Here is a 144179-nt window from a genome sequence, read left to right on the forward strand (position 1 = left end):
TTTGAGTTATTTTATGTATATAGTTTTATATAAATTTACGTTATTTTATGTGCATTTTGTATATTTATATTTATACAAATACATATTCTTTTATTGCTATATTGTTTATTTATATTTATACGAATTTACATTATTTTATGTGTATTTTGTATACATTTTTTTATACGTATTTACTTAATTTTATGTGTATTTTATATGTGTATTTTTATAGAAATCTACGTTATTTTATGTGTATTCGCATATATATTTTGAAACAAATTTACATTATTTTTTATGTATTTTGCATATCTATTTCAATACAAATTTACCTTATTGTATGTGCATTTTGTATATTTATTTTGATACAAATTCAAATATTTTATGTGTATTTTGGTATCAATAATTTTAAAAAAATTGCGTTATTTTATAGGTATTTTGCATCTTAATTTTCATACAAATTTACATTATTTTATTAATATTCTGTGTATATATTTTGATACGATTTTACATTATTCTATTTGTTTTTTGTATATATTTTTTTTACATATTTACATTATTTAATGTGTATTTTGTATATATATTTCATACAAATTTACGTTATTATATGTGTATTTGTTTATATATTTCTTGTCAAATTTACACTATTTTATGTGTATTTTGTATATGTATTTCAATATAAATTAACCTAATTTTATGTGTATTTTGTATATTTCTTTTCATACAAATTTAAATTATTTTTGTGTATTTTTGTGTATAGTTTTATACAAATTTAGGTTATTTTATGTACTCATTTACATTATTTAATGTGTGTTTTGTATATATATTTTTATCCAAAGTTAATTTATTTTACGTTCATTTTTGGACATATATTTTTATAGAAATTAGCGTTATTTTATATGTATTTGTATATGTTTTCTCACACAAATATACATTATTTTATTTCTATTTTGTTTATTTAGTTTGATACGAATTACATGATTATATGTGTATTTTGTACATATTTTTTATACGTATTTACATTACTTAATGTGTATTTTGTTTATATATTTTTAAACAAATTTACGTTATTATATGTATTTTTATAAATATTTTGATACAAATTTACATTATTTTATATATTTTGTATATACATTTCAATTCAAATTTAGCTTATTTTATCTGTATTTTGTATATCTATTTTATACGAATTTAATTACTTTTGTGTATTTTTGTATATAGTTTTATACAAATATACGTTATTTTTTGTGTATTTTGTATATTTATTTTTATACAAATACACATTCTTTTATTGGTATTTTGTTTATTTATTTTGATACAAATTTACATTATTTTATGTGTATTTTGTATACATTTTTTTTATACGTATTTACTTCATTTTACCTGTATTTTGAATATATATTTTTATACAAATCTACGTTATTTTATGTGTATTCGTATATATATTTTGAAACACATTTACGTTGTTTTATATGTATTTTGCATATGTATTTCAATACAGATTTACCTTATTGTATGAGTATTTTGTATATTTATTGTAATACAAATACATTTTTTTATATGCATTTTTGTATATATATTTAAAAAAAATGAGTTATTTTATGGGTATTTTGCTTCTTTATTTTCATACAAATTTACATTATTTTATTAATATTCTGTGTATTTATTTTGATACGATTTTACATTATTCTATTTGTGTTTTGTATATATTTTTTAAACAAATTTACGTTATTTTAAGTGTATTTGTTTATGCATTTTCATTCAAATTTACAGTATTTTATGTGTATTTTGTATATGTATTTAAATACAAATTTACCTAACTTTATGTGTATTTTGTATATTTATTTTCATACAAATTTAAATTATTTTTATGTATTTTTGTATATAGTTTTATACAAATTTATGTTATCTTATGTGTATTTTGTATATTTATTTTCATACAAATACACATTCTTTTATTGACATTTTGTTTATTTATTTTGACGCGAATTTACATTATTTAATGTGTATTTTGTATATATATTTTTATACGTATTTACATCCTTTCATGTGTATTTTGTATATTTATAAAAAATGCGTTATATTATGGATATTTTGCATCTTTATTTTCATACAAATTTACATTATTTTATTTACATTCTGTGTATTTATTTTAATACGATTTTACATTATTCTATTTGTGTTTTGTATATATATATTTTATACATATTTACATTATTTAATGAGTATTTTTTATATATATTTTATACAAATTTATGTTAATTTAAGTGTATTTGTTTATATATATTTTCAATCAAATTTACATTATTTTATGTGTATTTTGTATATGTATTTCTTTACAAATTTACCTAATTTTATATGTATTTTGTATATTTATTTTCATTCAAATTTAACTTATTTTTGTGTATTTTTATATATAGTTTTATACAAATTTACGTTATTTTATGTGTATTTTGTATATGTATTTTCATACAAATACTCATTCTTTTATTGATATTTTAATTATTTATTTTGACACGAATTTACATTATTTAATGTGTATTTTGTATATATATTTTTATACGTATTTACAACATTTCATGTGTATTTTGTATATATATTTCTATAGAAATCTACGTTATTTTATGTGTATTCGTATATATATTTTGAAACAAATCTACATTATTTTATGTGTATTTTGTATATATATTTCTTTATAAATTTGCCTTATTTTAAGTTTATTTTTATATCTATTTTCATTCAAATTCAAATCATTTTATGTTTATATATTTATTTGTATTTACGTTATTTTATGTGTATTTTCTATATATATTTTCATTCAAAATTACATTATTTTATCGGTATTTTGTTCATTTATTTCGATACGAATTTAGATTATTTCATGTGTATTTTCTATACATACATATAGAGTAAATTTCTATGAAAATATATATTCAAAATACATATAAAATTATGTAAATAAGTATAAAAATATATATATCAAATACACCTAAAAAAAATGAAAATTCTTATCAAAATAAATAAATAAAATTAAGATAAAAGAACGCAAATTCGAATTAAAATAAATAAACAAAATACCAATAAAAGAATGTGTATTTGGATAAATATAAATATACAAAATACATACAAAATAAACATAAAATAAGGTAGATTTGTAATAAAATATATGTACAAAATACACATAAAATAAAGTAAATTTATATGAAAATATATATACAAATACACATAAAATACCATGAATTTGTATAAAAATATATATTCAAAATAAATATTAAATAATGGAAAAGCGTATAAAAATATATATACAAAGTTCATATAAAATAATGTAAATTCGTATCAATATAAATCAACAAAACGCCAATAAAATAATATATATTTGAATGAAAATAAATTTACAAAATACACATAACATAACTAAAATTTGTATTGAAATATATACAAAAATACATAGAAATAATTTGAGTTTGTATGAAAATAGATATACAAAATACACATAAAACTAGGTAAATTTCTTTTGAAATGTATATACAAAATACCCATAAAATATTGTAAATTTGTGTCAAAATATATAAACAAATACACATAAAATAACGTAAATTTGTATGAAAAATATATACAAAATACACATAGAATAATGTCAATTCCTATCAAAATGAATGAGCAGAATATCAATAAAATAATGTAAATTTGTATGAAAATAAAGATGCAAAATACCCAAAAAATAAAGAATATGTTTATAAAAATACAGATACAAAAATACACATCGAATAATTAAATTTGTATTAAAGTTTATATACAAAATGCGTATATAATAAGGTATATTTGTATTGAAAAAATATGCAACATACACGTTTAGTCATACAAATTTATTTTATTTTATTGGTATTTTGTTTATTTATTTTGATACGAATTACATGATTATATGAGTATTTTGTACATATTTTTTTATACGTATTTACATTATTTAATGTGTATTTTGTTTATATATTTTCATACAAATCTACGTTATTATATGTGTATTTGTATAAATATTTTGATACAAATTTACTTTATTTCATGTATTTTGTATATATATTTCAATTCAAATTTAGTTTATATCGTGTGTATTTTGTATATATTTTCATACAAATTTAATTACTTCTGTGTTTTTTGTATATAGTTTTATATAAATTTACGTTATTTTATGTGTATTTTCTATATTTATATTCATTCAAATACACATTCTTTTATTGGTATTTTGTTTATTTATTTTGATACGAATTTACATTATTTTATGATATATATTTTATCAAAATTTACATTATTTTATGTGTATTTGTTTATATATTTTCATACATATTTACATTCTTGTATGTGTTTTTTGTATATATATTTTTATACGTATTTAAATTATTTTATGTGTATTTTGTATATACATTTTCATAAAAAAATTACGTTATTTTATTGTGAGTATAAGTATATATTTTGATACAAATTTTATACAAATTCATGTTATTTAATGTGTATTTGTATACATATTTTCATACAAATTTATATTATTTTATGTGTATTTTTTCATATATTTCATTACAAATTTATCTTATTTTATGTTTATTTTGTATATTTATTTCATTCAATTTTAAATTATTTTATGTGTATATTTGTATTTGTATTTAGGTTATTTTATGTGTATTTTGTATATATATTTTCATCCAAAATTACATTATTTTATTGGTATTTATTAATTTAATTCGATACGAATTTAGATTATTGTTTTGTATATATATTTTTATGCAAATATATTTAATGTTCATTTTTTACATATATTTTTATAGAAATTTGCGTTATTTTATGTATATAGTTTTATATAAATTTACGTTATTTTATGTACATTTTGTATATTTATATATATAAAAATACACATTCTTTTATTGGTATATTGTTTATTTACATTTATACGAATTTACATTATTTTATGTGTATTTTGTATACATTTTTTTATACGTATTTACTTAATTTTATTTGTATTTTGAATATGTATTTTTATAGAAATCTACGTTATTTTATGTGTATTCGTAATATATTTTGAAACAAATTTACATCATTTTATATGTATTTTGCATATCTATTTCAATACAAATTTACCTTATTGTATGTGCATTTTGTATATTTATTTTAATACAAGTTCAAATATTTTATGTGTATTTTGGTATCAATAATTTTATAAAAAATGCGTTATTTTATAGGTATTTTCCATCTTAATTTTCATTTTATATGTACTTTGTATATATATTTTTATACGCTTTTACATTATTTAATATTTATTTTGAACATTTTTTTTTACAGATTCATGGTATTTTATGTGTATTTGTATATATATTTTCATATAAATTTACATTATTTTATGTGTATTTTGTACACATTTTTTATTACAAATCTACCTTATTTATGTTTATTTTGTATGTGTATTTAGTATATTTATATTTGTCCAAATACACATTCTTTTATTGGTATTTTGTTTATTTATTTTAATTCGAGTTTACATTATTTTGTGTGTATTTTATATACATTTTTTATACGTATTTACTTAATTTTATGTGTATTTTGTATATATATTTTTATAGAAATCTACGTTTTCTTATTTGTATTCGTATATATATTTTGAAACAAATTTACCTTGTTTTATATGTATTTTTGAATATCTCTTTCAATACAAATTTACCTTATTGTATGTGCATTTTGTATATTTATTTCAATAGAAATTTAAATATATTATGTGTATTTTGGTATATATATTTTTATAAGAAATGCGCTATTTTATGGGAATTTTGCATCTTTATTTTCATACAAATTTACATTATTTTATTAATATTCGGTGTATTTATTTTGATACGATTTTACATTATTCTATTTGTTTTTTGTATAAACTTTTTTATACATATTTACATTATTTAATGTGTATCTTGCATATATATTTTATACAAATTTATTATCTATTATCTATTTTCATACAAATACACATTCTTTTCATGATATTTTGTTTATTTATTTTGACATGAATTTACATTATTTGATATGTATTTTGTATATATATTTTTATACGTATTTACATAATTTCATATGTATTTTGTATATATATTTCTATAGAAATCTACTTTATTTTATGCGTATTCGTATATATATTTTGAAACAAATTTACATTGTTTTATATGTATTTTTGAATATCTCTTTCAATACAAATTTAAATTACTGTATATGCATTTTGTATATTTATTTCAATACAAATTTAAATATTTTATGTGTATTTTGGTATATATATTTTTATAAAAAATGCGATAATTTTTGGGAATTTTGCATCTTTATTTTCATACAAATTTACATTATTTTATTGATATTCTGTGTATTTATTTTGATACGATTTTACATTATTCTATTTGTTTTTTGTATATATTTTTTTTATACACATTTACATTATTTAATGTGTATCTTGCATATATATTTTATACAAATTTACGTTTTTTTACGTGTATTTGTTTATATATTTTCATTCAAATTTACATTATTTGATGTGTATTTTGTATATGTAATTCCATACAAATTTACCTAATTTTATGTGTATTTTGTATATTTCTTTTCAAACAAATTTAAATTATTTTTGTGTATTTTTGTATATAGTTTTATACAAATTTAGGTTATTTTATGTACGCATTTACATTATTTAGTGTGTGTTTTGTATATATATTTTTATGCTAATTTACTTTATTTTATGTGCATTTTTGTACATATATTTTTATAGAAATTTGCGTTATTTGTATATGTTTTCTTATACAAATTTACATTATTTTATTGCTATTTTGTTTATTTATTTTGATACGAATTACATGATTATATGTGTATTTTGTTTATATATTTTTAAACAAATCTACGTTATTAAATGTATTTGTATAAATATTTTGATACAGATTTACATTATTTTATGTATTTTGTATGTACATTTCAATTCAAATTTAGCTTATTTTAGCTGTATTTTGTATATATATTTTCATACAAATTTAATAACTTCTGTGTATTTTTGTATATAGTTTTATACAAATTTACGATATTTTATGTGTATTTTGTATATTTATATTTATACAAATACACTTTCTTTTACTGGTATTTTGTTTATTTATTTTGATACGATTTTTATGTGTATTTTGTATTCATTTTTTTATACGTATTTACTTCATTTTATGTGTATTTTGTATATATTTTTATAGAAATCAACGTTATTTTATGTGTATTCGTATATAGATTTTGAAACAAATTTACATTGTTTTATATGTATTTTGCATATCTATTTCAATACAAATTTACCTTACAGTATGTGCATTTTTTATATTTATTTTAATATAAATTTTAATATTTTATGTGTATTTTGGTATATATATTTTTATAAAAATTGCGTTATTTTATGGCTATTTTGCATCTTTATTTTCATACAAATTTACATTATTTTATTAATATTCTGTGTATTTATTTTGATACGATTTTACATTATTCTATTTGTGTTTCGAATATATTTTTTTTATACATATTTACATTATTTGATTAGTATTTTGAATATATATTTGATACAAATTTACGTTATTTTAAGTGTATATGTTTATATATTTTCATTCAAACTTCCATTATTTTATGTGTATTTTGTATATGTATTTTAATACAAATTTTCCTAATTTTATGTGTATTTTGTGTATTTATTTTCATACTAATTTAAATTATTTTTGTGTATTTTTGTATATAGTTTTATACAAACTTAGGTTATTTTATGAGTATTTTGTATATCTATTTTCATACAAATACACATTGTTTTATTGATATTTTGTTTATTTATTTTGACGAGAATTTAAATTATTTAATGTGTATTTTGTATATATATTTTTATACGTATTTATATCATTTCATGTGTATTTTGTATATATATTTCTATAGAAATCTACGTTATATTATGTGTATTCGTATATAGATTTTTAAACAAATTTACATTTTATGTGTATTTTGCATATTTTTTCAATACAAATTTACCTTATTGTATATGCATTTTGTATATTAATTTTAATACAAATTTAATTATTCTATGTGTATTTTTGTATATCTATTTTTATAAAAATATGCTTTATTTTGTGGGTATTTTGCATCTATATTTTCATACAAATTTACGTTATTTTATTGATATTCTGCTCAATCATTTTGATACGATTTGACATTATTCTATGTGTATTTTGTAAATATTTTTCATACAAATCTACGTTATTTTATGTGTATTTGTTTATATATTTTGATACAAATTTACAATATTTTATGGGTATTTTGTATATATATTTCAAAAGAAATTTTCCTAGTTTTATGTGTATTTTGAATATCTATTTTCATACAAACTCAAATTATTTTTATGTATTTTTGTATATATTTCAATACAAATTTTAGTTATGTTATATGTATTTTGTAAATCTATTTTCATTCAAATATATATTATTTTATTGGTATTTTGTTGATTTATATTGATACGAATTTACATTATTTAATATGTACTTTTTATATATATTTTTATACGCATTTACATTATTTAATATTTATTTTGAATATATAATTTTATACAAATTCATGGTATTTTATGTGTATTTGTTTATATATTTTCATATAAATTTACATTATTTTATGTGTATTTTGTACATATATTTCATTACAAATTTACCTTATTTTATGTTTATTTTGTATGTGTATTTTGAACATTTATATTTATACACGTTTACTCATACAAATTTATATTATTTTATTTGTATTTTGTTTATTTATTTTGATACGAATTACACGATTATATGTGTATTTTGTACACATTTTTTTATACGTATTTACATTATTTAATGTGTATTTTGTTTATATCTTCTCATACAAATTTACGTTATTATATGTGTATTGGTATAAATATTTTGATACCAATTTACTTTATTTCATGTATTTTGTATATATATTTCAATTCAAATTTAGCTTATTTTGTGTGTGTTTTGTATATATTTTCATACAAATTTAATTACTTCTGTGTATATTGTATATAGTTTATATAAATTTACGTTATTTTATGTGAATTTTGTATATTTATATTTATACACACATTCTTTTATTGGTATTTTGTTTATTTATTTTGATACGAATTTACATTATTTTATGTGTATTTTGTATACATTTTTTATACGTATTTACTTCATTTTATGTGTGTTTTGTATATATATTTTTATAGAAATCTACGTTATTTTATGTTTATTCGTATACATATTTTGAAACAAATTTACATTGCTTTATATGTATTTTGCATATCTATTTCAATACAAATTTACCTTATTGTACATATAAAACAATGTAAATTTGTTTCAAAATATATGTACGAATACACATAAAATAACGTAGATTTCTATAAAAATATATATACAAAATACACATAAAATTAAGTAAATGCGTATAAAAAAATGTAAACAAAATACACATAAAATAATGTAAATTCGAAACAATATAAATAAACAAAATACCAATAAAAGAATGTGTATTTGTATAAATATAAATGTACAAAATACACATACAAAATAAACATAAAATAACGTAAATTTGTAATGAAATATATGTACAAAATACACATAAAATAATGTAAATTTATATGAAAATATATATACAAATACACATAAAATACCATGAATTTGTATAAAATTATATTTTCAAAATAAATATTAAATAATGTAAATGCGTATAAAATTATATATAAAAAGTACATATAAAATAATGTAAATTCGTATCAATATAAATCAACAAAATACCAATAAAATAATATATATTTGAATGAAAATAGATTTACAAAATACACATAACATAACTAAAATTTGTATTGAAATATATGCAAAAATACATATAAATAATTTCAGTTTGTATGAAAATAGATATTCAAAATACACATAAAACTAGGAAAATTTCTTTTGAAATATATATACAAAATACCCATAAAATATTGTAAATTTGTGTCAAAATATATAAACAAATACACATAAAATAACGTAAATTTGTATGAAAAATATATACAAAATACACATAGAATAATGTCAAATCGTATCAAAATGAATGAGCAGAATATCAATAAAATAACGTAAATTTTGTATGAAAATAAAGATGCAAAATACCCATAAAATAAAGCATATTTTTATAAAAATACAGATACAAAAATACACATAGAAAAATTAAATTTGTATTAAAATTAGTATATAAAATGCATATACAATACGGTAAATTTGTATTGAAAAAATATGCAAAATACACATAAAAGTGTAAATTTGTTTAAAAATCTATATACGAATACACATAATATAACGTAGATTTCTATAGAAATATATATACAAAATACACATGAAATGATGTAAATACGTATAAAAATATATACCCAAAATACACATTAAATAATTTAAATTCTCGTCAAAATAAATAAACAAAATTTCAATAAAAGAATGTGTATTTGTATGAAATTAGATATACAAAATACACATAAAATTAGGTAAATTTGTATTGAAATACATACACAAAATACACATAAAATAATGAAAATTTTAATGAAAATATATAAACATATACACTTAAAATAACGTAAATTTGTATCAAATATATATACAAAATACTAATTAAATAATGTAAATATGTATAAAAAAATATATACAAAACACAAATAGAATAATGTAAAATCGTATCAAAATAAATACACAGAATATTAATAAAATAATGTAAATTTGTATGAAAATAAAGATGCAAAATAGCCATAAAATAACACATTTTTTATAAAAATATATATACCAAAATACACATAAAATATTAAAATTTGTATTAAAATAAATAAAAAAATGCACATACTGTAAGGAAAATTTGTATTGAAATAAATATGAAAAATACATATAAAACAATGTAAATTTGTTTCAAAATATATATACGAATACACATAAAATAACGTTGATTTCAATTAAAATATATATAAAATACACATAAAATGAAGTAAATACGTATAAAAAAATGAATACAAAATACACATAAAAATCGTATCAAAATAAATAAACAAAATACCAGCAAAAGAATGTGTATTTGTATAAATATAAATATACAAAATACACATAAAATATCGTAAATTTGTATAAAACTATATACAAAAATACACAGAACAAATACGCATTCTTTTATTGGTATTTTGTTTATTTATTTTGTTTCGAATTTACATTATTTTATGTGTATTTTGTTTACATTTTTTTTATACGTATTTACTTAATTTTATGTGTATTTTGTATATATATTTTTATAGAAATCTACGTTATTTTATTTGTATTATTATATATATTTTGAAACAAATTTATATTGTTTTAAGTGTATTTTTGCATATCTCTTGCAATAGAAGTTTACCATATTGTATGTGCATTTTGTATATTTATTTCAATACAAATTTAAATATTTTATGTGTATTTTGGTATATATTTTTATAGAAATGCGCTTTTTGATGGGAATTTTGCATCTTTATTTTCATACAAATTTACATTATTTTATTAATATTCGGTGTATTTATTTTGATACGATTTTACATTATTCTATTTGTTTTTAGTATATATATTTTTGTGTATTTTTGTATATAGTTTTATACAAATTTAGGTTATTTTATGTACGCATTTACATTATTTAATGTGTGCCTTGTATATATATTTTTATGCAAATTTACTTTTTTTTATGTGCATTTTTGTACATATATTTTTTTAGAAATTTGCTTTATTTTATGTGTATTTGTATATGTTTTCTCATGCAAATTTACATTATTTTATTGCTATTTTGTTTATTTATTTTGATACGAATGAAAATAGATATACAAAATATACATAAAATAAACTAAATTTGTATTGAAATATATACAAAATACATAAAATAATGTAAATTTGTGTCAAAATATTTTAACAGATGCGCATAAAATAACGTAAATTTGTTTTAAAATATACAAAACACACATTAAATAATGTAAATATGAATAAAAAAATATATACAAAACACAAATAGAATAATGTAAAATCGTATCAAAACAAATACACAGAATATTAATAAAACGTTATTTTATACTGTTTGTTTGAAAATAGATATGCAAAATACACATAAAGTTAGGCATATTTGTATTGAAATACATATACATAACTCACATAAAATAATGTAAATTTGTATAAAAATATATATACAAATACACATAAAATAACGTAAATTTGGATAAAATATATTTATACAAAATATACATTAAATATTTTAAATATGTATAAAAATATATTATATTATATATATTTTTATTGACATTTGCGTTATTTATTTGTATTTTGTATATGTTTTCTCATAGAAATTTACATTATTTTATTGGTATTTTGTCTATTTATTTTGATACGAATTACATGATTGTTTGTGTATTTTGTACATTTTTTTATACGTATTTTCATTATTTAATGTGTATTTTGTTTATATATTTTCTTACAAATTTACGTTATTATATGTGTATTTTTATAAGTATTTTGAAAAAAATTTACATTATTTTATGTATTTTGTATATATATTTCAATTCAAATTTAGCTTATTTTATGTGTATTTTGTATATCTATTTTAATACAAATTTAATTACTTTTATGTACATAGTTTTATATAATTTTACGTTATCTTATTTGTATTTTGTATATTTATATTTATACAAACACACATTCTTTTATTAGTATTTTGTTTATTTATTTTGATACGAGTTTACATTATTTTATGTGTATTTTGTATCCATTTTTTTATACGTATTTACTTAATTATATGTGTATTTTGTATATATATTTTTATAGAAATCTACGTTATTTTAGGTGTATTCCTTTATATATTTTGAAACAAATTTACATTGTTTTATATGTATTTTGCGTATCTATTTCAATACAAATTTACCTTATTGTATGTGCATTTTGTATACTTATTTTAATACAAAATCAGATATTTTATGTGTTTTCGTATATATATTTTTATAAAAAATGCATTATTTTAAGGGTATTTTGCATCTTAATTTTCATACAAATTTACATTATTTTATTAATATTTACATTATTCTATTTGTGTTTTGTAAATATTTATAAAAAATATATATACAAAACACAAATAGAATAATGTAAAATCGTATCATAATAAATACATAGAATGTAAATAAAATAATGTAAATTTGTATGAAAATAAAGATGCAAAATATATAAAATAACGCATTTTTATAAATATACAAAATATACATTAAAGGATGTAAATACGTAGAAAACAAAAAAATATATATATATATATATATATATAGATATATATATATATATATATATATATATATATATATATATATATATATATATATATATATATATATATATATACAAAATACACATTAAATAATGTAAATTCGTGTCAAAATAAATAAACAAAATATCCATAAAAGAATGTGTATTTGTATGAAAATATATATACAAAATACACATAAGATAACATAAATTTGTATAAAACTATATACAAAAATACACAAAAATAATTTAAATTTGTATGAAAATAAATATACAAAATACACATAAAATTAGGTAAATTTGTATTGAAATACATATACAAAATACACATAAAATACTGTAAATTTGAATGAAAATACATAAACAAATACACTTAAAATAACGTAAATTTGAATAAAAAAAAATATAGAAAACACATATAGAATAATGTAAAATCGTATCAAAATAAATAAACAGAATAATAATAAAATAATGTAAATTTGTATGAAAATAAAGATGCAAAATACCCATAAAATAACGCATTTTTTTATAGAAATATATTTATATAAAAATACACATAAAAAAATTAATTTGTATTAAAATAAATATACAAAATACACATACAATATGGTAAATATGTATTGAAATAGATATGCAAAATACACATCAATAATGTAAATTTGTATCAAAATATATATACGAATACTCATAAAATAGAGTAAATTTCTATGAAAATAAAATAATGTAAGTTTGTATGAAAATAAAGATGCAAAGTTCCCATAAAATAGCGCATTTCTTATAAAAATATATATACCAAAATACACATAAAATATTTCAATTTGTATTGAAATAAATATACAAAATGCACATACAATAAGGTAAGTTTATATTGAATTTTCATATTTTTAGGTGTATTTGATATATATATTTTTATACTTATTTACATAATTTTATATGTATTTTCAATATCTATTTTCATAAAAATTTACTCTATATGTATATGTATAGAAAATACACATGAAATAATGTAAATTCGTATCCAAAAAAAAAATGAACAAAATACCGATAACATAATGTAATTTTGAATGAAAATATATATAGAAAATACACATAAAAGAACGTATATACAAATAAATATATACACATAAAATAATTTGAATTTGAATGAAAATAGATATAAAAATAAACATAAAATAAGGCAAATTTGTCATGAAATATATATACAAAATACACATAAAATAATGAAGATTAGTTTCAAAATATATATACGAATACACTTAAAATAACGTAGATTTCTATAGAAATATATATACAAAATACACATGAAATGATGTAAATACGTATAAAAATATATATACAAAATACACATTAAATAATGTAAACTCGTGACAAAATAAATAAGGAAAATATCAATAAGAGAATATGTATTTGTATGAAAATAAATATACAAAATACACATAAAATTAGGTAAATTTGAATTGAAATACATATACAAAATACACATAAAATAATGTAAATTTAAATGAAAATATGTAAACAATTACACTTATATTAAAGTAGATTTGTATAAAATATATACAAAATACTCATTAAATAATGTAAATATGTATAAAAAATATATATACAAAACACAAATAGTATAATGTAACATCGTATCACAATAAATACACAGAATGTTAATAAAATAATGTAAATTTGTATGAAAATAAAGATGCAAAATACCCATAAAATAACGCAATTTTTTTATAAAAATATATTTACAAAAATACACATAAAAAAATTAATTTGTATTAAAATAAATATACAAAATACACATACAATAAGGTAAATCTGTATTGAAATAGATATGCAAAATACATATAAAAAAATGTAAATTTGTTTCAAAATATATATACGAATACACATAAAATAACGTAGATTTCTATAGAAATATATATACAAATAAATAAATGAATAAATGAAGTAAATACGTATAAAAAAATGTATACAAATTACACATAAAATAACGTAAACTCGTATCAAAATAAATAAACAAAATACCAAAAAAAGAATGTGTATTTGTATTAATATAAATATACAAAATACACATAAAATAACGTAAATTTGTATAAAACTATATACAAAAATACACAGAAGTAATTAAATTCGTATGAAAATAGATATACAAAATACAGATAAAATAAGCTAAATTTGAATTGAAATATATATACAAAATACATGAAATAAATTAAATTTGTATCAAAATATTTATACAAATACACATATAATAAATTTGTTTCAAAATATATATACGAACACACATAAAATAACGTATTTTTATTTTGTATATATATTTTCATACAAATTTAATTACTTCTGTGTATTTCTGTATATAGTTTCATACAAATTTACGTTATTTTATGTGTATTTTGTATATTTATATTTATACAAATACACATTCTTTTATTGGTATTTTGTTTATTTATTTTGATACGAATTTACATTATTTTATGTGTATTTTGTATACATTTGTTTATACGTATTTATTTTATATATATTTTGCATATCTATTTCAATACAAATATACCTTATTGTATGTGCATTTTGTATATCTATTTTAATACAAATTCAAATATTTTATGTGTATTTTGGTATATATATTTTTATAAAAAAATGCGTTTCTTTATGGGTATTTTGCATCTTAATTTACATACAAATTTACATTATTTTATTAAGATTCTGCGTATTTATTTTGATACTATTTTACATTATTCTATTTGTGTTTTGTATATATATATTTTTAAACATATTTACATAATTTAATGTGTATTTTTTATATATATTTTATACAAATGTACGTAATTTTAGGTGTATTTTTTATATATTTTCATTCAAATTTAAATATTATTTTATGTGTATTTTGTATATGTATTTCAATACAAATCTACCTAATTTTATGTATATTTTGTGCATGTATTTAAATACAAATTTATTTAATTATATGAGTATTTTTATCTATTTTCATACAAATTGAAATTAATTTTGTGTATTTTTGTATATATTTTTATACAAATATATTTTGTATATTTTTTTTCCTACATATATACGTTCTTTTATCATAGTTTTGTTTATTTATTTTTATACGAATATACATTATTTTAGGTGTATATGATATGCATATTTTTATACTTATTTATATCATTTTATTTGTGTTTTGAGTATATATTTTCATAGAAATTTACTCTATTTTATGGGTATTCGTATATATATTTTGATACAAATTTACATTATTTATGTTTATTTTGCATATCTATTTCAATACAAATTTACCATATTGTATGTGTATTTTGTATATTTTTTTTAATACAAATTTAATTATTTTATGTGTATTTTTGTAAAAATATGCGTTATTATTTGGGTATTTTGCATATTTATTTGCATACAAATTTACATTATTTTATTGATATTCTGTTTATTTATTTTGATACGATTTTACATTATTCTATGTGTATTTTGTATATATATAAATACACAGAATATCAATAAAATAATGTAAATTTGTATGAAAATAAAGATGCAAAATACCCATAAAATAAAGCATTTTTTTTATGAAAATACATATACAAAAATACACATAGAATAATAAAATTTGTATTAAAATTAATATACAAAATGCACGTAGAATAACGTAAATTTATATTGAAAACATATGCAAAATGCACATAAAACAATGTATATTTATTTCAATATATATATACGAATACACATATAATAACATATTTCTATAGAAATATATATACAAAATACACATGAAATGACGTAAATACTTATAAAAATATATATATACACAATACACATTAAATAATGTGAATTCGCGTCAAAATAAATAAACAAAATATCAATAATAAATGTGTATTTGTATGAAAATAGATATACAAAATACACATAAAATATTTTAAATTTATATAAAACTCTTTTTATAAAAATATATATACCAAAATAATAAAATATTTAAATTTGTATTACAATAAATATACAAAATGCACATACAATAAGGTAGATTTATATTGAAAAAGATATGCTAAATACATATAAAACAATGTAAATTTGCTTCAAAATATATATGCCAATACACATAAAATAACGTAGATTACTATAAAAATATATATACAAAATACTCATTAAATGAAGTAAATACGTATAAGAAAATATATACAAAGTACACATAAAATTATTAAATTTTTATTAAAATACATATACAAAATACACATACAATAAGGTAAATCTATATTGAATTAGATATGCAAAATAAACATAAAATAATGTAAATTTGAATCAAAACATATACGAATACACACAATAAAATAACGTAAATTTTTATAAAAATATATATAAAAAATACACATAAAATAATGTAAATACGTAGAAAAATATATATACAAAATACACATAAAATTATGTAAATTCTTATGAAAATAAATGAACAAAATTCCACTAAAAGAATGTATATTTGTAGGAAAATATAAATACAAAATACAAATAAAATAACTAAAATTTGTATAAAAATATATAAAAAATACATAAAAATAATTTAAATTTATTTGAAAATAGATATGCAAAATACACATAAAATTAGGCAAATCTGTATTGAAATACATATACAAATTACACATAAAATATTGTAAATTTGTATGAAAATATATAAACAAATACACATAAAATAGTAAAAAAAAGTAAAGTATAAAAGTATATATTAAATAATGTAAATGTGTATAAAAATATATATACAAAATACACATAGAATAATGTAAAATCGTATCAAAATAAATAAACAGAATATCAATAAAATAATGTAAATTTGTATGAAAATAAAGATGCAAAATACCCAAATAATAACGCATATTTTTACAAAAATACACATAAAATAATAAAATTTGTATTAAAATAAATATACAAAATACACATACAATATGGTAAATTTGTATTGAAATAGATATGCAAAATAAACATAAATAAAGTAAATCTGTATCAAAATATATATACGAAGACCCATAAAATAGAGTAAATTTCTATAAAAATATATATTCAAAACACAAATAAAATGATATAAATAAGTATAAAAAAATACATATCAAATACACCTAAAATAATATAAATTCGTATAAAAATAAATAAACAAAACTACGATAAAAGAACGTATATATGTAGGAAAAAAAATATACAAAATATATTTGTATAAAAATATATACAAAAATACACAAAATTAATTTCAATTTGTATGAAAATAGATTTACAAAATACTCATATAATTAAATAAATTTGTATTTAAATACATGTACAAACTATACATAAAATTAGGAAGATTTGTATTGAAATACATATACAAAATACACATAAAATAATATTTAAATTTGCATTATTTTATTGCTATTTTGTTTATTTATTTTGATACGAATGAAAATAGATATACAAAATATACATAAAATAAACTAAATTTGTATTGAAATATATATACAAAATACATAAACTAATGTAAATTTGTATCAAAATATTTTAACAGATGGGCATAAAATAACGTAAATTTGTTTTAAAATATACAAAATACACATTAAATAATGTAAATATGTATAAAAAAATATATACAAAACACAAATAGAATAATGTAAAATCGTATCAAAATAAATACACAGAATATTAATAAAACAATGTAAATTTGTATGAAAATAAAGATGCAAAATACCCATTAAATAACGCATTTTTTATAAAAATATATACCAAAATACACATGAAAAAATTAATTTGTATTAAAATAAATATACAAAATACACATACAATAAGGTAAATCTGTATTGAAATAGAATACAAAATACATATAAAACAATGTAAATTTGTTTCAAAATATATATACGAATACATATAAAATAACGTAGATTTGTATAAAAATATATATACAAAATACACATAAAATGAAGTAAATACGTATAAGAAAATGTATACAAAATACACATAAAATAATGTAAATTCGTTTCAAAATAAATAAACAAAATACCAATAAAAGAATGTGTATTTGTATAAATATAAATATACAAAATACACATAAAATAACGTAAATTTGCATAAACTATATACAAAAATACACAGAAGTTATTAAATTCGTATGAAAATAGATATACAAAATACAGATAAAATAAGCTAAATTTGAATTGAAATGTATATACAAAATACATAAAATAATGTAAATTTGTATCAAAATATTTATAAAAATACATATAATAACGTAAATTTGTTTAAAAATATATAAACAAAATACACATTAAATAATGTAAATACGTATAAAAAATATGTACAAAATACACATATATTCATGTAATTTGTATCAAACTAAATAAACAAAATATCAATAAAATAATGTAAATTTGTATGAGAAAACATATACAAATACATATAAAATAACGCTAATTTCCATAAAAATATATGTCCAAAAATGAACGTAAAATAAAGTAACTTTGGATAAAAATATATATACAAAACACACATTAAATAATGTAAATGCGTACATAAAATAACCTAAATTTGTATAAAACTATATACAAAAATACACAAAAATAATTTAAATTTGAATGAAAAGAAATATACAAAATACACATAAAATTAGGTTAATTTGTATTGAAATACATATACAAAATACATATAAAATAATGTAAATTTGAAAGAAAATACATAAACAAATACACTTATAATAACGTAAATTTGTATGAAATATATATTCAAAATACACATTAAATAATGTAAATATGTATAAAAAAATATATACAAAACACAAATAGTATAATGTAAAATCGTATCAAAATATATACACAGAATATTAATAAAATAATGTAAATTTGTATGAAAATTAAGATGCAAAATACCTTTAGAATAACGCATTTTTTATAAAATTATTGATACAAAAATACACATAAAATAATTGAATTTGTATTAAAATAAATATACAAAATGCACATACAATAAGGTAAATTTGTATTGAAATAGATATGCAAGATACTTATAAAATAATATAAATTTGTTTCAAAATATATATACGAATACACATAAAATAACGTAGATTTCTATAAAAATACATATACAAAATACACATAATATTAAGTAAATACGTATAAAAAAATGTATACAAAATACACATAAAATAATGTAAATTCGTATAAATGTAAATAAAAAATATACCAATAAAAGAATGTGTATTTGTATAAATATAAATATACAAAATGCACATAAAATAACGTAAATTTATATATAACTATATACATAAAATAACGCAAATTTCTATAAAAATATATGTACAAAAATGAACATTAAATAAATTTGCATAAAAATATATATACAAAACACACATTAGATAATGTAAATGAGTATAAAAATATGTATACAAAATACCTATGAAATAATCTAAACTCGTATCGAGTTAAATTAAGAAATACCAATAAAATAATGTAATTTTGGATGAAAATATATATACAAAATACACATAAAATAACCTAAATACAAATACCAATATACACATAAAATAATTTAGAATTGAATGAAATAAATATACAAAATAAACATAAAATAAGGTAAATTTGTAATGAAATATATGAAAAAATACACATAAAATAATATAAATTTGTATGAAAATATATATACAAATACACATTAAATAACATGAATTTGTATAAAATTTGTATCAAAATATAGACTTAAACACACAATAAAATAACGTAGTTTTTTTATGAAAATGTATTTACAAAATACACATAAAATAATTTAAATACGTAGAAAAATATATATACAAAAAACACATAAAATAATGTAAATATGTATGAAAATATATAAAAAAATATACATAAAATAATGTAAATTTGGATAAAATATATATACAAAATGAACATTAAATAATGTAAATATGTATAAAAAAAACTATATACAAAAAACACATAGATTATTTCATAGGTATTTTGTATACATATTTTCATACTCATTTACATTATCTAATGTGTGTTTTGTATATATTTTTTTATGCAAACTAATTTTATGTGCATTTTTGTACATATTTTTTTTTTATAGAAACTTAAAACGTTATTTTATGTGTATTTTGTATATGTTTTCTCATACAAATTTACATTATTTAATTAGTTTTTTGTTTATTTATTTTGATACGAATGACTTGATTATTTGTGTTTTATTTTAATTCGAATTTACATTATTTTATGTGTATTTTGAATAAATTTTTTTATACGTATTTACTTAATTTTATGTGTATTTTGTATATATATTTTTATAGAAATCTACGTTTTTTTATTTGTATTCGTATATATATTTATTTCAATACAAATTTAAAAAATTTATGTGTATTTTGGTATATATATTTTTATAAGAAATGCGCTATTTCATGGGAATTTTGCATCTTTATTTTCATACAAATTTACATTATTTTATTAATATTCGGTGTATTTATTTTGATACGATTTTACATTATTCTATTTGTTTTTTGTATAAACTTTTTTATACATATTTACATTATCTATTATCTATTTTCATACAAATACACATTCTTTTCATGATATTTTGTTTATTTATTTTGACATGAATTTACATTATTTGATATGTATTTTGTATATATATTTTTATACGTATTTACATAACTTCATATGTATTTTGTATATATATTTCTATCGAAATCTACTTTATTTTATGTGTATTCGTATATATATTTTGAAACAAATTTACATTGTTTTATATGTATTTTTGAATATCTCTTTCAATACAAATTTACCTTACTGTATATGCATTTTGTATATTTATTTCAATACAAATTTAAATATTTTATGTGTATTTTGGTAAATATATTTTATAAAAATGCGATAATTTTGGGGAATTTTGTATCTTTATTTTCATACAAATTTACATTATTTTATTGATATTCTGTGTATTTATTTTGATACGATTTTACATTATTCTATTTGTTTTTTGTATATATATTTTTTTATACACATTTACATTATTTAATGTGTATCTTGCATATATATTTTATACAAATTTACGTTATTTTAAGTGTATTTGTTTATATATTTTCACTCAAATTTACATTATTTGATGTTTATTTTGTATATCTATTTCAATACAAATTTACCTAATTTTATGTGTATTTTGTATATTTCTTTTCAAACAAATTTAAATTATTTTTGTGTATTTTTGTATATAGTTTTATACAAATTTAGGTTATTTTACGTACGCATTTACATTATTTAGTGTGTGTTTTGTATATATATTTTTTTGCAAATTTACTTTATTTTAGGTGCATTTTTGTACATATATTTTTATAGAAATTTGCGTTATTTGTATATGTTTTCCCATACAAATTTACATTATTTTATTGCTATTTTGTTTATTAATTTTGATACGAATTACATTATTATTTGTGTATTTTGTACATATTTTTATACGTATTTACATTACTTAATGTGTATTTTGTTTATATATTTTTAAACAAATCTACGTTATTATATGTATTTGTATAAATATTTTGATACAGATTTACATTATTTTATGTATTTTGTATGTACATTTCAATTCAAATGTAGCTTATTTTAGCTGTATTTTGTATATATATTTTCATACAAATTTAATTACTTCTTTGTATTTTTGTATATAGTTTTATACAAATTTACGATATTTTATGTGTATTTTGTATATTTATATTTTTACAAATACACATTTTTTTATACGTATTTACTTAATTTTATGTGTATTTTGTATAGATATTTTTATAGAAATCTACGTTTTTTTTATTTGTATTCGTATATATATTTTGAAACAAATTTACATTGCTTTATATGTATTTTTCCATATCTCTTTCAAAACAAATTTACCTTATTGTATATGCATTTTGTATATTTATTTCAATACAAATTTAATTATTTTATGTGAATTTTGGTATATATATTTTTATAAGAAATGCGCTATTTTATGGGAATTTTGCATCTTTATTTTCATACAAATTTACATTATTTTATTAATATTCGGTGTTTTTATTTTGATACGAATTTACATTATTCTATTTGTTTTTTGTATATACTTTTTTATACATATTTACATTATTTAATGAGTATCTTGCATATATATTTTATACAAATTTATTATCTATTATCTATTTTTATACAAATACACATTCTTTTCATGATATTTTGTTTATTTATTTTGACACGAATTTACATTATTTGATATGTATTTTGTATATATATTTTTATACGTATTTACATAATTTCATATGTATTTTGTATATATATTTCTATGGAAGTCTACTTTATTTTATGTGTATTCGTATATATATTTTGAAACAAATTTACATTGCTTTATATGTATTTTTGAATATCTCTTTTAATACAAATTTACCTTACTGTATTTGCATTTTGTATATTTATTTCAATACAAATTTAAATATTTTATGTGTATTTTGGTATATATATTTTTATAAAAAATGCGATAATTTTTGGGAATTTTGCATCTTTATTTTCATACAAATTTACATTATTTTATTGATATTCTGTGTATTTATTTTTATACGATTTTACATTATTCTATTTGTTTTTTGTATATATTTTTTTATACACATTTACATTATTTAATGTGTATCTTGCATATATATTTTATACAAATTTACGTTATTTTAAGTGTATTTGTTTTTATATTTTCATTCAAATTTACATTTATTTTAATTCGAAATTACATTATTTTATGTGTATTTTGTATACATTTTTTTATACGTATTTACTTAATTTTATGTGTATTTTGTATATATATTTTTATAGAAATCTACGTTTTTTTATTTGTATTCGTATATATATTTTGAAACAAATTTACATTGTTTTATATGTATTTTAGCATATCTCTTTCAATACAAATTTACCTTATTGGATGTGCATTTTGTATATTTATTTCAATGCAAATTTAAATATTTTATGTGTATTTTGGTATATATATTTTTATAAGAAATGCGCTATTTTATGGGAATTTTGCATCTTTATTTTCATACAAATTTACATTATTTTATTAATATTCGGTGTATTTATTTTGATACGATGTTACATTATTTTATTTGTTTTTTGTATATACTTTTTTATACATATTTACATTATTTAATGTGTATCTTGCATATATATTTTATACAAATTTATTATCTATTCTCTATTTTCATACAAATACAGATTTTTTTCATGCTATTTCGTTTATTTATTTTGACACGATTTTACATTACTTGATATGTATTTTGTATATATATTTTTATACGTATTTACATAATTTCATATGTATTTTGTATATATATTTCTATAGAAATCTACTTTATTTTATGTGTATTCGTATATATATTTTGAAACAAATTTACATTGTTTTATATGTATTTTTGAATATCTCTTTCAATACAAATTTACCTTACTGTATATGCATTTTGTATATTTATTTCAATACAAATTTAAATATTTTATGTGTATTTTGGTAAATATATTTTTATAAAAAATGCGATATTTTTTGGGAATTTTGTATCTTTATTTTCATACAAATTTACATTATTTTATTGATATTCTGTGTATTTATTTTGATACGATTTTACATTATTCTATTTGTTTTTTGTATATATATTTTTTATACATATTTACATTATTTAATGTGTATCTTGCATATATATTTTATACAAATTTACGTTATTTTAAGTGTATTTGTTTATATATTTTCATTCAAATTTACATTATTTGATGTGTATTTTGTATATGTATTTCAATACAAATTTACCTAATTTTATGTGTATTTTGTATATTTCTTTTCAAACAAATTTAAATTATTTTTGTGTATTTTTGTATATAGTTTTATACAAATTTAGGTTATGTACGCATTTACATTATTTAGTGTGTGTTTTGTATATATATATTTTTGCAAATTTACTTTATTTTATGTGCATTTTTGTACATATATTTTTATAGAAATTTGCGTTATTTGTATATGTTTTCTCATACAAATTTACATTATTTTGTTGGTATTTTGTTTATTTATTTTGATACGAATTACATGATTATATGTGTATTTTGTACATATTTTTTATACGTATTTACATTACTTAATGTGTATTATGTTTATATATTTTTAAACAAATCTACGTTATTATTTGTATTTGTATAAATATTTTGATACAGATTTACATTATTTTATGTATTTTGTATGTACATTTCAATTCAAATGTAGCTTATTTTAGCTGTATTTTGGATATATATTTTCATACAAATTTAATTACTTCTGTGTATTTTTGTATATAGTTTTATACAAATTTACGAGATTTTATGTGTATTACACTGGTATTTTGTTTATTTATTTTGATACGATTTTTATGTATTTTTTGTATTCATTTTTTTATACGTATTTACTTCATTTTATGTGTAATTTGTATATATTTTTATAGAAATCTACGTTATTTTATGTGTATTTGTATATATATTTTGAAACAAATTTACATTGTTTTATATGTATTTTGCATATCTATTTCAATACAAATTTGCAAATTTACTTTATTTTATGTGCATTTTTGTTCATATATTTTTTTAGAAATTTGCGTTATTTTATGTGTATTTGAATATGTTTTCTCATACAAATTTACATTATTTTATTGCTATTTTGTTTATTTTTATACAAATGAAAATAGATATACAAATTATACATAACATAAGCTAAATTTGTATTGAAATATATATACAATATATATAAAATAATGTAAATTTGTATCAAAATATTTTAACAGATGCGCATAAAATAACGTAAATTTGTTTTAAAATATACAAAATACACATTAAATAATGTAAATATGTATAAAAAAATATAAACAAAACACAAATAGAATAATGTAACATCGTATCAAAATAAATACACAGAATATTAATAAAACAATGTAAATTTGTATGAAAATAAAGATGGAAAATACTTATTAAATAAGGCATTTTTTATAAAAATATATATACCAAAATACACATGAAAAAACTAATTTGTATTAAAATAAATATACAAAATACACATACAATAAGGTAAATCTGTAATGAAATAGATATGCAAAATACATATAAAACAATGTAAATTTGTTTCAAAATATATATACGAATACACATAAAATAACGTAGGTTTGTATAAAAATATATATACAAAATACACATAAAATGAAGTAAATACGTATAAGAAAATGTATACAAAATACACATAAAATAGTAGAAATTCGTATCAAAATAAATAAACAAAATACCAATAAAAGAATGTGTATTTGTATAAATATAAATATACAAAATACACATAAAATAACGTAAATTTGTATAAAACTATATATAAAAATACACAGAAGTAATTAAATTCGTATGAAAATAGATATACAAAATACAGATAAAATAAGCTAAATTTGAATTGAAATGTATATACAAAATACATAAAATAATGTAGATTTGTATCAAAATTTTTTAAAAAATACCCATAAAATAACGCATTTTTTTATTTATAAAAATATATATACCAAAATACACATCAAAAATTTAAATTTGTATTAAAATAAATATACAAAAAACACATACAATAAGGTAAATTTGTATTGAAATAGATATGCAAAATACATATAAAACAATGTAAATTTGTTTCAAAATACATTTACGAATACACATAAAATAACGTAGATTTCTATAAAAATATATATACAAAATACACATAATATGAAGTAAATAAGTATAAAAAAAATGTATACAAAATACACATAAAATAATGTAAATTCGTATCAAAATAAATATACAAAATACCAATAAAAGAATGTGTATTTGTATAAATATAAATATACAAAATACACATAAAATAACGTAAATTTATACAAAACTATATACAAAAATACACAGAAGTATTTTAATTTGTATGAAAATAGATATACAAAATAATGTAAATTCGTTTCAAATTCAATAAACAAAATTCAGATAAAAGAACGTATATTTGTAGAAAAAATAAATATACAAAATACACATTAAATAACGAAAATTTCTATGAAAATATATAAAAAAATAAACAAAAATAATTTCAATTTGTATGAAAATAAATATACAAAATACACATGTATTTTGTATATCAATTTTCGCACAAATTTAATTACTTATGTGTATTTTTGCTTATAGTTTTATATAAATTTACGTTATTTTATTTGTATTTTGTATATTTATATATATACAATACACATTCTTTTATTAGTATTTTGTTTATTTATTCTGATACGAGTTTACATTATTTTATGTGTATTTTGTATACCTTTTTTTATACGTATTTACTTCATTTTATGTGTATTTTGTACATTTATTTTCATAGAAATCTACGTTATTTTATCTGAATTCGTATATATATTTTGAAAAAAATTTACATGGTTTTATATGTATTTTGCATATCTATTTCAATACAAATTTACCTTATTGTATGTGCATTTTTTATATTTATTTTAATACAAATTCAAATATTTTATGTGTGTCTTGGTATAAATATTTTTATAAAAAATGCGTTATTTTATGGGTATTTTGCATCTTAATTTTCATACAAATTTACATTTTTTTATTAATATTCTGTGTATTTTTTTTGATGCGATTTTATATTATTCTATTTGTGTTTTGTATATATTCTTTTATACATATTTACATTATTTAATGTGTATTTTTTATATATATTTTATACAAATTTACGTTATTTTATGTGTATTTGTTTATATATTTTCATTCAAATTTACATTATTTTATTTGTATTTTGTAAATGTATTTCAATACAAATTTACCTAATTTTATGTGTATTTTGTATATTTATTTTCATACAAATTAAAAAAAAATTTGTGTATTTTTGTATATAGTTTTATAAAAATTTAGGTGATTTTATTTGTATATTGTATATCTATTTTCATACAAATACACATTCTTTTATTGATATTTTGTTTATTTACTTTGACGCGAATTTACATTATTTAATGTGTATGTTATATATATATATATATATATATATATATATATATATATATATATATATATATATATATATATATATATATATATATATATATATATATATATATATATATATATATATTTATACGTGTTTACATCATTTGATGTGTATTTTGTATATATATTTCTATAGAAATCTACGTTGATTTATGAGTATTCGTATATAGATTTTAAAATAAATTTACACTGTTTTATGTGTATTTTGCATATTTTTTCAATACAAATCTACCTTATTGTATATGCTTTTTGTATATTAATTTTAATACAAATTTAATTATGCTATGTGCATTTTTGTATATGTATTTTTATAAAAATATGCTTTATTTTATGGGTATTTTGCATTTTTATTTTCATACAAATTTACATTATTTTATTTATATTCTGTTTTTTTTTTTAAACAATCTTACATTATTCTATGTGTATTTTGTATATCTATTTTTATACGTATTTACTTAATTTTATGTGTATTTTGTATATATATTTTTATAGTAATCTACGTTATTTTATGTGTATTGGTATATATATTTTGAAGCAAATTTACATTGTTTTATATGTATTCAGGATATCTATTTCAATATAAACCTACCTTATTGTATGTGCATTTTGTATATTATTGTAATACAAATTTAAAATTTTTATTATTTTGGTATATATATTTTTATAAAAAGAGTTTTATATAAATTTAAAATATTTTATGTGTATTTTGTATATCTATTTTCATACAAATACACATTTTTTATTGATATTTTGTTTATTTATTTTGACGCGAATTCACATTATTTGATGTGTATTGTGTATATATATTTTTATACGTATTTACGTCATTTCATGTGTATTTTGTATATATATTTCTATAGAAATATATGTTATTTTATGTGTATTCGTATATATATTTTTAAACAAATATACATTGTTTTATGTGCATTTTGCATATTTTTTCAATATAAATTTACCTAATTGCACGTGTATTTTGTATATTAATTTTCATACAAATTTAATTATTCTATGTGTATTTTTGTATATGTATTTTCATAAAAAAATGCTATATTTTCTGGGTATTTTGCATCTTTATTTTCATACAAATTTACATTATTTTATTAATATTCTGTGTATTTATTTTGATACGATTTTACATTATTCTATGTATATTTTGTATATATATATTTCAAACAAATGAACGTTATTTTATGTGAATTTGTTTTCATTTCATACAAATTTACATTATTTTATGTGTATTTTGTACATGTATTTAAATACAAATTTAACTAATTATATGTGTATTATGTATATCTATTTTCATACAAATTGAAATTAATTTTGTGTATTTTAGTATATATTTTTATTCAAATTTTCGTAATTTTATGTGAATTTTGTATATTTATTTTCCTACAAATATACGTTCTTTTATCGGAATTTTGTTTATTAATTTTGATACGAGTTTTCATTATTTTAGGTGTATTTGATATATATATTTTTATACTTATTTACATAATTTTATAAGTATTTTGAATATATATTTTCATAGAAATTTACTCTATTTTATGTGTATTCGTATATATATTTTTATACAAATTTACATTATTGATGTGTATTTCGCATATCTATTTCAATACAAATTTTCTTTATTGTATGTGCCTTTTGTTTATTTATTTTGATTCAAATTTAATTATTTTATGTGTATTTTCGTATATATATTTTTAAACAAATATGCGTTATTATATGGGTCTTTTGCATCTTTATTTTCATACAAATTTACCTTATTTTATTGATTGTCTGTTTATTTATTTTGATACGATTTTACGTTATTCTGTGTATTTTGTATATATATTTTTAGAGATATTTTCATTATTTAATGTATATTTTGTACATATATTTTATGGAAATTTACGTTATCTTATGTGTATTTGTTTATATATTTTCATACAAATTTACATTATTTTATGTGTATTTTGTATATGTATTTCAATAAAAATTTGCCTAATTTCATTTGTATTTTGCATATCTATTTTCAAACAAATTTAAATTATTTTTGTGTATTTTTGTATTATTTTTATACAAATTTTTTTTATTTTATTTGTATTTTGTATAAATATTTTCCTACACATATACATTCTTTTAGAGGAAATTTTGTTTATTTATTTTGATACGAATTTACATTATTTTATGTGTAATTTGTATATATATTTTTCTATGTATTTACATTATTTTATGTGTATTTTGTATATATATTTTCATAAAAATTTACGTACTTTTATTGTGTGTATTCGTATATATTTTGATAAAAATTTTCATTATTTTATGTGTTTTTTGCATATCTATTTCAATAAAAATCTACCTTATTGTATGTGTATTTTGTATATTTATTTTAATACAAATTTAATTATTTTATGTATATTTTTGTATATATTTTTTTTTAAATATGAGATATTTTATGGGTATTTTGCATCTTTAATTTTATAAATTTTTACATTACGTACATATCTTTTATACGTATTTACATTATTTAATGTGTATTTTGTTTATATATTTTCATACAAATTTACTTTATTATATGTGTGTTTGAATATATATTTTGATACAAATTTACATTATTTTTTGTATTTTCTATATTTATTTCTATTCAAATTTAGCTTATTTTATGTGTCTTTTGTATATCTATTTTCATACAAATTTAACTATTTTTGTTTATTTTTGTATATAGTTTTATACAATTTAACGTTATTTTATGTGTATTTTGTATATTAATATTTATACAAGTAAACATTCTTTTATTGGCATTTAGTTTATTTATTTTGATACGAATTTACATTATTTTATGTGTATTTTGTATACATTTTCTTATACGTATTTACTTTATTTTATGTGTATTTTGTATGTATATTTTATAGAAATCTACGTTATTTTATGTGTATTCTATGTATATTTTGAAACAAATTTACATTGTTTTATATGTATTTTGCATATCTATTTCAATACAAATTTACCTTATTGTATGTGCATTTTGTATATTTATTGTAATACAAATTTAAATATTTTATGTGCATTTTGGTATATATATTTTCATAAAAAAATGCGTTGTTTTATGGGTATTTTGCATCTTTATTTTCATACAAATTTACATTATTTTATTAATATTCTGTGATTTTATTTTGATAATATTTTACATTATTCTATTTATGTTTTGTATATATTTTTTTTATACATATTTACATTATTTAATATGTATTTTCTATATATATTTCATACAAATTTTCGTTATTTTAAGTGTATTTGTTTATATATTTTTATTCAAATTTACATTATTTTATGTGTATTTTGTATATGTATTTCAATAGAAATTTACCTAATTTCATTTGTATTTTGTATATATATTTTATACAAATTTAAATTATTTTTTGTGTATTTTTGTATAGAGTTTTATACAAAATTACAATATTTTATGTGTATTTTGTATATCTATTTTCATACAAATACTCATTCTTTTATTGATATTTTGTTTATTTATTCTGATGCGAATTTAAATTATTTAATGTGTATTGTGTATATATATTTTTATACGTATTTACGTCATTTCATGTGTATTTTGTATATATATTTCTATAGAAATATACGTTATTTTATGTGTATTCGTATATATATTTTGAAACAAATATACATTGTTTTATGTGCATTTTGCATATTTTTTCAATACAAATTTACCTTATTGTACGTGCATTTTGTATATTAATTTTAATACAAGTTTAGCAATTCTATGTGTAATTTTATATATGTATTTTTATAAAAATATGCTTTATTTTATGGGTATTTTGCATCTTTATTTTCATACAAAATTACATTATTTTATTGATATTCTGTGTATTTATTTTGATACGATTTTACATTATTCTATGTATATTTTGTATATCTATTTTATACCAATGTACTATATTTTATGAGATTTGTTTTCATTTCATACAAATTTACATTATTTTATGTGAATTTTGTACATGTATTTAAATACAAATTTAACTAATTATATGTTTATTTTGTATATATATTTTCATACAAATTGAAATTAATTGTGTGTATTTTTGTATATATTTTTATTCAAATTTTCGTAATTTTATGTGTATTTTGTATATTTATTTTCCTACAAATATACGTTCTTTTATCGGAATTTTATTTATTTATTTTGATACGAATTTTCATTTTTTTTAGGTGTATTTGATATATATATTTTTATACTTATTTACATAATTTTATATGTATTTTGAATATGTATTTTCATAGAAATTTACTCTATATGTATAGGTATAGAAAATACACATGAAATAATCTAAATTCGTATCGAAATAAATGAACAAAATACCGATAAAATAATGTAATTTTGAAAGAAAATATATATAGAAAATACACATAAAATAACGTAAATACAAATAAATATATACACATAAAATGATTTGAATTTGAATGAAAATAGATATAAAAATAAACTTAAAATTAGGCAAATTTATAATGAAATATATATACAAAATACACATAAAATAATGTAGATTTGTTTCAAAATATTTATACGATTACACATAAAATAAAGTAGATTTCTATAGAAATATATATACAAAATAGACATGAAATCTTGTAAATATGTATAAAAATATATATACAAAATACACATTAAATAATGTAAATTCGTGTCAAAATAAATAATTAAAATATCAATAAAAGAATGTGTATTTGTATGAAAATACATATTCAAAATACACATAAAATAACGTAAATTTGTATAAAACTATATATAAAAATACACAAAAATGAGTTAAATTTGTATGAAAATAGATGTACAAAATACACATAGAATTAGGTAAATTTGTAAAGAAATACATATACAAAATACACATAAAATAATGTAAATTTGAATGAAAATATATAAACAAATACACTTAAATTAACATAAATTTGTATAAAATATATATAAAAAATACTCATTAAAAAATGTAAATATGTATAAAAAATATATATACAAAACAGAAATAGATTAATGTAAAATCGATTTAAAATAAATACACAGAATGTAAATAAAATAATGTAAATTTGTATGAAAATAAAGATGCAAAATACCCATAAAATAACGCATTTTTTACAAATATACAAAATACACATGAAAGGATGTAAATACGTATAAAAATATATATACAAAATACACATTAAATAATGTAAACTCGCGTTAAAATAAATAAACAAAATATCAATAAAAGAATGTGTATTTGTATGAAAATAAATATACAAAATACACTTAAGATAACATAAATTTGTATAAAACTATATACAAAAATACACAAAAATTATTTAAATTTGTATGAAAATAAATATACAAAATACACATAAAATAAGGTAAATTTGTATTGAAATACATATACAAAATACACATAAAATACTGTGAATTTGAATGAAAATACATAAACAAATACACTTAAAATAACGTAAATTTGTATAAAAAAATATATACAAAACACAAATAGGATAATGTAAAATCGTATCAAAATAAATACACAGAATATTAATAAAATAATGTAAATTTGTATGAAAATAAAGAAGGAAAATACCCATAAAATAACGCTTTTTTTTTAAATATATATACAAAAATACACATGGAAAATTTATTTGTATTAAAATAAATATACAAAATACACATACAATAAGGTAAATCTGTATTGAAATAGATATGCAAAATACATATAAAACAATGTAAATTTGTTCCAAAATATATATACGAATACACATAAAATAACGTAGATTTGTATAAAAATATATATACAAAATACACGTAAAATGAAGTAAATACGTATAGAAAAAGGTATACAAAATACACATAAAATAATGTAAATTCGTATCAAAATAAATAAACAAAATACCAATAAAAGAATGTGTATTTGTATAAATATAAATATACAAAATACACAAAAAATAACGTAAATTTGTATAAAACTATATACAAAAATACTCAGAAGTAATTAAATTCGTATGAAAATAGATATACAAAATACAGATAAAATAAGCTAAATTTGAATTGAAATGTATATACAAAATACATAAAATAATGTAAATTTGTATCAAAATATTTATAAAAATACATATAATAACGTAAATTTGTTTAAAAATATATAAACAAAATATACATTTAGTCATGTAAATACGTATAAAAAATATGTACAAAATACACATATAATCATGTAATTCGTATCAAAATAAATAAACAAAATAGCAATAAAATAATGTAAATTTGTATGAGAAAACATATACAAATACATAAAATAACACTAATTTCTATAAAAATATATGTCCAGAAATGAACGTAAAATAAATTAACTTTGGATAAAAATATATATACAAAACTCACATTAAATAATGTAAATGCGTACATAAAATAACCTAAATTTGTATAAAACTATATACAAATATACACAAAAATAATTTAAATTTGTAAATTTGAAAAGAAATATAAAAAATACACATAAAACTAGGTTAATTTCTATTGAAATACATATACAAAATACACATAAAATAATGTAAATTTGAAAGAAAATATATAAACAAATACACATATAATAACGTAAATTTGAATGAATTATATATACAAAATACACATTAAATAATGTAAATATGTATACAAAAATATATACAAAACACAAATAGAATAATGTAAAATCGTATCAAAATATATACACAGAATATTAATAAAATAATGTAAATTTGTATGAAAATTAAGATGCAAAATACCTATAAAATAACGCATTTTTTATAAAATTATTGATACCAAAATACACATAAAATAATTGAATTTGTATCAAAATAAATATACAAAATGCACATACAATAAGGTAAATTTGTATTGAAATAGATATGCAAAATACATATAAAATAATGTAAATTTGTTTCAAAATATATATGCGAATACACATAAAATAACGTAGACTTCTATAAAAATACATATACAAAATACACATAAAATTAAGTAAATACGTATAAAAAAATGTATACAAAATACACATAAAATAATGTAAATTCGTTTAAATATAAATAAACAATATAGCAATAAAAGAATGGGTATTTTTTTATAAATATAAATATACAAAATGCACATAAAATAACGTTAATTTCTATAAAACTATATACATAAAATAACGCAAATTTCTATAAAAATATATGTACAAAAATGAACATAAAATAAATTTGCATAAAAATATATATACAAAACACACATTAGATAATGTAAATGAGTATAAAAATTTGTATACAAAATACCTATGAAATAATCTAAATTCGTATCGAGTTAAATTAAGAAAATACCAATATAATAATGTAATTTTGGATGAAAATATATATACAAAATACACATAAAATAACCTAAATACAAATACAAATATACACATAAAATAACTGAAAATTGAATGAAATAAATATACAAAATAAACATAAAATAAGGTAAATTTGTAATGAAATATATGAAAAAATGCACATAAAATAATATAAATTTGTATGAAAATATATATACAAATACACATTAAATAACATGAATTTGTATAAAATTTGTATCAAAATATATACGAATACACACAATCAAATAACGTAATTTTTTTTATGAAAATGTATATACAAAATACACATAAAATAATGTAAATTTGTATAAAAATATATAAACAAATACACATAAAATAATGTAAATTTGGATAAAATATATATACAAAATAAACCTTAAATAATGTAAATATGTATAAAAAATATATACAAAACACACATAGAATAATGTTAAATCGTATCAAAATAAATAAAGAGAATATCAATGAAATAATGTAAATTTGTATGAAAATAAAGCTGCAAAATATCCATATAATAACGCTTATTTGCTTAAAAATATATATACAAAAATACATATAAAATAATTAAATTTGTATTAAAAGAAATATACAAAATGCACATACAATAAAGAAAATTTGTATTTAAATAGATATGCAAAATACACATCAATAATGTAAATTTGTATCAAAATATATATACGAATACTCATAAAATAGAGTAAATTTCTATGAAAATATACATACAAAATAGATATACAAAATACACATATAACTAGTTAAATTTGTATTTAAATACATGTACAAAAAACACATAAAATAATGTAGATTTGTATGAAATGAAAACAAATACATTTTATATAAAATATATATACAAAATACTCATAGAATAATGTGAAATAATACCAAATAAATACACAGAATATCAATAAAATAATATAAATTTGTATGAAAATAAAGATGCAAAATACCCAGAAAATAAAGCATATTTTTATAAAAATACATTCACAAAAATACACATAGATTAATCAAATTTGTATTAAAATTAATATACAAAATGCACTTACAATAATGTAAATTTGTATTGAAAAAATATGCAAAATACACATAAAACAATGTAAATTTGTTTCAAAATATATATACGAATACACATAAAATAACGCAGATTTCTATAGAAATATATATACAAAATACACTTGAAATAATGTAAATACGTATAAAAATATATATACAAAATACACATTAAATAATGTTAATTCGTGTCAAAAAAAAAAAAATATCATGAAAAGAATGTGTATTTGTATGAAAATAGATATACAAAATACACATACAATAACCTAAATTTGTATAAAACTATATACAAAAATAAAAGAAATAATTTAAACTTGTATGAAAATAAATATACAAAAAACATAAAATTAGGTAAATTTGTAATGAAATACATATACAAAATACACATAAAATAATGTAAATTTGAATGAAAATATATAAACATATAGACTTAAAATAACGTAAATTTGTATCAAATATATACAAAAAACACATTAAATACTGTAAATATGTATAAAAAAATATATACAAAACACAAATAAAATAATGTAAAATCGTATCAAAATAAATACAGAAAATATTAATAAAATAATGTAAATTTGTATGAAAGTTAAGGTTCAAAATACCCATGTCATGTGTATTCGTATATATATTTTGAAACAAATTTACATTTTTTATATGTATTTTGCATATCTATTTTTGTGTGTTCTGTATTTATTTTTGTTATACATAGAATAATGTAAAATCGTATCAAAATAAGTACACAGAATATCAATAAAATAATTTAAATTTGTATGAAAACAAAGATGCAAAATACCCATAAGATAAAGCATTTTTTTCTAAATACATATACAAAAATACACATAGAATAATTAAGTCCGTATTAAAATTAATATACAAAATGCACACATATAATAAGGTAAATTTGTATTGTAAAAAAACGCAAAATACAAATAAAACATTGTAAATTTGTTTCAAAATATATATACGAATACACATAAAATAACGTAGATTTCTATAGAAATATATATACAAAATACACATGAAATTATGTAAATACGTATAAAAAAATATATATAAAATACATATTAAGTAATGTAAATTCGTGTCAAAAAAATAAACAAAATATCATGAAAAGAATGTGTATATGTATGAAAATAAATAATAGATAATAAATTTGTATGAAATATATATGCAAGATATACATTAAATAATGTAAATATGTATAAAAAAATATATATACAAAAAACAAATAGAATAATGTAAGATCGTATCAAAATAAATACACCGAATATTAATAAAATAATGTAAATTTGTATGAAAATAAAGATGCAAAATTCCCATCAAATAGCGCATTTCTTATAAAAATTTATATACCAAAATACACATAAAATATTTAAATTTTTATTGAAATAAATATACAAAATGCACTTACAATAAGGTAAACTTCTATTGAAAGAGATATGCAAAAATACATATAAAACAAAGTAAATTTGTTTCAAAATATATATACGAATACACATAAAATAACGTAGATTTCCATAAAAATATATATACAAAATACACATAAAATTAGGTAAATACGTATAAAAAAGATGTAAACAAAATACACATAAAATAATATAAATTCAAAACAAAATAAATAAACAAAATACCAATAAAAGAATGTGTATTTGTATAAATATAAATGTACAAAATACACATACAAAATAAACATAAAATAAGGTAAATTTGTAATGAAATATATGTACAAAATACACATAAAATAATGTAAATTTATATGAAAATATATATACAAATACACATACAATACCATGAATTTGTATAAAATTATATATTCAAAATAAATATTAAATAATGTAAATGCGTATAAAAATATATATATAAAAAGTACATATAAAATAATGTAAATTCGTATCAATATAAATCAACAAAATACCAATAAAATAATATATATTTCAATGAAAATATATTTACAAAATACACATAACATAACTAATATTTGTATTGAAATATATACAAAAATACATAAAAATAATTTGAGTTTGCATGAAAATAAATAATCAAAATACACATAAAACTAGGTAAATTTCTTTTGAAATATATATACAAAATACCCATAAAATATTGTAAATTTGTGTCAGAATATATAAACAAATACACAGAAAAAAACGTAAATTTGTTTGAAAAATATATACAAAATACACATAGAATAATGTCAAATCGTATCAAAATGAATGAGCAGAATATCAATAAAATAACGTAAATTTGTATGAAAATAAAGATGCAAAATACCCATAAAATAAAGCATATTTTTATAAAAATACCATATACAAAATTACACATAGAATAAATAAATTTGTATTAAAATTAATATACAAAATGCATATACAATAAGGTAAATTTGTATTGAAAAAATATGCAAAATACACATAAATGTGTAAATTTGTTTAAAAATCTATATACGAATACACATAATATAACGTAGATTTCTATAGAAATATATATACAAAATACACATGAAATTATGTAAATACGTATAAAAATATATATACAAAATACACATTAAATAATTTAAATTCTCTTTTAAAAATAAATAAACAAAATATCAATAAAAGAATGTGGATTTGTATGAAAATAGATATACAAAATACTCATAAAATAACCTAAGTTTGTATAAAACTATATACAAAAATACACAAAAATAATTTAAATTTGTATGAAAATAAATATACAAAATACACATAAAATTATTTTGTATATCTATTTTATACAAATGTACGTTATTTTATGTGTATTTTGTACATGTATTTAAATACAAATTCAACTAATTACATATTTTTATAAAAATACATATACAAAAATACACATAGATTAATCAAATTTGTATTAAAATTAATATACAAAATGCACATACAATAAGGTAAATTTGTATTGAAAAAATATGCAAAATACACATAAAACAATGTAAATTTGTTTCAAAATATATATTCGAATACACATAAAACAACGCAGATTTCTATAGAAATATATATACAAAATACACTTGAAATAATGTAAATACGTATAAAAATATATATACAAAATACACATTAAATAATGATAATTCGTGTCAAAATAAATAAACAAAATATCATGAAAAGAATGTGTATTTGTATGAAAATAGATATACAAAATACACATAAAATAACCTAAATTTGTATAAAACTATATACAAAAATACACAAAAATAATTTAAACTTGTATGAAAATAAATATACAAAAAACATATAAAAATAGGTAAATTTGTATTGAAATACATATACAAAATACACATAAAATAATGTAAATTTGAATGAAAATATATAAACATATAGACTTAAAATAACGTAAATTTGTATCAAATATATATACAAAAAAAAACATTAAATAATGTAAATATGTATAAAAAATATATACAAAACACAAATAAAATAATGTAAAATCGTATCAAAATAAATACAGAAAATATTAATAAAATAATGTAAATTTGTATGAAAATTAAAATGCAAAATACCCATAAAATAAAGCATTTTTTATAGAAATATATATACGAAAAAACATAAAATATTTGATTTTGTATTAAAATAAATAGATATACAAAATACACATAAAATAAGTTAAATTTGAATTGAAATATATATACAAAATACATAAAATAATGTAAATTTGTATCAAAATACCTATACAAATACACATATAATAACGTAAATTTGTATAAAAATATATAAACAAAATACACATTAAATAATGTAAATACGTATAAAAATATGTAAAAAATACACAAATAATCATGTAATTCGTATCAAAATAAGTAGACAAAATACCAATAAAATAATGTAAATTTCTATGAGAAAACATATACAAAATACACATAAATAACGCAAATATCAATAAAAATATATATAATATAATATATTTTTATACATATTTAAAATATTTAATGTATATTTTGTATATATATATTTTATCCAAATTTACGAGATTTTATAGGTATTTGTTTATATGTTTTCACAGAAATTCACATTATTATATGTGAGTTTTGTATATGTATTTCAATACAAATTTGCCTAACTTTATGTGTATTTTGCATATCTATTTTCAAACAAATTTAAATTATTTGTGTGTATTTTTGTATATATTTTTATACAAATTTTAGTTATTTTATTTGTTTTTTTGTATATATATTTTCCTACAAATATACATTCTTTCATTGGAATTTTGTGAATTTAATTTTTTACGAATTTACATTATTTTATGTGTATTTTGTATATATATTTTTCTACGTATTTAAACTATTTTATGTGTATTATATATATACATTTTCATAAAAATTTACGTTATTTTATTGTGTGTATTCGTATATATTTTGAAACATTTTATACAAATTCATGTTATTTTATGTGTATTTGTATATATATTTTCATGAAAATTTATATTATTTAATGTGTATTCTTACATATATTTTATTACAAATTTACCTTATATTATGTTTATTTTGTATATTTATTTCATTCAATTTTAAATTATTTAATGTGTATATTTGTATTTGTATTTAGGTTATTTTATGTGTGTTTTCTATATATATTTTCATCCAAAATTACATTATTTTATTGTTATTTTCTTAATTTAACTCGATACGAATTTAGATTATTTCATAGGTATTTTGTATACATATTTTTATACTCATTTACATTATCTAATGTGTGTTTTGTATATATTTTTTATGCAAACTAATTTTATGTGCATTTTTGTACATATATTTTTATAGAAACTTAAAACGTTATTTTATGTGTATTTTGTATATGTTTTCTCATACAAATTTACATTATTTAATTAGTTTTTTGTTTATTTATTTTGAAACGAATGACTTGATTATTGGTGTATTTTGTAAATATTTTTTATACGTATTTACATTACTTAATGTGTATTTTGTTTATATATATTTTTTTACAAATTTACGTTATTATATGTGTATTTGTTAAAAATATTTTGAAACGAATTTACTTTATTTTATTTATTTTGTATATATATTTCAATTCAAATTTAGCTTATTTTGTGTGTATTTTGTATATCTATTTTCATGCAAATTTAATTACTTCTGTGTATTTTTGTATATAGTTTTATACAAATTTACGTTATTTTATGTGCATTTTGTATATATATATTTATACAAATACACATTCTCTTATTGGTACTTTGTTTATTTATATTTATACGAATTTACATTATTTTATGTGTATTTTGTATACATTTTTAATTCGTATTTACTTAATTTTATTTGTATTTTGTATATATATATTTATAGAAATCTACGTTATTTTATGTGTATTCGTATATATATTTTGAAAGAAATTTACATTGTTTTATATGTTTTTTGCATATCTATTTCAATACAAATCTACCTTATTGTATGTGCATTTTGTATATTTATTTTAATACAAATTCAAATATTTTATGTGTATTTTGGTATATATAATTTTATAAAAAATGCGTTATTTTATAGATATTTTGCATCTTAGTTTTCATACAAATGTACATTATTTTATTAATATTCTGTGTATATATTTTGATACGATTTTATATTATACTATTTGTGTTTTGTATATATTTTTTTATACATATTTTCATTATTTAATGTGTATTTTTTATATATATTTTATACAAATTAACGTCATTTTAAGTGTATTTGTTTATATAATTTCATTCAAATTTACATTATTTTAAGTGTATTTTGTATATGTATTTCAATACAAATTTACCTAATTTTATGTGTATTTTTTATATTTATTTTCATACAAATTTAACTTATTTTTGTGTTTTTTTGTATATACATATAGAGTAAATTTCTATGAAAATATATATTCAAAATACATATAAAATTATGTAAATAAGTATAAAAATACATATATCAAATACACCTAAAAAATGAAAATTCGTATCAAAATAAATAAACGAAATTCCGATAAAAGAACGTATATTTGTAGGAAAATAAATATACAAAATACACATAAAATTACGAAAATTTGAATAAAAATATATACAAAAAAACAGAAAATAAATTTCAATTTGTATGAAAATAGATATTCAAAATACACATATAATTAGTTAAATTTGTATTTAAATACATGTACAAAATACACATAAAATAATGTAAATTTGAATGAAATGAAAACAAATTCACATAAAATAACGCACATTTGTATAAAATAGATATACAAAATATACATAGAATAATGTATAATCGTATCAAAATAAATACACAGAATATCAATAAAATAATGTAATTTTGTATGAAAATAAAGATGCAAAATACCCATAAAATAAAGCATATTTTTTTAAAAAAACATTTACAAAAATACACATAGAATAATAAAATTTGTATTAAAAATAATATACAAAATGCACGTTCAATAAGGGAAATTTGTATTGAAAAAATATACAAAATGCATATAAAACAATGTATATTTGTTTCAAAATATATATACGAATGCACGTAAAATAACGTATATTTCTATAGAAATATATATAAAAAATACATATGAAATGACGTAAATACGTATAAAAATATATATACACAATACACATTAAACAATGTAAACTCGCATCAAAATAAATAAACAAAATATCAATAAAAGAATGTGTATTTGTATGAAAATAGATATACAAAATACACAAAATTTTGTAAATTTGTATAAAACCCTATAAAAAAATACACAAAAACAATTTAAATTTGTATAAAAATATATATATACAAAATACACATAAAATTAGTTAAATTTCTATTGAAATACATATACAAAATACACATAAAATAATGTAAATTTGAATGAAAATATATAAACAAATACACTTAAAATAACGTAAATTTGTATGAAATATATATAGAAAATACACATTAAATAATGTAAATATGTGTAAAAAAATATATACAAAACACATATAGAATAATGTAAAATAGTATCAAAATAAATACACAGAATATTAATAAAATAATGTAAATTTGTATGAAAATAAAGATGCAAAATACCCATAAAACAACGCATTTTTTATGAAAATATATATACCAAAATACACATAAAATATTTAAATTTGTATTACAATAAATATAAATGCACATACAATAAGGTAAATTTGTATTGAAATAGATATGCAAAATACACATAAAACAATGTAAATTTGTTTAAAAATATATATACTAATACACATAAAATAACGTAGATTTCTATAAAAATATATATACAAAATACCCATAAAATGAAATAAATGCGTATAAGAAAATGTATACAAAATACACATAAAATAATGTAAACTCGTATCGAAATAAATAAACTAAATGCCAATAAAAGAATGTTTACTTGTATAAATATAAATATACAAAATACACATAAAATAACGTAAAATTGTATAAAACTATATACAAAAATAAACAAAAATAATTAAATTTGTATGGAAATAGATATACAAAAGACACATAAAATAAGCTAAATTTGAATTGAAATAAATATAGAAAATACATAAAATAATGTAAATTTGAATCTAAATATATATTCAAATACACATATATTAAAATTAATATTCAAAATGCGTATATAATAAGTTAAATTTGTATTGAAAAAATATGCAACATACACGTTTACTCATACAAATTTATATTATTTTATTGGTATTTTGTTTATTTATTTTGATACGAATTACATGATTATATGTGTATTTTGTACATATTTTTTATACGTATTTACATTATTTAATGTGTATTTTGTTTATATATTTTCATACAAATTTACGTTATTATATGTGTATTTGTTTAAATATTTTGATACAAATTTACTTTATTTCATGTATTTTGTATATATATTTCATTTCAAATTTAGCTTATTTTGTGTGTATTTTGTATATATTTTCATACAAATTTAATTACTTCTGTGTATTTTTGTATATAGTTTTATATAAATTTACGTTATTTTATGTGTATTTTGTATATTTATATTTATACAAATACACCTTCTTTTATTGCTATTTTGTTTATTTATTTTGATACGAATTTAAATTATTTTATGTGTTTTTTGTATACATTTTTTAATACGTATTTACTTCATTTTATGTATATTTTGTATATATATTTTTATAGAAATCTACGTTATTATATGTGTATTCGTATATATATTTTGAAACAAATTTACATTGTTTTATATGTATTTTGCATATCTATTTCAATACAAATTTAGCTTATTGTATGTGTTTTTTTGTATATTTATTTTAATACAAATTTAATTTTTTGATGTGTATTTTGGTATATATATTTTTATAAATAAAAAAAATGCGTTATTTTATGGGTATTTTGCTTCTTTATTTTCATACAAATTTATATTATTTTATTAATATTCTGTGTATTTATTTTGATACGATGTTACATTATTGTATTTGTGTTTTGTACATATTTTTTTATACAAATTTACGTTATTTTAAGTGTATTTGTTTATGTATTTTCATTCAAATTTACATTATTTTATGTGTATTTTGTGTATGTATTTCAATACAAATTTATCTAATTTTATGTGTATTTTGTATATTTATTTTCCTACAAATTTAAAATATTTTTGTGTATTTTTGTATATAGTTTGATACAAATTTAGGTTATTTTATGTGTATTTTGTATATCTATTTTCATACAAATACACATTCTTTTACTGATATTTTGTTTATTTATTTTGACGCGAATTTTATGTGAATTTGTTTTCATTTCATACAAATTTACATTATTTTATGTGTATTTTGTACATGTATTTAAATACAAATTTAACTAATTATATGTGTATTTTGTATATCTATTTTCATACAAATTGAAAATAGTTTTTTTTTGTATATATTTTTATTCAAATTTTCGTAATCTTATAAAAATATATATACCAAAATTCACATAAAATATTTAAATTTGCGTTGAAATAAACATACAAAATGCACATACAATAATGTAAATTTGTATTGAAAGAGATATGCAAAAATACATATAAAACAATGTAAATTTGTTTCAAAATATATATACGAATACTAATAAAAAAACGTAGATTTCTATAAAAATATATATACAAAATACACATAAAATTAAGTAAATACGTATAAAAAAATGTATACAAAATACACATAAAATAATGTAAATTCGAATTAAAATAAATAAACAAAATACCAATAAAAGAATGTGTATTTGGATAAATATAAATATACAAAGTACACATACAAAATAAACATAAAATAAGGTAGATTTGTAAAAAAATATATGTACAAAATACACATAAAATAATGTAATTTTATATAAAAATATATATACAAATACACATAAAATACCATGAATTTGTATAAAAATATATATTCAAAATAAATATTAAATAATGGAAAAGCGTATAAAAATATATATACAAATACAGATACAAAAATACACATCGAATAATTAAATTTGTATTAAAATTAATATACAAAATGCGTATATAATAAGGTAAATTTGTATTGAAAAAATATGCAACATACACGTTTACTCATACAAATTTATATTATTTTTTTGGTATTTTGTTTATTTATTTTGATACGAATTACATGATTATATGTGTATTTTGTACATATTTTTTATACGTATTTACATTATTTAATGTGTATTTTGTTTATATATTCTTATACAAATTTACGTTATTATATGTGTATTTGTATAAATATTTTGATACAAATTTACTTTATTTCATGTATTTTGTATATATATTTCAATTCAAATTTAGCTTATTTTGTGTGTATTTTGAATATATTTTCATACAAATTTAATTACTTCTGTGTATTTTTGTATATAGTTTTATATAAATTTACGTTATTTTATGTGTATTTTGTATATTTATATTTATACAAATACACATTCTTTTATTGGTATTTTGTTTATTTATTTTGATACGAATATACATTATTTTATGTTTTTTTGTATACATTTTTTTATACGTATTTACTTCATTTTATGTGTATTTTGTATATATATTTTTATAGAAATCTACGTTATTTTATGTGTATTCGTATATATATTTTGAAACAAATTTACATTGTTTTATATGTATTTTGCATATCTATTTCAATACAAATTTACCTTATTGTATGTGTTTTTGTATATTTATTTTAATACAAATTTAATTTTTTTGTGTGTATTTTGGTATATATATTATTATAAATAAATAAAAATGCGTTATTTTATGGGCATTTTGCTTCTTTATTTTCATACAAATTTACATTATTTTATTAATATTCTGTGTATTTATTTTGATACGATTTTACATTATTCTATTTGTGTTTTGTACATATTTTTTATACAAATTTACGTTATTTTAAGTGTATTTGTTTATGTATTTTCATTCAAATTTACGTTATTTTATGTGTATTTTGTGTATGTATTTCAATACAAATTTACCTAATTTTATGTGTATTTTGTATATTTATTTTCATACAAATTTAAAATATTTTTGTGTATTTTTGTATATAGTTTGATACAAATTTAGGTTATTTTATGTGTATTTTGTATATCTATTTTCATACAAATACACATCCTTTTTTTGATATTTTGTTTATTTATTTTGACGCGAATTTTATGTGAATTTGTTTTCATTTCATACAAATTTACATTATTTTATGTGTATTTTGTACATGTATTTAAATACAAATTTAACTAATTATATGTGTATTTTGAATATCTATTTTCATACAAATTGAAATTTATTTTTTTGTTTTTTTGTATATATTTTTATTCAAATTTTCGTAATCTTATAAAAATATATATACCAAAATACACATAAAATATTTAAATTTACATTGAAATAAATATACAAAATGCACATACAATAAGGTAAATTTGCATTGAAAGAGATATGCAAGAATACATATAAAACAATGTAAATTTGTTTCAAAATATATATACGCATACAAATAAAAAAACGTAGATTTCTATAAAAATATATATACAAAATACACTTAAAATTAAGTAAATACGTATAAAAAAATGTATACAAAATACGCATAAAATAATGTAAATTCGAATTAAAATAAATAAACAAAATACCATTAAAAGAATGTGTATTTGGATAAATATAAATATACAAAATACACATACAAAATAAACATAAAATAAGGTAGATTTATAAAAAAATATATGTACAAAATACCCATAAAATAATGTAAATTTATATAAAAATATATATACAAATACACATAAAATGCCATGAATTTGTATAGAAATATATATTCAAAATAAATATTAAATAATGTAAAAGCGTATAAAAATATATATACAAAGTACATATAAAATAATGTAAATTCGTATCAATGTAAATCAATAAAACACCAATAAAATAATATATATTTGAATGAAAATAAATTTACAAAATACACATAATATAACTAAAATTTGTATTAAAATATATACAAAAATACATAGAAATAATTTGAGTTTGTATGAAAATAGATATACAAAATACACATAAAACTAGGTAAATTTCTTTTGAAATGTATATACAAAATACCCATAAAATATTGTAAATTTGTGTCAAAATATATAAACAAATACACATAAAATAACGAAAATTTGAATGAAAAATATATACAAAATACACATAGAATAATGTCAATTCGTATCAAAATAAATGAGCAGAATATCAATAAAATAATGTAAATTTGTATGAAAATAAAGATGCAAAATACCCAAAAAATAAAGCATATGTTTATAAAATTACAGATACAAAAATGCACATCGAATAATTAAATTTGTATTAAAATTAATATACAAAATGCGTATATAATAAGGTAAATTTGTATTGAAAAAATATGCAACATACACGTTTACTCATACAAATTTATATTATTTTATTGGTATTTTGTTTATTTATTTTGATACGAATTACATGATTATATGTGTATTTTGTACATATTTTTAAACATAAAATAACGTAAATTTCTATGAAAAATATATACAAAATACACATAGAATAATGTCAATTCGTATCAAAATGAATGAGCAGAATATCAATAAAATAATGTAAATTTGTATGAAAATAAAGATGCAAAATACCCAAAAAATAAAGCATATGTTTATAAAAATACAGATACAAAAATACACATCGAATAATTAAATTTGTATAAAAATTAATATACAAAATGCATATATAATAAGGTAAATTTGTATTGAAAAAATATGCAACATACACGTTTACTCATACAAATTTGTATTATTTTATTGGTATTTTGTTTATTTATTTTGATACGAATTACATGATTATATGTGTATTTTGTACATATTTTTTATACGTATTTACATTATTTAATGTGTATTTTGTTTATATATTTTCATACAAATTTACGTTATTATATGTGTATTTGTATAAATATTTTGATACAAATTTACTTTTTTTCATGTAAATTGTATATATATTTCAATTCAAATTTAGCTTATTTTGTGTGTATTTTGTATATATTTTCATACAAATTTAATTACTTCTGTGTATTTTTGTATATAGTTTTATATAAATTTACGTTATTTTATGTGTATTTTGTATATTTATATTTATACAAATACACATTCTTTTATTGGTATTTTGTTTATTTATTTTGATACGAAATTACATTATTTTATGTGTATTTTGTATACATTTTTTTATACGTATTTACTTCATTTTATGAGTATTTTGTATATATATTTTTATAGAAATCTACGTTATTTTATGTGTATTCGTATATATATTTTGAAGCAAATTTACATTGTTTTATATGTATTTTGCATATCTATTTAATACAAATTTAACTTATTGTATGTGTTTTTTGTATATTTATTTTAATACAAATTTAATTTTTTGATGTGTATTTTGGTATATATATTTTTATAAATAAAAAAAAATGCGTTATTTTATGGGTATTTTGCTTCTTTATTTTCATACAAATTTACATTATTTTATTAATATTCTGTGTATTTATTTTGATACGATTTCACATTATTCTATTTGTGTTTTGTACATATTTTTTTATACAAATTTACGTTATTTTAAGTGTATTTGTTTATGTATTTTCATTCAAATTTACATTATTTTATGTGTATTTTGTGTATGTATTTCAATACAAATTTACCTAATTTTATGTGTATTTTGTATATTTATTTTCATACAAATTTAAAATATTTTTGTGTATTTTTATATATAGTTTGATACAAATTTAGGTTATTTTATGTGTATTTTGTATATCTATTTTCATACAAATACACATTCTTTTATTGATATTTTGTTTATTTATTTTGACGCGAATTTACATTACTTAATGTGTATTTTATATATATATTTTTATACGTGTTTACATCATTTCATGTGTATTTTGTATAGTTTTAAACAAATTTATATTATTTAATGTGTATTTTGTATATATATATTTATACAAATACACATTCTTTTATTGGTATTTTGTTTATTTATTTTGATACTAATTTACATTATTTTATGTGTATTTTGTATACATTTTTTATACGTATTTACTTAATTTTATGTGTATTTTGTATATATATTTCTATAGAAATCTACCATATATCATGTGTATTCGTATATATATTTTGAAACAAATTTACATTGTTTATATGTATTTTGCATATCTATTTTTGTGTATTCTGTATTTATTTTTGTTATACATAGAATAATGTAAAATCGTATCAAAATAAGTACACAGAATATCAATAAAATAATTTAAATTTGTATGAAAATAAAGATGCAAAATACCCATAAGATAAAGCATATTTTTTTAAAAATACATATACAAAAATACACATAGAATAATTAAATTTGTATTAAAATTAATATACAAAATGCACATACAATAATGTAAATTTGTATTGAAAAAAAAAAACGCAAAATACAAATAAAACAGTGTAAATTTGTTTCAAAATATATACGAATACACATAAAATAACGTAGATTTCTATAGAAATATATATACAAAATACATGAAACTATGTAAATATATTTATATATATATATATATATATATATATATATATATATATCTATATATATATATATATATATATATATATATATATATATATATATAAAATACATATTAAGTAATGTAAATTCGTGACAAAATAAATAAACAAAATATCATGAAAAGAATGTGTATTTGTATGAAAATAAATAATAGATAATAAATTTGAATGAAATATATATACAAGATACACATTAAATAATGTAAATATGTATAAAAAAAATATATACAAAAAACAAATAGAATAATGTAAAATCGTATCAAAATAAATACACCGAATATTCATAAAATAATGTAAATATCTTTGAAAATAAAGATGCAAAATTCCCATCAAACAGCGCATTTCTTATATAAATATATATTCCAAAATACACATAAAATATTTAAATTTGTATTGAAATAAATATACAAAATGCACATACAATAAGGTAAACTTCTATTGAAAGAGATATGCAAAAATACATATAAAACAAAGTAAATTTGTTTCAAAATATATATACGAATACACATAAAATAACGTAGATTTCTATAAAAATATATATACAAAATACACATAAAATTAGGTAAATACGTATAAAAAAATGTAAACAAAATACACATAAGATAATATAAATTCGAAACAAAATAAATAAACAAAATACCAATAAAAGAATGTGTATTTGTTCTGTGTATTTTTGTATATAGTTGTATACAAATTTACGATATTTTATGTGTATTTTGCATATTTATATTTATACAAATACACATTATTTTACTGGTATTTTGTTTATTTATTATGATACGATTTTTATGTGTATTTTGTATTCATTTTTTATACGTATTTACTTCATTTTATGTGTATTTTGTATATATTTTTATAGAAATCAACGTTATTTTATGTGTATCGTATATATATTTTGAAACAAATTTACATTGTTTTACATGGATTTTGCATATCTATTTCAATACAAATATACCTTACAGTATGTGCATTTTTTATATTTATTTTAATACAAATTTTAATATTTTATGTGTATTTTAGTATATATATTTTTATAAAAAAATGCGTTATTTTATGGTTATTTTGCATCTTTATTTTCATACAAATTTACATTTATTTAATTAATATTCTGTGTATTTATTTTGATACGGTTTTACATTATTCTATTTGTGTTTTGTATATATTTTTTTATACATATCAACATTATTTAATTAGTATTTTGTATATATATATGATACAAATTTACGTTATTTTAAGTGTATATGTTTATATATTTTCATTCAAATTTCCATTATTTTATATGTATTTTGTATATGTATTTCAATACAAATTTACCTAATTTTATGTGTATTTTGTATATTTATTTTCATACAAATTTAAATTATTTTTGTGTATTTTTGTATATAGTTTTAAACAAACTTAGGTTATTTTATGAGTATTTTGTATATCTATTTTCATACAAATACACATTCTTTTATTGATATTTTGTTTATTTATTTTGACGAGAATTTAAATTATTTAATGTGTATTTTGTATATATATTTTTATACGTATTTACATCATTTCATGTGTATTTTGTATATATATTTCTATAGAAATCTACGATATATTATGTGTATTCGTTAATAGATTTTTAAACAAATTTACACTTTTATGTGTATTTTGCATATTTTTTCAATACAAATTTACCTTTTTGTATATGCATTTTGTATATTAATTTTTAAACAAATTTATTTATTCAATGTGTATTTTTGTATATGTATTTTTATAAAAATATGCTTTATTTTATGGGTATTTTGCATCTTTATTTTCATACAAATTTATATTATTTTATTGATATTCTGCTCATTCATTTTGATACGATTTGACATTATTCTATGTGTATTTTGTATATATTTTTCATACAAATTTACGTTATTTTATGTGTATTTCTTTATATATTTTGACACAAATTTACAATATTTTATGGGTATTTTGTATAATTATTTCTAAAGAAATTTACCTAGTTTTATGTGTATTTTGAATATCTATTTTCGTACAAACTCAAATTATTTATATGTATTTTTTAATATATTTCAATACAAATTTTAGTTAGGTTATGTGTATTTTGTAAATCTATTTTCTTCCAAATATATATTATTTTATTGGTATTTGTTGATTTATATTGATACGAATTTACATTATTTTATATGTACTTTTTATATAAATTTTTATACGCATTTATATTATTTAATATTTATTTTGAATATATAATTTTATACAAATTCATGGTATTTTATGTGTATTTGTATATTTATTTTCATATAAATTTACATTATTTTATGTGTATTTTGTACATATATTTCATTACAAATTTACCTTATTTTATGTTTATGTTGTATGTGTATTTTGTACATTTATATTTATACACGTTTACTCATACAAATTTATATTATTTTATTGGTATTTTCATTATTTAATTTGATACGAATTACATGATTATATGTGTATTTTGTACACATTTTTTTATACGTATTTTCATTATTTAATGTGTATTTTGTTTATATTTTCATACAAATTTACGTTATTATATGTGTATTTGTATAAATATTTTGATACAAATTTACTTTATTTCATGTATTTTGTATATATATTTCAATTTAAATTTAGCTTATTTTGTGTGTGTTTTGTATATATTTGCATACAAATTTAATTACTTCTGAGTATTTTTGTATATAGTTTTATATAAATTTACGTTATTTTATGTGTATTTTGTATATTTATATTTATACAAATACACATTCTTTTATTGGTATTTTGTTTATTTATTTTGATACGAATTTACATTATTTTATGTGTATTTTGTATACATTTTTTTATACGTATTTACTTCATTTTATGTGTATTTTGTATATATATTTTTATAGAAATCTACGTTATTTTATGTGTATTCGTATACATATTTTGAAACAAATTTACATTGCTTAATATGTATTTTGCATATCTATTTCAATACAATTTTACCTTATTGTACATATAAAACCATGTAAATTTGTTTCAAAATATATGTACGAATACACATAAAATAACGTAGATTTCTATAAAAATATATATACAAAATACACATAAAATTAAGTAAATACGTATAAAAAATGTAAACAAAATACACATAAAATAATGTAAACTCGAAACAAAATAGATAAACAAAATACCAATAAAAGAATGTGTAAATGTATAAATATACATATACAAAATACACATACAAAATAAACATAAAATAAGGTAAATTTGTAATAAAATATATGTACAAAATACACATAAAATAATGTAAATTTTTATGAAAATATGTACACAAATACACATAAAATACCATTTATTTCTATAAAATTATATATTCAAAATAAATATTAAATAATGTAAATGCGTATAAAAATATATATACAAAGTACATATAAAATAAAACAAATTCGTATTAATATAAATCAACAAAATACCAATAAAATAATATATATTTGAATGAAAATATATTTACAAAATACACATAACCTAACTAAAATTTGTATTGAAATATATACAAAAATACATAAAAATAATTTGAGTTTGTATGAAAATAGATATTCAAAATATACATAAAACTAGGTAAATTTCTTTTGAAATATATTTACAAAATACCCATAAAATATTGTAAATTTTTGTCTAAATATATAAACAAATACTCATAAAATAACGTAAATTTGAATGAAAAATATATACAAAATACACATAGAATAATGTCAAATCGTATCAAAATGAATGAGCAGAATATCAATAAAATTACGTAAATTTGTATGAAAATAAAGATGAAAAATATCCTTAAAATAAAGCATATTTTTATAAAAATACATATAGAAAAATACACATAGAATAATTAAATTTGTATTAAAATTAATATACAAAATACATATACAATAAATTTAAATTTGATTATATTAAATGAAATAAATATACAAAATAAACATAAAATAAGGTAAATTTGTAATAAAATATATGTAAGAATACACATGAAATAATACAAATTTGTATGAAAATATATATACAAATACACATAAAATAACATGAATTTGTATAAAATTTGTTTCAAAATATATACGAATACACACAATAAAATTACGTAAATTTTAATGAAAATGTGTATATAAAATATACATAAAATAATTTAAATACGTAGAAAAATATATATACAAAATACACATAAAATAATGTAAATCCGTAAAAAAATAAATACACAAAATTCCAATAAAAGGATGTATATACGTAGGAAAATATATATACAAAAAAAACAAATAAAATAACTAAAATTTATATAAAAATATATACAAAAATACTCAAAAATAATTTAAATTTGTTTGAAAATAGATATGCAAAATACACATAAAGTTAGGCAAATTTGTATTGAAATACATATACAAAACTCAAATAAAATAATGTAAATTTGTATGAAAATATATAAACAAATACATATAAAATAACGTAAATTTGGATAAAATATATATACAAAATATACATTAAATATTTTAAATATGTATAAAAATATATTTTATTATATATACTTTTATTGATATTTGCGTTATTTATGTGTATTTTGTATATGTTTTCTCATAGAAATTTACATTATTTTATTGGTATTTTATCTATTTATTTTGATACGAATTACTTGATTATTTGTGTATTTTCTACATTTTTTTATACGTAATTACATTATTTAATGTGTATTTTGTTTATATATTTTTATACAAATTTACGTTATTATATGTGTATTTGTATAAGTATTTTGATACAAATTTACATTATTTTATGTATTTTTTATATATATATTTCAATTCAAATTTAGCTTATTATATGTCTATAATGAATATCTAATTATATTAATACAAAATCAAATATTTTATGTTTTTTCGTATATATATTTTTATAAAAAATGCGTTATTTTATGTGTATTTTGCATCTTAATTTTCATACAAATTTACATTATTTTATTAATATTTTCTGTATTTATTTTGATACGATTTTACATTATTTTATTTGTGTTTTGTATATATTTTTTTTATACATATTTACATTATTTAATGTGTTTTTTTATATATATTTGATACAAATTTACGTTATTTTAAGTCTATATGTTTATATATTTTCATTCAAATTTACATTATTTTATGTGTATTTTGTATATGTATTTCAATACAAATTTACCTAATTTTATATGTTTTTTGTATATTTATTTTCATACAAGTTTAAATTATTTTTGTGTATTTTTGTTTATAGTTTTATACAAATTTAGGTTATTTTATGTGTATTTTGTATATCTATTTTCATACAAATACACATTCTTTTCATGATATTTTGTTTATTTATTTTGACACGAATTAACATTATTTAATGAGTATTTTGTATATATATTTTCATATGTATTTCATTATTTCAACTGTATTTTGTATATATATTTCTATAGAAATCTGCGTTAATTATGTGTATTCGTATATATATTTTGAAACAAATTTACATTGTTTTATGTGTATTTTGCATATTTTTTCAATACAAATTTACCTTATTGTATGTGCATTTTGAATATTAATTTTAATACAAATCTGATTAATCTATGTGTATTTTTGTATATGTATTTTTATAAAAATATGCATTATTTAATGGGTATTTTGCATCTTTATTTTCATACAAATTTACATTATTTTATTGATATTCTGTGTATTTATTTTGATATGATTTTACATTATTCTATGTGTATTTTGTATATATATTTTATATAAAATGTATTTGTTTTCATTTCATACAAATCTACATTATTTTATGTGTTTTTTGTACATGTATTTAAATACAAATTTAACTAGTTATATGTGTATTTTGTATATCTATTTTGTATGTATATTTTCATAGAAATTTACTCTATTTTATGAGTATTCGTATATATATTTTGATACAAATTTACATTATTAATGTGTATTTTGCATATTTATTTCAATACAAATTTACTTTATTGTACGTGCATTTTGTATATTTATTTTAATACAAATTTAATTATTTTATATGTATTTTTGTATATATATTTTTATGCAAATATGCGTTATTATATGGATATTTTGCATCTTTATTTTCATACAAATTTACATTATATTATTGATATTCTCTTTTTATTTTGATACGATTTAACATTATTCTATGTGTTTTTTGTATATATTTTTTTATATATATATTTACATTATTTAATGTTCATTTTGTATATATATATATATATATATATATATATATATATATATATATATATATATATATATAGATATATATATATATATATATATATATATATATATATATATATATATATATATATATATATATATTATCCAAATTTACATTATTTTAAGTGAATTTGTTTATATATTTTCATACTTATTTACATTATTTTATGTGTTTTTTGTATATATATTTTTCTACTGATTTAAACTATTTTATGTGTATTTTGTATATACATTTTCATAAAAAAAATTACGTTATTTTATTGTGTGTATAAGTATATATTTTGATAGAAATTTTATACAAATTCAAGTTATTTAATGTGTATATGTATATATATTTTCATACAAATTTATATAATTTTATGTGTATTTTTTCATATATTTCATTACAAATTTACCTTATTTTATGTTTTTTTTGTATATTTATTTCATTCAATTTTAAATTATTTTATGTGTATATTTGTTTTTGTATTTAGGTTATTTATGTGTATTTTGTATATATATTTTCATCCAAAATTACATTATTATGTTGGTATTTTCTTAATTTAATTCGATACGAATTTAGATTATTTCATAGGTATTTTGTATACATATTTTTATACTCATTTACATTATCTAATGTGTGTTTTGTATATATATTTTTATGCAAATTTATTTTATGTTCATTTTTGTACATATATTTTTATAGAAATTTGCGTTATGTATATAGTTTTATATAAAATTACGTTATTTTATGTGCATTTTGTATATTTTTATTTATACAAATACACATTCTTTTATTGCTATATTGTTTATTTATATTTATACGAATTTACATTATTTTATGTGTATTTTATATACATTTTTTATACGTATTTACTAAATATTATGTGTATTTTGTATATGTATTTTTATAGAAATCTACGTTATTTTATGTGTATTCGCATATATATTTTGAAACAAATTTACATTATTTTATATGAATTTTGCATATCTTTTTCAATAAAAATTTACCTTATTATATGTGCTTTTTGTATATTTATTTTGATACAAATTCAAATATTTTATGTGTATTTTGGTATCAATGATTTTATAAAAAATGCGTTATTTTATAGGTATTTTGCATCTTAATTTTCATACAAATTTACATTATTTAAATAATATTCTGTGTATATATTTTGATACGATTTTACATTATTCTATTTGTGTTTTGTATATATTTTTTTAAACATATTTACATTATTTAATGTGTATTTTGTATATATATTTCATACAAATTTACGTTATTATATGTGTATTTGTTTATATATTTTCTTTCAAATTTACATTATTTTATGTGAATTTTGTATATGTATTTCAATAGAAATTAACCTAATTTTATGTGTATTTTGTATATTTCTTTTCATACAAATTTAAATTATTTTTGTTTATTTTTGTATATAGTTTTATAGAAATTTAGGTTATTTTATGTACGCATTTACATTATTTAATGTGTGTTTTGATTACATATTTTTATCCAAAGTTAATTTATTTTACGTTCATTTTTGGACATATATTTTTATAGAAATTAGCGTTATTTTATATGTATTTGTATATGTTTTCTCATACAAATTTACATTATTTTATTGCTATTTTGTTTATTTAGTTTGATACGAATTACATGATTATATGTGTATTTTGTACATATTTTTTATACGTATTTACATTACTTAATGTGTATTTTGTATATACATTTCAATTCAAATTTAGCTTATTTTATCTGTATTTTGTATATCTATTTTCATACGAATTTAATTACTTCTGTGTATTTTTGTATATAGTTTTATACAAATTTACGTTATTTTATGTGTATTATGTATATTTATATTTATACAAATACACATTCTTTTATTGGTATTTTGTTTATTTATTTTGATACGAGTTTACATTGTTTTATGTGTATTTTGTATACATTTTTTTATACGTATTTACTTCATTTTACGTGTATTTTGTATATATATATATATATATATATATATATATATATATATATATATATATATATATATATATATATATATATATATATATATTTATATATATATATATATATATATATATATATATATATATATATATATATATATATATATATATATATATATATATATATATATATATATATATATACATATATATATATATATATATATATATATATATATATATATATATATATATATATATATATATATATAATATATTGTTTTATATGTATTTTGCATATCCATTTCAATACAGATTTACCTTATTGTATGTATATTTTGTATATTTATTTTAATACAAATTAATTTTTTCATGTGTATTTTGGTATATATATTTTTATAAAAAAATGCGTTATTTAATGGGTATTTTGCATCTTTATTTTCATACAAATTTACATTGTTTTATTAATGTTTTGATACGATTTTACATTAATATATTTGTGTTTTGTATATATTTTTTTATACATATTTACATTATTTAATGTGTATTTTGTATATTTTTAAACAAATTTACGTTATTTTATGCGCATCTGTTAAAATATTTTGATACAAATTTACATTATTTTAAGTATTTTGTATATATATTTAAATACAAATTTAGTTTATTTTATGTATATTTTGTATATCTATTTTCATATGTATCAAAATAAATAAACAAAATAGCAATAAAATAATGTAAATTTGTATGATTAAACATATACAAATATACATAAAATAACGCAAATTTCTAAAAAAATAAATGTACAAAAAAGCACATAAAATAAAGTAAATTTGCAAATTTGTATTGAAATAGATATGCAAAATACATATAAAACAATGTAAATTTGTTTCAAAATATATATACGAATACACATAAAATAACGTAGATTTCTATAAAAATATATACAAAATACATATAAAATGAAGTAAATACGTATAAAAAAATAAATACAAAAAATACATAAAAATCGTATTAAAATAAATAAACAAAATACCAGTAAAAGAATGTGTATTTGTAAAAATATAAATATACAAAATACACATAAAATATCGTAAATTTGTATAAAACTATATACAAAAATAGTAATTAAATTTGTATGAAAATATATATACAAAATACAGCTAAAATAAGCTAAATTTGAATTGAAATGTACATACAAAATACATAAAATAATGTAAATCTGTATCAAAATATTTATACAAATACATATAATAACGTAGATTTGTTTAAAAATATATAAACAAAATACACATTAAGTAATGTAAAAATGTATAAAAAATATGTACAAAATACACATATAATCATGTAACTCGTATCAAAATAAATAAACAAAATAGCAATGAAATAAAAAATATATGTACAAAAATGCACATAAAATAAAGTAAATTTGCAAAAAAATATATATACAAAACACACACTAAATAATGTAAATGCGTACATAAAATAACCTAAATTTGTATAAAACTATATACAAAAAAACATATAAATAATTTAAATTTGTTTCAAAAGAAATATACAAAATACACATAAAATTAGGTAAATTTCTATTGAAATACATATACAAAATACACATAAAATAATATAAATTTGATTAAAAATATATAAACAAATACACTTAAAATAAAGAAAATTTGTATGAAATATATATAGAAAATACACATTAAATAATGTAAATATGTATAAAAAAATATATACAAAACACAAATAGAATAATGTAAAATAGTATCAAAATAAATACACAGAATATTAATAAAATAATGTAAATTTGTATGAAAATAAAGATGCAAAATACCCAAAAAACAACGCATTTTTTATGAAAATATATATACCAAAATGCTCATAAAATATTTAAATTTGTATTACAATAAATATAGAAAATGCACAAACAATAAGGTAAATTTGTATTGAAATTGATATGCAAAATACATATAAAATAATGCAAATTTGTTTCAAAATATACATACGAATACACATAAAATAACGTTGATTTCTTTTTAAAAAGTAAACATTAATAAAGAATCCAAAGAGGTACGAAAAAGATAGGGTTTTTTTCGGAGGTGTCCTGATACAAAATATACATATATATACAAAATACACATAAAATGAAGTAAATACGTATAAGAAAATGTATACAAAATACACATAAAATAATGTAAATTCGTATCAAAATAAATAAACTAAATGTCAATAAAAGAATGTTTACTTGTATAAATATAAATATACAAAATACACATAAATTAACGTAAAATTGTATAAAACTATATACAAAAATAAACAAAAATAATTAAATTTGTATGAAAATAGATATACAAAAGACATATAAAATAAGCTAAATTTGAATTGAAATAAATATAGAAAATACATAAAATAATGTAAATTTGTATCAAAATATATATTCAAATACACATATAATAACGTAGATTTGTATAAAAATATATAAACAAAATGCACATTAAATAATGTAAATACGTATAAAAGATATGTACGTAATGTAAAAATTTATAAAATTAAAGATGCAAAATACCCATAAAATATCTCATATTTAAAAAAAAAATATATACAAAAATACACATAAAATAATTAAATTTGTATTAAAATAAATATACAAAATACACATACAATAAGGTAGATTTTTAATGAAATAGATATGCAAAAAACACATAAAATAATGAAAATTTTTATCAAAATATATACGAATACACACAATCAAATTACGTAAATTTTTATGAAAATATATATACAAAATACACATAAAATAATGTAAATACATAGAAAAATATATATACAAAATACACATAAAATAATGTAAATTCGTATCAAAAAAAATAAACAAAATTTCCTCTAAAACAATGTATATGTGTAGGAAAATATATATACAAAATACAAATAAAATAAAAAAAAATTGTATAAAAATAATACAAAAATACACAAAAAAAAATTAAATTTGTTGGAAAATAGATATGCAAAATACAAATGAAGTTAGGCAAATTTTTATTGAAATACATATACAAAATACACATAAAATAATGTAAATTTGTATGAAAATATATAAACAAATACACATATGATAACATAAATTTCCATAAAATATATGTACAAAATATGCATTAAATAATGTAAAAATGTCTAAAAATATATATACAAAATACACAGAATAACGAAAAATCGTATCAAAAAAAATAAACAGACAACCAATAAAATAATGTAAATTTGTATGAAAATAAAGATGAAAATACCCATATAATAACGCATATTTGTTTAAAAATATATATACAAAAATACACATAAAATAATTAAATTTGCATCAAAATAAATATACAAAAGGCACATACAATAAAGAAAATTTGTATTGAAATAGATATGCGAAATACACATAAATAATGTAAATTTGTAACAAAATATATATACGAATACACATAAAATAGAGTAAATTTCTATGAAAATATATATTCAAAATACATATAAAATTATGTAAATAAGTATAAAAATATATATATCAAATACACCTAAAATAATGAAAATTCGTATCAAAATAAATAAACAAAATTCCGATAAAAGAACGTATATTTGTAGGAAAATAAACATACAAAATTCACATAAAATTACGAAAATTTGAATAAAAATATATACTAAAATACACAAAATTAATTTCAATTTGTATGAAAATAGATATACATAATACACATATAATTAGTTAAATTTGTATTTAAATACATATACAAAATACATATAAAATAATGTAAATTTGTATGAAATGAAAACAAATTCACATAAAATAACGTTCATTTGTATGAAATATATATACAAAATATACATAGAATAATGTAAAATCGTATCAAAATAAATACACAGAATATCAACAAAATAAGGTAAATTTGTATGAAAATAAAGATGCAAAATACCCATAAAATAAAGCATTTTTTTATGAAAATACATATACAAAAATACACATAGAATAATTAAATTTGTATTAAAATTAATATACAAAATGCACGTACAATAAGGTAAATTTATATTGAAAAAATATACAAAATGCACATAAAACAATGTATATTTGTTTCAAAATATATATACGAATACACATAAAATAACATATATTTCTATAAAAATATATATACAAAATACACATGAAATGACGAAAATACGTATAAAAATATATATACACAATACACATTAAATAATGTGAATTCGCGTCAAAATAAATAAACAAAATATCATAAAAAATGTGTATTTGTATGAAAATAGATATACAAAATACACAAAATATTTTAAATTTATATAAAACTCTTTTTGTTAAAATATATATACCAAAATAATAAAATATTTAAATTTGTATTACAATAAATATACAAAATGCACATACAATACGGTAGATTTATATTGAAATAGATATGCAAAATACATATAAAACAATGTAAATTTGCTTCAAAATATATATACCAATACACATAAAATAACGTAGATTACTATAAAAATATATATACAAAATACACATTAAATGAAGTAAATACGTATAAGAAAATGTATACAAAGTACACATAAAATAATTAAATTTTTATTAAAATAAATATACAAAATACACATACAATAAGGTAAATCTATATTGAAATAGATATGCAAAATAAACATAAAATAATGTAAATTTGTATCAAAACATATACGAATACACACAATAAAATAACGTAAATTTTTATGAAAATATATATAAAAAATACACATAAAATAATGCAAATACGTAGAAAAATATATATTCAAAATACACATAAAATTAGGTAAATTCTTATGAAAATAAATGAACAAAATTCCACTAAAAGAATGTATATTTGTAGGAAAATATAAATACAAAATACAAATAAAATAGCTAAAATTTGTATAAAAATATATAAAAAATACATAAAAATAATTTAAATTTATTTGAAAATAGATATGCAAAATACACATAAAATTAGGCAAATCTGTATTGAAATACATATACAAATTACACATAAAATATTGTAAATTTGTATGAAAATATATAAACAAATATACATAAAATAGCGTAAATTTATATTAAATATATATACAAAATATACATTAAATAATGTAAATGTGTACAAAAATATATATACAAAATACACATAGAATAATGTAAAATCGTATCAAAATAAATAAACAGAATATCAATAAAATAATGTAAATTTGTATGAAAATAAAGATGCAAAATACCCAAATAATAACGCATATTTTTACAAAAATACACATAAAATAATTAAATTTGTATTAAAATAAATATAAAAAATACACATACAATATGGTAAATTTGTATTGAAATAGATATGCAAAATAAACATAAATAATGTAAATTTGTATCAAAATATATATACGAATACCCATAAAATAGAGTAAATTTCTATGAAAATATATATTCAAAACACAAATAAAATGATATAAATAAGTATAAAAACATACATATCAAATACACCTAAAATAATGTAAATTCGTATAAAAATAAATATACAAAACTACGATAAAAGAACGTATATATGTAGGAAAAAAAATATACAAAATATATTTGTATAAAAATATATACAAAAATACACAAAATTAATTTCAATTTGTATGAAAATAGATATACAAAACACTCATATAATTAAATCAATTTGTATTTAAATACATGTACAAAATATACATAAAATTAGGCAGATTTGTATTGAAATACATATACAAAATACACATAAAATAATATTTAAATTTGAATGAAAATATATAAAAAATACACCCAAAATTACGTAGATTTGTATAAAATATATATAAAAAATACACATTAAATTATGTAAATATGTATAAAAAAATATATATACAAAACACAAATAGAATAATGTAAAACAGTATCAAAATAAATACGCAGAATCTTAATAAAATAATGTAAATTTGTATGTAAATTAAGATGCAAAATACCCATAAAGAAACGCATTTTTTTTATAAAAACATATATACCAAAATACACATAAAATATTTGAATTTGTATTAAAATAAATATACAAAATGCACATACAATAAGGTAAATTTGTATTGAAATAGATATGCAAAATACATATAAAACAATGTAAATTTGTTTAAAAATATATATACGAATACACACAAAATAACGTAGATTTCTATAAAAATATATTCAAAATACACATAAAAAGAAGTAAATACGTATAAACAAATGTATACAAAATACACATAAAATAATGTAAATTCGTATCAAAATAAATAAACAAAACACCAATAAAAGAATGTGTATTTGTATCAATATAAATATACAAAATACACATAAATAACGTAAATTTGTATTAAACTATATACAAAAATACACAGAAGTAATTAAATTTGTATGAAAATATATATACAAAATAAAAATACGTTATTTTATGTGAATTCGTATATATATTTTGAAACAAATTTATTATATGTGTATTTGTATAAATATTTTGATACAAATTTACTTTATTTCATGTATATTTGTATATATATTTCAATTCAAATTTAGCTTATTTTATCTGTATTTTGTATATCTATTTTCATACGAATTTAATTACTTTTGTGTATTTTTGTATATAGTTTTATACAAATTTACGTTATTTCATGTGTATTTTGTATATTTATATTTATACAAATACACATTCTTTTTTTGGTATTTTGTTTATTTATTTTGATACGAATTTACATTATTTTATGTGTAATTTGTATACATTTTTTTATACGTATTTACTTCATTTATTCATTTATTTATTTCTTTATATATTTTTATAGAAATCTACGTTATTTTATGTGTATTCGTATATATATTTTGAAACAAATTTACATTGTTTTATATGTATTTTGCATATCTATTTCAATACAGATTTACCTTATTGTATGTGTATTTTGTATATTTATTTTAATACAAATTCATTTTTTTATGTGTATTTTTATAAAGAAAATGCGTTATTTTATGGGTATTTTGCATCTTTATTTTTCATACAAATTTACATTATTTTACTAACATTCTGTGTATTTTTTTTATACGATTTTACATTATTCTATATGTGTTTTGTATATATATTTTTTATACATATTTACATTATTTAATGAGTATTTTGTATATATATTTGATAGAAATTTACGTTAATTTAAGTGTATTTGTTTATATATTTTCATTCAAATTTACATTATTTTATGTGTATTTTGTATATGTATTTCAATACAAATTTACGTAATTTTATGTGTATTTTGTTTATTTATTTACATACAAATTTAATTTATTTTTGTGTATTTTTATATATAGTTTTATACAAATTTACGTTATTTTATGTGTTTTTTATACATGTATTTTCATACAAATACACATTCTCTTATTGATATTTTCCTTATTTTTTTTGTCACGAATTTACATTATTTAATGTGTATTTTGTATATATATTTTTATACGTATTTACATCATTTCATGTGTATTTTGTATATATATTTCTATAGAAATCTACGTTATTTTAAGTGTATTCGTATATATATATTTTGAAACAAATCTTCATTATTTTATGTGTATTTTGTATGTATATTTCATTACAAATTTGCCTTATTTTATGTTTATTTTTATATCTATTTTCATTCAAATTCAAATTATTTTATGTGTATATATTTATTTGTATATACGTTCTTTTATGTGTATTTTCTATATATATTTTCATTCAAAATTACATTATTTTATCGGTATTTTGTTCATTTTTTTCGATACGAATTTAGATTATTTCATGTGTATTTTCTATACATATACATATACTGTAAATTTCTATGAAAATATATATTGAAAATACATATAAAATTATGTAAATAAGTATAAAAATATATATATATCAATTACACCTAAAAAATGAAAATTCAATATAAATTTATCTTATTGTATGTGCATTTTGTATATTTTTTTCAATACAAATTTAAATATTTTATGTGTATTTTGGTATATATATTTTTATAAGAAATGCGCTATTTTATGGGAATTTTGCATCTTTATTTTCATACAAACTTACATTATTTTATTTTCATAGAAATTTACTCTATTTTATGAGTATTCGTATATATATTTTGATACAAATTTACATTATTGATGTGTATTTTGCATGTCTATTTCAATACAGATTTACCTTATTGTATGTGTATTTTGTATATTTATTTTAATACAAATTAATTTTTTATGTGTATTTTTGTATAAATATATTTCTATAAAAAAATGCGTTATTTTATGGGTATTTGCATCTTTATTTTCATACAAATTTACATGATTTTATTAATATTCTGTGTATTTATTTTGATACGATTTTACATTATTCTATTTGTGTTTTGTATATATTTTTTTATTCAAATTTACGTTATTTTAGGTGTATTTGTTTATGTATTTTCATTCAAATTTACGTTATTTTATGTGTATTTTGTATATGTATTTCAATACAAATAAACCTAATTTTATGTGTATTTTGTATATTTATTTTCATACAAATTTAAATTATTCTTGTGTATTTTTGTATATAGTTTTATACAAATTTATGTTATCTTATGTGTATTTTGTATATATATTTTCATACAAATACACATTCTTTGATTGATATTTTGTTTATTTATTTTGACACGAATTTACATTATTTAATGTGTATTTTGTATATATATATATATATATATATATATAAATATATATATATATATATATATATATATATATAAATATATATATATATATATATATATATATATATATATATATATATATATATATATATATATATATATATATATATATATATATATATATATATATATATATATATATATATATATATATATATATATATATATATATATTTATACGTATTTACATCCTTTCATGTGTATTTTGTATATTCATAAAAAATGCGTTATTTTATGGGTATTTTGCATCTTTATTTTCATACAAACTTACATTATTTTATTTACATTCTATGTATTTATTATGATACGATTTTACATTACTCTATTTGTGTTTTGTATATATATTTTTTATACATATTTACAAAACACAAATAGAATAATGTAAATATTAATATAATAATGTAAATTTGTATGAAAATTAAGATGCAAAATACCCATAAAATAACGCATTTTTTATAAAAATATATATACGAAAACACATAAAATATCTGATTTTGTATTAAAATAAGTATACAAAATGCACATACAATAAAGTAAATTAGTATTGAAATAGATACGCAAAATACATATAAAACAATGTAAATTTGTTTCAAAATATATAAAGGAATACACCTAAAATAACGTAGATTTCTATAAAAATATATATACAAAATACACATATAATTAATTAAATACGTATAAAAAAATGTATACAAAATACACATAAAATAATGTAAACTCGTATCAAAATAAATAAACAAAATACTAATAAAAGAATGTGTGTTTGTATAAATATAAATATACAAAATACACCTAAAATAACGTAAATTTATATAAAACTATGTACAAAAATACATAAAAGTAATTAAATTTGTATTAAAATAGATATACAAAATACACATAAAATAAGCTAAATTTGAATTGAAATATATATACAAAATACATAAAATAATGTAAATTTTTATCAAAATACTTATATAAATACACGTATAATAACGTAAACTTGTAAAAAAATATATAAACAAAATACACATTAAATAATGTAAATACGTATAAAAAAATGTACAAAATACACAAACAATCATGTAATTCGTATCAAAATAAATAGACAAAATACCAATAAAATAATGTAAATTTCTATGAGAAAACATATACAAAATACACATAAATAACGCAAATGTCAATAAAAATATATATAATATAATATATTTTTATACATATTTAAAATATTTAATGTATATTTTGTATATATATATTTTATCCAAATTTACGTTATTTTATGTGTATTTATATATATGTTATTATACAAATTTACATTATTTTATGTGAGTTTTGTATATGTATTTCAATACAAATATGCCTAACTTTATGTGTATTTTGCATATCTATTTTCAAACAAATTTAAATTATTTTTGTGTATTTTTGTATATATTTTTATAGAAATTTTAGTTATTTTATTTGTTTTTTGTATATATATTTTCCTACAAATATACATTCTTTTATTGGAATTTTACGAGTTTACATTATTTTATGTGTATTTTGTATATATATTTTTCTACGTATTTAAAATATTTTATGTGTATTTTATATATACATTTTCATAAAAATTTACGTTATTTTATTGTGTGTATTCGTATATATTTTGAAACAAATTTTATACAAATTCATGTTATTTTATGTGTATTATTTATATATATTTTCATACAAATTGATATTATTTTGTGTGTATTTTTACATATATTTTATTACAAATTTACCTTATTTTATGTTTATTTTGTATATTTATTTCATTCAATTTTAAATTATTTAATGTGTTTATTTGTATTTGTATTTAGGTTATTTTATGTGTGTTTTCTATATATATTTTCATCCAAAATTACATTAATTTATTGTTATTTTCTTAATTTAACTCGTTACGAGTTTAGATTATTTCATAGGTATTTTGTATACATATTTTTATACTCATTTACATTATCTAATTTGTATTTTGTATATATATTTTTTATGCAAATTAATTTTATGTGCATTTTTGTACATATATTTTTTATAGAAATTTGCGTTATTTTATGTGTATTTTGTATATGTTTTCTCATACAAATTGACATTATTTAATTAGTTTTTTGTTTATTGATTTTGATACGAATGACATGATTATTTGTGTATTTTGTACATATTTTTTGTATACGTATTTACATTACTTAATGTGTATTTGGTTACATATTTTTATACAAATTTAAGTTATTATATGTGTATTTCTTAAAAATATTTTGAAAAAATTTACTTTATTTTATGTATTTTGTATATATATTTCTATTCAAATTTAGCTTATTTTGTGTGTATTTTGTATATCTATTTTCATACAAATTTAATTACTTCTGTGTATTTTTGTATATAGTTTTATACAAATTTACGTTGTTTTATGTGCATTTTGTATATTTATATTTATACAAATACACATTCTTTTATTGGTATTTTGTTTATTTATATTTATACGAATTTACATTATTTTATGTGTATTTTTTGTACTTTTTCTATTCGTATTTACTTAATTTTATATGTATTTAGTATATATATTTTTATAGAAATCTACGTTATTATATGTGTATTCGTATATATATTTTGAAACAAATTTACATTGTTTTATATGTATTTTGCATATTTATTTCAATACAAATTTACCTTATTGTATGTGCATTTTGTATATTTATTTTAATACAAATTCAAAAATTTTATGTGTATTTTGGTATATATAATTTTTAAAAAAATGCGTTATTTTATAGGTATTTTGCATCATAGTTTTCATACAAATTTACTTTATTTTATTAATATTCTGTGTATATATTTTGATACGATTTTATATTATACTATTTGTGTTTTGTATATATTTTTTTATACATATTTTCATTATTTAATGTGTATTTTATATATATATTTTATACAAATTTACGTTATTTTAAGTGTATTTCTTTATATAATTTCATTCAAATTTACATTATTTTAAATGTATTTTGTATATGTATTTCAATAAAAATTTACCTAATTTTATGTGTATTTTGTATATTTATTTTCATACAAATTTAAATTATTTTTGTGTTTTTTTGTATATACTTTTATACAAATTTAGGTTATTTTATATGTATTTTCTATATCTAGTTTCATACAAATACACATTTTTTTATTGATATTTTGTTTATTTATTTTGACGCGAGTTTACATTATTTAATGGCTTCCTACAAATGAATAGACCATTTATTATTATTATTATTATTTTATTGCTATTTTGTTTATCTATTTTGATACGAATTACATGATTATATGTGTATTTTGTACATGTTTTTTATACGTGTTTACATTATTTAATGTGTATTTTGTATATTTTTAAACAAATTAACGTTATCAAATGTGTATTTGTGTAAATATTTTGATACAAATTTACATTATTTTATGTATTTTGTATATACATTTCAATTCAAATATAGCTTATTTTATTTTTATTTTGTATATATATTTTCATACAAATTTAATTACTTCTGTGTATTTTTGTATATAGTTTAATACAAATTTAGGTTATTTTATGTGTATTTTGTATATTTATATTTATACAAATACACATTCTTTTATTGGTATTTTGTTTATTTATTTTGATACGAATTTACATTATTTTAAATGTATTTTGTATACATTTGTTTATACGTATTTACTTCTTTTTATGTGTATTTTGTATATATTTTTATAGAAATCTGCGTTATTTTGTGTGTATTCGTATATATATTTTGAAACAAATTTACATTGTTTTATATGTATTTTGCATATCTATTTCAATACAAATTTACCTTATTGTATGTTCATTTTGTATATTTATTTTAATACAAATTCAAATATTTTATGTGTATTTTGCTATATCTATTTTTATAAAAAAATGCGTTTCAATATGGGTGTTTTGCATCTTAATTTACATACAAATTTACATTATTTTATTAAGATTCTGTGAATTTATTTTGATACTATTTTACATTATTCTATTTGTGTTTTTATATATATTTTTTTATACATATTTACATAATTTAATGTGTATTTTTTATATATATTTTATACAAACTTACGTAATTTTAGGTGTATTTTTTATATATTTTCATTCAAATTTAAATATTATTTGATGTGTATTTTGTATATGTATTTCAATACAAATCTACCTAATTTTATGTATATTTTGTACATGTATTTAAATACAAATTTATTTAATTATATGAGTATTTTGTATATCTATTTTCATACAAATTGAAATTAATTTTGTGTATTTTTGTATATATTTTTATACAAATATATTTTGTATATTTTTTTCTCCTACATATATACGTTCTTTTATCGTAGTTTTGTTTATTTATTTTTATTCGAATTTACATTATTTTAGGTGTATTTGATATATATATTTTTATACTTATTTATATCATTTTATTTGTGTTTTGAATAGATATTTTCATAGAAATTTACTCTATTTTATGGGTATTCGTATATATATTTTGATACAAATTTACATTATTTATGTTTATTTTGCATATCTATTTCAATACAAATATACCATATTGTATGTGTATTTTGTATATTTATTTTAATACAAATTTAATTATTTTATGTGTATTTTTGTAAAAATATGCGTTATTATTTGGGTATTTTGCATCTTTATTTGCATACAAATTTACTTTATTTTATTGAAATTGGGTTTATTTACATTACTCTATGTGTATTTTGTATATATATTTTTCTACACATTTACATTATTTAATGTATATTTTGCATATATATTTTATATAAATTTACGCTTTTTTATGTGTATTTGTTTATATATTTTCATACAGATTTACAATATTTTATGTGTAATTTGTATTTGTATTTCAATACAGATTTGCCTAATTTTATGTGTATTTTGCATATCTATTTTCAAATAAATTAAAATTTTATTTATGTATTTTTTATATATTTTTATACAAATTTTAATTATTTTATTTGTATTTTTTATTTATATTTTCCAACAAATATACATTCTTTTAGTGGAGTTTTGTTCATTTATTTTCATAAGAATTTACATAATTTTATGTGTATTTTGTATATATATTTTTCTACGTATTTACATTATATTATGTGTATTTTTTATATATATTTTCATAAAAATTTACGTTATTTTATTATGTTTATTCGTATATGTTTTGATTCAAATTTACATTATTTTATGTTTATTTTGCATATCTATTTCAATATAGATTTACCTTATTGTATGTGTATTTTGTATATTTATTTTAATACAAATTTAATTATTTTATGTGTACTTTGTATGCATTTTCTTATACGTATTTACTTCATTTAATGTGTATTTTGAATATATATTTTTATAGTAATCTACGTTATTTTATGTGTATTAGTATATATATTTTGAAGCAAATTTACATTGTTTTATATGTATTTAGCATATCTATTTCAATATAAATCTACTTTATTGTATTTGCATTTTGTATATTTATTAAAATACAAATTTAAATATTTTATTATCTTGGTATATATATTTTTATAAAAAGAGTTTTATATAAATTTAAAATATATTATGTGTATTTTGTATATCTATTTTCATACAAATACAATTTTTTTTTTGATATTTTGTTTATTTATTTTGACGCGAATTCACATTATTTAATGTGTATTGTGTATATATAGTTTTATACGTATTTACGTCATTTCATGTGTATTTTGTATATATATTTCTATAGAAATATATGTTATTTTATGTGTATTCATATATATATTTTGAAACATATATACATTGTTTTATGTGCATTTTGCATATTTTTTCAATATAAATTTACTTTATTGTACGTGCATTTTATATATTAATTTTAATACAAATTTAATTATTCTATGTGTATTTTTGTATATGTATTTTCAAAAAAAAAATGCTATATTTTATGGGTATTTTGCATCTTTATTTTCATACAAATTTACATTATTTTATTGATATTCTGTGTATTTATTTGATATGATTTTACATTATTCTATGTATATTTTGTATATATATTTCATACAAATGAACGTTATTTTATGTGAATTTGTTTTCATTTCATACAAATTTACATTATTTTATGTGTATTTTGTACATGTATTTAAATACAAATTTAACTAATTATATGTGTATTATGTATATCTATTTTCATACAAATTGAAATTAATTTTGTGTATTTTAGTTTATATTTTTATTCAAATTTTCGTAACTTTATGTGAATTTTGTATATTTATTTTCCTACAAATATACATTCTTTTATCGGAATTTTGTTTATTTATTTTGATAAGAATTTTCATTATTTTAGGTGTATTTGATATATATATTTTTATACTTATTTACATAATTTTATATGTATTTTGAATATATATTTTCATAGAAATTTACTCTATTTTATGTGTACTCGTATATATATTTTGATACAAATTTACGTTATTTATGTGTATTTCGCATATCTATTTCAATACAAATTTTCTTTATTGTATGTGCCTTTTGTATATTTATTTTGATGCAAATTTAATTATTTTATGTGTATTTTTTTATATATATTTTGAAACAAATATGCGTTATTAAATGGGTATTTTCCATCTTTATTTTCATATAAATTTACATTATTTTATTAATTGTCTGTTTATTTATTTTGATACGATTTTACGTTATTCTCTGTATTTTGTATATATATATTTAGACATATTTACATTATTTAATGTATATTTTGTACATATATTTTATGGAAATTTACGTTATCTTATGTGTATTTGTTTATATATTTTCATACAAATTAACATTATTTTATGTGTATTTTGTATATGTATTTCAATAAAAATTTGCCTAATTTCAATTGTATTTTGCATATCTATTTTCAAACAAATTTAAATTATTTTTGTGCATTTTTGTATTATTTTTATACAAATTTTGTTTTTTATTTGTATTTTGTATATATATTTTCCTACACATATACAATCTTTTAGAGGAAATTTTGTGTATTTATTTTGATACTAATTTACATGATTTTATGTGTATTTTGTATATATATTTTTCTATGTATTTACATTATTTTATGTGTATTTTGTATATATATTTTCATAAAAATTTACGTAATTTTATTGTGTGTATTCGTATATATTTTGATAAAAAATTTCATTATTTTATGTGTCTTTTGCATATCTATTTCAATAAAAATCTAACATATTGTATGTGGATTTTGTATATTTATTTTAATACAAATTTAATTATTTTAAGTGTAATTTTGTATATATATTTTTTTAAATATGAGATATTTTATGGGTATTTTGCATCTTTAATTTTATAAATTTTTACATTACGTACATATCTTTTATACGTATTTACATTATTTAATGTGTATTTTGTTTATATATTTTTATACAAATCTACGTTATTATATGTATATTTAAATATATATTTTGATACAAATTTACATTATTTTATGTATTTTCTATATTTATTTCAATTCAAATTTAGCTTATTTTATGTGTCTTTTGTATATCTATTTTCATACAAATTTAATTATTTTTGTTTATTTATGTATATAGATTTATACAATTTTACGTTAATTTATGTGTATTTTGTATATTTATATTTATAAAGTAAACATTCTTTTATTGACATTTAGTTTATTTATTTTGATACGAAATTACATTATTTTATGTGTATTTTGTATACATATTCTTATACGTATTTACTTCATTTTATGTGTATTTTGTATATATATTTTATAGAAATCTACGTTATTTTATGTGTATTCGTATGTATTCTTTGAAACAAATTTACATTGTTTTATATGTATTTTGCATATCTATTTCAATACAAATTTACCTTAATGTATGTGCATTTTGTATATTTATTGTAATACAAATTTAAATATTTTATGTGCATTTTGGTATATATATTTTCATAAAAAATGCGTTGTTTTATGGGTATTTTGCATCTTTATTTTCGTACAAATTTACATTATTTTATTAATATTCTGTGTATTTATTTTGAAACTATTTTACATTATTCTATTTGTGTTTTGTATATATTTTTTTATACATATTTACATTATTTAATGTGTATTTTCTATATATATTTCATACAAATTTTCGTTATTTTAAGTGTATTTGTTTATATATATTTTTTTAAATTTACATTATTTTATGTGTATTTTGTATATGTATTTCAATAAAAATTTACCTAATTTCATGTGTATTTTGTATATATATTTTATACAAATTTAAATTATTTTTTGTGTAATTTTGTATGGAGTTTTATACAAATTTACAATATTTTATGTGTATTTTGTATATCTATTTTCATAGAAATACACATTATTTTATTGATATTTTGTTTATTTATTTTGATGCGAATTTACATTATTTAATGTGAATTGTGTATATATATTTTTATACGTATTTACGTCATTTCATGTGTATTTTGTATATATATTTCTATAGAAATATACGTTATTTTATGTGTATTATGTATTATGTGTATTATGAAAATAGATATACAAAATACACATAAAATATTTTGAAACAAATATACATTGTTTTATGTGCATTTTGCATATTTTTTCAATACAAATTTACCTTATTGTACGTGCATTTTGTATATTAATTTTAATACAAATTTAGCTATTCTATGTGTATTTTTGTATTATTCTATTTGTGTTTAAATGTATTTAAATACAAATTTAACTAATTATATGTGTAATTTGTATTGAAATTTATTTTTTTGTTTTTTTGTATATATTTTTATTCAAATTTTCGTTATTTTATGTGTATTTTGTATATTTATTTTCCTACAAATATACGTTCTTTTATCGGAGTTTTGTTTATTTATTTTGATACGAATTTTCATTTTTTAGGTGTATTTGATATATATAGTTTTATACTTATTTACATAATTTTATATGTATTTTGAATATATATTTTCATAGAAATTTACTCTATATGTATATACAAAAAAACACAAAAATAATTTAAATTTGTATAAAAATAAATATACAAAATACACATAAAATTAGGTAAATTTATATTGAAATACATATACAAAATACACTTAAAATAATGTAAATTTGAATGAAATTATATAAACAAATACACTTAAAATAACGTTAATTTGTATAAAATATATATAAAAAATACACATTAAATAATGCAAATATGTATAAAATAATATATATAAAACACAAATAGTATAATATAAAATCGTATGAAAATATATACACAGAATATTAATAAAATAATGTACATTTGTATGAAAACTAAGGAGCAAAATACCTATAAAATAACGCATTTTTTATAAAATTATATATACCAAAATACACATAAAATATTTGAATTTGTATTAAAAAAAATATACAAAATGCACATACAATAAGGTAAATTTGTATTGAAATAGATATGCAAAAAACATATAAAACAATGTAAATTTGTTTCAAAATATATATTCGAATACACATAAAATAACGTAGATTTCTATAAATATATATATACAAAATATAAATAAAATTAAGTGAATACGAATAAAAAATGTATACAAAATACACATAAAATAATGTAAATTCGTATAAATATAAATAAACAAAACACCAATAAGAGAAAGTGTATTTGTATAAATATAAATATACAAAATGCACATAAAATAACGTAAATTTGTATAAAACTATATACAAAAATACACAGAAGTAATTAAATTTGTATGAAAATAGATATACAAAATACACACAAAATAAGCTAAATTTGAATTTTTTGTATATATATTTGATACAAATTTACGTTATTTTAAGTCTATATGTTTATATATTTTCATTCAAATTTACATTATTTTATGTGTAATTTGTATATGTATTTCAATACAAATTTACTTATTTTGATATGTTTTTTGTATATTTATTTTCATACATGTTTAAAATATTTTTGTGTATTTTTGAATATAGTTTTATACAAATTTAGGTTGTTTTATGTGTATTTTGTATATCAATTTTCATACAAATACACATTCTTTTCATGATATTTTGTTTATTTATTTTGACACGAATTAACATTATTTAATGAGTATTTTGTATATATATTTTTATACGTATTTACATTATTTCAAGTGTATTTTGAATATATATTTCTATAGAAATCTGCGTTATTTTATGTGTATTCGTATATATATTTTGAAACAAATTTACATTGTTTTATGTGTATTTTACATATTTTTTCAATACAAATTTACCTTATTGTATGTGCATTTTGTATATTAATTTTAATACAAATTTGATTAATCTATGTGTATTTTTGTATATGTATAATATATATATTTTTTATACTCATTTTTGTATATGTATTTTTTTAAAAATATGCTTTATTTTATGGGTATTTTGCATCTTTATTTTCATACAAAACTACATTATTTTATTGATATTCTGTGTATTTATTTTGATACGATTTTACATTATTCTATGTAAATTTTGTATATCTATTTTATACCAATGTACGTTATTTTATGTGAATTTGTTTTCATTTCATACAAATTTACATTATTTTATGTGAATTTTTACATGTATTTAAATACAAATTTAACTAATTATATGTGTATTTTGTATATCTATTTTCATACATATTGAAATTAATTTTGTGTATTTTTGTATATATTTTTATTCAAATTTTCGTAATTTTATGTGTATATTGTATATTATATTCCTACAAATATACGTTCTTTTATCGGAATTTTATTTATTTATTTTGATACGAATTTTCATTTTTTTTAGGTGTATTTGATATATATATATTTTTATACTTATTTACATAATTTTATATGTATTTTGAATATATATTTTCACAGAAATTTACTCTATATGTATATGCATAGAAAATACACATGAAATAATCTAAATTCGTATCGAGATAAATGAACAAAATACCGATAAAATAATGTAATTTTGAATGAAAATATATAAAGCAAATACACAAAATAACGTAAATACAAATAAATATATACACATAAAATGATTTGAATTTGAATGAAAATAGATATAAAAATAAACTTAAAATAAGGCAAATTTATAATGAAATATATATAAAAAATACACATAAAATAATGTAGATTAGTTTCAAAATATATATACGAATACACATAAAATAACGTAGATTTCTATAGAAATATATATACAAAATACACATGAAATGTTGTAAATACGTATAAAAATATATATACAAAATACACATTAAATAATGTAAATTCGTGTCAAAATAAATAATTAAAATATCAATAAAAGAATGTGTATTTGTATGCAAATACATATACAAAATTCACATAAAATAACGTAAATTTGTATAAAACTATATATAAAAATACACAAAAATAAGTTAAATTTGTATGAAAATAAATATACAAAATCCACATATAATTGGGTAAATTTGTAAAGAAATACATATACAAAATTCACATAAAATAATGTAAATTTGAATGAAAATATATAAACAAATACACTTAAATTAACATAAATTTGTATCAAATATATATAAAAAATACTCATTAAATAATGTAAATATGTATAAAAAATATATATACAAAACACAAATATAATAATGTAAAATCGTATTAAAATAAGTACACAGAATGTAAATAAAATAATGTAAATTTGTATGAAAATAGATCCAAAATACGCATAAAATAACGCATTTTTTATAAATATACAAACTACACATGAAAGGATGTAAATACGTATAAAAATATATATACAAAATACACAATAAATAATGAAAATTCGTGTCATAATAAATAAACAAAATGTCAATAAAAGAATGTGTATTTGTATGAAAATAAATATACAAAATACACATAAAAATTAGGTAAATTTGTATGGAAATACATATACCAAATACACATAAAATACTGTAAATTTGAATGAAAATACATAAACAAACACACTTAAAATAACGTAAATTTGTATAAAAAAATATATACAAAACACAAATAGAATAATGTAAAATCGTATCAAAATAAATACACAGAATATTAATAAAATAATGTAAATTTGTATGAAAATAAAGAAGGAAAATACCCATAAAATAACGCATTTTTTTAAAATATATATATAAAAATACACATGAAAAAATTTATTTGTATTAAAATAAATATACAAAATACACATACAATAATGTAAATCTGTATTGAAATAGATATGCAAAATACATATAAAACAATGTAAATTTGTTTCAAAATATATATACGAATACACATAAAATAACGTAGATTTGTATAAAAATATATATACAAAATACACATAAAATGAAGTAAATACGTATAAAAAAATGTATACAAAATACACATAAAATAATGTAAATTCGTATCAAAATATATAAACAAAATACCAATAAAAGAATGTGTATTTGTATAAATATAAATATACAAAATACACATAAAATAACGTAAATTTGTATAAAACTATATACAAAAATACACAGAAGTAATTAAATTCGTATGAAAATAGATATACAAAATACAGATAAAATAAGCTAAATTTGAATGGAAATGTATATACAAAATACATAAAATAATGTAAATTTGTATCAAAATATTTATAAAAATACATATAATAACGTAAATTTGTTTAAAAATATATTAACAAAATACACATTAAGTAATGTAAATACGTATAAAAAATATGTACAAAATACTCATATAATCATGTAATTCGTATGAAACTAAATAAACAAAATAGCAATAAAATAATGTAAATTTGTATGAGAAAACATATACAAATACATATAAAATAACGCTAATTTCTAAAAAAATATATGTCCAAAAATGAACGTAAAATAAATTAACTTTGGATAAAAATATATATACAAAACACACATTAAATAATGTAAATGCGTACATAAAATAACCTAAATTTGAATAAAACTATATACAAAGATACACAAAAATAATTTAGATTTGAAAGAAAATATATAAACAAATACACATATAATAACGTAAATTTGTATGAGATATATACAAAATACACATTAAATAATGTAAATATGTATAAAAAAATATATACAAAACACAAATAGAATAATGTAAAATCGTATCAAAATATATACACAGAATATTTATAAAATAATGTAAATTTGTATGAAAATTAAGATGCAAAATACCTATAAAATTATTGGTACCAAAATACATATAAAATATTTGAATTTGTATCAAAATAAATATACAAAATGCACATACAATAAGGTAAATTTGTATTGAAATAGATATGCAAAATACATATAAAATAATGTAAATTTGTTTCAAAAAATGTATGCGAATACACATAAAATAACGTAGATTTCTATAAAAATACATATACAAAATACACATAAAATTAAGTAAATACGTATAAAAAAATGTATACAAAATACACATAAAATAATGTAAATTCGTATAAATATAAATAAACAATATAGCAATAAAAGAATGTGTATTTGTATAAATATAAATATACAAAATGCACATAAAATAACGTAAATTTATATAAAACTATATACATAAAATAACGCAAATTTCTATAAAAATATATGTACAAAAATAAATTTGCATAAAAATATATATACAAAACACACATTAGATAATGTAAATGAGTATAAAAATATTTATATATTATATATATACAAAAATACACATAGATTAATCAAATTTGTATTAAAATTAATATACAAAATGCACATACAATAAGGTAAATTTGTATTGAAAAAATATGCAAAATACACATAAAACAATGTAAATTTGTTTCAAAATATATATATACGAATACACATAAAATAACGCAGATTTCTATAGAAATATATATACAAAATACACTTGAAATAATGTAAATACGTATAAAAATATATATACAAAATACTCATTAAATAATGTTAATTCGTGTCAAAATAAATAAACAAAATATCATGAACAGAATGTGTATTTGTATGAAAATTGATATACAAAATACACATAAAATAACCTAAATTTGCATAAAACTATATACAAAAATACTCAAAAATAATTTAAACATGTATGAAAATAAATATACAAAAAACATATAAAAATAGGTAAATTTGTATTGAAATACATATACAAAATACACATAAAATAATGTAAATTTGAATGAAAATATATAAACATATAGACTTAAAATAACGTAAATTTGTATCAAATATATATACAAAAAATTCAAATTTAGCTTATTTTGTGTGTATTTTGTATATCTATTTTCATACAAATTTAATTACTTCTGTGTATTTTTGTATATAGTTTTATACAAATTTACGTTATTTTATGTGCATTTTGTATATTTATATTTATACAAATACACTTTCTCTTATTGGTATTTTGTTTATTTATATATATACGAATTTACATTATTTTATGTGTATTTTGTATACATTTTTGATTCGTATTTACTTAATTTTATTTGTATTTTGTATATATATATTTATAGAAATCTACGTTATTTTATGTGTATTCGTATATATATTTTGAAACAAATTTACGTTGTTTTATATGTTTTTTGCATATCTATTTCAATACAAATTTACCTTATTGTATGTGCATTTTGTATATTTTTTTTAATACAAATTCAAATATTTTATGTGTATTTTGGTATATATAACTTTATAAAAAATGCGTTATTTTATAGGTATTTTGCTCCTTAGTTTTCATACAAATGTACATTATTTTATTAATATTCTGTGTATATATTTTCATACGATTTTATATTATACTATTTATGTTTTGTATATATTTTTTTATACATATTTTCATTATTTAATGTGTATTTTTTATATATATTTTATACAAATTAACGTTATTTTAAGTGTATTTGTTTATATATTTTCATTCAAATTTACATTATTTTAAGTGTATTTAGTATATGTATTTCAATACAAATTTACCTAATTTTATGTGTATTTTGTATATATATTTTCATACAAATTTAAATTATTTTTGTGTTTTTTTGTATATACATATAGAATAAATTTCTATGAAAATATATATTCAAAATACATATAAAATTATGTAAATAAGTATAAAACTATATATATCAAATACACCTAAAAAATGAAAATTCGTATCAAAATAAATAAACAAAACTCCGATAAAAGAACGTATATTTGTAGGAAAATAAATATACAAAATACACATAAAATTACGAAAATTTGAATAAAAATATATACAAAAACAAAAAAAAAAATTTCAATTTGTATGAAAATAGATATACAAAATACACATATAATTAGTTAAATTTGTATTTAAATACATTTAAACACAAATAGAATAATGTAAAATCTTATCAAAATAAATACACAGAATATTAATAAAACAATGTAAATTTGTATGAAAATAAAGATGCAAAATACCCATTAAATAACGCATTTTTTATAAAAATATAGATACCAAAATACACATGAAAAAATTCATTTGTATTAAAATAAATATACAAAATACACATACAATAAGGTAAATCTGTATTGAAATAGATATGCAAAATACATATAAAACAATGTAAATTTGTTTCAAAATATATATACGAATACACATAAAATTACGCAGATTTGTATAAAAATATATATACAAAATACACGTAAATACGTATAAAAATATATATACAAAATACATATCAAATAATGTAATTTCGTGTCAAAATAAATCAACAAAATATCATGAAAAGAATGTGTATTTGTATGAAAATAGATAATAGATAATAAATTTGTATAAATATATATGCAAGATACACATTAAATAATGTAAATATGTATAAAAAAGTATAGACAAAAAACAAATAGAATAATGTAACATCGTATCAAAATAAATACACCGAATATTAATAAAATAATGTAAATTTGTATGAAAATAAAGATGCAAAATTCCCATAAAATAGCGCATTTCTTATAAAAATATAAATACCAAAATACACATAAAATATTTAAATTTGCATTGAAATAAATATACAAAATGCACATACAATAAGGTAAATTTGTATTGAAAGATATATGCAAAAATACATATAAAACAATGTAAATTTGTTTCAAAATATATATACGAATACAAATAAAAAAACGTAGATTTCTATAAAAGTATATATACAAAATACACATAAAACTAAGTAAATAAGTATAAAAAAATGTATACAAAATAGACATAAAATAATGTAATTTCGAATTAAAATAGATGTAAATTTGAATGAAAATATATAAACAAATACACTTAAAATAACGTAAATTTGTATAAAATAAATATGCAAGATACACATTAAATAATGTAAATGCGTATAAAAGAATATATACAAAAAACAAATAGAATAATGTAAAATCGTATCAAAATAAATACTCAGAATATCAATAAAATAATGTAAATTTGTATGAAAATAAAGATGCAAAATTCCCAAAAATTATCGCATTTTTTATAAAAATATATATACCAAAATACACATAAAATTTTTAAATGTGTATTGAAATAAATATACAAAATGCATATACAGTAAGGTAAATTTGTATTAAAAGAGATATTCAAAAATATATATAAAACAATGTAAATTTGTTTCAAAATATATTTACGAATATACATATAATAAAGTAGATTTCTATAGAGATATATATACAAAATACATATGAAATTATGTAAATACGTATAAAATATATATACAAAATACATATCAAATAATGTAAATTCGTGTCAAAATAAATAAACAAAATATCATGAAAAGAATGTGTATTTGTATGAAAATAGATAATAGATAATAAATTTGTATAAAATATATATGCAAGATACACATAAAATAATGTAAATATGTATAAAAAAAGTATATACAAAAACCAAATAGAATAATGTAAAATCGTATCAAAATAAATACACCAAATATTAATAAAATAATGTAAATTTGTATGAAAATAAAGATGCAAAACTCACATAAAATAGCGCATTTCTTATAAAAATATATATACCAAAATACACATAAAATATTTAAATTTGTATTGAAATAAATATACAAAATGCATATACAATAAAATAAATTTGTATTGAAAAAATATGCAAAATACACATAAAAGTGTAAATTTGTTTAAAAATCTATATACGAATATACATAATATTACGTAGATTTCTATAGAAATATATATACAAAATACACATGAAATGATGTAAATACGTATAAAAAAATTTACACAAAATACACATTAAATAATTTAAACTCTCGTCAAAATAAATAAACAAAATATCAATAAAAGAATGTGTATTTGTATGAAAATAGATATACAAAATACTCATAAAAATTATTTTGTATATCTATTTTATACAAATGTACGTTATTTTATGTGAATTTGTTTTCATTTCATACAAATTTACATTATTTTTTGTGTATTTTGTACATGTATTTAAATACAAACTTAACTAATTATATGTGTATTTTGTATATCTATTTTCATACAAATTGAAATCTATTATTTTGTTTTTTTGTATATTTTTATTCAAATTTTCGTAATCTTATAAAAATATATATACCAAAATACACATAAAATATTTAAATTTGCATTGAAATAAATATACAAAATGCACATACAATAAGGTAAATTTGTATTGAAAGAGATATGCAAAAATACATATAAAATAATGTAAATTTGTTTCAAAATATATATACGAATACAAATAAAAAAACGTAGATTTCTATAAAAATATATATACAAAATACACATAAAATTAAGTAAATACGTATAAAAAACTGTATAAAAAATACACATAAAATAATGTAAATTCGAATTCAAATAAATAAACAAAATACCAATAAAAGAATGTGTATTTGGATAAATATAAATATACAAAATACACATACAAAATAAACATAAAATAAGGTAGATTTGTAATAAAATATATGTACAAAATACACATAAAATAATGTAAATTTATATAAAAATATATATACAAATACACATAAAATACCATGAATTTGTATAAAAATATATATTCAAAATAAATATTAGATAATGTAAAAGCGTATAAAAATATATATACAAGGTACATATAAAATAATGTAAATTCGTATCAATATAAATCAACAAAACACCAATAAAATAATATATATTTGAATGAAAATAAATTTACAAAATACATATAACATAACTAAAATTTGTATTAAAATATATACAAAAATACATAGAAATAATTTGAGTTTGTATGAAAATAGATATACAAAACACACATAGAACTAGGTAAATTTCTTTTGAAATGTATTTACAAAATACCCATAATATATTGTAAATTTGTGTCAAAATATATAAACAAATACACATAAAATAACGTAAATTTGTATGAAAAATATATACAAAATACACATAGAATAATGTCAATTCGTATCAAAATGAATGAGCAGAATATCAATAAAATAATGTAATTTTGTATGAAAATAAAGATGCAAAATACGCAAAAAATAAAGCATATGTTTATAAAAATACATATACAAAAATACACATCGAATAATTAAATTTGTATTAAAATTAATATACAAAATGCGTATATAATAAGGTAAATTTGTATTGAAAAAATATACAACATACACGTTTACTCATACAAATTTATATTATTTTATTAGTATTTTGTTTATTTATTTTGATACGAATTACATGATTATATGTGTATTTTGTACATATTTTTTTATACGTATTTACATTATTTAATGTGTATTTTGTTTATATATTTTCATACAAATTTACGTTATTATATGTGTATTTGTATAAATATTTTGATACAAATTTACTTTATTTCATGTATTTTGTATATATATTTCAATTCAAATTTAGCTTATTTTGTGTGTATTTTGTATGTATTTACATACAAATTTAATTACTTCTGTGTATTTTTGTATATAGTTTTATATAAATTTACGTTACTTTAAGTGTATTTTGTATATTTATATTTATACAAATACACATTCTTTTATTGGTATTTTGTTTATTTATTTTGATACGAATTTACATTATTTTATGTGTATATTGTATACATTTTTTTATGCGTATTTTCTTCAATTTATGTGTATTTTGTATATATATTTTTATAGAAATCTACGTTATTTTATGTGTATTCGTATGTATATTTTGAAACAAATTTACATTGTTTTATATGTATTTTGCATATCTATTTCAATACAAATTTATCTTATTGTATGTGTTTTTTGTATATTTATTTTAATACAAATTAAATTTTTTTATGTGTATTTTCGTATATATATTTTTATAAATAAAAAAAAAATGCGTTATTTTATGGGTATTTTGCTTCTTTATTTTCATACAAATTTACATTATTTTATTAATATTCTGTGTATTTATTTTGATACGATTTTACATTATTCTATTTGTGTTTTGTACATTTTTTTTTTATACAAATTTACGTTATTTTAAGTGTATTTGTTTATGTATTTTCATTCAAATTTACATTATTTTATGTGTATTTTGTGTATGTATTTCAATACAAATTTACCTAATTTTATGTGTATTTTGTATATTTATTTTCATACAAATTTAAAATATTTTTGTGTATTTTTATATATAGTTTGATACAAATTTAGGTTATTTTATGTGTATTTAGTATATCTGTTTTCATACAAATACACATTCTTTTATTGATATTTTGTTTATTTATTTTGACGCGAATTTTATGTCAATTTGTTTTCATTTCATACAAATTTACATTATTTTATGTGTATTTTGTACATGTATTTAAATACAGATTTAACTAATTATATGTGTATTTTGTATATCTATTCTCATACAAATTGAAATTTATTTTTTTGTTTTTTTGTATATTTTAATCTAAATTTTCGTAATCTTATAAAAATATATATACCAAAATACACATAAAATATTTAAATTTGCATTGAAATAAATATACAAAATGCACATACAATAAGGTAAATTTGTATTGAAAGAGATATGCAAAATTACATATAAAACAATGTAAATTTGTTTCAGAATATATATAGAATACAAATAAAAAAACGTAGATTTCTATAAAAATATATTTTCAAAATACACATAAAATTAAGTAAATACGTATAAAAAAATGTATACAAAATACACATAAAATAATGCAAATTCGAATTAAAATAAATAAACAAAATACCAATAAAAGAATGTGTATTTGGATAAATATAAATATACAAAATACACATACAAAATAAACATAAAATAAGGTAGATTTGTTAAAAAAATATCTGTACAAAATACACATAAAATAATGTAAATTTATATAAAAATATATATACAAATACACATAAAATACCATGAATTTGTATAAAAATATATATTCAAAATAAATATTGAATAATGTAAAAGCGTATAAAAATATATATACAAAGTACATATAAAATAATGTAAATTCGTATCAATATAAATCAACAAATCACCAATAAAATAATATATATTTGAATGAAAATAAATTTACAAAATACACATAACATAACTAAAATTTGTATTAAAATATATACAAAAATACATAGAAATAATTTGAGTTTGTATGAAAATAGATATACAAAACACACATAGAACTAGGTAAATTTCTTTTGAAATGTATTTACAAAATACCCATAATATATTGTAAATTTGTGTCAAAATATATAAACAAATACACATAAAATAACGTAAATTTGTATGAAAAATATATACAAAATACACATAGAATAATGTCAATTCGTATCAAAATGAATGAGCAGAATATCAATAAAATAATGTAAATTTGTGTGAAAATAAAGATGCAAAATACCCAAAAAATAAAGCATATGTTTATAAAAATACAGATACAAAAATACACATCGAATAATTAAATTTGTATTAAAATTAATATACAAAATGCGTATATAATAAGGTAAATTTGTATTGAAAAAATATGCAAATTACACGTTTACTCATACAAATTTATATTATTTTATTAGTATTTTGTTTATTTATTTTGATACGAATTACATGATTATATGTGTATTTTGTACATATTTTTTAAACGTATTTACATTATTTAATGTGTATTTTGTTTATATATTCTCATACAAATTTACGTTATTATATGTGTATTTGTATAAATATTTTGATACAAATTTACTTTATTTCATGTATTTTCTATATATATTTCAATTCAAATTTAGCTTATTTTGTGTGTATTTTGTATATATTTTCATACAAATTTAATTACTTCTGTTTATTTTTGTATATAGTTTTATATAAATTTACGTTATTTTATGTGTATTTTGTATATTTATATTTATACAAATACTCATACTTTTATTGGTATTTTGTTTATTTATTTTGAAACGAATTTACATTATTTTATGTGTATTTTGTATAAATTTTTTTATACGTATTTACTTCATTTTATGTGTATTTTGTATATATATTTTTATAGAAATCTACGTTATTTTATGTGTATTCGTATATATATTTTTTTTTTAAATTTACATTGTTTTATATGTATTTTGCATATCTATTTAATACAAATTTACCTTATTGTATGTGTTTTTTGTATATTTATTTTAATACAAATCTAATTTTTTGATGTGTATTTTGGTATATATATTTTTATAAATAAAAAAAATGCGTTATTTTATGGGTATTTTGCTTCTTTATTTTCATACAAATTTACATTATTTTATTAATATTCTGTGTATTTATTTTGATACGATTTTACATTATTCTATTTGTGTTTTGTACATATTTTTTTTTATACAAATTTACGTTATTTTAAGTGTATTTGTTTATGTATTTTCATTCAAATTTACATTATTTTATGTGTATTTTGTGTATGTATTTCAATACAAATTTACCTAATTTTATGTGTATTTTGTATATTTATTTTCACAGAAATTTAAATTATTTTTGTGTATTTTTGTATATAGTTTGATACAAATTTAGGTTATTTTATGTGTATTTTGTATATCTATTTTCATAGAAATACACATTCTTTTATTGATATTTTGTTTATTTATTTTGACGCGAATTTACATTATTTAATGTTTATTTTATATATATATTTTTATACGTATTTACATCATTTCATGTTTATTTTGTATAGTTTTAAACAAATTTATATTATTTAATGTGTATTTTGTATATATATATATATATATATATATATATATATATATATATATATATATATATATATATATATATATATATATATATATATATATATATATATATATATATATATATATATATATATATTTATACAAATACACATTCTTTTATTGGTATTTTGTTTATTTATTTTGATTCTAATTTAAATTATTTTATGTGTATTTTGTATACATTTTTTATACGTATTTACTTAATTTTATGTGTATTTTGTATATATATTTTTATAGAAATCTACCATATTTCATGTGTATTCGTATATATATTTTGAAACAAATTTACATTGTTTATATGTATTTTGCATATCTATTTTTGTGTATTCTGTATTTATTTTTGTTATACATAGAATAATGTAAAATCGTATCAAAATAAGTACACAGAATATCAATAAAATAATTTAAATTTGTATGAAAATAAAGATGCAAAATACCCATAAGATAAAGCATTTTTTTTTTAAATACATATACAAAAATACACATAGAATAATTAAATTTTTATTAAAATTAATATACAAAATGCACACACACAATAAGGTAAATTTGTATTGAAAAAAACCGCAAAATACAAATAAAACCGTGTAAATTTGTTTCAAAATATATGTATGAATACACATAAAATAACGTAGATTTCTATAGAAATATATATAGAAAATACACATGAAACTATGTAAATACGTATAAAAATATATATATGAAATACATATTAAGTAATGTAAATTTGTGTCAAAATAAATAAACAAAATATCATGAAAAGAATGTGTATTTGTATGAAAATAAATAATAGATAATAAATTTGTATGAAATATATATGCAAGATACACATTAAATGATGTAAATATGTATTAAAAAAATATATACAAAAAACAAATAGAATAATGTAAAATCGTATCAAAATAAATACACCGAATATTAATAAAATAATGTAAATATGTTTGAAAATAAAAATGCAAAATTCCCATCAAATAGCGCATTTCTTATAAAAATATATATACCAAAATACACATAAAATATTTAAATTTGTATTGAAATAAATATACAAAATGCACATACAATAAGGTAAACTTCTATTGAAAGAGATATGCAAAAATACATATAAAACAATGTAAATTTGTTTCAAAATATATATACGAATACACATAAAATAACGTAGATTTCTATAAAAATATATATAAAAAATACACATAAAATTAGGTAAACACGTATAAAAAAATGTAAACAAAATACACATAAGATAATATAAATTCGAAACAAAATAAATAAACAAAATACCAATAAAAGAATGTGTATTTGTTCTTTGTATTTTTGTATATAGTTTTATACAAATTTACGATATTTTATGTGTATTTTGTATATTTATATTTATACAAATACACATTCTTTTACTGGTATTTTGTTTATTTATTATGATACGATTTTTATGTGTATTTTGTATTCATTTTTTTATGCGTATTTACTTAATTTTAATTGTATTTTGTATATATTTTTATAGAAATCAACGTTATTTTATGTGTATCGTATATATATTTTGAAACAAATTTACATTGTCTTAGATGTATTTTGCATATCTATTTCAATACAAATATACCTTACAGTATGTGCATTTTTTATATTTATTTTAATACAAATTTTAATATTTTATGTGTATTTTGGTGTATATATTTTTATAAAAAATGCGTTATTTTATGGCTATTTTGCATCTTTATTTTCATACAAGTTTACATTATTTAATTAATATTCTGTGTATTAATTTTGATACGATTTTACATTATTCTATTTGTGTTTTGTATATTTTTTTTTATACATATTTACATTATTTAATTAGTATTTTGTATATATATTTGATACAAATTTACGTTATTTTAAGTGTATATGTTTATATATTTTCATTCAAATTTCCATTATTTTATGTGTATTTTGTATATGTATTTCAATACAAATTTACCTAATTTTATGTGTATTTTGTATATTTATTTTCATAGAAATTTAAATTATTTTTGTGTATTTTTGTATATAGTTTTATACAAACTTAGGTTATTTTATGAGTATTTTGTATATCTATTTTCATACAAATACACATTCTTTTATTGATATTTTGTTTATTTATTTTGACGAGAATTTAAATTATTTAATGTGTATTTTGTATATATATTTTTATACGTATTTACATAATTTCATGTGTATTTTGTATATATATTTCTATAGATATCTACGTTATATTATGTGTATTCGTAAATAGATTTTAAAACAAATTTACACTTTTATGTGTATTTTGCATATTTTTTCAATACAAATTTACCTTGTATATGCATTTTGTATATTAATTTTAAAACAAATTTATTTATTCTATGTATAATTTTGTATATGTATTTTTATAAAAATATGCTTTATTTTATGGGTATTTTGCACCTTTATTTTCATACAAATTTACGTTATTTTATTGATATTCTGCTCATTCATTTTGATACGATTTGACAATATTCTATGTGTATTTTGTAAATATTTTTCATACAAATTTACGTTATTTTATGTGTATTTTTTTATATATTTTAACACAAATTTACAATATTTTATGGGTATTTTGTATAATTATTTCTAAAGAAATTTACCTAGTTTTATGTGTATTTTAAATATCTATTTTCATTCAAACTCAAATTATTTATATGTATTTTTGTATATATTTCAATACAAATTTTAGTTAGGTTATGTGTATTTTGTAAATCTATTTTCATTCAAATATATATTATTTTATTGGTATTTTGTTGATTTATATTGATTCGAATTTTCATTATTTTATATGTACTTTTTTTATTTATTTTTATACGCATTTATATTATTTAAAATTTATTTTGAATATATAATTTTATGCAAATTCATGGTATTTTATGTGTATTTGTATATATATTTTCATATAAATTTTTATTATTTTATGTGTATTTTGTACATATACTTCATTACAAAATTACCTTATTTTATGTTTATTTTGTATGTGTTTTTTGTACATTTATATTTATACACGTCTACTCATACAAATTTATATTATTTTATTGGTATTTTGTTTATTTATTTTGATACGAATTACATGATTATATGTGTATTTTGTGCACATTTTTTTTATACGTATTTACATTATTGAATGTGTATTTTGTTTATATATTTTCATACAAATTTACGTTATTATATGTGTATATGAATAAATATTTTGATACAAATTTACTTTATTTCATGTATTTTGTATATATATTTCATTTCAAATTTAGCTTATTTTGTGTGTATTTTGTATATATTTTCATACAAATTTAATTACTTCTGTGTATTTTTGTATATAGTTTTATATAAATATACGTTATTTTATGTGTATTTTGTATATTTATATTTATAAAAATACACATTCTTTTATTGGTATTTTGTTTATTTATTTTGATACGAATTTATATTATTTTATGTGTATTTTGTATACACTTTTTTATACGTATTTACTTCATTTTATGTGTATTTTGTATATATATTTTTATAGAAATCTACGTTATTTTATGTGTATTCGTATACATATTTTGAAACAAATTAACATTGCTTTATATGTATTTTGCATATCTATTTTTATACAAATTTACCTTATTGTACATATAAAACAATGTAAATTTGTTTCAAAATATATGTACGAATACAAATAAAATAACGTAGATTTCTATAAAAATATATATACAAAATACACAAAATTAAGTAAATACGTATAAAAAACTGTAAACAAAATACACATAAAATAATGTAAATTCGAAACAAAATAGATAAACAAAATACCAATAAAAGAATGTGTATTTGTATAAATATACATGTACAAAATACACATAGAAAATAAACATAAAATAAGGTATATTTGTAATGAAATATATGTACAAAAGACACATAAAATAATGTAAATTTATATGAAAATATATAAACAAATACACATAAAATACCATTTATTTGTATAAAATTATATATTTAAAATAAATATTAAATAATGTAAATGCGTATAAAAATATATATACAAAGTACATATAAAATAATGTAAATTCGTATCAATATAAATCAACAAAATATCAATAAAATAATATATATTTGAATGAAAATAGATTTACAAAATACACATAACATAACTAAAATTTGTATTGAAATATATACAAAAATACATAAAAATGATTTGAGTTTGTATGAAAATAGATATTCAAAATACACATAAAACTAGGTAAATTTCTTTTGAAATATATATACAAAATACCCATAAAATATTGTAAATTTGTGTCAAAATATATTAACAAATACACGTAAAATAACGTAAGTTTGTATGAAAAATATATACAAAATACACATAGACTAATATCAAATCGTATCAAAATGAATGAGCAGAATATCAATAAAATAACGTAAATTTGTATGAAAATAAAGATGCAAAATACCCATAAAATAAAGCATATTTTTATAAAAATACATAAAGAAAAATACACAGAATAATCAAATTTGTATTAAAATTAATATACAAAATGCATATACAATAAATTTAAATTTGATTATAATAAATGAAATAAATATACAAAATAAACATAAAATAACGTAAATTTGTTATAAAATATATGTAAGAATACACATAAAATAATATCAATTTGTATGAAAATATATATACAAATACACATAAAATAACATGAATTTGTATAAAATTTGTTTCTAAATATATACGAATACACACAATAAAATAACGTAAATTTTTATGAAAATGTATATATAAAATACACATAAAATAATTTAAATACGAAGAAAAATATATATACAAAATACACATAAAATAATGTAAATTCGTAAAAAAATAAATACACAAAATTCCAATAAAAGAATGTATATTTGTAGGAAAATATATACAGAAAAAACAAATAAAATAACTAAAATTTGTATAAAAATATATACAAAAATACTCAAAATTTTTTTAAATTTGTTTAAAAATAGATATGCAAAATACACATAAAGTTAGGCAAATTTGTATTGAAATACATATACAAAACTCACATAAAATAATGTGAATTTGTATGAAAATATATAAACAAATACATATAAAATAACGTAAATTTGGATAAAATATATATACAAAATATACATTAAATATCTTAAATATGTATAAAAATATATTATATTATATATATTTTTACTGATATTTGCGTTATTTATGTGTATTTTGTATATGTTTTCTCATTGAAATTTACATTATTTCATTGGTATTTTGTCTATTTATTTTGATACGAATTACATGATTATTTGTGTATTTTCTACATTTTTTTTATACTTATTTACATTATTTAATGTGTATTTTGTTTATGTATTTTTATACAAATTTACGTTATTATATGTGTATTTGTATAAGTATTTTGATACAAATTTACATTATTTTATGTATTTTGTATATATATTTCAATTCAAATTTAGCTTATTTTATGTGTATTTTGTATATCTATTTATTTTAATACAAAATCAAATATTTTATGTTTTTTCGTATATATATTTTCATAAAAAATGCGTTATTTTATGGGTATTTTGCATCTTAATTTTCATACAAATTTACATTATTTTATTAATATTTTCTGTATTTATTTTTATACGATTTTACATTATTTTATTTGTGTTTTGTATATATTTTTTTTATACATATTTACATTATTTAATGTGTTTTTTGTATATATATTTGATACAAATTTACGTTATTTTAAGTCTATATGTTTATATATTTTCATTCAAATTTACATTATTTTATGTGTATTTTGTATATTTATTTCAATACAGATTTACCTAATTTTATATGTTTTTTGTATATTTATTTTCATACAAGTTTAAATTATTTTTATGTATTTTTGTTTATAGTTTTATACAAATTTAGGTTATTTTATGTGTATTTAGTATATCTATTTTCATACAAATACACATTCTTATCATGATATTTTGTTTATTTATTTTGACACGAATTAACATTATTTAATGAGTATTTTGTATATATATTTTTATACGTATTTACATTATTTCAAGTATATTTTGTATATATATTTCTATAGAAATCTGCGTTATTTTATGTGTATTTGTATATATATTTTGAAACAAATTTACATTGTTTTATGTGTATTTTGCATATTTTTTCAATACATATTTACCTTATTGTATGTGCATTTTGTATATTAATTTTAATACAAATCTGGTTAATCTATGTGTATTTTTGTATATGTATTTTTATAAAAATATGCTTTATTTAATGGGTATTTTGCATCTTTATTTTCATACAAATTTACATTATTTTATTGATATTCTGTGTATTTATTTTGATATGATTTTACATTATTCTATGTGTATTTTGTATATATATTTTATATAAAATGTATTTGTTTTCATTTCATACAAATCTACATTATTTTATGTGTTTTTTGTACATGTATTTAAATACAAATTTAACTAGTTATATGTGTATTTTGTATATCTATTTTGTATGTATATTTTCATAGAAATTTACTCTATTTTATGAGTATTCGTATATATATTTTGATACAAATTTACATTATTAATGTGTATTTTGCATATCTATTTTAATACAAATTTACTTTATTGTACGTGCATTTTGTATATTTATTTTAATACAAATTTAATTATTAAATGTATTTTTGTATATATATTTTTATGCAAATATGCGTTATTATATGGATATTTTGCATCTTTATTTTCATACAAATTTACATTATTTTATTGATATTCCTTTATTTATTTTGATACGATTTCACTTTATTCTATGTTTTTTTTGTATATATTTTTTTATATATATATTTACATTATTTAATGTTAATTTTGTATATATATATTATCCAAATTTACATTATTTTATGTGTATTTGTTTATATATTTTCATACTTATTTACATTATTTTATGTGTTTTTTGTATATATATTTTTCTACTTACTTTAATTATTTTATGTGAATTTTGTATATACATTTTCATGAAAAAATTACGTTATTTTATTGTGTGTATAAGTATATATTTTGATACAAATTTTATACAAATTCAAGTTATTTAATGTGTATATGTATATATATTTTCATACAAATTTATATAATTTTATGTGTATTTTTTCATATATTTCATTACAAATTTACCTTATTTTATGTTTATTTTGTATATTTATTTCATTCAATTTTAAATTATTTTATGTGTATATTTGTATTTGTATTTAGGTTATTTTATGTGTATTTTGTATATATATTTTCACCCAAAATTACATTATTTTATTGGTATTTCTTAATTTAATTCGATACGAATTTAGATTATTTCATAGGTATTTTGTATACATATTTTTATACTCATTTACATTATCTAATGTGTGTTTTGTATATATATTTTTATGCAAATTTATTTAATGTTCATTTTTGTACATATATTTTTATAGAAATTTGCGTTATTTTATGTATATAGTTTTATATAAATTTACGTTATTTTATGTGCATTTTGTATATTTATATATATACAAATACACATTCTTTTATTGGTATATTGTTTATTTACATTTATACGAATTTACATTATTTTATGTGTACTTTGTATACATTTTTTTATACGTATTTACTTAATTTTATGTGTATTTTGAATATGTATTTTTATAGAAATCTACGTTATCTTATGTGTATTCGTGTATATATTTTGAAACAAATTTACATCATTTTATATGTATATTGCATATCTATTTCAATACAAATTTACCTTATTGTATGTGCATTTTGTATATTTATTTTAATAAAAGTTCAAATATTTTATGTGTATTTTGGTATCAATAATTTTATAAAAAATGCGTTATTTTATAGGTATTTTCCATCTTAATTTTCATTTTATATGTACTTTGTATATATATTTTTATACGCTTTTACATTATTTAATATTTATTTTGAATATATATTTTTATACAGATTCATGGTATTTTATGTGTATTTGTATATATATTTTCATATAAATTTACATTATTTTATGTGTATTTTGTACATATATTTTATTACAAATCTACCTTATTTATGTTTATTTTGTATTTGTATTTAGTATATTTATATTTATCCAAAAACACATTCTTTTATTGGTATTTTTTTATTTATTTTAATTCGAGTTTACATTATTTTATGTATATTTTGTATACATTTTTTTATACGTATTTACTTAATTTTATGTGTATTTTGTATATATATATTTTTATAGAAATCTACGTTTTCTTATTTGTATTCGTATATATATTTTGAAACAAATTTACCTTGTTTTATATGTATTTTTGAATATCTCTTTCAATACAAATTTACCTTATTGTATGTGCATTTTGTATATTTATTTCAATACAAATTTAAATATATTATGTGTATTTTGGTATATATATTTTTATAAGAAATGCGCTATTTTATGGGAATTTTACATCTTTATTTTCATACAAATTTACATTATTTTATTAATATTCGGTGTATTTATTTTGATACGATTTTACATTATTCTATTTGTTTTTTGTATAAACTTTTTTATACATATTTACATTATTTAATGTGTATCTTGCATATATATTTTATACAAATTTATTATCTATTATCTATTTTCATACAAATACACATTCTTTTCATGATATTTTGTTTATTTATTTTGACATGAATTTACATTATTTGATATGTATTTTGTATATATATTTTTATACGTATTTACATAATTTCATATATATTTTGTATATATATTTCTATAGAAATCTACTTTATTTTATGTGTATTCGTATATATATTTTGAAACAAATTTACATTGTTTTATATGTATTTTTGAATATCTCTTTCAATACAAATTTAAATTACTGTATATGCATTTTGTATATTTATTTCAATACAAATTTAAATATTTTATGTGTATTTTGGTATATATATTTTTATAAAAAATGCGATAATTTTTGGGAATTTTGCATCTTTATTTTCATACAAATTTACATTATTTTATTGATATTCTGTGTATTTATTTTGATACGATTTTACATTATTCTATTTGTTTTTTGTATATTATTTTTTATACACATTTACATTATTTAATGTGTATCTTGCATATATATTTTATACAAATTTACGTTATTTTAAGTGTATTTGTTTATATATTTTCATTCAAATTTACATTATTTGATGTGTATTTTGTATATGTAATTCCATTCAAATTTACCTAATTTTATGTGTATTTTGTATATTTCTTTTCAAACAAATTTAAATTATTTTTGTGTATTTTTGTATATAGTTTTATACAAATTTAGGTTATTTTATGTACGCATTTACATTATTTAGTGTGTGTTTTGTATATATATTTTTATGCTAATTTACTTTATTTTATGAGCATTTTTGTACATATATTTTTATAGAAATTTGCGTTATTTGTATATGTTTTCTTATACAAATTTACATTATGTTATTGCTATTTTGTTTATTTATTTTGATACGAATTACATGATTATATGTGTATTTTGTACATATTTTTTATACGTATTTACATTACTTAATCTGTATTTTGTTTATATATTTTTAAACAAATCTACGTTAGTATTTGTATAAATATTTTGATACAGATTTACATTATTTTATGTATTTTGTATGTACATTTCAATTCAAATTTAGCTTATTTTAGCTGTATTTTGTATATATATTTTCATACAAATTTTATAACTTTGTGTATTTTTGTATATAGTTTTATACAAATTTACGATATTTTATGTGTATTTTGTAAATTTATATTTATACAAATACACTTTCTTTTACTGGTATTTTGTTTATTTATTTTGATACGATTTTTATGTGTATTTTGTATTAATTTTTTTATACGTATTTACTTCATTTTATGTGTATTTTGTATATATTTTTATAGAAATCAACGTTATTTTATGTGTATTCGTATATAGATTTTGAAACAAATTTACATTGTTTTATATGTATTTTGCATATCTATTTCAATACAAATTTACCTTACAGTATGTGCATTTTTTTTATTTATTTTAATATAAATTTTAATATTTTATGTGTATTTTGGTATATATAATTTTATAAAAATTGCGTTATTTTATGGCTATTTTGCATCTTTATTTTCATACAAATTTACATTATTTTATTAATATTCTGTGTATTTATTTTGATACGATTTTACATTATTCTATTTGTGTTTCGAATATATTTTTTTATACATATTTACATTATTTAATTAGTATTTTGTATATATATTTGATACACATTTACGTTATTTTAAGTGTATATGTTTATATATTTTAATTCAAACTTCCATTATTTTATATGCATTTTGTATATGTATTTTAATACAAATTTACCTAATTTTATGTGTATTTTGTATATTTATTTTCATACAAATTTAAATTATTTTTGTATATAGTTTTATACAAACTTAGGTTATTTTATGAGTATTTTGTATATCTATTTTCATACAAATACACATTCTTTTATTGATATTTTGTTTATTTATTTTGACGAGAATTTAAATTATTCTATGTGTATTTTGTAAATATTTTTCATACAAATCAACGTTATTTTATGTGTATTTGTTTATATATTTTGATACCAATTTACAATATTTTATGGGTATTTTGTATATATATTTCAAAAGAAATTTACCTAGTTTTATGTGTATTTTGAATATCTATTTTCATACAAACTCAAATTATTTTTATGTATTTTTGTATATATTTCAATACAAATTTTAGTTATGTTATGTGTATTTTGTAAATCTATTTTCATTCAAATATATATTATTTTATTGGTATTTTGTTGATTTATATTGATACGAATTTACATTATTTAATATGTACTTTTTATATATATTTTTATACGCATTTACATTATTTAATATTTATTTTGAATATATAATTTTATACTAATTCATGGTATTTTATGTGTATTTGTATATATATATTTTCATATAAATTTACATTATTTTATGTGTATTTTGTACATATATTTCATTACAAATTTACCTTATTTTATATTTATTTTGTATGTGTATTTTGAACATTTATATTTATACACGTTTACTCATACAAATTTATATTATTTTATTGGTATTTTGTTTATTTATTTTGATACGAATTACATGATTATATGTGTATTTTGTACACATTTTTTTATACGTATTTACATTATTTAATGTGTATTTTGTTTATATATTTTCATACAAATTTACGTTATTATATGTGTATTTGTATAAATATTTTGATACCAATTTACTTTATTTCATGTATTTTGTATATATATTTCAATTCAAATTTAGCTTATTTTGTGTGTGTTTTGTATATATTTTCATACAAATTTAATTACTTCTGTGTATTTTTGAATATTGTTTTATATAAATTTAAGTTATTTTATGTGTATTTTGTATATTTATATTTATACAAATACACATTCTTTTATTGGTATTTTGTTTATTTATTTAAATTATTTTATGTGTATTTTGTATACATTTTTTATACGTATTTACTTTATTTTATGTGTATTTTGTATATATATTTTTATAGAAATCTACGTTATTTTATACGTATTCGTATACATATTTTGAAACAAATTTACATTGCTTTATATGTATTTTGCATATCTATTTCAATACAAATTTACCTTATTGTACATATAAAACAATGTAAATTTGTTTCAAAATATATGTACGAATACACATAAAATAACGTAGATTTCTATAAAAGTATATATACAAAATACACATAAAATTAAGTTAATGCGTATAAAAAAATGTAATCAAAATACACATAATGTAAATTCGAAACAATATAAATAAACAAAATACCAATAAAAGAATGTGTATTTGTATAAATATAAATGTACAAAATACACATACAAAATAAACATAAAATAACGTAAATTTGTAATGAAATATATGTACAAAATACACATAAAATAATGTAAATTTATATGAAAATATATATACAAATACACATTAAATACCATGAATTTGTATAAAATTATATACTCAAAATAAATATTAAATAATGTAAATGCGTATAAAAATATATACAAAGTACATATAAAATAATGTAAATTCGTATCAATGTAAATCAACAAAATACCAATAAAATATATTTGAATGAAAATAGATTTACAAAATACACATAACCTAACTAAAATTTGTTTTGAAATATAAACAAAAATACATAAAAATAATTTGAGTTAGAATGAAAATAGATATTCAAAATACACATAAAACTAGGTAAATTAATTATGAAAAAAATATACACAATAAACATAAAAAATAGTAAATTTGTGTCAAATTATATAAACAAATACACATAAAATAACGTAAATTTGTATGAAAAATATACAAAATACACATAGAATAATGTGTAATCGTATCAAAATGAATGAGCAGAATATAAATAATATAATGTAAATTTGTATGAAAATAAAGATGCAAAATACCCATAAAATAAAGCATATTTTTATAAAAATACATATAGAAAAATACACATAGAATAATTAAATTTGTATTAAAATTAATATACAAAATGCATATACAATAAATTTAAATTTGATTATATTAAATGAAATAAATATACAAAATAAACATAAAATAAGGTAAATTTGTAATAAAATATAAGTAAGAATACAAATAAAATAATATAAAATTTAATTAAAATATATACAAATACAAAAAAAATAACATTAAATTGTTTAAAATTTGTTTCAAAATTAATACGAATACACACAATAAAATAACGTAAATTTTATGAAAATGTATATAAAATACACATAAAATAATTTAAATACGTAGAAAAATATATACAAAATACACATAAAATAATGTAAATTCAAAAATTAAATACACAAAATTCCAATAAAAGAATGTATATTTGTAGGAAATATATATACAAAAACAAATAAAATAACTAAATTTGTATAAAATATATACAAAATACACAAAATGATTTAAATTTTTTGAAAATAGATATGCAAAATACACATAAGTTAGGCAAATTTGTATTGAATACATATACAAAACTCACATAAAATAATGTAAATTTGTATTTAAATATATAAAGAAATACATATAAAATAACGTAAATTTGGATAAAATATATATACAAAATATACATTAAATATTTTAAATATGTTTAAAAATATATTATATTAAATATATTTTTATTGATATTTGCGTTATTTATGTGTATTTTGTATATGTTTTCTCATAAAAATTTACATTATTTTATTGGTATTTTGTCTATTTATTTTGATACGAATTACATGATTATTTGTGTATTTTGTACATTTTTTTATACGTATTTACATTATTTAATGTGTATTTTGTTTATATATTTTTATACAAATTTACGTTATTATATGTGTATTTGTATAAGTATTTTGATACAAATTTACATTATTTTGTGTATTTTGTATATATATTTCAATTCAAATTTAGCTTATTTTATGTGTATTTTGTATATCTATTTATTTTAGTAAAAAATCAAATATTTTATGTTTCTTCGTATATATGTTTTTATAAAAAATGCATTATTTTATGGGTATTTTGCATCTTAATTTCCATACAAATTTACATTATTTTATTAATATTTTCTGTATTTATTTTGATACGATTTTACATTATTTTATTTGTGTTTTGTATATATTTTTTTATACATTTTTACATTATTTAATGTGTTTTTTGTATATATATTTGATACAAATTTACGTTATTTTAAGTCTATATGTTTATATATTTTCATTCAAACTTACATTATCTTATGTGTATTTTGTATATGTATTTCAATACATATTTACCTAATTTTATATGTTTTTTGTATATTTATTTTCATACAAGTTTAAATTATTTTTGTGTATTTTTGTATATAGTTTTATACAAATTTAGGTTATTTTACGTGTATTTTATATATCTATTTTCATACAAATACACATTCTTTTCATGATATTTTGTTTATTTATTTTAACACGAATTAACATTATTTAATATGTATTTTGTATATATATTTTTATACGTATTTACATTATTTCAAGTGTATTTTGTATATATATTTCTATAGAAATCTGCGTTATTTTATGTGTATTCGTATATATATTTTGAAACAAATTTACATTGTTTTATGTGTATTTTGCATATTTTTTCAATACAAATTTACCTTATTGTATGTGCATTTTGTATATTAATTTTAATACAAATTTGATTAATCTATGTGTAATTTTGTATATGTATTTTTATAAAAATATGCTTTATTTTATGGGTATTTTGCATCTTTATTTTCATACAAATTTACATTATTTTATTGATATTCTGTGTATTTATTTTGATATGATTTTACATTATTCTATGTGTATTTTGTATATATATTTTATATAAAATGTATTTGTTTTCTTTTCATACATATCTACATTATTTTATGTGTTTTTTGTACATGTATTTAAATACAAATTTAACTAGTTATATGTGTATTTTGTATATCTGTTTTGTATGTATATTTTCATAGAAATTTACTCTATTTTATGAGTATTCGTATATATATTTTGATACAAATTTACATTATTAATGTGTATTTTGCATATCTATTTCAATACAAATTTTCTTTATTGTACGTGCATTTTGTATATTTATTTTAGTACAAATTTTATTATTTTATAGGTATTTTTTTATATATATTTTTATGCAAATATGCGTTATTATATGGATATTTTGCATCTTTATTTTATACAAATTTTAATTATTCTATTGATACTCTCTTTATTTATTTTGATACGATTTAACATTATTCTATGTGTTTTTTGTATATATTTTTTATATATATATATATTTACATTATTTAATGTTAATTTTGTATATATTTTTTTTCCAAATTTACATTATTTTATGTGTATTTGTTTATATATTTTCATACATATTTACACTATTTTATGTGTTTTTTGTATATATATTTTTCTACGTATTTAAATTATTTTATGTGTATGTATGGAGTATGCATCTCATGTGTGGGGGGGCTCCACTCACACAGCTCTTCTGGACAGAGTGGAGGCAAAGGCTCTTCGTCTCATCAGCTCTCCTCCTCATACTGATAGTCTTCTACCTCTTAAATTCCGCCGCAATGTTGCCTCTCTTTCTATCTTCTATCGATATTTCCACGCTGACTGCTCTTCTGAACTTGCTAACTGCATGCCTCCCCCTCCCGCAGCCCCTGCACTCGACTTTCTACTCATGCTCATCCCTATACTGTCCAAACCCCTTATGCAAGAGTTAACCAGCATCTTCACTCTTTCATCCCTCACGCTGGTAAACTCTGGAACAATCTTCCTTCATCTGTATTTCCTCCTGCCTACGATTTGATCTCTTTCAAGAGGAGGGTATCAGGACACCTCTCCTCCCGAAACTGACTTATCTTTCGGCCACCTCTTTGGATTCTTTTTAGGAGCAGCGAGTAGCGTGCTTTTTTTTATTTTTTATTAATGTTTACTTTTTTGTGCCCTTGAGCTGTCTCCTTTGCTGTAAAAAAAAAAAAAAAAAAAAAATTTGTATATACATTTTCATAAAAAAAATTACGTTATTTTATTGTGTGTATAAGTATATATTTTGATACAAATTATATACAAAATCATGTTATTTAATGTGTATTTGTATATATATTTTCATAGAAATTAATATTATTTTATGTGTATTTTTTCATATATTTCATTACAAATTTACCTAATTTTATGTTTATTTTGTATATTTATTTCATTCAATTTTAAATTATTTTATGTGTATATTTGTATTTGTATTTAGGTTATTTTATGTGTATTTTGCATATATATTTTCATCCAAAATTGCATTATTTTATTGGTATTTCTTAATTTAATTCGATACGAATTTACATTATTTCATAGGTATTTTGTATACATATTTTTATACTCATTTACATTATCTAATGTGTGTTTTGTATATATATTTTTATGCAATTTTATCTAATGTTCATTTTTTTACTTATATTTTTTTAGAAATTTGCGTTATTTTATGTATATAGTTTTATATAAATTTACGTTATTTTATGTGCATTTTGTAAATTTATATTTATACAAATACACATTCTTTTTTTAGTATATTGTTTATTTACATTTATACGAATTTACATTATTTTATGTGTATTTTGTATACATTTTTTTATACGTATTTACTTAGTTTAATGTGTATTTTCTATATGTATTTTTATTGAAATCTACGTTATTTTATGTGAATTCGTATATATATTTTGATACAAATTTACATTATTTTATATGTATTTTCCATATCTATTTCAATACAAATTTACCTTATTGTATGTGCATTTTGTATATTTATTTTAATACAAGTTCAAATATTTTATGTGTATTTTGGTATCAATAATTTTATAAAAAAATGCGTTATTTTATAGGTATTTTGCATCTTAATTTTCATTTTATATGTACTTTGTATATATATATATATATATATATATATATATATATATATATATATATATATATATATATATATATATATATATATATATATATATATATATATTCGCTTTTATATTATTTAATATTTATTTTGAATATATATTTTTATACAAATTCATGGTATTTTATATGTATTTGTATATATATTTTCAAATAAATTTACATTATTTTATGTGTATTTTGTACATATATTTTATTACAAATCTACCTTATTTTATGTTTATTTTGTATTTGTATTTTATATATTTATATTTATCCAAATACACATTCTTTTATTGGTATTTTGTTTATTTATTTTAATTCGAATTTACACTATTTTATGTGTATTTTGTATACATTTTTTTATACGTATTTACATAATTTGATGTGTATTTTGTATATATTTTTATAGAAATCTACGTTTTTTTATTTGTATTCGTATATATATTTTGAAACAAATTTACATTGTTTTATATGTTTTTTTGCATATCTCTTGCAATACAAATTTACCTTATTATATGTGCATTTTGTATATTTATTTCAATACAAATTTAAATATTTTATGTGTATTTTGGTATATGTATTTTTATAAGAAATGCGCTATTTTATGGGAATTTTGAATCTTTATTTTCATACAAATTTACATTATTTTATTAATATTCGGTGTATTTATTTTGATACGAGTTTACTTTATTCTATTTGTTTTTTGTGTATACTTTTTTATACATATTTACATTATTTAATGAGTATCTTGCATATATTTTTTATACAAATTTGTTATCTATTATCTATTTTTATACAAATACACATTCTTTTCATGATATTTTGTTTATTTATTTTGACACGAGTTTACATTATTTGATATGTATTTTGTATATATATTTTTATACGTATTTACATAATTTCATATGTATTTTGTATATATATTTCTATAGAAATCTACTTTATTTTATGTGTATTCGTATATATATTTTGAAACAAATTTACATTGTTTTATATGTTTTTTTGAATATCTCTTTTAATACAAATTTACCTTACAGTATATGCATTTTGTATATTTATTTCAATACAAATTTAAATATTTTATGTGTATTTTGGTATATATATTTTTATAAAAAATGCGATAATTTTTGGGAATTTTGCATCTTTATTTTCATACAAATTTACATTATTTTATTGATATTCTGTGTATTTATTTTGATACGATTTTACATTATTCTATTTGTTTTTTGTATATATTTTTTTATACACATTTACATTATTTAATGTGTATCTTGCATATATATTTTATACAAATTTACGTTATTTTAAGTGTATTTGTTTTTATATTTCCATTCAAATTTATATTTATTTTAATTCGAAATTACATTATTTTATGTGTATTTTGTATACATTTTTTTATACGTATTTACTTAATTTTATGTGTATTTTGTAAATATGTTTTTAAAGAAATATTTTATATGTATTCGTATATATATTTTGAAACAAATTTACATTGTTTTATATGTATTTTTGCATATCTCTTTTAATACAAATTTACCTTATTGTATGTGCATTTTGTATATTTATTTCAATACAAATTTAAATATTTTATGTGTATTTTGGTATATATATTTTTATAAGAAATGCGCTATTTGATGGGAATTTTGCATCTTTATTTTCATATAAATTTACATTATTTTATTAATATTCGGTGTATTTATTTTGATACGATTTCACATTATTCTATTTGTTTTTTGTATATATTTTTTTTATACATATTTACATTATTTAATGTGTATCTTGCGTATATATTTTATACAAATTTACGTTATTTTAAGTGTTTTTGTTTATATATTTTCATTCAAATTTACATTATTTGATGTGTATTTTGTATATGTATTTCAATACAAATTTACCTAATTTTATGTGTATTTTGTATATTTCTTTTCAAACAAATTTAAATTATTTTTGTGTATTTTTGTACATAGTTTTAAACAAATTTAGGTTATTTTATGTACGCATTTACATTATTTAGTGTGTGTTTTGTATATATATTTTTTTGCAAATTTACTTTATTTTATGCATATTTGTACATATATTTTTATAGAAATTTGCGTTATTTGTATATGTTTTCTCATACAAATTTACATTATTTTATTGGTATTTTGTTTATTTATTTTGATACGAATTACATGATTATATGTGTATTTTGTACACATTTTTTTATACGTATTTACATTATTTAATGTGTATTTTGTTTATATATTTTCATACAAATTTACGTTATTATATGTGTATTTGTATAAATATTTTGATACCAATTTACTTTATTTCATGTATTTTGTATATATATTTCAATTCAAATTTAGCTTATTTTGTGTGTGTTTTGTATATATTTTCATACAAATTTAATTACTTCTGTGTATTTTTGAATATTGTTTTATATAAATTTAAGTTATTTTATGTGTATTTTGTATATTTATATTTATACAAATACACATTCTTTTATTGGTATTTTGTTTATTTATTTTGATACGAATTTACATTATTTTATGTGTATTTTGTATACATTTTTTATACGTATTTACTTTATTTTATGTGTATTTTGTATATATATTTTTATAGAAATCTACGTTATTTTATACGTATTCGTATACATATTTTGAAACAAATTTACATTGCTTTATATGTATTTTGCATATCTATTTCAATACAAATTTACCTTATTGTACATATAAAACAATGTAAATTTGTTTCAAAATATATGTACGAATACACATAAAATAACGTAGATTTCTATAAAAGTATATATACAAAATACACATAAAATTAAGTAAATGCGTATAAAAAAATGTAAACAAAATACACATAAAATAATGTAAATTCGAAACAATATAAATAAACAAAATACCAATAAAAGAATGTGTATTTGTATAAATATAAATGTACAAAATACACATACAAAATAAACATAAAATAACGTAAATTTGTAATGAAATATATGTACAAAATACACATAAAATAATGTAAATTTATATGAAAATATATATACAAATACACATTAAATACCATGAATTTGTATAAAATTATATACTCAAAATAAATATTAAATAATGTAAATGCGTATAAAAATATATATACAAAGTACATATAAAATAATGTAAATTCGTATCAATGTAAATCAACAAAATACCAATAAAATAATATATTTGAATGAAAATAGATTTACAAAATACACATAACCTAACTAAAATTTGTTTTGAAATATAAACAAAAATACATAAAAATAATTTGAGTTAGAATGAAAATAGATATTCAAAATACACATAAAACTAGGTAAATTTCTTTTGAAATATATATATACAAAATACCCATAAAATATTGTAAATTTGTGTCAAAATATATAAACAAATACACATAAAATAACGTAAATTTGTATGAAAAATATATACAAAATACACATAGAATAATGTGTAATCGTATCAAAATGAATGAGCAGAATATCAATAAAATAATGTAAATTTGTATGAAAATAAAGATGCAAAATACCCATAAAATAAAGCATATTTTTATAAAAATACATATAGAAAAATACACATAGAATAATTAAATTTGTATTAAAATTAATATACAAAATGCATATACAATAAATTTAAATTTGATTATATTAAATGAAATAAATATACAAAATAAACATAAAATAAGGTAAATTTGTAATAAAATATATGTAAGAATACAAATAAAATAATATAAATTTGTATGAAAATATATATACAAATACACATAAAATAACATGAATTTGTATAAAATTTGTTTCAAAATTAATACGAATACACACAATAAAATAACGTAAATTTTTATGAAAATGTATATATAAAATACACATAAAATAATTTAAATACGTAGAAAAATATATATACAAAATACACATAAAATAATGTAAATTCGTAAAAAATTAAATACACAAAATTCCAATAAAAGAATGTATATTTGTAGGAAAATATATATACAAAAAACAAATAAAATAACTAAAATTTGTATAAAAATATATACAAAAATACACAAAAATGATTTAAATTTTTTGAAAATAGATATGCAAAATACACATAAAGTTAGGCAAATTTGTATTGAAATACATATACAAAACTCACATAAAATAATGTAAATTTGTATTAAAATATATAAAGAAATACATATAAAATAACGTAAATTTGGATAAAATATATATACAAAATATACATTAAATATTTTAAATATGTTTAAAAATATATTATATTAAATATATTTTTATTGATATTTGCGTTATTTATGTGTATTTTGTATATGTTTTCTCATAAAAATTTACATTATTTTATTGGTATTTTGTCTATTTATTTTGATACGAATTACATGATTATTTGTGTATTTTGTACATTTTTTTATACGTATTTACATTATTTAATGTGTATTTTGTTTATATATTTTTATACAAATTTACGTTATTATATGTGTATTTGTATAAGTATTTTGATACAAATTTACATTATTTTGTGTATTTTGTATATATATTTCAATTCAAATTTAGCTTATTTTATGTGTATTTTGTATATCTATTTATTTTAGTAAAAAATCAAATATTTTATGTTTCTTCGTATATATGTTTTTATAAAAAATGCATTATTTTATGGGTATTTTGCATCTTAATTTCCATACAAATTTACATTATTTTATTAATATTTTCTGTATTTATTTTGATACGATATTACATTATTTTATTTGTGTTTTGTATATATTTTTTTATACATTTTTACATTATTTAATGTGTTTTTTGTATATATATTTGATACAAATTTACGTTATTTTAAGTCTATATGTTTATATATTTTCATTCAAACTTACATTATCTTATGTGTATTTTGTATATGTATTTCAATACATATATACCTAATTTTATATGTTTTTTGTATATTTATTTTCATACAAGTTTAAATTATTTTTGTGTATTTTTGTATATAGTTTTATACAAATTTAGGTTATTTTACGTGTATTTTGTATATCTATTTTCATACAAATACACCTTCTTTTCATGATATTTTGTTTATTTATTTTAACACGAATTAACATTATTTAATATGTATTTTGTATATATATTTTTATACGTATTTACATTATTTCAAGTGTATTTTGTATATATATTTCTATAGAAATCTGCGTTATTTTATGTGTATTCGTATATATATTTTGAAACAAATTTACATTGTTTTATGTGTATTTTGCATATTTTTTCAATACAAATTTACCTTATTGTATGTGCATTTTGTATATTAATTTTAATACAAATTTGATTAATCTATGTGTAATTTTGTATATGTATTTTTATAAAAATATGCTTTATTTTATGGGTATTTTGCATCTTTATTTTCATACAAATTTACATTATTTTATTGATATTCTGTGTATTTATTTTGATATGATTTTACATTATTCTATGTGTATTTTGTATATATATTTTATATAAAATGTATTTGTTTTCTTTTCATACATATCTACATTATTTTATGTGTTTTTTGTACATGTATTTAAATACAAATTTAACTAGTTATATGTGTATTTTGTATATCTGTTTTGTATGTATATTTTCATAGAAATTTACTCTATTTTATGAGTATTCGTATATATATTTTGATACAAATTTACATTATTAATGTGTATTTTGCATATCTATTTCAATACAAATTTTCTTTATTGTACGTGCATTTTGTATATTTATTTTAGTACAAATTTTATTATTTTATAGGTATTTTTTTATATATATTTTTATGCAAATATGCGTTATTATATGGATATTTTGCATCTTTATTTTATACAAATTTTAATTATTCTATTGATACTCTCTTTATTTATTTTGATACGATTTAACATTATTCTATGTGTTTTTTGTATATATTTTTTTTATATATATATTTACATTATTTAATGTTAATTTTGTATATATTTTTTTTCCAAATTTACATTATTTTATGTGTATTTGTTTATATATTTTCATACATATTTACACTATTTTATGTGTTTTTTGTATATATATTTTTCTACGTATTTAAATTATTTTATGTGTATGTATGGAGTATGCATCTCATGTGTGGGGGGGCTCCACTCACACAGCTCTTCTGGACAGAGTGGAGGCAAAGGCTCTTCGTCTCATCAGCTCTCCTCCTCATACTGATAGTCTTCTACCTCTTAAATTCCGCCGCAATGTTGCCTCTCTTTCTATCTTCTATCGATATTTCCACGCTGACTGCTCTTCTGAACTTGCTAACTGCATGCCTCCCCCTCCCGGCCCCGCTGCACTCGACTTTCTACTCATGCTCATCCCTATACTGTCCAAACCCCTTATGCAAGAGTTAACCAGCATCTTCACTCTTTCATCCCTCACGCTGGTAAACTCTGGAACAATCTTCCTTCATCTGTATTTCCTCCTGCCTACGATTTGAACTCTTTCAAGAGGAGGGTATCAGGACACCTCTCCTCCCGAAACTGACTTATCTTTCGGCCACCTCTTTGGATTCTTTTTAGGAGCAGCGAGTAGCGGGCTTTTTTTTATTTTATTAATGTTTACTTTTTTGTGCCCTTGAGCTGTCTCCTTTGCTGTAAAAAAAAAAAAAAAAAAAAAAAATTTGTATATACATTTTCATAAAAAAAATTACGTTATTTTATTGTGTGTATAAGTATATATTTTGATACAAATTATATACAAAATCATGTTATTTAATGTGTATTTGTATATATATTTTCATAGAAATTAATATTATTTTATGTGTATTTTTTCATATATTTCATTACAAATTTACCTAATTTTATGTTTATTTTGTATATTTATTTCATTCAATTTTAAATTATTTTATGTGTATATTTGTATTTGTATTTAGGTTATTTTATGTGTATTTTGCATATATTTTTCAAAATTGCATTATTTTATTGGTATTTCTTAATTTAATTCGATACGAATTTACATTATTTCATAGGTATTTTGTATACATATTTTTATACTCATTTACATTATCTAATGTGTGTTTTGTATATATATTTTTATGCAATTTTATCTAATGTTCATTTTTTTACTTATATTTTTTTAGAAATTTGCGTTATTTTATGTATATAGTTTTATATAAATTTACGTTATTTTATGTGCATTTTGGATATTTATATTTATACAAATACACATTCTTTTATTAGTATATTGTTTATTTACATTTATACGAATTTACATTATTTTATGTGTGTTTTGTATACATTTTTTTATACGTATTTACTTAGTTTAATGTGAATTTTCTATATGTATTTTTATTGAAATCTACGTTATTTTATGTGAATTCGTATATATATTTTGAAACAAATTTACATTATTTTATATGTATTTTCCATATCTATTTCAATACAAATTTACCTTATTGTATGTGCATTTTGTATATTTATTTTAATACAAGTTTAAATATTTTATGTGTATTTTGGTATCAATAATTTTATAAAAAATGCGTTATTTTATAGGTATTTTGCATTTTAATTTTCATTTTATATGTACTTTGTATATATATATTTATATATATATATATATATATATATATATATATATATATATATATATATATATATATATATATATATATATATATATATATATATATATATATATATATATATATATATATATATATATATATATAGATATATATATATATTATTTAATATTTATTTTGAATATATTTTATACAAATTCATGGTATTTTATATGTATTTGTATATATTTTCAAATAAATTTACATTATTTTATGTGTATTTTGTACATATATTTTATTACAAATCTTCCTTATTTTATGTTTATTTTGTATTTGTATTTTATATATTTATATTTATCCAAATACACATTCTTTTATTGGTATTTTGTTTATTTATTTTAATTCGAATTTACACTATTTTATGTGTATTTTGTATACATTTTTTTATACGTATTTACATAATTTGATGTGTATTTTGTATATATTTTTATAGAAATCTACGTTTTTTTATTTGTATTCGTATATATATTTTGAAACAAATTTACATTGTTTTATATGTTTTTTTGCATATCTCTTGCAATACAAATTTACCTTATTATATGTGCATTTTGTATATTTATTTCAATACAAATTTAAATATTTTATGTGTATTTTGGTATATATATTTTTATAAGAAATGCGCTATTTTATGGGAATTTTGAATCTTTATTTTCATGCAAATTTACATTATTTTATTAATATTCGGTGTATTTATTTTGATACGAGTTTACATTATGCTATTTGTTTTTTGTATATACTTTTTTTTATACATATTTACATTATTTAATGAGTATCTTGCATATATATTTTATACAAATTTGTTATCTATTATCTATTTTAATACAAATACACATTCTTTTCATGATTTGTTTATTTATTTTGACACGAATTTACATTATTTGATATGTATTTTGTATATATATTTTTATACGTATTTACATAATTTCATATGTATTTTGTATATATATTTCTATAGAAATCTACTTTATTTTATGTGTATTCGTATATATATTTTGAAACAAATTTACATTGTTTTATATGTTTTTTTGAATATCTCTTTTAATACAAATTTACCTTACAGTATATGCATTTTGTATATTTATTTCAATACAAATTTAAATATTTTATGTGTATTTTGGTATATATATTTTTATAAAAAATGCGATAATTTTTGGGAATTTTGCATCTTTATTTTCATACAAATTTACATTATTTTATTGATATTCTGTGTATATATTTTGATACGATTTTACATTATTCTATTTGTTTTTTGTATATATTTTTTTATACACATTTACATTATTTAATGTGTATCTTGCATATATATTTTATACAAATTTACGTTATTTTAAGTGTATTTGTTTTTATATTTCCATTCAAATTTATATTTATTTTAATTCGAAATTACATTATTTTATGTGTATTTTGTATACATTTTTTTATACGTATTTACTTAATTTTATGTGTATTTTGTATATATATTTTTAAAGAAATCTACGTTTTTTATTTGTATTCGTATATATATTTTGAAACAAATTTACATTGTTTTATATGTATTTTTGCATATCTCTTTTAATACAAATTTACCTTATTGTATGTGCATTTTGTATATTTATTTCAATACAAATTTAAATATTTTATGTGTATTTTGGTATATATATTTTTATAAGAAATGCGCTATTTGATGGGAATTTTGCATCTTTATTTTCATACAAATTTACATTATTTTATTAATATTTGGTGTATTTATTTTGATACGATTTCACATTATTCTATTTGTTTTTTGTATATATTTTTTTTATACATATTTACATTATTTAATGTGTATCTTGCGTATATATTTTATACAAATTTACGTTATTTTAAGTGTTTTTGTTTATATATTTTCATTCAAATTTACATTATTTGATGTGTATTTTGTATATGTATTTCAATACAAATTTACCTAATTTTATGTGTATTTTGTATATTTCTTTTCAAACAAATTTAAATTATTTTTGTGTATTTTTGTACATAGTTTTAAACAAATTTAGGTTATTTTATGTACGCATTTACATTATTTAGTGTGTGTTTTGTATATATATTTTTTTGCAAATTTACTTTATTTTATGCATATTTGTACATATATTTTTATAGAAATTTGCGTTATTTGTATATGTTTTCTCATACAAATTTACATTATTTTATTGCTATTTTGTTTATTTATTTTGATACGAATTACATGATTATATGTGTGTTTTGCACATATTTTTTATATGTATTTACATTACTTAATGGGTATTTTGTTTATATATTTTTAAACAAATCTACGTTATTATATGTATTTGTATAAATATTTTGATACAGATTTACATTATTTTATGTATTTTGTATGTACATTTCAATTCAAATTTAGCTTATTTTAGCTGTATTTTGTATATATATTTTCATACAAATTTAATTACTTCTGTGTATTTTTGTATACTGTTTTATACAAATTTACGATATTTTATGTGTATTTTGTATATTTATTTTTTTACAAATACACCTTTTTTTATACGTATTTACTTAATTTTATGTGTATTTTGTATATATATTTTTATAGAAATCTACGTTTTTTTATTTGTATTCGTATATATATTTTGAAACAAATTTTCATTGTTTTATATGTATTTTTGCATATCTCTTTCAATACAAATTTACCTTATTGTATGTGCATTTTGTATATTTATTTCAATACAAATTTAAATATTTTATGTGTATTTTGGTATATATATTTTTATAAGAAATGCGCTATTTTATGGGAATTTTGCATCTTTATTTTCATACAAATTTACATTATTTTATTAATATTCGGTGTATTTATTTTGATACGAATTTACATTATTCTATTTCTTTTTTGTATATACTTTTTTATACATATTTACATTATTTAATGAGTACCTTGCATATATATTTTACACAAATTTATTATCTATTATCTATTTTTATACAAATACACATTGTTTTCATGATATTTTGTTTTTTTTATTTTGACACGAATTTGCATTATTTTATATGTACTTTGTATATATATATTTATACGCTTTTACATTATTTAATATATATTTTGAATATATATTTTTATAGAAATTCATGGTATTTTATGTGTATTTGTATATATATTTTCAAATAAATTTACATTATTTTACGTGTATTTTGTACATATATTTTATTACAAATCTACCTTATTTTATGTTTATTTTGTATGTGTATTTTGTATACAAATTTACCTTATTATATACGCATTTTGTATATTAATTTTAATACAAATTTAATTATTCGATGTGTATTTTTGTATCTGTATTTTTATAAACATATGCTTTATTTTTTGGGTATTTTGCATCTTTATTTTCATACAAATTTACATTATTTTATTGATATTCTGCTCATTCATTTTGATACAAATTGACATTATTCTATGTGTATTTTGTATATATTTTTCATACAAATTTACGTTATTTTATGTGTATTTGTTTATATATTTTGACACATATTTACAATATTTTATGGGTATTTTGTATATACATTTCAAAAGAAATTTACCTAGTTTTATGTGTATTTTGTATATCTATTTCCATACAAACTCAAATTATTTCTATGTATTTTTGTATATATTTTAATACAAATTTTAGTTATGTTATTTGTATTTTGTAAATTTATTTTCATTCAAATATATTATTTTATTGGTGTTTTGTTGATTATTATTGATACGAATTTACATTGTTTTATATGTACCTTGTATATATATATATATATATATATATATATATATATATATATATATATATATATATATATATATATATATATATATATATATACATATATATATATATATATATATATATATATATATATATATATATATATATATATATATAGATATATATATCTATATATATATATATATATATATATATATTTACATTATTTAATATTTATTTTGAATATATATTTTTATTCAAATTAATGGTATTTTATGTGTATTTGTATATATATTTTCAAATAAATTTACATTGTTTTATGTGTATTTTGTACATATATTTTAATACAAATCTACCTTATTTTATGTTTATTTTGTATGTGTATCTTGTATATTTATATTTATCCAAATACACATTCTTTTATTGGTATTTTGTTTATTTATTTTAATTCGAATTTACATTATTTTATGTGTATTTTGTATACATTTTTTTATACGTATTTACTTAATTTTATGTGTATTTTGTATAGATATTTTTATAGAAATCTACGTTTTTTTTATTTGTATTCGTATATATATTTTGAGACAAATTTACATTGTTTTATATGTATTTTTGCATATCTCTTTCAATACAAATTAACCTTATTGTATGTGCATTTTGTATATTTATTTCAATGCAAATTTAAATATTTTATGTGTATTTTGGTATATGTATTTTTATAAGAAATGCGCTATTTTATGGGAATTTTGCATCTTTAATTTCATACAAATTTACATTATTTTATTAAAATTCGGTGTGTTTATTTTGATACGATGTTACATTATTCTATTTTTTTTTTGTATATACTTTTTTATACATATTTACATTAATTAATGTGTATCTTGCATATATATTTTATACAAATTTATTATCTATTATCTATTTTCATACAAATACACCTTCTTTTCATGATATTTTGTTTATTTATTTTGACACGAGTTTATATTATTTGATATGTATTTTGTATATATATTTTTATACGTATTTACATAATTTCATATGTATTTTGTATATATATTTCTATAGAAATCTAGTTTATTTTATGTGTATTCGTATATATATTTTGAAACAGATTTACATTGTTTTATATGTATTTTTGAATATCTCTTTCAATACAAATTTACCTTACTGTATATGCATTTTGTATATTTATTTCAATACAAATTTAAATATTTTTTATGTGTATTTTGGTAAATATATTTTTATAAAAAATGCGATAATTTTTGGGGAATTTTGTATCTTTATTTTCATTCAAATTTACATTATTTTATTGATATTCTGTGTATTTATTTTGATACGATTTTACATTATTCTAATTGTTTTTTGTATATATATTTTTTATACACATTTACATTATTTAATGTGTATCTTGCATATATATTTTATACAAATTTACGTTATTTTAAGTGTATTTGTTTATATATTTCCATTAAAATTTACATTATTTGATGTGTATTTTGAATATGTATTTCATTACAAATTTACCTAATTTTATGTGTATTTTGTATATTTCTTTTCAAACAAATTTAAATTATTTTTTTGTATTTTTGTATATATTTTTATACAAATTTAGGTTATTTTATGTACGCATTTACATTATTTAGTGTGTGTTTTGTATATATATTTTTTTGCAAATTTACTTTATTTTATGTGCATTTTTGTACATATATTTTTATAGAAATTTGCGTTATTTGTATATGTTTTCTCAAACAAATCTACATTATTTTAATGCTATTTTGTTTATTTATTTTGATACGAATTACATGATTATATGTGTATTTTGTACATATTTTTTATACGTATTTACATTACTTCATGTTTATTTTGTTTATATATTTTTAAACAAATCTACGTTATTATATGTATTTGTATAAATATTTTGATACAGATTTACAATATTTTATGTATTTTGTATGTACATTTCAATTCAAATTTAGCTTATTTTAGCTGTATTTTGTATATATATTTTCATACAAATTTAATTACTTCTGTGTATTTTTGTATATAGTTTTATACAAATTTACGATATTTTATGTGTATTTTGTATATTTATATTTTTACAGATACACATTCTTTTACTGTTATTTTGTTTATTTATTTTGATACGATTTTTATGTATTTTTTGTATTAATTTTTTTATACGTATTTACTTCATTTTATGTGTATTTTGTATATATTTTTATAGAAAATTACGTTATTTTATGTGTATTCGTATATATATTTTCAAACAAATTTACATTGATTTATATGTATTTTGCATATCTATTTCAATACAAATTTGCATATATACTTTATTTTATGTGCATTTTTGTACATATATTTTTTTAGAAATTTGCGTTATTTTATGTGTATTTGTATATGTTTTCTCATACAAATTTACATTATTTTATTGCTATTTTGTTTATTTATTTGGTACAAATGAAAATATATATAAAAAATATACATAAAATAAACTAAATTTGTATTGAAATATATATATATATATACAAAATACATGAAATAATGTAAATTTGTATCAAAATATTTTAACAGATGCGCATAAAATAACGTAAATTTGTTTTAAAATATACAAAATACACATTAAATAATGTAAATATGTATAAAAAAATATATACAAAACACAAATAGAATAATGTAAAATCGTATCAAAATAAATACACTGAATATTAATAAAACAATGTAAATTTGTATGAAAATAAAGATGCAAAATACCCATTAAATAACGCATTTTTTCTAAAAATATATATACCAAAATACACATGAAAAAATTAATTTGTATTAAAATAAATATACAAAATACACATACAATAAGGTAAATCTGTATTGAAATAGATATGCAAAATACATATAAAACAATGTAAATTTGTTTCAAAATATATATACGAATACACATAAAATAACGTAGATTTGTATAAAATTATATATACAAAATACACATAAAATGAAGTAAATACGTATAAGAAAATGTATACAAAATACACATAAAATAATGTAAATTCGTATCAAAACAAATAAACAAAATACCAATAAAATAATGTGTATTTGTATAAATATAAATATACAAAATACACATAAAATAACGTAAATTTATATAAAACTATATACAAAAATACACAGAAGTATTTTAATTTGTATGAAAAAAGATATACAAAATAAGGTAAATTCGTTTCAAATTCAATAAACAAAATTCAGATAAAAGAACGTATATTTGTAGAAAAAATAAATATACAAAATACACATTAAATAACGAAAATTTGTATGAAAATATATAAAAAAATAAACAAAAATAATTTCAATTTGTATGAAAATAAATATACAAAATTCACATGTATTTTGTATACCTATTTTCACACAAATTTAATTACTTTTGTGTATTTTTGCATATAGTATTATATAAATTTACGTTATTTTATTTGTATTTTGTTAATATATATATATATATATATATTTATATATATATATATATATATATATATATATATATATATATATATATATATATATAGATATATATATATATATATATATATATATATATATATATATATATACAATACCCATTCTTTTATTAGTATTTTGTTTATTTATTTTGATACGAGTTTACATTATTTTATGTGTATTTTGTATACCTTTTTTTTATACGTATTTACATCATTTTATGTGTATTTTGTATATTTATTTTCATAGAAATCTACGTTATTGTATATGTATTCGTATATATATTTTTTTAAAAATTTACATGGTTTTATATGTATTTTGCATATCTATTTCAATACAAATTTACCTTATTGTATGTGCATTTTGTATATTTATTTTAATACAAAGTCAAATATTTTATGTGTGTCTTGGTATAAATATTTTAACAAAAAATGTGTTATTTTATGGGTATTTTGCATCTTAATTTTCATTCAAATTTACATTATTTTATTAATATTCTGTGTATTTATTTTGATACGATTTTATATTATTCTATTTGTGTTTTGTATATATTCATTTATACATATTTACAATATTTAATGTGTATTTTTTTATATTTACGTTATTTTAAGAGTATTTGTTTATATATTTTCATTCAAATTTACATTATTTTATGTGTATATTGTAAATGTATTTTAATTCAAATTTACCTAATTTTATGTGTATTTTGTATATTTATTTTCATACAAAATAAAACTATTTTTTTGTATTTTTGTATATAGTTTTATACAAATTTAGGTGATTTTATGTGTATATTGTATATCTATTTTCATACAAATACACATTCTTTTATTGATATTTTGTTTATTTACTTTGACGCGAATTTACATTATTTAATGTGTATTTTTTATATATATATATATATATATATATATATATATATATATATATATATATATATATATATATATATATATATATATATATATATATATATATATATATATATATATATATATATATATATATATATATATATATATATATATATATATATATATATATATATATATATATATATATATATATATATATATATTATACGTGTTTACATCATTTGATATGTATTTTGTATATATATTTCTATAAAAATCTACGTTGATTTATGAGTATTCGTATATAGATTTTGAAATAAATTTACACTGTTTTATGTGTATTTTGCATATTTTTTCAATACAAATTTACTTTATTGTATATGCATTTTGTATATTAATTTTAATACAAATTTATTTATGCTATGTGTATTTTTGTATATGTATTTTTTATAAAAATATGCTTTATTTTATTGGTATTTTGCATTTTTATTTTCATACAAATTTACATTATTTTATTTATATTCTGTTTTTTTTTTAAACAATTTTACTTTATTCTATGTGTATTTTGTATATCTATTTTTATACGTATTTACTTAATTTTATGTGTATTTTGTATATATATTTTTATAGAAATCTACGTTATTTTATGTGTATTCGTATATATATTTAGAAACAAATTTACATTGTTTTATATGTATTTTTGCACATCTCTTTCAATACAAATTTACCTTATTGTATGTGCATTTTGTATATTTATCTCAATACAAATTTAAATATTTTATGTGTATTTTGGTACATATATTTTTATAAGAAATGCGCTATTTGATGGGAATTTTGCATCTTTATTTTCATACAAATTTACATTATTTTATTAATATTCGGTGTATTTATTTTGATACGATTTCACATTATTCTATTTGTTCTTTGTATATATTTTTTTTATACATATTTACATTATTTAATGTGTATCTTGCATCTTTTATCGTAATTTTGTTTATTTATTTTTATACGAATTTACATTATTTTAGGTGTATTTGATATGTATATTTTTATACTTATTTATATCATTTTATTTGTGTTTTGAATATATATTTTCATAGAAATTTACTCTATTTTATGGGTATTCGTATATATATTTTGATACAAATTTACATTATTTATGTTTATTTTGCATATCTATTTCAATACAAATTTACCATATTATATGTGTATTTTGTATATTTATTTTAATACAAATTTAATTATTTTATGTGTATTTTTGTAAAAATATGCGTTATTATTTGGGTATTTTGCATCTTTATTTTCATACAAATTTACATTATTTTATTGATATTCTGTTTATTTATTTTGATACGATTTTACATTATTCTATGTGTATTTTGTATATATATTTTTATACACATTTACATTATTTAATGTATATTTGTATATATATTTTATATAAATTTACGCTATTTTATGTGTATTTGTTTATATATTTTCATACAAATTTACATTATTTTATGTGTAATTTGTATATGTATTTCAATACAGATTTGCCAATTTTTATGTGTATTTTGCATATCAATTTTCAAACAAATTTAAATTATTTTTATGTATTTTTTATATATTTTTATACAAATTTTAGTTATTTAACTTGTATTTTGTATTTATATTTTCCTACAAATATACATTCTTTTAGTGGAGTTTTGTTCATTTATTTTCATAAGAATTTACATAATTTTATGTGTATTTTGTATATATATTTTTCTACGTATTTACATTATTTTATGTGTATTTTTTATATATATTTTCATAAAAATTTACGTTATTTTATTGTGTGTATTCGTATATGATTTGATACAAATTTACATTATTTTATGTTTATTTTGCATATCTATTTCAATATAGATTTACCTTATTGTATATGTATTTTGTATATTTATTTTAATACAAATTTAATTATTTTATGTGTACTTTGTATACATTTTCTTATACGTATTTACTTCATTTAATGTGTATTTTGTATATATATTTTTATAGTAATCTACGTTATTTTATGTGTATTGGTATATATATTTTGAAGCAAATTTACATTGTTTTATATGTATTTAGCATATCTATTTCAATATAAATCTACCTTATTGTATGTGCATTTTGTATATTTATTGTAATACAAATTTTAAAATTTTATTATTTTGGTATATATATTTTTATAAAAAGAGTTTTATATAAATTTAAAATATTTTATATGTATTTTGTATATCTATTTTCATACAAATACACATTTTTTATTGATATTTTGTTTATTTATTTTGACGCGAATTCACATTATTTAATGTGTATTGTGTATATATATTTTTATACGTATTTACGTCATTTCATGTGTATTTTGTATATATATTTCTATAGAAATATATGTTATTTTATGTGTATTCGTATATATATTTTGAAACAAATATACATTGTTTTATGTGCATTTTGCATATTTTTTCAATATAAATTTACCTTATTGTACGTGCATTTTGTATATTAATTTTAATACAAATTTAATTATTCCATGTGTATTTTTGAATATGTATTTTCATAAAAAAAATGCTTTATTTTATGGGTATTTTGCATCTTATTTTTCATACAAATTTTCATTATTTTATTGATATTCTGTGTATTTATTTTGATACGATTTTACATTATTCTTTGTATATTTTGTATATCTATTTTTCATTTCATACAAATTTACATTATTTTATGTGAATTTGGTACATGTATTTAAATACAAATTTAACTAATTATATGTGTATTTTGTATATCTATTTTCATACAAATTGAAATCAATTGTGTGTATTTTTGTATATATTTCTCTTCAAATTTTCGTAATTTTATGTGTATTTTGTATATTTATTTTCCTACAAATATACGTTCTTTTATCGGAGTTTTATTCTTTATTTTGATACGAATTTTCATTTTTTAAGGTGTATTTGATATATATATTTTTCTACTTTTTTACATAATTGTATGTGTATTTTGAATATATATTTTCATAGAAATTTACTTTATATGTATATGTATAGAAAATACACATGAAATAATCTAAATTCGTATCGAAATAAATGAACAAAATACCGATAAAATAATGTAATTTTGAATGAAAAAATATAGAAAATACACATAAAATAACGTAAATACAAATAAATATATACTCATAAAATGATTTGAATTTGAATGAAAATAGATATAAAAATAAACTTAAAATAAGGCAAATTTATAATGAAATATATATACAAAATACACATAAAATAATGTAGATTTGTTTCAAAATATATAAACGAATACACATAAAATAACGTAGATTTCTTTAGAAATATATATACAAAATACACATGAAATGTTGTAAAAACGTATAAAAATATGTATACAAAATGCACATTAAATAATGTAAATTCGTGTCAAAATAAGTAATTAAAATATCAATAAAAGAATGTGTATTTGTATGAAAATACATATACAAAATACACATAAAATAACGTAAATTTGTATAAAACTATATATAAAAATACACAAAAATAAGTTAAATTTGTATGAAAATAAATATACAAAATACACATAAAATTTGGTAAATTTGTACAGAAATACATATACAAAATACACATAAAATAATGCAAATTTGAATGAAAATATATAAACAAATACATTTAAATTAACATAAATTTGTATAAAATATATATAAAAAATACTCATTAAATAATGTAAATATGTATAAAAAATATATATAGAAAACACAAATAGAATAATGTAAAATCGTATTAAAATAAATACACAGAATGTAAATAAAATAATATAAATTTGAATGAAAATAAAGATGCAAAATACCCATAAAATAACGCTTTTTTTTTTTAAATATACAAAATACACATGAAAGGATGTAAATACGTATAAAAATATATATACAAAATACACATTAAATAATGTAAATTCGCGTCAAAATAAATAAACAAAATGTCAAGAAAAGAATGTGTATTTGTATGAAAATAAATATACAAAATACACATAAGATTACATAAATTTGTATCAAACTATATACAAAAATACACAAAAATAATTTAAATTTGTATGAAAATAAATATACAAAATACACATAAAATTAGGTAAATTTGTATTGAAATACATATACAAAATATACATAAAATACTGTAAATTTGAATGAAAATACATAAACAAATACACTTAAAATAAAATAAATTTGTATAAAAAAATATATACAAAACACAAATAGAATGTAAAATCGTATCAAAATAAATACACAGAATATTAATAAATTAATGTAAATTTGTATGAAAATAAAGAAGCAAAATTCCCATAAAATAATGCTTTTTTTTTAAATATATATGCAAAAATACACATAAAAAAATTATTTGTATTAAAGTAAATATACAAAATACACATACAATAAGGTAAATCTGTTATGAAATAGATATGCAAAATACATATAAAACAATGTAAATTTGTTTCTAAATATATATACGAATACACATAAAATAACGTAGATTTGCATAAAAATATATATACAAAATAAACGTAAAATGAAGTAAATACGTATAAAAAAATGTATACAAAATACACATAAAATAATGTAAATTCGTATCAAAATAAATAAACAAAATACCAATAAAAGAATGAGTATTTGTATAAATATAGATATACAAAATACACATAAAATAACGTAAATTTGCATAAAACTATATACAAAAATACACAGAAGTAATTAAATTCGTATGAAAATAGATATACAAAATACAGATAAAATAAGCTAAATTTGAATTGAAATGTATTTACAAAATACATAAAATAATGTAAATTTGTATCAAAATATTTATAAAAATACATATAATAACGTAAATTTGTTTAAAAATATATAAACAAAATACACATTAAGTAATGTAAATACGTATAAAAAATATGTACAAAATACACATATAATCATGTAATTCGTATCAAACTAAATAAACAAAATAGCAATAAAATAATGTAAATTTGTATAAAACATATACAAATACATATAAAATAACGCTAATTTCTATAAAAATATAAGTCCAAAAATGAACGTAAAATAAATTAACTTTGGATAAAAATATATATACAAAACACACATTAAATAATGTTAATCCGTACATAAAATAACCTAAATTTGTGTAAAACTATATACAAAAATACACAAAAATAATTTAAATTTGTATGAAAAGAAATATACAAAATACACATAAAATTAGGTTAATTTGTATTGAAATACATATACAAAATACATATAAAATAATGTAAATTTGAAAAAAAATATATAAACAAATACACATATAATAACGTAAATTTGTATGAAATATATAATCAAAATACACATTAAATAAAGTAAATATGTATAAAAAAAATATATACAAAACACAAATAGAATAATGTAAAATCGTATCAAAATATATACACAGAATATTAATAAAATAATGTAAATTTGTATGAAAATTAAGATGCAAAATACCTATAAAATAACGCATTTTTTATAAAAATATTCATACCAAAATACACATAAAAATTTGAATTTGTATTAAAATAAATATACAAAATGCACATACAATAAGGTAAATTTGTATTGAAATAGATATGCAAAATACATATAAAATAATGTAAATTTGTTTCAAAATATATATACGAATACACATAAAATAACGTAGATTTCTATAAAAATACATATACAAAATACACATAATATTAAGTAAATACGTATAAAAAAATGTATACAGAATACACATAAAATAATGTAAATTTGTATAAATGTAAATAAACAATATACCAATAAAAGAATGTGTATTTGTATAAATATAAATATACAAAATGCACATAAAATAACGTAAATTTATATAAAACTATATACATAAAATAACGCAAATTTCTATAAAAATATATGTACAAAAATTAACATTAAAATAATTTCCATAAAAATATATATACAAAACACACTTTAGATAATGTAAATTGGTATAAAAATATGTATACAAAATACCTATGAAATAATCTAAATTCGTATCGAATTAAATTAAGAAAATATCAACAAAATAATGTAATTTTGGATGAAAATATATATACAAAATACACATAAAATAACCTAAATACAAATACAAATATACACATAAAATTATTTAAAATTGAATGAAATAAATATACAAAATAAACATAAAATAAGGTAAATTTGTAATGAAATATATGAAAAAATACACATAAAATAATATAAATTTGTATGAAAATATATATACAAATTCACATTAAATAACATGAATTTGTATAAAATTTGTATCAAAATATATACTTATACACACAATAAAATAACGTAATTTTTTTATGAAAATCTATATACAAAATACACATAATATAATTTAAATACGTAGAAAAATATATATACAAAAAACACATAAAATAATGTAAATATGAATGAAAATGTGTAAACAAATACACATAAAATAATGTAAATTTGGATAAAATATATATACAAAATGAACATTAAATAATGTAAATATGTATTAAAAAAATATACAAAATACACATAGAATAATGTTAAATCGTATCAAAATAAATAAAGAGAATATCAATAAAATAATGTAAATTTGTATGAAAATAAAGATGCAAAATATCCATATAATAACGCATATTTGCATAAAAATATATATACAAAAATACATATAAAATAGTTAAATTTGTATTAAAATAAATATACAAAATGCACGTACAATAAAGTAAATTTGTATTGAAATAGATATAAAAATACACATCAATAATGTAAATTTGTATCAAAATATATATACGAATACTCATAAAATAGAGTAAATTTGTATTTAAATACATGTACAAAAAATACATAAAATAACGTAGATTTGTGTGAAATGAAAACAAATACATTTTATATAAAATATATACACAAAATACACATAGAATAATGTAAAATCATATCAAAATAAATACACAGAATATCAATAAAATAATGTAAATTTGTATGAAAATAAAGATGCAAAAAACACATAAAATAAAGCATATTTTTTTAAAAATACATATACAAAAATACACATAGATTAATCAAATTTGTATTAAAATTAATATACAAAATGCACATACAATAAGGTAAATTTGTATTGAAAAAATATGCAAAATACACATAAAATAATGTAAATTTGTTTCAAAATATATATACGAATACACATAAAATAACGCAGATTTCTATAGAAATATATATACAAAATACACTTGAAATAATGTAAATACGTATAAAAATATATATACAAAATACACATTAAATAATGTTAATTCGTGTCAAAATAAATAAACAAAATATCATGAAAAGAATGTGTATTTGTATGAAAATAGATATACAAAATACACATAAAATAACCTAAATTTGTATAAAACTATATACAAAAATACACAAAAATAATTTAAACTTGTATTAAAATAAATATACAAAAAACATATAAAAATAGGTAAATTTGTATTGAAATACATATACAAAATACACATAAAATAATGTAAATTTGAATGAAAATATATAAACATATAGACTTAAAATAACGTAAATTTGTATCAAATATATATACAAAAAAAACATTAAATAATGTAAATATGAATAAAAAAATGTATACAAAACACAAATAAAATAATGTAAAATCGTATCAAAATAAATACAGAAAATATTAATAAAATAATGTAAATATGTATGAAAATTAAGATGCAAAATACCCATAAAATAACGCATTTTTTATAAAAATATAAATACGAAAAAACATAATATATTTGATTTTGTATTAAAATAAATAGATATACAAAATACACATAAAATAAGCTAAATTTGAATTGAAATATATATACAAAATACATAAAATAATGTAAACTTGTATCAAAATACCTATACAAATACACGTATAATAACGTAAATTTGTATAAAAATATATAAACAAAATACACATTAAATAATGTAAATACGTATGAAAAAATGTAAAAAATACACAAATAATCATGTAATTCGTATCAAAATATATAGACAAAATACCAATAAAATAATGGAAATTTCTATGAGAAAACATATACAAAATACACATAAATAACGCAAATATCAATAAAAATATATATAATATATTTAAATATTTAAAATATTTAATGTATATTTTGTATATATATTTTATCCAAATTTACGTGATTTTATATGTATTTGTTTATATATTTTCATACAAATTTACATTATTTTGTGTGAGTTTTGTATATGTATTTCAATACAAATTTGCCTAACTTTATGTGTATTTTGCATAACTATTTTCAAACAAATTTTAATTATTTTTGTGTGTTTTTGTATATATTTTTATACAAATTTTAGTTATTTTATTTGTTTTTTGTATATATATTTTCCTACAAATATACATTCTTTTATTGGAATTTTGTGTATTTAATTTTTTACGAATTTACATTATTTTATGTGTATTTTGTATATATATTTTTCTACGTATTTAAATTATTTTATGTGTATTTTATATATACATTTTCATAAAAATTTACGTTATTTTATTGTGTGTATTCGTATATATTTTGAAACAAATTTTATACAAATTCATGTTATTTTATGTGTATTTGTATATATATTTTCATACAAATTTATGTTATTTTATGTGTACTCTTACATATATTTTATTACAAATTTACCTTATTTTATGTTTATTTTGTATATTTATTTCATTTAATATAATCAAATTTAAATTTACTGTATATGCATTTTGTATATTAATTTTAATACAAATTTAATTATTCTATGTGTATTTTTTTATATGTATTTCTATAAAAATATGCTTTATTTTATGGGTATTTTGCATCTTTATTTTCATACAAATTTACGTTATTTTATTGATATTCTGCTCATTCATTTTGATACGATTTGACATTATTCTAAGTGTATTTTGTATATATTTTTCATAAAAATTTACGTTATTTTATGTGTATTTGTTTATATATTTTGACATAAATTTACAATATTTTATGGGTATTTTGTATATATATTTCAAAAGAAATTATTTATGTATTTGAATATATATTTTATACAAAATTTCATTTATTTTATGTGTATTTGTATATATATTTTCATATAAATTTACATTATTTTATGTGTATTTTGTACATATATTTCATTACAAATTTAATTTATTTTATGTTTATTTTGTATGTGTATTTTGTACATTTATATTTATACAAATACACATTCTTTTATTGGTATTTTGTTTATTTATTTTGTCTCGAATTTACATTATTTTATGTGTATTTTGTTTACATTTTTTTATACGTATTTACTTAATTTTATGTGTATTTTGTATATAAATTTTTATAGAAATCTACGTTATTTTATGTGTATTCGTACATTAATTTTGAAACAAATTTACATTGTTTTATATGAACAATAAGGTAAATTTGTATTGAAATATGTATACGAATACACATAAAATAACGTAGATTTCTATCAAAATATATATACAAAATACAAATAAAATGAAGTAAATACGTATAAAAAAATGTATACAAAATACACATAAAATAATGTAAATTCGTATCAAAATAAATAAACAAAAAAACAATAAAAGAATGTGTATTTGTATAAATATAAATATACAAAAAAAACATAAAATAACGTAAAAATATATAAAACTATATACAAAAATACACAAAAGTAATTAAATTTGTATGAAAATATATACAAAATACACACAAAATAAGCTAAATTTGAATTGAAATATATATACAAAATACATGAAATAAAGTAAATTTGCATCAAAATATTTATACAAATACACGTATAATAACGTAAATTTGTACGAAAATATATAAACAAAATACACATTAAATAATGTAAATACGTATAAAAAAATGTGTACAAAATACACATATAATCATGTAATTCGTATCAAAATAAATAAACAAAATACCAATAAAATAATATAAATTTGTATGAGTAAACGTGTATAAATATAAATGTACAAAATACACATACAAAATAAACATAAAATAAGGTAAATTTGTAATGAAATATATGTACAAAATACACATAAAATAATGTAAATTTATATGAAAATATATTTACAAATACACATAAAATACCAAGAATTTGTACAAAATTACATATTAAAAAATAATGTAAATGCGTATAAAAATATATATAAAAAGTACATATTAAATAATGTAAATTGGTATCAATATAAATCAACAAAATACCAATATAATAATATATATATGAATGAAAATTGATTTACAAAATACACATAACATAACTAAAATTTGTATTGAAATATATACAAAAATACATAAAAATAATTTGTATGAAAATAAAGATGCAAAATACCCATAAAATAAAGCATATTTTTATAAAAATACATATACAAAAATACACATAGAATAATTAAATTTGTATTAAAATTAATATACAAAATGCATATACAATAAGGTAAATTTGTATTGAAAAAATATGCAAAATACACATAAAAGTGTAAATTTGTTTAAAAATCTAAATGCGAATACATATAATATAACGTAGATTTCTATAGAAATATATATACAAAATACACATGAAATGATGTAAATACGTATAAAAATATATATACAAAATACACATTAAATAATTTAAATTCTCGTCAAAATAAATAAACAAAATATCAATAAAAGAATGTGTATTTGTATGAAAATAGATATACAAAATACTCGTAAAATAACCTAAGTTTGTATAAAACTATATACAAAAATACAAAAAAATAATTTAAATTTGTATGAAAATAAATATACAAATACACATAAAATTAGGTAAATTTGTATTGAAATACATATACAAAATACACATAAAATAATGGAAATTTGAATGAAAATATATAAACATATACACTTAAAATAACGTAAATTTGTATCAAATATATATACAAAATACTAATTAAATAATGTAAATATGTATAAGAAAATATATACAAAACAGAAATAGAATAATGTAAAATCGTATCAAAATAAATACACAGAATATTGATAAAATAATGTAAATTTGTATGAAAATAAAGATGCAAAATAGCCAAAAAATAATGCATTTTTTTTTTAAATATATATACCAAAATACACATAAAATATTAAAATTTGTATTAAAATAAATATTAAAAATTGCACATACTGTAAGGTAGATTTGTATTGAAATAGATATGCAAAATACATATAATACAATGTAAATTTGTTTCAAAATATATATACGAATACACATAAAATAACGTTGATTTCTATAAAAATATATAAAAAATACACATAAAATGAAGTAAATACGTATAAAAAAATGAATACAAAATACACATAAAAATCGTATCAAAATAAATAAACAAAATACCAGTAAAATAATGAGTATTTGTATAAATATAAATATACAAAATACACATAAAAAATTGTAAATTTGTATAAAACTATATACAAAAATACACAGAACAAATACACATTCTTTTATTGGTATTTTGTTTATTTATTTTGTTTCGAATTTACATTATTTTATGTGTATTTTGTTTACATTTTTTTATACGTATTTACTTAATTTTATGTGTATTTTGTATATATATTTTTATAGAAATCTACGTTATTTTATATGTATTCGTATATATATTTTGAAACAAATTTGCTTTGTTTTAAATGTATTTTTGCATATCTCTTTCAATAGAAGTTTAAAATATTGTATGTGCATTTTGTATATTTATTTCAATACAAATTTAAATATTTTATGTGTATTTTGGTATATATATTTTTATAAGAAATGCGCTATTTGATGGGAATTTTGCATCTTTATTTTCATACAAATATACAATATTTTATTTATATTCGGTGTATTTATTTTGATACGATTTTATATTATTCTATTTGTTTTTTGTATATATATTTTTGTGTATTTTTTATATAGTTTTATACAAATTTAGGTTATTTTATGTACGCATTTACATTATTTAATGTGTGTTTTTATATATATTTTTATGCAAATTTTCTTTATTTTATGTGCATTTTTGTACATATATTTTTTTAGAAATTTGCGTTATTTTATGTGTATTTGTATATGTTTTCTCATACAAATTTACATTATTTTATTGCTATTTTGTTAATTTATTTTGATACGAATGAAAATAGATATACAAAATATACATAAAATAAATTAAATTTGTATTAAAATATATATATAAAATACATAAAATAATGTAAATTTGTATCAAAATATTTTAACAGATGCGCATAAAATAACGTAAATTTGTTTTAAAATATACAAAATACACATTAAATAATGTAAATATGTATAAAAAAATATATACAAAACACAAATAGAATAATGTAAAATCGTATCAAAATAAATACACTGAATATTAATAAAACAATGTAAATTTGTATGAAAATAAAGATGCAAAATACCCATTAAATAACGCATTTTTTTTATAAAAATATATATACGAAAATATACATGAAAAAATTAATTTGTATTAAAATAAATATACAAAATACACATACAATAAGGTAAATCTGTATTGAAATAGATATGCAAAATACATATAAAACAATGTAAATTTGTTTCAAAATATATATATATATATATACGAATACACATAAAATAACGTAGATTTGTATAAAAATATATATACAAAATACACATAAAATGAAGTAAATACGTATAAGAAAATGTATACAAAATACACATAAAATAATGTAAATTCGTATCAAAATAAATAAACAAAATACCAATAAAAGAATGTGTATTTGTATAAATATAAATATACAAAATACACATAAAATAACGAAAATTTGTATAAAACTATATACAAAAATGCACAGAAGTTATTAAATTCGTATGAAAATAGATATACAGAATACAGATAAAATAAGCTAAATTTGAATTGAAATGTATATAGAAAATACATAAAATAATGTAAATTTGTATCAAAATATTTATAAAAATACATATAATAACGTAAATTTGTTTAAAAATATATAAACAAAATACACATTAAGTAATGTAAATACGTAAAAAAAATATGTACAAAATACACATATAATCATGTAATTCGTATCAAACTAGATAAACAAAATATCAATAAAATAATGTAAATTTGTATGAGAAAACATATACAAATACATATAAAATAACGCTAATTTCCATAAAAATATATGTCCAAAAATGAAAGTAAAATAAAATAACTTTGGATAAAAATATATATACGAAACACACATTAAATAATGTAAATGCGTACATAAAATAACCTAAATTTGTATTAAACTATATACAAAAATACACAAAAATAATTTAAATTTGTATGAAAAGAAATATACAAAATACACATAAAATTAGGTTAATTTGTATTGAAATAATTATACAAAATACATATAAAATTATGTAAATTTGAAAGAAAATATAACTTTGGATAAAAATATATATACAAAACACACATTAAATAATGTAAATGCGTACATAAAATAACCTAAATTTGTATAAAACTATATACAAAAATACACAAAAATAATTTAAATTTGTATGAAAAGAAATATACAAAATACACATAAAATTAGGTTAATTTGTATTGAAATACATATTCAAAATACATATAAAATAATGTAAATTTGAAAGAAAATATATAAACAAATACACATATAATAACGTAAATTTGTATGAAATATATAATCAAAATACACATTAAATAATGTAAATATGTATAAAAAAAATATATACAAAACACAAATAGAATAATATAAAATAATATCAAAATATATACACAGAATATTAATAAAATAATGTAAATTTGTATGAAAATTAAGATGCAAAATACCCATAAAACAACGCATTTTTTATGAAAATATATATACCAAAATGCACATAAATTATTTAAATTTGAATTACAATAAATATACAAAATGCACATACAATAAGGTAAACTTGTATTGAAATAGATATGCAAAATACATATAAAACAATGTAAATTTGTTTCAAAATATACATACGAATACACATAAAATAACGTAGATTTCTATAAAATATATATACAAAATACACATAAAATGAAGTAAACACGTATAAGAAAATGTATACAAAATACACCTAAAATAATGCAAATTCGTATCAAAATAAATAAACTAAATGCCAATAAAAGAATGTTTACTTGTATAAATATAAATATACAAAATACACATAAAATAACGTAAAATTATATAAAACTATATTCAAAAATAAACAAAAATAATTAAATTTGTATGAAAATAGATATACAAAAGACACATAAAATAAGCTAAATTTGAATTGAAATAAATATAGAAAATACATAAAATAATGTAAATTTGTATCAAAATATATATTCAAATACACATATAATAACGTAAATTTGTATAAAAATATATAAACAAAATACATATTAAATAATGTAAATACGTATAAAAGATATGTACGTAATGTAAAAATTTATAAAATTAAAGATGCAAAATACCCATAAAATATCTTATATTAAAAAAAAATATATATACAAAAATACACATAAAATAATTAAATTTGTATTAAAATAAATATACAAAATACACATACAATAAGGTAGATTTTTATTGAAATAGATATGCAAAAAACACATAAAATAATGAAATTTTTTATCAAAATATATACGAATACACACAATAAAATTACGTAGATATTTATGAAAATATATATTCAAAATACACATAAAATAATGTAAATACATAGAAAAATATATATACAAAATACACATAAAATAATGTAAATTCGTATCAAAATAAATAAACAAAATTTCCTCTAAAAGAATGTATATGTGTAGGAAAATATATATACAAAATACAAAAAAAAAAAAAAATTGTATAAAAATAATACAAAAATACACAAAAATAATTTAAATTTGTTTAAAAATAGATATGCAAAATACAAATGAAATTAGGCAAATTTTTATTGAAATACATATACAAAATACACATAAAATAATGTAAATTTGTATGAAAATATATAAACAAATACACATAAGATAACGTAAATTTCCATAAAATATATGTACAAAATATACATTGAATAATGTAAATATGTCTAAAAATATATATACAAAATACACAGAATAACGTAAAGTCGTATCAAAATAAATAAACAGACAATCAATAAAATAATGTAAATTTGTATGAAAATAAAGATGCAAAATACATATATAATAACGCATATTTGTTTAAAAATATATATACAAAAATACACATAAAATAATTAAATTTGCATCAAAATAAATATACAAAAGGCACATACAATAAGGAAAATTTGTATTGAAATAGATATGCGAAATACACATAAATAATGTAAATTTGTATCAAAATATATAAACGAATACACATAAAATAGAGTAAATTTCTATGAAAATATATATTCAAAATACATATAAAATTATGTAAATAAGTATAAAAATATATATATTAAATACACCTAAAATAATGAACACTCGTATCAAAATAAATAAACAAAATTCCGATAAAAGAACGTATATTTGTAGGAAAATAAATATACAAAATTCACTTAAAATTACGAAAATTTGAATAAAAATATATACTAAAATACACAAAATTAATTTCAATGTGTATGAAAATAGATATACATAATACACATATAATTAGTTAAATTTGTATTTAAATTCATGTACAAAATACACATAAAATAATGTAAATTTGTATGAAATGAAAACAAATTCATATAAAATAACGTTCATTTGTATGAAATATATATACAAAATATACATAGATTAATGTAAAATCGTATCAAAATAAATACACAGAATATCAATAAAATAATGTAAATTTGTATGAATATAAAGATGCAAAATACCCATAAAATAAAGCATTTTTTTATGAAAATACATATACAAAAAAACACATAGAATAATTAAATTTGTATTAAAATTAATATATAAAATGCACGTACAATAAGGTAATTTTATATTGAAAAAATATGCAAAATGCACATAAAACAATGTATATATGTTTCAAAATATATATAGGAATACACATAAAATAATATATATTTCTATAGAAATATATATACAAAATACACATGAAATGACGTAAATACGTATAAAAATATATATACCCAATACATATTAAATAATGTGAATTCGCGTCAAAATAAATAAGCAAAATATCAATAAAAAATGTGTATTTGTATGAAAATAGATATACAAAATACACATAAAATATTTTAAATAATAAAATAATAAAATTTTTAAATTTGTATTACAATATATATACAAAATGCACATACAATAAGGTAGATTTATATTGAAATAGATATGCTAAATACATATAAAACAATGTAAATTTGCTTCAAAATATATATACCAATACACATAAAATAACGTAGATTACTATAAAAATATATATACAAAATACACATTAAATGAAGTAAATACGTATAAGAAAATGTATACAAAGTACACATAAAATAATTAAATTTGTATTAAAATAAATATACAAAATACATATACAATAAGGTAAATCTATATTGAAATAGATATGCAAAATAAACATAAAATTATGTAAATCTGTATCAAATCATATACGAATACACACAATAAAATAACGTAAATTTTTATGAAAATATATATAAAAAATACACATAAAATAATGTAAATACGTAGAAAAATATATATAAAAATACACATAAAATTATGTAAATTCTTATGAAAATAAATGAACAAAATTCCACTAAAAGAATGTATATTTATAGGAAAATATAAATACAAAATACAAATAAAATACCTAAAATTTGTATAAAAATACATAAAAAATACATAAAAATAATTTAAATTTGTTTGAAAATAGATATGCAAAATACACATAAAATTAGGCAAATCTGTATTGAAATACATATACAAATTACACATAAAATATTGTAAATTTGTATGAAAATATATAAACAAATACACATAAAATAGCGTAAATTTATATAAAATATATATACAAAATATACATTAAATAATGTAAATGTGTATAAAAATATATATACAAAATACACATAGAATAATGTAAAATCGTATCAAAATAAATAAACAGAATATCAATAAAATAATGTAAATTTGTATGAAAATAAAGATGCAAAATACCCAAATAATAACGCATATTTTTACAAAAATACACATCAAATAATTAAATTTGTATTAAAATAAATATACAAAATACACATACAATATGGTAAATTTGTATTGAAATAGATATGCAAAATAAACATAAATAATGTAAATTTGTAATCAAAAGATATATACGAATACCCATAAAATAGAGTAAATTTCTATGGAAATATATATTCAAAACACAAATAAAATGATATAAATAAGTATAAAAATAGACATATCAAATACACCTAAAATAATGTAAATTCGTCTAAAAATAAATAAACAAAATTGCGATAAAAGATGCAAGATACACATTAAATAATGTAAATATGTATAAAAAAATATATATACAAAAAACAAATAGAATAAAGTGAAATCGTATCAAAATAAATACACCGAATATTAATAAAATAATGTAAATTTGTATGAAAAAAAATATGCAAAACTCCCATCAAATAGCGCATTTCTTATAAAAATATATATACCAAAATACACATAAAATATTTAAATTTGTATTGAAATAAATATACAAAATGCACATTCAATAAGGTAAATTTGTATTCAAAGAGATATGCAAAAATACATATAAAACAATGTAATTTTGTTTCAAAATATATATACGAATCCACATAAAATAACGTAAATTTCTATAAAAATATATATACAAAATAAACATAAAATTAAGTAAATACGTATAAAAATAGATATACAAAATACACATAGAATAATGTAAAATTGTTTAAAAAAAAAAGAATATAAATAAAATAATGTAAATTTGTATGAAAATAAAAATGCAAAATACCCATAAAATCAAGCATATTTTTATAAAAATACATATACAAAAATACACATAGCATAATTAAATTTGTATTAAAATTAATATACAAAATGCATATACTATAAGGTAAATTTGTACTGAAAAAATATGCAAAATACACATACAAATACTCATAAATCAACGTAGATTTCTATAGAAATATATATACAAAATACACATCAAATGATGTAAACACGTATAAATAAAAAATAAAATATATATATATATATATATATATATATATATATATATATATATATATATATATATATATATATATATATATATATATATATATATAGAGATATATATATATATATATATATATATATATAGATATATGTATATATATATATATATATATATATATATATTTATATATATATATATATATATATATATAGATAGATAGATAGATATAGATATATATATAGATATAGATATAGATATAGATATAGATATAGATATAGATATAGATATAGATATATAAAATACACATTAAATAATGTAAATTCGCGTCAAAGTAAATAAACAAAATATCAAAAAAAGAATGTGTATTTGTATGAAAATAGATATACAATATACACATAAAATCACCTAAATTTGTATAAAACTATATACAAAAATACACAAAAATAATTTTAATTTGTATGAAAATAAATAAACAAAATACACATAAAATTAGGTAAATTTGTATTGAAATACATTTACAAAATACACATAAAATAATGTAAATTTGACTGAAAATATATAAACAAATACACTTAAAATAACGTAAATTTGTATAAAATATATATAAAAAATACACAATAAATAATGTAAATATGTATAAAAGAATATATACAAAACACAAATAGAATAATATAAAATCGTATCAAAATAAATACACAGAATATTAATAAAATAATGTAAATTTGTATGAAAATTAGGATGCAAAATACCCATAAAATAACGCATTTTTTATAAAAAATATTTATAACAAGACACACATAAAATATTTGAATTTGTATTAAAATAAATATACAAAATGCACATACAATAAGGAAAATTTGTATTGAAATAGATATGCAAAATACATATAAAACCATGTAAATTTTTTTAAAAATATATATACGAATACACATAAAATAACGTAGATTTCTATGAAAATAAATATACAAAATACACATAAAATGAAGTAAATACGTATAAAAAAAGGTATACAAAATACACATAAAATAATGTAAACTCGTATCAAAATAAATAAACAAAATACTAATAAAAGAATGTGTATTGTATATATTTAAATTTACAAAATACAAATAAAATAACGTAAATTTATATAAAACTATATGCAAAAATACACAAAAGTAATTAAATTTGTGTGAAAATAGATATACAAAATACATGTGTATTTTGTATATTTATTTTCATACAAATTGAAATTATTTTTCTCTATTTTTTTATATATTTTCGTACAAATTTTCGTTATTTAATGTGTATTTTGTATATTTATTTTTTCTACAAATATACGTTCTTTTATCTGAATTTTGTTTATTGAATTTGAAACGAATTTACCTTATTTTGTAAATCTATTTTCATACAAATTTAATTACTTCTGTGTTTTTTTGTATATAGTTTTATAAAAATTTACGTTATTTTATGTGTATTTAGTATATTTATATTTATACAAATACACATTCTTTTATTGGTATTTTGTTTATTTATTTTGATACGAATTTACATTATTTTATGTGTATTTTGTATACATTTTTTTATACGTATTTACTTCATTTTATGAGTATTTTATATATATATTTTTATAGAAATCTACATTATTTTATGTGTATTCGTATATATATTTTGAAACAAATTTACATTGCTTTATATGTCTTTTGCATTTCTATTTCAATACAAATTTACCTTATTGTATGTGATTTTTGTATATTTATTTTAATACAAATTTAATTTTTTGATGTGTATTTTGGTATATATATTTTTATAAATAAAAAAAATGCGTTATTTTATGGGTATTTTGCTTCTTTATTTTCATACAAATTTACATTATTTTATTAATATTCTGTGTATTTATTTTTGATACGATTTTACATTATTCTATTTGTGTTTTGTAAATATTTTTTTATACAAATTTACGTTATTTTAAGTGTATTTGTTTAAATATTTTCATTCAAATTTACATTATTTTATGTGCATTTTGTGTATGTATTTCAATACAAATTTACCTAATTTTATATGTATTTTGTATATTTATTTTCATACAAATTTAAAATATTTTTGTTTATTTTTGTATTTGGTTTCATACAAATTTAGGTTATTTTATGTGTATTTTGTATATCTATTTTCATACACATACACATTCTTTTATTGATATTTTGTTTATTTATTTTGACGCGAATTTTATGTGAATTTGTTTTCATTTCATACAAATTTACATTATTTTATGTGAATTTTGTACATGTATTTAAATACAAATTTAACTAATTATATGTGTATTTTGTATATCTATTTTCATACAAATAGAATTTTATTTTTTTGTTTTTTTGTATATATTTTTATTCAAATTTTCGTAATCTTATAAAAATATATATACCAAAATACACATAAAATATTTAAATTTGCATTGAAATAAATATACAAAATGCACATACAATAAGGTAAATTTGTATTGAAAGAGATATGCAAAAATACATATAAAACAATGTAAATTTGTTTCAAAATATATATACGAATACAAATAAAAAAACGTAGATTTCTATAAAAATATATATACAAAATACACATAAAATTAAGTAAATACGTATAAAAAAATGTATACAAAATACACATAAAATAATGTAAATTCGAATTAAAATAAACAAAATACCAATAAAAGAATGAGTTTTTTGATAAATATAAATATACAAAATACACATACAAAATAAACATAAAATAAGGTAGATTTGTAAAAAAATATATGTACAAAATACACATAAAATAATGTAAATTTATATAAAAATATATATACAAATACACATAAAATACCATGAATTTGTATAAAAATATATATTCAAAATAAATATTAAATAATGTTAAAGCGTATAAAAATATATATACAAAGTACATATAAAATAATGTAAATTCGTATCAATATAAATCAACAAAACACCAATAAAATAATATATATTTGAATGAAAATAAATTTACAAAATACACATAACATAACTAAAATTTGTATTAAAATATATACAAAAATACATAGAAATAATTTGAGTTTGTATGAAAGAAGATATACAAAATACACATAAAACTAGGTAAATTTCTTTTAAAATGTATATACAAAATACCCATAAAATATTGTAAATTTCTGTCAAAATATATAAGCAAATACACATAAAATAACGTAAATTTGTATGAAAAATATATACAAAATACACATAGAATAATGTCAAATCGTATCAAAATGAATGAGCAGAATTTCAATAAAAATAATGTAAATTTGTATGAAAATAAAGATGCAAAATACCCAAAAAATAAAGCATATGTTTATAAAAATACAGATAAAAAAATACACATCGAATAATTAAAATTGTATTAGAATTAATATACAAAATGCGTATATAATAAGGTAAATTTGTATTGAAAAAATATGCAACATACACGTTTACTCATACAAATTTATATTATTTTATTGGTATTTTGTTTATTTATTTTGATACGAATTACATGATTATATATGTATTTTGTACATATTTTTAATACGTATTTAAATAATTTAATGGGTATTTTGTTTATATATTTTCATACAAATGTACGTTATTATATGTGTATTTGTATAAATATATTGATACAAATTTACTTTATTTCATGTATTTTGTATATATATTTCAATTCAAATTTAGCTTATTTTGTGTGTATTTTGGGTATATTTTCATACAAATTTAATTACTTCTGTGTATTTTTGTATATAGTTTTATATAAATTTACGTTATTTTATGTGTATTTTGTATATTTATATTTATACAAATACACTTTCTTTTATTGGTATTTTGTTTATTTATTTTGATACGAATTTACATTATTTTGTGTTTTTTGTATACATTTTTTTATACGTATTTACTTCATTTTATGTGTATTTTGTATATATATTTTTATAGAAATCTACGTCATTTTATGTGTATTCGTATATATATTTTGAAACAAATTTACATTGTTTTATATATATTTTGCATATCTATTTCAAAACAAATTTACCTTATTGTATGTGTTTTTTGAATATTT

Source organism: Eriocheir sinensis, unplaced genomic scaffold, assembly GCF_024679095.1.
Source record: "Eriocheir sinensis breed Jianghai 21 unplaced genomic scaffold, ASM2467909v1 Scaffold42, whole genome shotgun sequence".
NCBI classification, from domain to species: domain Eukaryota; kingdom Metazoa; phylum Arthropoda; class Malacostraca; order Decapoda; family Varunidae; genus Eriocheir; species Eriocheir sinensis.